Source organism: Phyllobates terribilis, unplaced genomic scaffold (assembly GCF_046119375.1).
Source record: "Phyllobates terribilis strain yellow unplaced genomic scaffold, ASM4611937v1 Scaffold_12__6_contigs__length_324123572, whole genome shotgun sequence".
NCBI classification, from domain to species: Eukaryota; Metazoa; Chordata; class Amphibia; order Anura; family Dendrobatidae; genus Phyllobates; species Phyllobates terribilis.
In genome coordinates, this window is record NW_027362772.1 from 281,867,896 (window position 1) to 282,012,074 (window position 144,179).

Consider the following 144,179-nt stretch of genomic DNA (forward strand, 5'->3'; position numbering starts at 1 on the left):
TTCCATGAGATAAGAGACAACTTCCCGATTGCTGTGGGTCCATCCACTGGGACCCCCAATGATACAGAGAGCTGGGCTCTGCAGAGGATGATTTGAATGGAATGGAAGTGTTAGGGCTCACTTGTTGAGATGGATCATCAGTTCTGAGGAGCAGTGGTCGAACATGGGACTGCTACTCAACACAAAGACGACAAAGATATTGACTACTGCCAGGTACGACCGGGACACAGCTGAGATAGATGGCAACAAACTGGAAGTTGTAAAGGACTTCAACCTACTTGGATTAATGATCACTCAAGATGCAGTGATGACACCGGAAGTCAATAGGAGAATAGCTATGGGCGAATCATCAATAAAGTCACTGGACAAGGTCTTCAAATCGAGGAACATTTCACTGGCAATGAAGACACTTGTCGTACATAGTTTGGTCTGTTCTGTAATAACATACGGATGTGAAACCTGGACGATAAACAAACAAGACAGAAGAAGAATCGACACCTCTGAAATGTGGTGTTGGAGAAGGATGTTATTAATACCACGGATGGTAAGAAGAACAAATAAATCAATTTTGTAACAAATCAAGTCAAACATGTCACTCGAAGCAAGGATCACCGAGCTATGATTTGCCTATTTTGGACACATCATACAAAGTGAGCAATCACTGGAGAAAGACATCATGGTCAAAAAAATAGAAGGAACAAGAGGAAGAACAGCAATCCCATGGCTTGATACTATCAAGATAATGGTGGAAAAGACTCTGATGGAACTACCAAGGCTTGTACAAGACTGATCTTCCTACAGAGCGTTCATCCATCAAGTCGCCATGGCTCGAAATCAATCCGAAGGCCATTTAAAAAATAAAAAAGCTGCTTAAAGCAGATAATAGGTTAATTAGCAGGTCTGAGGAGCAATAAATGCAAGTTGTAGAAACATAGGAGTTTACAGAGTTGATTGCAGCACAATGTTAAAATTCTATAAATAAAGGTTTGTAATGCTTACAGCAAATGATAGGTTAATCAGCAGGTCTGAGGAGCAGTAGATGCAAGTTGAGGAAACCACAGAAATTTGCAGAGTTTATTTTAGCTGAAGGTACTGGATGGTGAAAAAAACACCAAGACAAATGGAAACTGAACACAACAGTGACTAAATATTCAGTTGACTTTACAAGGCCTTGAATAACGATGTCAGTGGAACTTGTGAATCCTAATATAGAGCCCAGCAAAAAGTGGCGGCCATAGGGGAACGGAGGCTGACCCTAGAGTTGAGACAGAAAGTTAAGCATTTAGTGGTCTCTGAGAATGAATGGAGAAGAGGTGCACGTGATCGACCTCTGTTACATTCAGACTGATCCCAGAATTGCGATTGCCGACACCGCTGGAACAGTGCTGGCACGGGAGGTGAGTACAAGGTTTTTTTGTTTCATCGGGGCCAAGCGTGGGGTATGACAAGGAGTTGTCAAAGTAGTGGACAACTTCTTTAAGGAGGAGTACTCTAGGGATGTCTCATCTTCAGCTTCCGCTAAAAAAAAATCAAATACAGAACTGTGCATGTATCTTTCCATTACACCAAGAAAAGCAAGAGATAAGGTGTATATAGGAGCTATAAGGGGAGCATACCATCCACATCTGCAGATAAAACCACAGGAAAATTTTTTCAGATTCAGCGTATTCATTCCAGAGCTTTGAGCAGATGTTAATTCGACCATACTTTCATTGTTTCAGAACTGAATATTGCAAGGACAGAGCAGAGACATCTATATATTTAAAATAAGACCTGTTGGAATTTCACATTTTTCTATGTATTAATTAGCAAAGGGTTCTTGTACTTTTTATAACTTTTATGGAGAAATTTGAGACAAATACTGAATCCTAAAAAAGTATTAAACTGCTCAAGAAAGGTCTGCTCGCTGGACCCAATCCTCAGCAGGTTTAATTATGCGATCCCGGTTGGAAGGCAACACTTGCTGAACGTACAGTTTGGGGTCTTACACTTACTCCACGAGGAATGAGAGATGGAGAACAGGCCCTGGCTGCCATGAATTAGCATCAAACAGAATAAATCAATCTTACATAGCGGGTGAGGATGTTCTATGTTAAGTCGAAGATTCGGTCATCTGAAGGGCAAATGAATCTTATTGTTAAGGATTTTTTCTCGGAGCGGTTACAGCGGTAGAACAATGTGCATTGCTGATGGAGACCATTTCACTTTTCCGATGCTCACATTTCAGGATGAGAGAGCGATCCAGACACGGGCCTTTGTGTGCTGACATTTGCATTCATGATTATTGTCAAGGAAAACAATCATTAACAAGGAGACGAGGCTTCTCGGCTCCGTGCGACAATAGCATAATGTCATCGGCACCTGCACTGCGCTCATAAACGATTCCAGTCAAGTTGACAATAGATGACGCCCCCATTAATGCCGGAGACTTCAGAAGGTAACTGTACTACTGGATACACAGTATGTGCATGTAACATTTCCTCCAGACATGTAATATTACTCATATATGTAGGATACACCCCAGAGACTGATTTCTAATCTTTTCTCTCCAAATAGAAAATTGAATGAGGATTAACTAATTGTCTCTAAGCTATAACATTAATTTTTATCTTAAAGGGAATATGTAAATTAAATTTTCACTTCAGTAATTAAACGTAAGTATGTAGAATCTATATGTTATAAGCTCATCTGGTGAGATGGATTCATTAAGCCGTAGGTCAGGGTGAGTGGCACGGACTGGAGAAGATGATGCAGCGGAGTTAGGTAGGTTGGATGACACATGGGACAGTGAGGATCAGTAGAACTGGATGTGCTGGGCGACACATAGATCAGTAGAAGTGGATGTGCTGGGCGACACATAGATCAGTAGAAGTGGATGTGCTGGGCGACACATAGATCAGTAGAACTGGATGTGCTGGGCGACACATAGATCAGTAGAATTGGATGTGCTGGGCGACACATAGATCAGTAGAACTGGATGTGCTGGGCGACACATAGATCAGTAGAACTGGATGTGCTTGGCGACACATAGATCAGTAGAACTGGATGTGCTGGGCGACACCTAGATCAGTAGAACTGGATGTGCTGGGCGACACATAGATCAGTAGAACTGGATATGCTGGGCGACACCTAGATCAGTAGAACTGGATGTGCTTGGCGACACATAGATCAGTAGAACTGAATGTGCTGGGCGACACCTAGATCAGTAGAACTGGATGTGCTGGGCGACACATAGATCAGTAGAACTGGATGTGCTGGGCGACGCCTAGATCAGTAGAACTGGATGTGCTGGGTGACACATAGATCAGTAGAACTGGATGTGCTTGGCGACACATAGATCAGTAGAACTGGATGTGATGGGCGACACCTAGATCAGTAGAACTGGATGTGCTGGGCGACACATAGATCAGTAGAACTGAATGTGCTGGGCGACACCTAGATCAGTAGAACTGGATGTGCTGGGCGACACATAGATCAGTAGAACTGGATGTGCTGGGCGACACAAAGATCAGTAGAAGTGGATGTGCTGGGCGACACATAGATCAGTAGAACTGGATGTGCTGGGCGACACATAGATCAGTGGAACTGGATGTGCTTGGCGACACATAGGTCAGCAGAACTGGATGTGCTGGGCGACACCTAGATCAGTAGAACTGGATGTGCTGGGCGACACATAGATCAGTAGAACTGGATATGCTGGGCGACACCTAGATCAGTAGAACTGGATGTGCTTGGCGACACATAGATCAGTAGAACTGAATGTGCTGGGCGACACCTAGATCAGTAGAACTGGATGTGCTGGGCGACACAAAGATCAGTAGAAGTGGATGTGCTGGGCGACACATAGATCAGTAGAATTGGATGTGCTGGGCGACAAATAGATCAGTGGAACTGGATGTGCTTGGCGACACATAGATCAGCAGAACTGGATGTGCTGGGCGACACCTAGATCAGTAGAACTGGATGTGCTGGGCGACACATAGATCAGTAGAACTGGATATGCTGGGCGACACCTAGATCAGTAGAACTGGATGTGCTTGGCGACACATAGATCAGTAGAACTGAATGTGCTGGGCGACACCTAGATCAGTAGAACTGGATGTGCTGGGCGACACATAGATCAGTAGAACTGGATGTGCTGGGCGACGCCTAGATCAGTAGAACTGGATGTGCTGGGCGACACATAGATCAGTAGAACTGGATGTGCTGGGCGACACCTAGATCAGTAGAACTGGATGTGCTTGGCGACACATAGATCAGTAGAACTGGATGTGCTGGGCGACACCTAGATCAGTAGAACTGGATGTGCTGGGCGACACATAGATCAGTAGAACTGAATGTGCTGGGCGACACCTAGATCAGTAGAACTGGATGTGCTGGGCGACACATGGATCAGTAGAACTGGATGTGCTGGGCGACGCCTAGATCAGTAGAACTGGATGTGCTGGGCGACACATAGATCAGTAGAACTGGATGTGCTGGGCGACACCTAGATCAGTAGAACTGGATGTGCTGGGCGACACATAGATCAGTAGAACTGGATATGCTGGGAGACACATAGATCAGTAGAACTGGATGTGCTGGGCGACACATAGATCAGTAGAGCTGGATGTGCTGGGCGACACATAGATCAGTAGAACTGGATGTGCTGGGTGACACCTAGATCAGTAGAATTGGATGTGCTGGTAGACACCTAGATCAGTAGAACTGGATGAGCTGAGCGACACATAGATCAGTAGAACTGGATGTGCTGGGTGACACATAGATCAGTAGAACTGGATGTGCTGGGCGACACATAGATCAGTAGAACTGGATGTGCTGGGCGACACCTAGATCAGTAGAACTGGATGTGCTTGGCGACACATAGATCAGTAGAACTGGATGTGCTGGGCGACACCTAGATCAGTAGAACTGGATGTGCTGGGCGACACATAGATCAGTAGAACTGGATATGCTGGGCGACACATAGATCAGTAGAACTGGATGTGCTGGGCGACACATAGATCAGTAGAACTGGATGTGCTGGGCGACACATAGATCAGTAGAACTGGATGTGCTGGGCGACACATAGATCAGTAGAACTGGATGTGCTGGGCGACACATAGATCAGTAGAACTTGATGTGCTGGGCGACACCTAGATCAGTAGAACTGGATGTGCTGAGCGACACATAGATCAGTAGAACTGGATGTGCTGGGCGACACATAGATCAGTAGAACTGGATGTGCTGGGCGACACATAGATCAGTAGAACTGGATGTGCTGGGCGACACATAGATCAGTAGAACTGGATGTGCTGGGTGACACATAGATCAGTAGAACTGGATGTGCTGGGCGACACCTAGATCAGTAGAACTGGATGTGCTGGGCGACACATAGATCAGTAGAACTGGATATGCTGGGAGACACCTAGATCAGTAGAATTGGATGTGCTTGGCGACACATAGATCAGTAGAACTGAATGTGCTGGGCGACACCTAGATCAGTAGAACTGGATGTGCTGGGCGACACATAGATCAGTAGAACTGGATGTGCTGGGCGACGCCTAGATCAGTAGAACTGGATGTGCTGGGTGACACATAGATCAGTAGAACTGGATGTGCTGGGCGATACCTAGATCAGTAGAACTGGATGTGCTTGGCGACACATAGATCAGTAGAAGTGGATGTGCTGGGCGACAACTAGATCAGTAGAACTGGATGTGCTGGGTGACACATAGATCAGTAGAACTGGATATGCTGAGCGACACATAGATCAGTAGAACTGGATGTGCTGGGCGACACATAGATCAGTAGAGCTGGATGTGCTGGGCGACACATAGATCAGTAGAACTGGATGTGCTGGGCGACACCTAGATCAGTAGAATTGGATGTGCTGGTCGACACCTAGATCAGTAGAACTGGATGAGCTGAGCGACACATAGATCAGTAGAACTGGATGTGCTGGGCGACACCTAGATCAGTAGAACTGGATGTGCTTGGCGACACATAGATCAGTAGAACTGGATGTGCTGGGCGACACCTAGATCAGTAGAACTGGATGTGCTGGGCGACACATAGATCAGGAGAACTGGATATGCTGGGCGACACATAGATCAGTAGAACTGGATGTGCTGGGCGACACATAGATCAGTAGAACTGGATGTGCTGGGCGACACATAGATCAGTAGAACTGGATGTGCTGGGCGACACATAGATCAGTAGAACTGGATGTGCTGGGCGACACATAGATCAGTAGAACTTGATGTGCTGGGCGACACCTAGATCAGTAGAACTGGATGTGCTGAGCGACACATAGATCAGTAGAACTGGATGTGCTGGGTGACACATAGATCAGTAGAACTGGATGTGCTGGGCGACACATAGATCAGTAGAACTGGATGTGCTGGGCGACACATAGATCAGTAGAACTGGATGTGCTGGGCGACACATAGATCAGTAGAACTGGATGTGCTGGGCGACACATAGATCAGTAGAACTGGATATGCTGGGAGACACATAGATCAGTAGAACTGGATGTGCTGGGCGACACATAGATCAGTAGAATTGGATGTGCTGGGCGACACATAGATCAGTAGAATTGGATGTGCTGGTAGACACCTAGATCAGTAGAACTGGATGAGCTGAGCGACACATAGATCAGTAGAACTGGATGTGCTGAGCGACACATAGATCAGTAGAACTGGATGTGCTGGGTGACACATAGATCAGTAGAACTGGATGTGCTGGGCGACACATAGATCAGTAGAACTGGATGTGCTGGGCGACACCTAGATCAGTAGAACTGGATGTGCTTGGCGACACATAGATCAGTAGAACTGGATGTGCTGGGCGACACCTAGATCAGTAGAACTGGATGTGCTGGGCGACACATAGATCAGTAGAACTGGATATGCTGGGCGACACATAGATCAGTAGAACTGGATGTGCTGGGCGACACATAGATCAGTAGAACTGGATGTGCTGGGCGACACATAGATCAGTAGAACTGGATGTGCTGGGCGACACATAGATCAGTAGAACTGGATGTGCTGGGCGACACATAGATCAGTAGAACTTGATGTGCTGGGCGACACCTAGATCAGTAGAACTGGATGTGCTGAGCGACACATAGATCAGTAGAACTGGATGTGCTGGGCGACACATAGATCAGTAGAACTGGATGTGCTGGGCGACACATAGATCAGTAGAACTGGATGTGCTGGGCGACACATAGATCAGTAGAACTGGATGTGCTGGGTGACACATAGATCAGTAGAACTGGATGTGCTGGGCGACACCTAGATCAGTAGAACTGGATGTGCTGGGCGACACATAGATCAGTAGAACTGGATATGCTGGGAGACACCTAGATCAGTAGAATTGGATGTGCTTGGCGACACATAGATCAGTAGAACTGAATGTGCTGGGCGACACCTAGATCAGTAGAACTGGATGTGCTGGGCGACACATAGATCAGTAGAACTGGATGTGCTGGGCGACGCCTAGATCAGTAGAACTGGATGTGCTGGGTGACACATAGATCAGTAGAACTGGATGTGCTGGGCGATACCTAGATCAGTAGAACTGGATGTGCTTGGCGACACATAGATCAGTAGAAGTGGATGTGCTGGGCGACACCTAGATCAGTAGAACTGGATGTGCTGGGTGACACATAGATCAGTAGAACTGGATATGCTGAGCGACACACAGATCAGTAGAACTGGATGTGCTGGGCGACACATAGATCAGTAGAGCTGGATGTGCTGGGCGACACATAGATCAGTAGAACTGGATGTGCTGGGCGACACCTAGATCAGTAGAATTGGATGTGCTGGTCGACACCTAGATCAGTAGAACTGGATGAGCTGAGCGACACATAGATCAGTAGAACTGGATGTGCTGGGTGACACATAGATCAGTAGAACTGGATGTGCTGGGCGACACCTAGATCAGTAGAACTGGATGTGCTTGGCGACACATAGATCAGTAGAACTGGATGTGCTGGGCGACACCTAGATCAGTAGAACTGGATGTGCTGGGCGACACATAGATCAGGAGAACTGGATATGCTGGGCGACACATAGATCAGTAGAACTGGATGTGCTGGGCGACACATAGATCAGTAGAACTGGATGTGCTGGGCGACACATAGATCAGTAGAACTGGATGTGCTGGGCGACACATAGATCAGTAGAACTGGATGTGCTGGGCGACACATAGATCAGTAGAACTTGATGTGCTGGGCGACACCTAGATCAGTAGAATTGGATGTGCTGAGCGACATATAGATCAGTAGAACTGGATGTGCTGGGTGACACATAGATCAGTAGAACTGGATGTGCTGGGCGACATATAGATCAGTAGAACTGGATGTGCTGGGCGACACATAGATCAGTAGAACTGGATGTGCTGGGCGACACATAGATCAGTAGAACTGGATGTGCTGGGCGACACCTAGATCAGTAGAACTGGATGTGCTTGGCGACACATAGATCAGTAGAACTGGATGTGCTGGGCGACACCTAGATCAGTAGAACTGGATGTGCTGGGCGACACATAGATCAGTAGAACTGGATATGCTGGGCGACACATAGATCAGTAGAAATGGATGTGCTGGGCGACACCTAGATCAGTAGAACTGGATGTGATGGGCGACACATAGATCAGTAGAACTGGATGTGCTGGGCGACACATAGATCAGTAGAACTGGATGTGCTGGGTGACACATAGATCAGTAGAACTTGATGTGCTGGGCGACACCTAGATCAGTAGAATTGGATGTGCTGGGCGACACCTAGATCAGTAGAACTGCATGTGCTGGGCAACACCTAGATCAGTAGAACTGGATGTGCTGGGCGACACATATATCAGTAGAACTGGATATGCTGGGCGACACATAGATCAGTAGAAATGGATGTGCTGGGCGACACATAGATCAGTAGAACTGGATGTGCTGGGCGACACATAGATCAGTAGAACTGGATGTGCTGGGCGACACATAGATCAGTAGAACTGGATGTGCTGGGTGACACATAGATCAGTAGAACTTGATGTGCTGGGCGACACCTAGATCAGTAGAATTGGATGTTCTGGGCGACACAGATCAGTAGAACTGGATATGCTGGGCGACACATAGATCAGTAGAACTGGATGTGCTGGGCGACACCTAGATCAGTAGAACTGCATGTGCTGGGCGACACCTAGATCAGTAGAACTGGATGTGCTGGGCGACACATAGATCAGTAGAACTGGATATGCTGGGCGACACATAGATCAGTAGAACTGGATGTGCTGGGCGACACATAGATCAGTAGAACTGGATGTGCTGGGCGACACATAGATCAGTAGAACTGGATGTGCTGGGCGACACATAGATCAGTAGAACTGGATGTGCTGGGCGACACATAGATCAGTAGAACTGGATGTGCTGGGCGACACCTAGATCAGTAGAACTGGATGTGCTTGGCGACACATAGATCAGTAGAACTGGATGTGCTGGGCGACACCTAGATCAGTAGAACTGGATGTGCTGGGCGACACATAGATCAGTAGAACTGGATGTGCTGGGCGACACATAGATCAGTAGAACTGGATGTGCTGGGCGACACATAGATCAGTAGAACTCGATGTGCTGGGCGACACCTAGATCAGTGGAACTGGATGTGCTGGGCGACACCTAGATCAGTAGAATTGGATGTGCTGGGCGACACATAGATCAGTAGAACTGGATGTGCTTGGCGACACATAGATCAGTAGAACTGGATGTGCTGGGCGACACCTAGATCAGTAGAACTGGATGTGCTGGGCGACACATAGATCAGTAGAACTGGATATGCTGGGCGACACCTAGATCAGTAGAACTGGATGTGCTTGGCGACACATAGATCAGTAGAACTGAATGTGCTGGGCGACACCTAGATCAGTAGAACTTGATGTGCTGGGCGACACCTAGATCAGTAGAACTGGATGTGCTGAGCGACACATAGATCAGTAGAACTGGATGTGCTGGGCGACACATAGATCAGTAGAACTGGATGTGCTGGGCGACACATAGATCAGTAGAACTGGATGTGCTGGGCGACACATAGATCAGTAGAACTGGATGTGCTGGGCGACACATAGATCAGTAGAACTGGATGTGCTGGGTGACACATACATCAGTAGAACTTGATGTGCTGGGCGACACCTAGATCAGTAGAATTGGATGTGCTTGGCGACACCTAGATCAGTAGAACTGGATGTGCTGGGCGACACAGATCAGTAGAACTGGATATGCTGGGCGACACATAGATCAGTAGAACTGGATGTGCTGGGCGACACCTAGATCAGTAGAACTGCATGTGCTGGGTGACACCTAGATCAGTAGAACTGGATGTGCTGGGCGACACATAGATCAGTAGAACTGGATATGCTGGGCGACACATAGATCAGTAGAACTGGATGTGCTGGGCGACACATAGATCAGTAGAACTGGATGTGCTGGGCGACACATAGATCACTAGAACTGGATGTGCTGGGCGACACCTAGATCAGTAGAACTGGATGTGCTGGGTGACACATAGATCAGTAGAACTGGATGTGCTGGGCGACACCTAGATCAGTAGAACTGGATGTGCTTGGCGACACATAGATCAGTAGAACTGGATGTGCTGGGCGACACCTAGATCAGTAGAACTGGATGTGCTGGGCGACACCTAGATCAGTAGAACTGGATATGCTGGGCGACACATAGATCAGTAGAACTGGATGTGCTGGGCGACACCTAGATCAGTAGAACTGCATGTGCTGGGCGACACATAGGTCAGTAGAACTGGATGTGCTGGGTGACACATAGGTCAGTAGAACTGGATGTGCTGGGCGACACATAGATCAGTAGAACTGGATGTGCTGGGCGACACATAGATCAGTAGAAGTGGATATGCTGGGCGACACATAGATCAGTAGAACGGGATGTGCTGGGCGACACATAGATCAGTAGAACTGGATGTGCTGGGTGACACATAGGTCAGTAGAACTGGATGTGCTGGGTGACACATAGATCAGTAGAACTGGATGTGCTGGGTGACACATAGGTCAGTAGAACTGGATGTGCTGGGCGACACATAGATCAGTAGAAGTGGATATGCTGGGCGACACATAGATCAGTAGAACTGAATGTGCTGGGCGACACCTAGATCAGTAGAACTGGATGTGCTGGGCGACACATAGATCAGTAGAACTGGATGTGCTGGGCGACACATAGATCAGTAGAACTGGATGTGCTGGGCGACACCTAGATCAGGAGAACTGCATGTGCTGGGCGACACCTAGATCAGTAGAACTGGATGTGCTGGGCGACACATAGATCAGTAGAACTGGATATGCTGGGCGACACATAGATCAGTAGAACTGGATGTGCTGTGCGACACATAGATCAGTAGAGCTGGATGTGCTGGGCGACACATAGATCAGTAGAACTGGATGTGCTGAGCGACACCTAGATCAGTAGAATTGGATGTGCTGGTCGACACCTAGATCAGTAGGACTGGATGAGCTGAGCGACACATAGATCAGTAGAACTGGATGTGCTGGGTGACACATAGATCAGTAGAACTGGATGTGCTGGGTGACACATAGATCAGTAGAACTGGATGTGCTGGGCGACACCTAGATCAGTAGAACTGGATGTGCTTGGCGACACATAGATCAGTAGAACTGGATGTGCTGGGCGACACCTAGATCAGTAGAACTGGATGTGCTGGGCGACACACAGATCAGTAGAACTGGATATGCTGGGCGGCACATAGATCAGTAGAACTGGATGTGCTGGGCGACACATAGATCAGTAGAGCTGGATGTGCTGGGCGACACATAGATCAGTAGAATTGGATGTACTGGTCGACACCTAGATCAGTAGAACTGGATGAGCTGAGCGACACATAGATCAGTAGAACTGGATGTGCTGGGTGACACATAGATCAGTAGAACTGGATGTGCTGGGTGACACATAGATCAGTAGAACTGGATGTGCTGGGCGACACCTAGATCAGTAGAACTGGATGTGCTTGGCGACACATAGATCAGTAGAACTGGATGTGCTGGGCGACACCTAGATCAGTAGAACTGGATGTGCTGGGCGACACATAGATCAGTAGAACTGGATATGCTGGGCGACACATAGATCAGTAGAACTGGATGTGCTGGGCGACACATAGATCAGTAGAACTGGATGTGCTGGGCGACACATAGATCAGTAGAACTGGATGTGCTGGGCGACACATAGATCAGTAGAACTGGATGTGCTGGGCGACACATAGATCAGTAGAACTTGATGTGATGGGCGACACCTAGATCAGTAGAACTGGATGTGCTGAGCGACACATAGATCAGTAGAACTGGATGTGCTGGGTGACACATAGATCAGTAGAACTGGATGTGCTGGGCGACACATAGATCAGTAGAACTGTATGTGCTGGGCGACACATAGATCAGTAGAACTGGATGTGCTGGGTGACACATAGATCAGTAGAACTGGATGTGCTGGGCGACACCTAGATCAGTAGAACTGGATGTGCTGGGCGACACATAGATCAGTAGAACTGGATACGCTTGGCGACACCTAGATCAGTAGAACTGTATGTGCTTGGCGACACATAGATCAGTAGAACTGAATGTGCTGGGCGACACCTAGATTAGTAGAACTGGATGTGCTGGGCGACACATAGATCAGTAGAACTGGATGTGCTGGGCGACGCCTAGATCAGTAGAACTGGATGTGCTGGGTGACACATAGATCAGTAGAACTGGATGTGCTGGGCGACACCTAGATCAGTAGAACTGGATGTGCTTGGCGACACATAGATCAGTAGAACTGGATGTGCTGGGCGACACCTAGATCAGTAGAACTGGAAGTGCTGCGCGACACATAGATCAGTAGAACTGGAAATGCTGAGCGACACATAGATCAGTAGAACTGGATGTGCTGGGCGACACATAGATCAGTAGAGCTGGATGTGCTGGGCGACACATAGATCAGTAGAACTGGATGTGCTGGGCGACACCTAGAACAGTATAATTGGATGTGCTGGTCGACACCTAGATCAGTAGAACTGGATGAGCTGAGCGACACATAGATCAGTAGAACTGGATGTGCTGGGTGACACATAGATCAGTAGAACTGGATGTGCTGGGTGACACATAGATCAGTAGAACTGGATGTGCTGGGCGACACCTAGATCAGTAGAACTGGATGTGCTTGGCGACACATAGATCAGTAGAACTGGATGTGCTGGGCGACACCTAGATCAGTAGAACTGGATGTGCTGGGCGACACATAGATCAGTAGAACTGGATATGCTGGGCGACACATAGATCAGTAGAACTGGATGTGCTGGGGGACACATAGATCAGTAGAACTGGATGTGCTGGGCGACACATAGATCAGTAGAACTGGATGTGCTGGGCGACACATAGATCAGTAGAACTGGATGTGCTGGGCGACACATAGATCAGTAGAACTTGATGTGCTGGGCGACACCTAGATCAGTAGAACTGGATGTGCTGAGCGACACATAGATCAGTAGAACTGGATGTGCTGGGTGACACATAGATCAGTAGAACTGGATGTGCTGGGTGACACATAGATCAGTAGAACTGGATGTGCTGGGCGACACATAGATCAGTAGAACTGGATGTGCTGGGTGACACATAGATCAGTAGAACTGGATGTTCTGGGCGACTCCTAGATCAGTAGAACTGGATGTGCTGGGTGACACATAGATCAGTAGAACTGGATGTGCTGGGCGACACATAGATCAGTAGAACTGGATGTGCTGGGCGACACATATATCAGTAGAACTGGATGTGCTGGGCGACACATAGATTAGTAGAACTGGATGTGCTGGGTGACACATAGATCAGTAGAACTTGATGTGCTGGGCGACACCTAGATCAGTAGAACGGGATGTGCTGGGCGACACAGAGATCAGTAGTACTGGATGTGCTGGGCGACACATAGGTCAGTAGAACTGGATGTGCTGGGTGACACATAGATCAGTAGAACTGGATGTGCTGGGTGACACATAGGTCACTAGAATTAGATGTGCTGGGCGACACATAGATCAGTAGAAGTGGATATGCTGGGCAACACATAGATCAGTAGAACTGGATGTGCTGGGCGACACATAGATCAGTAGAACTGGATGTGCTGGGCGACACATAGATCAGTAGAACTGGATGTGCTGGGCGACACCTAGATCAGTAGAACTGCATGTGCTGGGCGACACATAGATCAGTAGAACTGGATATGCTGGGCGACACATAGATCAGTAGAACTGGATGTGCTGGGCGACACATAGATCAGTAGAACTGGATGTGCTGGGCGACACATAGATCAGTAGAACTGGATGTGCTGGGCGACACATAGATCAGTAGAACTGGATGTGCTGGGTGACACATAGATCAGTAGAACTTGATGTGCTGGGTGACACCTAGATCAGTAGAACGGGATGTGCTGGGCGACACCTAGATCAGTAGAACTGGATGTGCTGGGTGACACATAGGTCAGTAGAACTGGATGTGCTGGGTGACACATAGATCAGTAGAACTGGATGTGCTGGGTGACACATAGGTCAGTAGAACTGGATGTGCTGGGCGACACATAGATCAGTAGAAGTGGATATGCTGGGCGACACATAGATCAGTAGAACTGGATGTGCTGGGCGACACATAGATCAGTAGAACTGGATGTGCTGGGTGACACATAGATCAGTAGAACTGGATGTGCTGGGCGACACCTAGATCAGTAGAACTGGATGTGCTTGGCGACACATAGATCAGTAGAACTGGATGTGCTGGGCGACAACTAGATCAGTAGAACTGGATGTGCTGGGCGACACATAGATCAGTAGAACTGGATGTGCTGGGCAACACATAGATCAGTAGAACTGGATGTGCTGGGCGACACATAGATCAGTAGAGCTGGATGTGCTGGGCGACACATAGATCAGTAGAGCTGGATGTGCTGGGCGACACATAGATCAGTAGAATTGGATGTGCTGGTCGACACCTAGATCAGTAGAACTGGATGAGCTGAGCGACACATAGATCAGTAGAACTGGATGTGCTGGGTGACACATAGATCAGTAGAACTGGATGTGCTGGGTGACACATAGATCAGTAGAACTGGATGTGCTGGGCGACACCTAGATCAGTAGAACTGGATGTGCTTGGCGACACATAGATCAGTAGAACTGGATGTGCTGGGCGACACCTAGATCAGTAGAACTGGATGTGCTGGGCGACACATAGATCAGTAGAACTGGATATGCTGGGCGACACATAGATCAGTAGAACTGGATGTGTTGGGCGACACATAGATCAGTAGAACTGGATGTGCTGGGCGACACATAGATCAGTAGAGCTGGATGTGCTGGGCAACACATAGATCAGTAGAACTGGATGTGCTGGGCGACACATAGATCAGTAGAACTTGATGTGCTGGGCGACACCTAGATCAGTAGAACTGGATGTGCTGAGCGACACATAGATCAGTAGAACTGGATGTGCTGGGTGACACATAGATCAGTAGAACTGGATGTGCTGGGTGACACATAGATCAGTAGAACTGGATGTGCTGGGCGACACATAGATCAGTAGAACTGGATGTGCTGGGTGACACATAGATCAGTAGAACTGGATGTGCTGGGCGACACCTAGATCAGTAGAACTGGATGTGCTTGGCGACACATAGATCAGTAGAACTGGATGTGCTGGGCGACACATAGATCAGTAGAACTGGATGTGCTGGGCGACACATAGATCAGTAGAACTGGATGTGCTGGGCGACACATAGATCAGTAGAACTGGATGTGCTGGGTGACACATAGATCAGTAGAACTTGATGTGCTGGGCGACACCTAGATCAGTAGAACGGGATGTGCTGGGCGACACAGAGATCAGTAGTACTGGATGTGCTGGGCGACACATAGGTCAGTAGAACTGGATGTGCTGGGTGACACATAGATCAGTAGAACTGGATGTGCTGGGTGACACATAGGTCACTAGAACTGGATGTGCCTGGCGACACATAGATCAATAGAAGTGGATATGCTGGGCGACACATAGATCAGTAGAACTGGATGTGCTGGGCGACACATAGATCAGTAGAACGGGATGTGCTGGGCGACACATAGATCAGTAGAACTGGATGTGCTGGGCGACACATAGATCAGTAGAACTGGATGTGCTGGGCGACACCTAGATCAGTAGAACTGCATGTGCTGGGCGACACATAGATCAGTAGAACTGGATATGCTGGGCGACACATAGATCAGTAGAACTGGATGTGCTGGGCGACACATAGATCAGTAGAACTGGATGTGCTGGGTGACACATAGATCAGTAGAACTTGATGTGCTGGGCGACACCTAGATCAGTAGAACGGGATGTGCTGGGCGACACAGAGATCAGTAGTACTGGATGTGCTGGGCGACACATAGGTCAGTAGAACTGGATGTGCTGGGTGACACATAGATCAGTAGAACTGGATGTGCTGGGTGACACATAGGTCACTAGAATTAGATGTGCTGGGCGACACATAGATCAGTAGAAGTGGATATGCTGGGCAACACATAGATCAGTAGAACTGGATGTGCTGGGCGACACATAGATCAGTAGAACTGGATGTGCTGGGCGACACATAGATCAGTAGAACTGGATGTGCTGGGCGACACATAGATCAGTAGAACTGGATGTGCTGGGCGACACCTAGATCAGTAGAACTGCATGTGCTGGGCGACACATAGATCAGTAGAACTGGATATGCTGGGCGACACATAGATCAGTAGAACTGGATGTGCTGGGCGACACATAGATCAGTAGAACTGGATGTGCTGGGCGACACATAGATCAGTAGAACTGGATGTGCTGGGCGACACATAGATCAGTAGAACTGGATGTGCTGGGTGACACATAGATCAGTAGAACTTGATGTGCTGGGTGACACCTAGATCAGTAGAACGGGATGTGCTGGGCGACACATAGATCAGTAGAACTGGATGTGCTGGGTGACACATAGGTCAGTAGAACTGGATGTGCTGGGTGACACATAGATCAGTAGAACTGGATGTGCTGGGTGACACATAGGTCAGTAGAACTGGATGTGCTGGGCGACACATAGATCAGTAGAAGTGGATATGCTGGGCGACACATAGATCAGTAGAACTGGATGTGCTGGGCGACACATAGATCAGTAGAACTGGATGTGCTGGGTGACACATAGATCAGTAGAACTGGATGTGCTGGGCGACACCTAGATCAGTAGAACTGGATGTGCTTGGCGACACATAGATCAGTAGAACTGGATGTGCTGGGCGACAACTAGATCAGTAGAACTGGATGTGCTGGGCGACACATAGATCAGTAGAACTGGATGTGCTGGGCGACACATAGATCAGTAGAACTGGATGTGCTGGGCGACACATAGATCAGTAGAGCTGGATGTGCTGGGCGACACATAGATCAGTAGAGCTGGATGTGCTGGGCGACACATAGATCAGTAGAATTGGATGTGCTGGTCGACACCTAGATCAGTAGAACTGGTTGAGCTGAGCGACACATAGATCAGTAGAACTGGATGTGCTGGGTGACACATAGATCAGTAGAACTGGATGTGCTGGGTGACACATAGATCAGTAGAACTGGATGTGCTGGGCGACACCTAGATCAGTAGAACTGGATGTGCTTGGCGACACATAGATCAGTAGAACTGGATGTGCTGGGCGACACCTAGATCAGTAGAACTGGATGTGCTGGGCGACACATAGATCAGTAGAACTGGATATGCTGGGCGACACATAGATCAGTAGAACTGGATGTGCTGGGCGACACATAGATCAGTAGAACTGGATGTGCTGGGCGACACATAGATCAGTAGAGCTGGATGTGCTGGGCAACACATAGATCAGTAGAACTGGATGTGCTGGGCGACACATAGATCAGTAGAACTTGATGTGCTGGGCGACACCTAGATCAGTAGAACTGGATGTGCTGAGCAACACATAGATCAGTAGAACTGGATGTGCTGGGTGACACATAGATCAGTAGAACTGGATGTGCTGGGTGACACATAGATCAGTAGAACTGGATGTGCTGGGCGACACATAGATCAGTAGAACTGGATGTGCTGGGTGACACATAGATCAGTAGAACTGGATGTGCTGGGCGACACCTAGATCAGTAGAACTGGATGTGCTTGGCGACACATAGATCAGTAGAACTGGATGTGCTGGGCGACACATAGATCAGTAGAACTGGATGTGCTGGGCGACACATAGATCAGTAGAACTGGATGTGCTGGGCGACACATAGATCAGTAGAACTGGATGTGCTGGGTGACACATAGATCAGTAGAACTTGATGTGCTGGGCGACACCTAGATCAGTAGAACGGGATGTGCTGGGCGACACAGAGATCAGTAGTACTGGATGTGCTGGGCGACACATAGGTCAGTAGAACTGGATGTGCTGGGTGACACATAGATCAGTAGAACTGGATGTGCTGGGTGACACATAGGTCACTAGAACTGGATGTGCTGGGCGACACATAGATCAATAGAAGTGGATATGCTGGGCGACACATAGATCAGTAGAACTGGATGTGCTGGGCGACACATAGATCAGTAGAACTGGATGTGCTGGGCGACACATAGATCAGTAGAACTGGATGTGCTGGGCGACACATAGATCAGTAGAACTGGATGTGCTGGGCGACACCTAGATCAGTAGAACTGCATGTGCTGGGCGACACATAGATCAGTAGAACTGGATATGCTGGGCGACACATAGATCAGTAGAACTGAATGTGCTGGGCGACACATAGATCAGTAGAACTGGATGTGCTGGGCGACACATAGATCAGTAGAACTGGATGTGCTGGGTGACACATAGATCAGTAGAACTTGATGTGCTGGGCGACACCTAGATCAGTAGAACGGGATGTGCTGGGCGACACATAGATCAGTAGAACTGGATGTGCTGGGTGACACATAGGTCAGTAGAACTGGATGTTCTGGGTGACACATAGATCAGTAGAACTGGATGTGCTGGGTGACACATAGGTCAGTAGAACTGGATGTGCTGGGCGACACATAGATCAGTAGAAGTGGATATGCTGGGCGACACATAGATCAGTAGAACTGGATGTGCTGGGCGACACATAGATCAGTAGAACTGGATGTGCTGGGTGACACATAGATCAGTAGAACTGGATGTGCTGGCGACACCTAGATCAGTAGAACTGGATGTGCTTGGCGACACATAGATCAGTAGAACTGGATGTGCTGGGCGACACCTAGATCAGTAGAACTGGATGTGCTGGGCGACACATAGATCAGTAGAACTGGATGTGCTGGGCGACACATAGATCAGTAGAACTGGATGTGCTGGGCGACACATAGATCAGTAGAACTGGATGTGCTGGGCGACACATAGATCAGTAGAGCTGGATGTGCTGGGCGACACATAGATCAGTAGAACTGGATGTGCTGGGTGACACATAGATCAGTAGAACTGGATGAGCTGAGCGACACATAGATCAGTAGAACTGGATGTGCTGGGTGACACATAGATCAGTAGAACTGGATGTGCTGGGTGACACATAGATCAGTAGAACTGGATGTGCTGGGCGACACCTAGATCAGTAGAACTGGATGTGCTTGGCGACACATAGATCAGTAGAACTGGATGTGCTGGGCGACACCTAGCTCAGTAGAACTGGATGTGCTGGGCGACACATAGATCAGTAGAACTGGATGTGCTGGGCGACACATAGATCAGTAGAACTGGATATGCTGGGTGACACATAGATCAGTAGAACTGGATGTGCTGGGTGACACATAGATCAGTAGAACTGGATGTGCTGGGTGACACATAGGTCACTAGAACTGGATGTGCTGGGCGACACATAGATCAGTAGAAGTGGATATGCTGGGCGACACATAGATCAGTAGAACTGGATGTGCTGGGCGACACCTAGATCAGTAGAACTGGATGTGCTGGGCGACACATAGATCAGTAGAACTGGATGTGCTGGGCGACACATAGATCAGTAGAACTGGATATGCTGGGCGACACATAGATCAGTAGAACTGGATGTGCTGGGCGACACATAGATCAGTAGAACTGGATGTGCTGGGCGACACATAGATCAGTAGAAGTGGATATGCTGGGCGACACATAGATCAGTAGAACTGGATGAGCTGGGCGACACCGAGATCAGTAGAACTGGATGTGCTGGGCGACACATAGATCAGTAGAACTGGATGTGCTGGGCGACACATAGATCAGTAGAACTGGATATGCTGGGCGACACATAGATCAGTAGAACTGGATGTGCTGGGCGACTCATAGATCAGTAGAATTGGATGTGCTGGGCGACACATAGATCAGTAGAACTGGATGTGCTGGGCGACACATAGATCAGTAGAACTGGATGTGCTGGGTGACACCTAGATCAGTAGAACTTGATGTGCTGGGCGACACATAGGTCAGTAGAACTGGATGTACTGGGCGACACATAGGTCAGTAGAACTGGATGTGCTGGGCGACACATAGATCAGTAGAACTGGATGTGCTGGGCGACACATAGATCAGTAGAACTGGATGTACTGGGCGACACATAGGTCAGTAGAACTGGATGTGCTGGGCGACACATAGATCAGTAGAAATGGATGTGCTGGGTGACACATAGGTCAGTAGAACTGGATGTGCTGGGCGACACATAGGTCAGTAGAACTGGATGTGCTGGGTGACACATAGGTCAGTAGAACTGGATGTGCTGGGCGACACATAGATCAGTAGAAGTGGATATGCTGGGCGACACATAGATCAGTAGAACTGGATGTGCTGGACGACACATAGATCAGTAGAACTGGATGTGCTGGGCGACACATAGATCAGTAGAACTGGATGTGCTGGGCGACACATAGATCAGTAGAAGTGGATGTGCTGGGCGACACCTAGATCAGTAGAAGTGGATGTGCTGGGCGACACCTAGATCAGTAGAACTGGATGTGCTGGGCAACACCTAGATCAGTAGAACTGGATGTGCTGGGCAACACATAGATCAGTAGAAGTGGATGTGCTGGGCGACACCTAGATCAGTAGAACTGGATGTACTGGGCGACACATAGATCAGTAGAACTGGATGTGCTGGGTGACACATAGGTTAGTAGAACTGGATGTGCTGGGTGACACATAGATCAGTAGAACTGGATGTGCTGGGCGACACCTAGATCAGTAGAATTGGATGTGCTGGTCGACACCTAGATCAGTAGAACTGGATGAGCTGGGCGACACATAGTTCAGTAGAATTGGATGTGCTGGGCGACACATAGATTAGTAGAACTGGATGTGCTGGGCGACACATAGATCATTAGAACTGGATGTGCTGGGCGACACCTAGATCAGTAGAATTGGATGTGCTGGGCGACACCTAGAACAGTAGAACTGGATGTGCTGGGTGACACATAGATCAGTAGTACTGGATGTGCTGGGCGACACATAGATCAGTAGAACTGGATGTGCTGGGTGACACATAGATCAGTAGAACTGGATGTGCTGGGCGACACATAGATCAGTAGAACTGCATGTACTGGGTGACACATGGATCAGTAGAACTGGATGTGCTGAGCGACACATAGATCAGTAGAACTGGATGTGCTGGGCGACACATAGATCAGTAGAACTGGATGTGCTGGGCGACACATAGATCAGTAGAACTCGATATGCTGGGCGACACATAGATCAGTAGAAGTGGATATTCTGGGCGACACATAGATCCGTAGAAGTGGATATGCTGGGCCACACATAGATCAGTAGAATTGGATATGCTGGGCGACATATAGATCAGTGGAGCTGGATATGCGGACATGCACTTTGGAATAGCAAACCCAAGCATGCCGACAGTACCTTGGAATAGTGGAGCTGAGATGGCAGAAAGTCACCTTATTGTAGCAGAGCTGAGTATGTGGATAGCACACTGGTAGAGCAGAGACAAGTTAGCAGGCAGGTATCTTATTGGAGCAGAGCCGAGTGTGTGGACAACACCTTGAAACTGCAGAGCTGGAACGACAGACAGGCACCTTGTAGTGGCAGAGCAGAGTGTGCGAACAGTACCTTAGTGCAGCAGAGATGAGTTGGCAAGTACCTTGTTGTTACAGAGCTGACACAGCAGATGGCACCTTGGCACAACAGAGCTGAGTTGGCAGACAAGCACTGTGTAGTAACAGGGCTCTTCCCAACTTCCCGCCTCGGTGTCACGGGATGATATTGGTATAGAATCCCCCCTGCCCCTGCCACGCTCGGGTTACTCTAAACCTGGAGTGACATCTGGTGCATGTAATATTCGGAATCACCTATGAACATCTGTGGCCAGGAGTGACTGATCAACCTGCCTTCTGATTAGTCTTTACAACAGGCCAATCAATTTGGCTAGATGGCACACAGCGGCACACACTCCTGGGAGCAGGAACAGGCAAGTGCTTAATATTTACTCAGCCATACGGAGCTTTACTCCCCCTACCCGGGTCCAGCTCCGAGTCTCCACCCCTGCTCCCAGTGTTTGTTATTGTCTGCAGCAATTGTCGACAGCACTGCAGCCAATAACTGATGGCACGAGCTGCCCAAAGCTTCTCCTTCTGCGCTCAGTTATTGGCTGCTGGACACATGACATGACTTCAATGCTGCAGACAACAACAGGTACCAGGAACAACGTCTAAGGCTCAACGTCAGACCTGGGCAGGGGGAATAAAGCACAGTTTGTATTCTTAAAAAAATACTGAATCGGCGGGATGGGTTTTCAGACATTTTAAAATCCCTTTAATTCTGCAGAGATCATATCTGTAGGTCTAGAACTTTGAAATCTAAGGAAAAGAAAAAAATACAAAGCTATCATTGAATTTTTCTTCGAGGCAGTTTCCAGGGCACTATCACCTCCCTGCACGGCTCTAACACTTTCGATCATTAGGTGTGAGCTCGGTAGATAGCGGTACATGCGGCCATGGCATTACATGGTTGTTCACTGATCATCTGTCTTATCCCTTAATTTAGAAATCCACCTGACTCCCCGCTGTCTTTTTTATCTGTTTCATTCTTTCATTATTGGTTTCCACTTTTCATCACATCGATCCACTGATTCCTACACTGGGAAGTCGTTTTCTGTAAACTGGTTTGTTTCCAGTCTTGTTAATGTCTCCGTGATGGCTGGGAAGGCTCCTATTGTAAAGTCCATGTTTTCTCTGCAGCTGTATGTGGTGTAGCTTTCATGACGCCGGCAGTCCTCCCGGTAATGACCTGCGAATGCACAAATTGCCCCGAGTCATAATCGGAAGTGAATATCATTTTGTAACCATGTAAAGCCAATCAATGGGAATGTTAAGTGGAATTTGTACAGGGCTATTAGCAAGTCTCCGGAGCAGAACTCCAGAAGGTGACGGATATTTTTCAACAAAAAATAAAACATTAATGTTGCGTTGATATCAATTAAAGAGTGGGTCAACTAGACCATGTCCGGTTGTGTCTCACCTGAAGAGGGAAAATTGATCTTCCAACTACAAGAGCATCAAGAAAATAAAAAATATGCAAGACAGCCTCAACATTTGAACAGGATCTACGCTAATTTTTTAATTGATTTTTCCAAAAATAATGGCAAAAAAAAAGAACACGGCTAAAATAAGTGGACAATGTTTTGGATTCCGAAATGGGAAAACGTTACAATTTTTAAAGCAAGTGATGGCTAAACTGAGATGTGAAAGGGTAAGGAGACTCTTTGTTCCTTAATTTTTCATCCAAGGAGGTATGGACTTTCTTAGTTGAATTCTAAGACTGTAGTTCCCAAACTTTTTGGCAGTAGGAAAAGCCAAGAAAGAAATGAAGATAGAGGTCATCATTAGGAGAGTGGTCAAGATGCGATAAACTAGAGGATGAGACAAAGATGGAATCGGGGGAAAGTCCAGGGGTCAGTTCTAGGAGATTGCACGACCATTTTATCGGTCCGAATGCAATCTGACAAAACATCGGATCGCACTAGGACCAATGTTATGCTATGGGCCCTTTCACATGTCCGATTCTATTCTTGGACAGAGCCCTATTTCATGCTGCTCTCAAAAAAGTAAAAAAAAACAACCTTCTGACCGATCCCCTTTAAGGGCGTGAGACCCGCAGCAGGGCCAGGAATTTCTACCATAATACAGACAAGAAAATACATCAGCAACATGTTCAAATGATTGTTCTTTAAGGATAAAACACGTTAAGGTGGACCTCAAAGAAACCAAACGTAGGAAATCAAGATATGAGAAAGTAGACAAGTTGTTTCACACCAAACTCCCCCAAACTTGCCTTTATGGGGACCAGAAAAGGGTCTTCTCCAAACTGGGGATGACAAAAATTAACTCAATGATTATGAGTCGAGCCTCAATACTTTTGTCCTTATACTGTATATTCACAAGTGCAAAATGGGAAACTATAAATAAAACATAAAGGTTGGAAATGATTTATAAAAAGCAGCTGCATTCTGCGGGATAGAAAAGACACGTTTCAGCAGATACTATAGATTTCTGTACGTAGCTTGGGATCCATTTCTATTAAGCGCTTTCAGGGAGTACAATCAGCAATACAAGCCGGATGACTTTTTCGGGCTGAAACAGTCAATGATTCCATTAAGAATTTCTTTGCACAATGCTTAATTAATTAGTTGATTTGAATGAAGAATAAAGTTGATGGACACTTTTTTTTTTCTAAGAGGAAAAGCAGCGATGAAATCTAACATCCGGTGAACATTCACCTGAAAATCAGCATAATTGAAATTAAATGGTCGCTGTCGTTTTAGCAAAATTTGCATAAATTATTAGTACGAGCGAATATAACATACTTATGAAACAAATAGACTTCTGTCTCCACTTAAGAGCCACTTCCTCCTTCTGCTAAACGCATTCATTCACAAAAACAACTAAAATCCATAACAAAGGGGACTGTCAGCTCACTGAGAGATCAGATTATAGTCGTCTATTTAAGTTTGCAGAGAGGAGAGGATGAAGGAGGGGGGAGCAGAAATAGAGAGGCATAGACACAGACAGAGCAATGCTGCTGCTTTTTAGTGTTTCTCACCCCAGTGCTGTATTCACATCTACACTGTTCATTGCTGTCATATAATGTCCTCCATTCAGAAAAATAGCTAAAATCCATAACAAAGTGTACTGTCAGCTCACTGAGGGATCAGATTATAGTCGCCTATTTAAGTTTGCAGAGAGGAGAGATTGAAGGAAGGAGGGGGGAGTAGAAATAGAGAGGCACAGAGAGATCAATGCTGCTACTTTTTAATATTTATCTCACCCCAGTGCTGGATTCACATCTAAAATCCTTAACAAAGGGGGACTGTCAGCTTACCAAGTGATCAAATTACAGTTGCCTATTTATTTTTGTTACTCCCTAATTTAACCTCTCCTCTCTACAAATTTAGAGAGGTATGGAAACAGACATATCAATGCAGCTACCTTAGTTTTTATCTCACCCTAGTGCTGGATTCACATCTACACTGCTCATTATTGTCATATAACGTCCTCCATTCAGAGAAACAGCTAAAATCCATAACAAAGGGGGGACTGTCAGCTTACCAAATTATCAAATTACAGTTGCCTATTTATTTCTGCGCTTCTCTAACTTAACTTCTCCCCTCTACAAATTTAGAGAGGCATGGAAACAGACAGATCAATGCTCCTGCTTTTTAGTTTTTATCTCACGTCTGTGGTGGGTTCACATCTACACTGCTCATTACTCTCAAATAATGTCCTTCATTCTGCCGATTCACTCAGAAAAACAAATAAAATCCATAACAAAAGGGGGGACTGTCATCTCACTTAGGGATCAGATTACAATTGTCTATTTAAGTTTGCAGAGAGGAGGGGAGCAGAAATAGAGAGGCACAGACACAAACAGATCAATGCTGCAGTTTTTTTAGTGTTCATCTCACACCAGTGCTGGATTCACACCTACACTGCTCATTACTGTCAAATAATATCTTCCACTCTGCTGTTTCTTAACATTTACTACACAGACGCAGGAGATCAGGAATCCCTCATGTCTGTGTGTGCTGTATATGGGAGACATCATAGCAGCTAGTGTTCACTCACTAGCTCAGAGACAACTGAAAAATAGAGATTGAGCCTGCAGAAGGGAAAAGTGGCAAAAATGCAGGATACGAGTGATATATTAATGCAAGAAATAGTATTATTCCTCATGTGCACACACAATTGCTTATTGTAAAAGTCATCTGAAATGACAGGTACACTATAAAGCAGGATAGTTTATGCAGAACTTAGAAGTGTGATACTCAAAGATCAAGGGTATGTTGCAAAGCTTAACATGTGCAAGCTCTTATTTTTCTCCCTACCAAACAGTTGCCATTTTTTGCCTCCAATACGGAACAGACCAGGACATTTTTAGCGAGCAGTAGCTGGGTGCTTCCAGTTTATATGCATTTTGAACCTGCCCTCTTTCCCCCTGCGCTCACTAGATTAATAGCCTTTGGTTGCTCTTTTCAAACTCAGAAAATGCAATTACGAGCGTTACAATGAATAATTCAAGCTAATGCTCCCCTCTCATTAAAGAGACAGAACTCCTATAAATAAGGCAGATGATAAAAGTAGCACTGAAAGAAGAAATGTGAAGTAGATCAAAAAATGACTCCTCTGATTGCTAGTTGGAAAAAAAAACAATTGACAGAGAAAAATTGAGAAGAGCTAATATAGAAAAAGAACAGTACAAGAAGGCTGAATACATTTTTCTGTAACTTGCCATCCATTCATCATCCTCTTCATCAGCCTTCTGCCAGCACTACATGTTCTGGAAATTCCTTTTGTTCATTTAAAATTGTTCTGGCTATTGTCCGATGGTGCTGTAGCCCTGTAGTAAAAAACCCACCTCTCTGTTACAGTAAAAGAGAGGCCTCTCCACAAGCTAGGTGCTAGCAGCACCGCTACCCGCCATTGCCAGCCAGACACCGGATATATACCGGCTTCCACTTGCTTTTCCAAGACAGCACTATTTGGATTAAGAGTTTGCCTTCAAAGGGGTCTGACCTTCTTGAGCATACAGCCTAAACCCCACACATACATACCATCCAGTAGAAATAGCGACTGAATGGAATAAGGCCGGTTCGGGCCGAAACGTCTCGCTATTTGCTATACTCGCTATATTGTCGCCACCCACCTCTGGTTTGGTTAAAGTATCTTCATTTTTTGCTGTTCAAATAAATTATGCCTTTCATAAATATGAGAGTGCGATGAATTAACTTTATTGTACTAGCTTGGGCTTACAAGCCCATTGCATCTGCACCTCGACTCGTGACAGAGTGCACGCCAACTTAACCCCCCACTCTCTCTGGTAGGTGTGGCGCCAAGCTGCTCTTGGTACCACAGATCCTAGAAGGGTGTATTACTGGAATCCTCTACAAGAGGCCCCCATAAACATTCACACATCTCCACCTTCCACCTCAGACCAGCAGAGGGAGCCCGTTAGGGATATAAATAGGGAAAGTGGAGCTAGGCAGCTCAGTCTAGTTTCAGTTTGGAGTCTAGCCAGAACAGAGTTCCTGCTCACAGCCAGAGAGGGACAGAGTTCTCAGTTCGGTTCCTGCAGAAGTCTGTCTGCAGAGGTAGGCCAAGCTAGACTCAAACAGCTCAAGTAAGTGAGCCCAAGGTGTGCCGACACCTGTAAGAGCGGTGAAGAGCGGCAAGCTGCCGTTAGTGTGAGTAGCCTAGTGAGGGCCCGAGCGTGGCCGAAGGCGAGTGGAAAGTGAGTAGCAGTGGGGGCAGAGGAGCTTACCCAGCTCACCCCGAAACAAATACCGGACACCGGGTCTGAGCTTATCGGGATCTCTACGACCCAGTAAGGCATAACCGGAATCCCTGGAGAACTACAGGTCCCAGGTTCACCAGAGAACTGATACGTAACAGAGCCAGGAGACACATAGGCCCCGTAAGCTGGGAGCGTGCACTCCAAGAGAAGGCCCTACCACAACGTCAGCCGGTGTAGGACAGAGATAAAGTTAGGCCTAGCTTCAGGCAGGTCAGAAACTTACTACGCAGAGGCAAGAAACAGGAGGCCCTACACCCGCTCATTGGGAAGGATCCTGATATGCACCCTTCACCCTACAGTGCTCTGGGATGTGCCTGAACTACCACCAGTAAATGGTACTGAAGTGACTACTGTGTCCGTCCCCGTTCTTGCTCTGACCCGGCTGGGTCTCGCCTGTCCTGCATCCCCCTCTCCGTACACTGCCCTGAGGCCTAGCTCCACCTGTGGGGAGCCATACCATCGAGCTGCCTTATCACCAGCCTCAGTGGACTGCCACAGCGCTGGTGATTCTCACCAGAAACCACAGGTGGCGTCACGAACTTTCATAAAATTACCAAACAATCCCCTTTTAAAAGCTGACCCCAGGGTACGGGCCCGGGAGCCGACCACCGCGACAACCCCAAAGGCCAGGCAAAGGCCCGGGTACCGAGTCGTCCCCATCCCCCTGGGCTAGTCATAGGCATTAGTTGGCGTTCACACAGGCAATGCGGTTTGGTCCAAATATGTGCAGTTTTCTTGCTTTTATAAAACTCCAAGGGATTTAAAACAAAAACAGCCTCTTCTGGGCACGAAGCAAATAAACAGTTCATTTAGCAGGGCACATATGTCAGTGCGGGCTCACCGGAACAGATTACAGTTCTCATACTCCTGGAGCAAACTTTACATAAAGTAGACGTATGGTTCTACCATGTCTCAGTATCACCTTCAGCCTGAGCTCCAGCAGCTTCCAGGGCGAAACAGAAGCTAAGTTCACACTGAACAGGCTGCAGCTTCCACATGGTTCTCTGCAGCTCCAACACACAGACTGCTCAGCTTTCCTAGCTGACCCATGCAGTCTCCAATCAGAGAGAGACCGTGGCACATCTATCGCTCAGCTACAGCTCATATTTTGGCTGGATACTCACCAGCAGCACACTTAACTCTGCTTCATCTAGCAGATTGACACACCTAAAGGTGAACACAAGCCTTGGTTCTTAGTTAAAGCTAGCCAGGTGCATTTAATTAAAGATTTAACCCAATGCCACCAGGCTTTGCTACAAGAGGTTGTTCGATACTTCCTTCCACTGCCACTTTTGGTCCAATCAAGTGACTGGGATTGAGCTGCAATACCAGCCACAGCCTGTGCGCAATAAAGACGCTGTTTTTGCACACAAGTTGCCATGTTTTTCTTATCTGAGACATGACTCCTTCTGCTCTTTAAATCTAGAGTTAATTTAAGCCGCTGTATAACTAATGCGCTCAAAGATTATTTACTGGAAGCGGATGGTACCTGGTCCTTATCATAATGAGGTGCACAATGCTATCAAGAAGAGCTAATGTGTTGTCGGAGAGACTGAAATGTTGTAATTGGCTGATTTATAGCTAAAATAAACCAATGTCTGTTCCTTCGGTTTCCAGCTCCGTGGGTTCCGTCACAGACAGAAGACTAAAGTCGGATATTTATACGAGATCAACCCTGGGTTTCAATTACAATAGGAAGCTTTTCTAATGAAGTGCTCCGACTTTCTTAATGTGAAATTAATACACCTTCCAGGACCATCACTCTTAATAGAATTAAGAATAGATTAATAATCGCCAGATACTTTGCAATTAAGAGGGAAGGGAATTTTCCTATTTCCGACACTAATGGATCTTCGAGGAGAGATATTTTTAATATTCAGTGTTAACTATTTTCTATCTTCAACCTTTAATATTAAAGTTCCACCACTGAAAGTTTTTAGAAGCTTCGGAGATGAATGTGTTAACGCCGCAGCTTCTATTTAGGAGATTAACTGCCCACCTGGGATACATCCCTAATGGAATTATAGATGGGATTTTTAACGCTGTCTTCATAATGTAAAATTATATATGTATTGAAATCAGAGCTTTGATAATTGTCTATTTTTACATGTTTCAAGGCAGAAATGATAGAAATTTCTTTAGCGCACACGCTTTGTTAACCAAAAACTGGAGAGTGCTGAACTATCTCCGACATCACACCAAACTAAAAGGGGCACATTTTTGGGATCAGTGGTGGTCCCATTGGTCAGACCCCCAGCGATCCTCACATTGTTACCTAACCCATAGAGTTGAGCAAAAGGATTTGCAGAACACTGGTCAACGATCCACGTCAGTAGTCTGTGGAAGCCGCACCATGGATGCACGTATTTCACAGGCTGGCACTCAAATGTTGCCATTTTGGGTGCCTCTTTCTTATGATCACTAGGCTTCGAAGATAATGACATTGCGTGAATTCTAGTGACTATTATTCACACAATGTTCAGCTCACACTGAACAGGCTGCAGCTTCCACATGGTTCTCTGCAGCTCCAACACACAGACTGCTCAGCTTTCCTAGCTGACCCCTGCAGTCTCCAATCAGAGAGAGACCCTGGCACGTCCATCTCTCAGCTACAGCTCACATTTTGGCTGGATACATGGCTGGGACCTAGTAATCACAAGAGGTGTCCGACCAACGTGGTCACAGGATCAGGGTCTTATGAATATTTTTGCTCAACCGTCCTATCCTATGGATAAGCGATAACTTGGCACTTGGTGATTTTGCCATGCTTTTGCTAAAAATACTGTTGATTCTGTCTAATAACACTACTGGATCAGCATTTAAATATTCATTGGCCGCCACCATGGGGAAGATGTTTTGAGCTAAGAAAGAGGAAATACTTGGAAATCCAAGAGCTAGTTGTCAATGAACCATTTTGTGTTAGGCTCATCAGGTGAGGTGAATCCACTAAGCCTCGGGTCCAAGTGGGCACACGGATCGCAAGCATTGATGAAGCAAGGAGGAAGGCATGTGGACAGAGAGGACTAGGCACGATCAGGAATCTCAGGAGCAGCAGAACGGAGGAAATGGGACCCAGCAGGCAAGGAAGCAGGTATAAACACAAAAAGCACAGATGATGAAGCACACCAGACATATGACTAAAGTCTCAATCCCTTGAAAAAGGTGTGTGTCAATGGGCCTTTAAGGCGGCTAGGGAGATGATATCATTGATCCACGCTGGGCAACCTGCAAAACCTGACGTGGAGCACAACAGAGGGCAGCGGACCGAGGAGAAGGAAGTGGAGCCCGGGATACTTAGGACAGGTCTATAACATTTTGGCAAAATGCTCTCCTTGTGGGAGAAGTATAGTGTGTATTGTGGTTCAACTTGTCAAAGGGTAGAAAACATTACATTATTGTAAAAGTTTCATATATTATGGCAACCTACCTGGCTGCAACTGATGAGGATTATATGACAAAGTGTGAAGTGACTGTGGGTGGTAGCCATGGCCAAGCTGCTGCTTCATAACGCCCTGGCACTTAACAGAAAAAGGTGGGTCCTGGTGGGGTGTTGGTAATGTGAGGGCCTTGCGCCCTTTCAAGTCACCTTTAGCCAATGGTATTGGCTGGCCAGGACCATGAATTCCACAGATTAATAAAGGAGACTTCCGCTCAAACAGTGAAGCACAGTGTTTCGCCATACTTCACCACAATCCAGCTTCTAGGCCACAGTCCTGATCAGTGAGTTTCTCTCTACTCGCTCAGCGGTTCCGCATCCTCTTACTATGGATGCCCTGGATCTGCCGCTCAGGACTCCCCACTAGTCCTACGCTCTCAGTCCTCTTTAGGTCCATTACCTTCAGCCCTGGCAAGCTCTCTGGATTTCTTGTGGCACGTTGACCTATCTAAGGACCCCTTTAAGGTGGAAGGCTATTCTGTCTCATTAATAATTCTCTTCAGGATCTCACTATCCCTGTCCATATGTCTCTTTATGCTGTGGATCACCCCTTGGCAGCACTGCACACTTATTACTTCACTAAGTCCTCCACCCCATGGGCTAGTCCCAACATTAACTCTCTCTCTTACCCTGCAGTCTGTTGCTGGGCAGATGTACTATTTTACCTACATTCTATGCAAACACTACAACACCATTCTATATCAAGCATTGCATCCCTATTCATTATAATACCTTATATTATCACATCCTACAGTGTACATTACCAGCATTACATATAACACTGCTATACACTATGGATTACATTATACTGTCAATACTTATAACATTTTATATATATATATATATATATATATATATATATATATATATATATATATATATATATACATCACAATATATGTAGAAGATGCATAACACTTCTTCACATAATGCGATTGGTGTCTTCAGGGATAGGAATGAGACGGTCATTGTCCACACCTCTTACAAAAGCATACTAAAAAAATTGTCAAAAATGGCTGCAAAGCCATTTAACCAGTGATTAGCACTCCAAATCTTATAATTGGTAAATGTACTTTATCAAGGATATGCAGGGAACTATTTCACAGGTGCCACCTGGGAGGGGGAGCTACCGTGTAGGTCAACGTCCAACTGTTCTAAGAGCCAGAAATCACCCCAAATATACTGGTATGATAGTGAAAATTCACAAATTATAATGGAAAATGAAACTATCTAGTGTTCGACTACAAAATTATTTGTCAATGGCATTTAAAAAATATATATTTTTTTGTATTATAATCTTGAATTTGGAGACTAGATATAGTATGGTGAGTAGTTAACTGGAAGAAAAAAGCAAAATCATGGGCTAAGACTAAGCCACGTGTATTACAAGTGAAGCTGCTGAAAACCTTGTGAAATTTCAATGGTTTTATTAGTGGGAATTAACTGAGCATAATTTTTATGGTTGGCACGTGAAATATCAGTTCCGCAGTCAAAGAATTATGAACCTTTACTTACTGCAAGGAAATCATCAGGCATATGCAGACAAGGACAGCCGTTAAAATGTTAATGAAAATCAGAGAGAAAGATATTGGAGAATTATCAAGTCTTCGTGCGATGAAGGAGCTAAAAGGTGTAATAAAGGGGTTGCCTGACTAGAGCGCATACAGATGTGCATATCTTCATCATTCGTCTTATTTCGACACATTCCGAAATCAGCAGCGTGAGATAGTTTCATAATCTTCATAGAGGACACAAATCCCTGGAGTGGAACCTATAATCCCAATGTGTTGATCCAGAGGGAGTCAAAAACACCATGAGACAGATGTGAAATGCTCCATATTAGGGGACAAATTCCTTCTAGACGCCGCAAAGAGCAATCAGACTAGTTCCCTGGATCAACACTAATCACAGAATCTAGTACCCATAACCTATAATATATAGTCTCACTGCTCATACAGTAAAGAATCCAAAGTCTCACTGCTCGTATAGCAAAGAATCCATAGTCTCACTGCTCATACAGTAAAGAATCCATATTCTCACTGCTCATACAGTAAAGAATCCATAGTCTCACTGCTCATACAGCAAAGAATCCAGAGTCTCACTGGTCATACAGTAAAGAATCCATAGTCTCACTGCTCATACAGCAAAGAATCCAGAGTCTCACTGCTCGTACAGCAAAGAATCCATAGTCTCACTGCTTGTACAGTAAAGAATCCATAGTCTCACTGCTCGTACAGTAAAGAATCCATAGCCTCACTGCTCATACAGCAAAGAATCCATAGTCTCACTGCTTGTACAGTAAAGAATCCATAGTCTCACTGCTCGTACAGTAAAGAATCCATAGTCTCACTGCTCATACAGCAAAGAATCCAGAGTCTCACTGCTCGTACAGCAAAGAATCCATACTTTCACTGCTCATACAGTAAAGAATCCATATTCTCACTGCTCATACAGTAAATAATCCATAGTCTCACTGCTCATACAGTAAAGAATCCATAGTCTCACTGCTCATACAGTAAAGAATCCATAGTCTCACTGCTCATACAGCAAAGAATCCAGAGTCTCACTGGTCATACAGTAAAGAATCCATAGTCTCACTGCTCATACAGCAAAGAATCCAGAGTCTCACTGCTCGTACAGCAAAGAATCCATAGACTCACTGCTTGTACAGTAAAGAATCCATAGTTTCACCGCTCATACAGTAAAGAATCCATAGTCTCACTGCTCGTACAGCAAAGAATCCATGGTCTCACTGCTCGTATAGCAAAGAATCCATAGTCTCACTGCTCATACAGTAAAGAATCCATAGCCTCACTGCTCATACAGCAAAGAATCCATAGACTCACTGCTCATACAGTAAATAATCCATAGTCTCACTGCTCATACAGTAAAGAATCCATAGTCTCACTGCTCGCACAGCAAAGAATCCATAGTCTCACTGCTCGTACAGCAAAGAATCCATAGTCTCACTGCTCATACAGTAAAGAATCCATAGCCTCACTGCTCATACAGCAAAGAATCCATAGACTCACTGCTTGTACAGTAAAGAATCCATAGTCTCACTGCTCATACAGTAAAGAATCCATAGCCTCACTGCTCATGCAGCAAAGAATCCAGAGTCTCACTGCTCATACAGCAAAGAATCCAGAGTCTCACTGCTCATACAGCAAAGAATCCATAGTCTCACTGCTTGTACAGTAAAGAATCCATAGTCTCACTGCTCATACAGTAAAGACTCCAGAGTCTCACTGCTCATACAGCAAAGAATCCATAGTCTCACTGCTTGTACAGTAAAGAATCCATAGTCTCACTGCTCATACAGTAAAGACTCCAGAGTCTCACTGCTCATACAGCAAAGAATCCATAGTCTCACTGCTCATACAGTAAAGACTCCAGAGTCTCACTGCTCATACAGCAAAGAATCCAGAGTCTCACTGCTCATACAGCAAAGAATCTATAGTCTCACTGCTCGTACAGCAAAGAATCCATACTTTCACTGCTCGTACAGCAAAGAATCCATAGTCTCACTGCTCATACAGTAAAGAATCCATATTCTCACTGCTCATACAGTAAATAATCCATAGTCTCACTGCTCATACAGTAAAGAATCCACAGTCTCACTGCTCATACAGTAAAGAATCCATAGTCTCACTGCTCATACAGTAAAGAATCCATAATCTCACTGCTCATACAGTAAAGAATCCATAGTCTCACTGCTCATACAGTAAAGAATCCATAGTCTCACTGCTCGTACAGTAAAGAATCCATAGCCTCACTGCTCTTACAGTAAAGAGTTCACAGTCTCACTGCTCATACAGCAAAGAATCCATAGTCTCACTGCTCGTACAGCAAAGAATCCATAGTCTCACTGCTCGTACAGCAAAGAATCCATAGTCTCACTGCTTGTACAGTAAAGAATCCATAGTCTCACTGCTCGTACAGCAAAGAATCCATAGTCTCACTGCTCGTACAGTAAAGAATCCATAGCCTCACTGCTCATACAGTAAAGAATCCATATTCTCACTGCTCATACAGTAAATAATCCATAGTCTCACTGCTCATACGGTAAAGAATCCATAGTCTCACTGCTCATACAGTAAAGAATCCATAGTCTCACTGCTCATACAGCAAATAATCCAGAGTCTCACTGGTCATACAGTAAAGAATCCATAGTCTCACTGCTCATACAGCAAAGAATCCAGAGTCTCACTGCTCGTACAGCAAAGAATCCATAGACTCACTGCTTGTACAGTAAAGAATCCATAGTCTCACTGCTCATACAGTAAAGAATCCATAGTCTCACTGCTCGTACAGTAAAGAATCCATAGTCTCACTGCTCATACAGCAAAGAATCCAGAGTCTCACTGCTCGTACAGCAAAGAATCCATACTTTCACTGCTCATACAGTAAAGAATCCATATTCTCACTGCTCATACAGTAAATAATCCATAGTCTCACTGCTCATACAGTAAAGAATCCATAGTCTCACTGCTCATACAGTAAAGAATCCATAGTCTCACTGCTCATACAGCAAAGAATCCAGAGTCTCACTGGTCATACAGTAAAGAATCCATAGTCTCACTGCTCATACAGCAAAGAATCCAGAGTCTCACTGCTCGTACAGCAAAGAATCCATAGACTCACTGCTTGTACAGTAAAGAATCCATAGTTTCACTGCTCATACAGTAAAGAATCCATAGTCTCACTGCTCGTACAGCAAAGAATCCATAGTCTCACTGCTAGTATAGCAAAGAATCCATAGTCTCACTGCTCATACAGTAAAGAATCCATAGCCTCACTGCTCATACAGCAAAGAATCCATAGACTCACTGCTCATACAGTAAATAATCCATAGTCTCACTGCTCATACAGTAAAGAATCCATAGTCTCACTGCTCGTACAGCAAAGAATCCATAGTCTCACTGCTCGTACAGCAAAGAATCCATAGTCTCACTGCTCATACAGTAAAGAATCCATAGTCTCACTGCTCATACAGCAAAGAATCCATAGACTCACTGCTTGTACAGTAAAGAATCCATAGTCTCACTGCTCATACAGTAAAGAATCCATAGCCTCACTGCTCATGCAGCAAAGAATCCAGAGTCTCACTGCTCATACAGCAAAGAATCCAGAGTCTCACTGCTCATACAGCAAAGAATCCATAGTCTCACTGCTTGTACAGTAAAGAATCCATAGTCTCACTGCTCATACAGTAAAGACTCCAGAGTCTCACTGCTCATACAGCAAAGAATCCATAGTCTCACTGCTTGTACAGTAAAGAATCCATAGTCTCACTGCTCATACAGTAAAGACTCCAGAGTCTCACTGCTCATACAGCAAAGAATCCATAGTCTCACTGCTCATACAGTAAAGACTCCAGAGTCTCACTGCTCATACAGCAAAGAATCCAGAGTCTCACTGCTCATACAGCAAAGAATCTATAGTCTCACTGCTCTTACAGCAAAGAATCCATACTTTCACTGCTCGTACAGCAAAGAATCCATAGTCTCACTGCTCATACAGTAAAGAATCCATATTCTCACTGCTCATACAGTAAATAATCCATAGTCTCACTGCTCATACAGTAAAGAATCCACAGTCTCACTGCTCATACAGTAAAGAATCCATAGTCTCACTGCTCATACAGTAAAGAATCCATAATCTCACTGCTCATACAGTAAAGAATCCATAGTCTCACTGCTCATACAGTAAAGAATCCATAGTCTCACTGCTCGTACAGTAAAGAATCCATAGCCTCACTGCTCTTACAGTAAAGAATTCACAGTCTCACTGCTCATACAGCAAAGAATCCATAGTCTCACTGCTCGTACAGCAAAGAATCCATAGTCTCACTGCTCGTACAGCAAAGAATCCATAGTCTCACTGCTTGTACAGTAAAGAATCCATAGTCTCACTGCTCGTACAGCAAAGAATCCATAGTCTCACTGCTCGTACAGTAAAGAATCCATAGCCTCACTGCTCATACAGTAAAGAATCCATATTCTCACTGCTCATACAGTAAATAATCCATAGTCTCACTGCTCATACAGTAAAGAATCCATAGTCTCACTGCTCATACAGTAAAGAATCCATAGTCTCACTGCTCATACAGCAAATAATCCAGAGTCTCACTGGTCATACAGTAAAGAATCCATAGTCTCACTGCTCATACAGCAAAGAATCCAGAGTCTCACTGCTCGTACAGCAAAGAATCCATAGACTCACTGCTTGTACAGTAAAGAATCCATAGTCTCACTGCTCATACAGTAAAGAATCCATAGTCTCACTGCTCGTACAGCAAAGAATCCATAGTGTCACTGCTCGTATAGCAAAGAATCCATAGTCTCACTGCTCATACAGTAAAGAATCCATAGCCTCACTGCTCATACAACAAAGAATCCATAGACTCACTGCTTGTACAGTAAAGAATCCATAGTCTCACTGCTCATACAGTAAAGAATCCATAGCCTCACTGCTCATACAGCAAAGAATCCAGAGTCTCACTGCTCATACAGCAAAGAATCCATAGTCTCACTGCTTGTACACTAAATAATCCATAGTCTCACTGCTCATACAGTAAAGACTCCAGAGTCTCACTGCTCATACAGCAAAGAATCCAGAGTCTCACTGCTCATACAGCAAAGAATCTATAGTCTCACTGCTCGTACAGCAAAGAATCCATACTTTCACTGCTCGTACAGCAAAGAATCCATAGTCTCACTGCTCATACAGTAAAGAATCCATATTCTCACTGCTCATACAGTAAATAATCCATAGTCTCACTGCTCATACAGTAAAGAATCCATAGTCTCACTGCTCATACAGTAAAGAATCCATAGTTTCACTGCTCATACAGTAAAGAATCCATAATCTCACTGCTCATACAGTAAAGAATCCATAGTCTCACTGCTCGTACAGTAAAGAATCCATAGCCTCTCTGCTCTTACAGTAAAGAATCCATAGTCTCACTGCTCATACAGCAAAGAATCCATAGTCTCACTGCTCGTACAGCAAAGAATCCAGAGTCTCACTGCTCGTACAGTAAAGAATCCATAGTCTCACTGCTTGTACAGTAAAGAATCCATAGTCTCACTGCTCTTACAGCAAAGAATCCATAGTCTCACTGCTCGTGCAGTAAAGAATCCATAGCCTCACTGCTCATACAGTAAAGAATCCATAATCTCACTGCTCATACAGTAAAGAATCCATAATCTCACTGCTCATACAGTAAAGAATCCATAGTCTCACTGCTTGTACAGCAAAGAATCCATAGTCTCACTGCTCGTACAGTAAAGAATCCATAGTCTCACTGCTCGTACAAAGAATCCATAGTCTCACTGCTCGTACAGCAAAGGATCCATAGTCTCTCTGCTTGTACAGTAAAGAATCCATAGTCTCACTGCTCTCACAGTAAAGAATCCATAGTCTCACTGCTCATACAGCAAAGAATCCATAGTCTCACTGCTCATACAGTAAAGAATCCATAGTCTCATTGCTTGTACAGTAAAGAATCCATAATCTCACTGCTCTCACACTAAAGAATCCATAGTCTCACTGCTTGTACAGTAAAGAATCCATAGTCTCAGTGCTCTCACAGTAAAGAATCCATAGTCTCACTGCTCTCATAGTAAGGAATCCATAGTCTCACTGCTCATACAGTAAAGAATCCATAGTCTCACTGCTCTCACAGTAAAGAATCCATAGTCTCACTGCTCATACAGTAAAGAATCCATAGTCTCACTGCTCTCACAGTAAAGAATCCAGAGTCTCACTGCTCATACAGTAAAGAATCCATAGTCTTACTGCTCATACAGTAAAGAATCCATAGTCTCACTGCTCATACAGTAAAGAATCCATAGTCTATCTTCTCTCACGGTAAAGAATCCAGAGTCTCACTGCTCATACAGTAAAGAATCCATAGTCTCACTGCTCATACAGTAAAGAATCCATAGCCTCACTGCTCATACAGTAAAGAATCCATAGTCTCACTGCTCTCACAGTAAAGAATCCATAGTCTCACTGCTCATACAGTAAAGAATCCATAGTCTCACTGCTCTAACAGTAAAGAATCCATAGTCTCACTGCTCATACAGTAAAGAATCCATAGTCTCACTGCTCATACAGTAAAGAATCCATAGTCTCACTTCTCTCACGGTAAAGAATCCATAGTCTCACTTCTCTCACGGTAAAGAATCCATAGTCTCCCTGCTCGTACAGTAAAGAATCCATAGTCTCACTTCTCTCGCGGTAAAGAATCCATAGTCTCCCTTCTCATACAGTAAAGAATCCATAGTCTCACTTCTCTCACGGTAAAGAATCCATAGTCTCACTTCTCTCGCGGTAAAGAATCCATAGTCTCACTTCTCTCACAGTAAAGAATCCATAGTCTCACTGCTCTCAGTAAGAAATCCATAGTCTGACTGTGCTCACTGTAAAGAATCGCTGGTCTCCTCATGTGATTATGATTAAATCTTCTTTCTTCTAGACATAAACGATGCCCCTTATTATCTTTGCTGGCCTAAATTAAAAAGATGAATAGGAAGATCTCTACTGTCCCTTCAAATATTTGTACATTACTATAAGATTGGACCTAAGCCTTCAGCTGTCCAAAGTGAATAACCCCAAGTTTGATAACCTGTCTTGGTATTGCCGTTCACCCATTCCCTTTATCACCTTGGTTGCTCTTCTCTGCACCCGCTCTAGTTCAGCTTTATCCCTCTCCTTCTTATACACTGGAGAACAAAAAATGAACATCTCTGCCTCTTTTAATGCATCAATGATATAATTTGCCTTGGTTGCAGCTGCCTGGCACTGGTCACTAAAGTTCAGTTTGTTGTCCTCCCATACACCCAAGTCTTTTTTTCAGTGACAGTCTGTACACAGTGTTTTATTGTTTAGTATATAGTTCTACACTTTATTTTCTCCTCCCAAGTGCATGACCTTACATTTATCTAACTTAGACTTTAATTGCCATTTCTCGACCCAAGGCCCCACTGTAATTTTACATTATCCTAGTTTCTTTTAATTAGCCTTGCAGAACATTGTATCATCTACAAATATTTTAATTCAGTTCATTAAGCCCTCTAAAAGGTCATTAGTTTGCTAAAAATAAGAGGGCCCAATACTGACCCCTGTGATAGCCCACTGTTAACTATGACCCAATAAAAGTGTCCTCCTTTAGTAACCTTGATTTCCTATCACTGAGCCGGTTTTTAACACAATTACATATTTTCCCCTCCTCCTATAGTTCTCATTTCATTTACCAACCTTAAAAAAGCAGATTTTGTGATAGTCCAATACAAAACGTTTATGCTAGATGCGGCTTTTTGAGGCCACTCAGTGGTTGTGATATGCTTTACAGTTCCTCAAGAGTTTTGCTAGCATTTTGTACAGAATCCTAATACCTGCAAACTGTAGTCAGGTTCGATCAGTAGGACTTACCATGCTTCTAGGCTTTCTTTCTGGTACATAGACTATTCTTTCTAGCCATTATTCCTGCAGTGGAATTTTTTTATATTTTCAATATGTACTGAACAAAGAAACAATTTCTATCATTCTTAAGATCCTCCATGCACATTAGATGAAGCCATCCCATCCCGATAGCTATTTTATGCACATGGCCAAGTTTATGTCTACGCAGAATTGAACCTCAGGTTAAACCCTTTGCCTTTACTGTACTTCAGTCCACTGGTACCACCATTTGCTGGTGAAGTTAAGGAACCATCCTCAGGGGCATGACAGATTGTTATCCTTAAATAAGTACTGGACTAACCTCTCTAGAAATGAAATGTAAAGCAAAAAGAAGATGCCCAAAAAGTTCCACCACATATGGTCCTACATCCCCTAGTTTCCCGTAACTCTTTCAGGAGAACGTGGCAATATTTGTTTAAAGATACCTTTGCCAATATAAAAGGTTTTAAGTGAAGGATTATGTAGCATTTACTAATATATTAACTAAAAGATGGAGCTCCATTGTTTTTCACCAAAGCTCTGATGTCCCATTACTAACCCAAAGAAATATAGTGGCCAAGAAAATGGGGTATAAAAAGGTAGGGAAACACCTACAGTCATGGCAGATTCTCACCACCACCCTTAAATTACTAGACTTTCCTTTCCAGTGTGCGGGAGTAGGAAGGTGCCAACAGACCTCCACCACCACCACCAATGGTCCTACACCCCCCAGATTCCTGCAGAACTTTTCAGGCAATAAAAAGGGAGGGTGGCAATTTTTTTTTTAAATGTACCTTTGGCAATATAAAATTGTGGTATGTGTCATTTACTATGGAGAACCATCCTTCTTGACCGCAGAAGAAACATGGTGGCCCAAACATGAGTTCTAAAATAAATACTCATGGGATAATCACGTTATATGTTTTTTTCTTTGTGTTTTTCAGTTATCCACACGTGTAACATTTTGACTAGGTGACTTCACCAACCATTGATCGATCCCATTATGGAGAGGTGGACCAGCACCTGCTCCTCTTTATCTGGAAGACATAGCTTGTGATAGACAATACATATGAACATACACACACATGTAAGATGCAGCATATTCCATTTCTTCCAGAGATTCATCTCTCCGTATTCCCTGTAACACCTTGGTGACTCATACATTAGCTCGTAATTATAACAGCCGCAGCTCACAGTCTAATCGGTGTTTTCTTTATTGCAGCAATGAAATCTTTATGTTCCAGCCTCTTTGTAATTATTCTATAATTATATCACAGCAAAGGGATATTCATAAGGAGCCAGGAAAAAGCTTTGGCTCCTACAGTTTCTTCTGTCTCTGATCCGTTCTGTGCTGTGCTCAATTCAAACTTTTATACGTGACCTAAATAGTGCATTGATCTGCAACCTGATCTCTTTTTAAGAATGACTTCAAAGGCCGTCCGTGCCATTAGGACCGGGGCTACAGAGGCATGTGCTGTCAATCACTGCCTTCAATTGTATCCGTGTCCTCAGGACTGAATACGTAGTTTAGTTTGGATTCTATTGTTTCCACAATTAAAGATTACTTTTCGACTACAGGAAATCTCAGATTTGTGATACCGATGGTGTCTAGATCGATTCCTCCATAAAAATGGAACTTTCTGATTAGCCAAGAGTGCATGTTTTTTTTTCAGAAGGGACAATGTATAAGCAGATTTCCAGCTTTCTCTTTTGTCACCTTTTACTCCTAGGAAAACAAAGGATTCCGGTTTCCCTGTCTCTATGCAGCACATGCTCAGAAGCAGCATGGAGGACATTACGAATCAGGAGCAGTGTAGCTGTTAATCCAGCACTTGAGAGAGAGATGAAACACTGATTATAGAGCAGCAGCAGTATGGAGGACATTGCCCAGCAGTACTGAACAGTGTAGCTGTTAATCTAGCAATGGAGAGAGATGAAACACTGATTAGAGAGCCGCAGCAGGGAGGCAATTGTCCAGCAGTACTGAGCAGTGTAACTGTTAATCTAGCACCAAAGAGAGATGAAACACTGATTATAGAACAGCAGCAGCATGGAGGACATTGTCCAGCAGTACCAAGCAGTGTAGCTGTTAATCTAGCACTAAAGAGAGATGAAATTCTGATTAGAGAGCAGCCACAGCAGCATGGAGGCCATTGCCCAGCAGTACTGAGCAGTGTAGCTGTTAATCTAACACTAAAGAGAGAAGAAACACTGATTATAGAACAGCAGCAGCATGGAGGACATTGTCCAGCAGTATTGAGCAGTGTAGCTGTTAATCTAGCAATGGAGAGAGATTAAATTCTGATTAGAGAGCAGCAGCAGCATGGAGCACATTGTCCAGCAGTACTGAGCAGTGTAGCTGTTAATCTAGCACTAAAGAGAGATGAAATTCTGATTAGAGAGCAGCAGCAGCAGCACAGAGGCCATTGTCCATCAGTACTGAGCAGTGTAGCTGTTAATCTAGCACTAAAGAGAGAAGAAACACTGATTAGAGAGCAGCAGCAGCATGGAGGACATTGTCCAGCAGTACTGAGCAGTGTAGCTGTTAATCTAGCACTAAAGAGAGAAGAAACACTGATTATAGAACAGCAGCAGCATGGAGGACATTGTCCAGCAGTACTGAGCAGTGTAGCTGTTAATCTAGCAATGGAGAGAGATTAAATTCTGATTAGAGAGCAGCAGCAGCATGGAGCACATTGTCCAGCAGTACTGAGCAGTGTAGCTGTTAATCTAGCACTAAAGAGAGATGAAATTCTGATTAGAGAGCAGCAGCAGCAGCACAGGGGCCATTGTCCAGCAGTACTGAGCAGTGTAGCTGTTAATCTAGCACTAAAGAGAGATGAAATTCTGATTAGAGAGCAGCAGCATGGATCTGTTTGCCACACATACCTCACTCAAATTTTTCTTCTAACATTGCCCATCCTTTCTCCTCTCTGTAGATTTCTACAGGCAGCAGTTATCTGATCCCTTAGTGAGATGACAGCATGTCTTGTTTGGACAGGATAGATTTTAGCTCTTTTACTAAGTGAATGAGGAATTCGGGAAGTGGGGACAGAAGTAGAAGTGGCTCATAAGTGGATAAAGAAGCATATTTCTGTGATAATATATTACAAAGTTTCCTATATTTCGTTTTCTGCAAAGTTTGTTGAAATGACAGTGAACACATTCATTAAATCTGGAGTTTTGTACACCAGTCTTTACGGGAGATGTGCAGGAATAAGATGCACCAAAATAATTTGCAGGCATTTTCCATATAATGAATGCAGAGCATGTTTTCAGTGACGTGCACCTCGCTAGAAATATTACTCCAGTCAGGGACCAGAGTAACATTTCCATCGTAATGTTTACCAGCACTTGATTAATTTTTTGGCACACCCTATCCTGACTCCTGGCAAAAAGTGGTGTTAAAGCATTAAAGGTTGTAACTTTTTGGGGCGACTTTGCGTTGGGCAAAAATTTTGCGACTTTTCAAAGTATTTTACACCAGAATTTTGTCATACACACTTTGATGATTCGGAGCCTTAATGTCTCATAAAGGTAAACTACAGTAGATAGCTGGGAGAAGGATAAATTCTGTAAAGACGCATTTAGACAGGCTGACTACTTCCGATAAAGAACCAGTGATCGGCTGCATTCAGGCTAATTGGCAGTTGTTCAAAAGCCTGTTTAGACAGTCCGACCGTACTTTCATGTACATAGAACTATCGTGTTATCGGCAGCACATTCTGTTAACTTAGGACAATGTGAGGATGAGAGTGATAATTTTTAAGCATGCTTAAAAATTATTTCACTTGACAAACAAGAGTTCTGCCCTTTTGTTTGGCAATTGCCGACCTATGCAGATTTGCCGTTAATTGTGAAACAAAGAGTCTCAGGAACACTTCTTGATAAATCGGCTTGACTTAAAGGGAATATGTCTGCAGGTTTTGCTATTTAATCCAAGAGCAGAATGATGTAGGGACAGAGATCCTGATTCCAGTGATATGTCATTTACTGGGCTGTGTGTTGTTTCAAGAAAATCAATGTTTTAATCAGAAGGAAATTATCACTAGCAGAATAGGTGCCTCGTACTTTCTAGTCCTCCTGTTCTGTGTAACCACACCCCCACCACTGATTAGCAGCTTTCTGCCAATCAGTGATGTGGGCGGGGTTATACAGGGCTCAGCATTCTGAGCACTGCAGCAGAGAAAACAGGGATTCTATCAAAAGGACAGCAAGCAGTCCAATAAGCGGCACATCACTTTAATCAGGGTCTCAACCCCTAAATCATGCTGTTCTCAGATTACAAAGCAAAAAAATGGTGATATATTCCCTTTAATGGGCCTTAACTCCAAGACTCAGTCACATGGGAGAAAAAGATATATAAATGAATAAATACCTGTCCTCTGGGGGTAGAATGGAATGTCTGAAGGGGACAGACACACGCATGATGGCTTTCTCTATTCATTTCAATAGGAGCTCAAAAAATTGTTGAGCAAGTCCCCATCCGGATCCTCTCTGCAAAAGCCCTTTAAGAATGTCTAGTTGTATCAGCATTTTGCCTCTCAGATCTGAAACTCTTAGTTCTTTAGTCATCTCATAACGGAGGACTCTATCGGATTTCACGCCCTATTTCATCTGTTCACTGTTTAGCTTATGACCACCATATTTCCTCCCTTTCACAACATCAAAAGAAGTTTTTTTGCCATCCCCAAAAGAGTACATGTAGACTCATTAATCTTTAGTCGTGAATTTGTAGCTGCACGAATAGTGACAATTCCAATCCATATTGTATCCAATAGGTCTTTTCTTTTTATTTAGCCACCAATTAACCTACTTTTGCTCAATTTTTCAATATCTAAATTACCCAGCTGCTAATTAATGGAGCAGTGCCTTAACAGGTCGACTCTTCAAACTATTGGCAGACGTTACCCTAAAGACCCTACGTAAGCTTAATTCTATTTTCTTTTTGCTTTGTTTGCAGGCGTTTGTTGCATTATCTGTACTACTTTTATATAAGTATGGTGCATCTTTGTAAATTATTTCATATAGCATGCAAGCAACACATTAAAGGGGTTGTTCCATCTTGGATATTAATGACATATCATTTGGATATGCCATAAATGCATGATAGATATGGGTTCCATGATGGGGACCTCGTTTTATCTCGAGATCCATTGTGCACCATCAGGAGCAGAGAGATGGCAGCGCACACAGTTCTCTCCATTCACTTATACACATGCTTGCACAGTTTGCTTGCTCGACAAATTTTGGAGCCCATTCAGAAATGAATAGAGAAAGCCTGGCATTTGTGGACACTTTGTTTCTGGAAGCTTTTGATGGTGTCCTGATCTTAGGTAGACGTGGGTCCCTGTGGTCTGATCAGTATCTGTGTCCAGATGGGGCAACCTATTTAAAGTCCCATGTACAGTACAGACCAGAAGTTTGGACACACCTTCTCATTTAAAGATCTTTCTGTATTTTCATGACTATGAAAATTGTACATTCACACTGAAGGCATCAAAACTATGAATTAACACATGTGGAATTATATACTTAACAAAAAAGTGTGAAACAGCTGAAAATATGTCTTATATTCTAGGTTCTTCAAAGTAGCCACCTTTTGCTTTGATGACTGCTTTGCACACTCTTGGCATTCTCTTGATGAGCTTCAAGAGGTAGTCACCGGAAATGGTCTTCCAACAATCTTGAAGGAGTTCCCAGAGATGCTTAGCACTTGTGGCCCTTTTGCCTTCACTCTGTGGTCCAGCTCACCCCAAACCATCTCGATTGGGTTCAGGTCTGGTGACTGTGGAGGCCAAGTCATCTGGCGTAGCACCCCATCACTCTCCTTCTTGGTCAGATAGCCCTTACACAGCCTGGAGGTGTGTTTTGGGTCATGGTCCTGTTGAAAAATAAACGATGGTCCAACTAAACGCAAACCGGATGGAATAGCATGCCGCTGCAAGATGCTGTGGTAGCCATGCTGGTTCAGTATGCCTTCAATTTTGAATAAATCCCCAACAGTGTCACCAGCAAAGCCCCCCCACACCATCACACCTCCTCCTCCATGCTTCACGGTGGGAACCAGGCATGTAGAGTCCATCCATTCACCTTTTCTGCGTCGCACAAAGACACGGTGGTTGGAACCAAAGATCTCAAATTTGGACTCATCAGACCAAAGCACAGATTTCCACTGGTCTAATGTCCATTCCTTGTGTTCTTTAGCCCAAACAAGTCTCTTCTGCTTGTTGCCTGTCCTTAGCAGTGGTTTCCTAGCAGCTATTTTACATGAAGGCCTTCTGCACAAAGTCTCCTCTTAACAGTTGTTGTAGAGATGTGTCTGCTGCTAGAACTCTGTGTGGCATTGACCTGGTCTCTAATCTGAGCTGCTGTTAACCTGCGATTTCTGAGGCTGGTGACTCAGATAAACTTATCCTCAGAAGCAGAGGTGACTCTTGGTCTTCCTTTCCTGGGGCGGTCCTCATGTGAGCCAGTTTCTTTGTAGCGCTTGATGGTTTTTGCAACTGCACTTGGGGACACTTTCAAAGTTTTCCCAATTTTTCGGACTGACTGACCTTCATTTCTTAATGTAATGATGGCCACTCGTTTTTCTTTACTTAGCTACTTTTTTCTTGCCATAATACAAATTCTAACAGTCTATTCAGTAGGACTATCAGCTGTGTATCCACCAGACTTCTGCACAACACAACTGATGGTCCCAACCCCATTTATAAGGCAAGAAATCCCACTTATTAAACCTGACAGGGCACACCTGTGAAGTGAAAACCATTTCCGGTGACTACCACTTGAAGCTCATCAAGAGAATGCCAAGAGTGTGCAAAGCAGTCATCAAAGCAAAAGGTGGCTACTTTGAAGAACCTAGAATATAAGACATATTTTCAGTTGTTTCACCCTTTTTCTGTTAAGTATATAATTCCACATGTGTTAATTCATAGTTTTGATGCCTTCAGTGTGAATGTACAATTTTCATAGTCATGAAAATACAGAAAAATCTTTAAATGAGAAGGTGTGTCCAAACGTTTGGTCTGTACTGTACATAAGTATAATACATCTCTATTGTATAAATCCATAATGTAGTACCCATGAAAATGTGTGTGTCACGCAGTGCCTTTGGACTGTGGATGCTAACCAGATCCCTAGAACTAGGGGCAACATAGTCTATCCCTGTTCCATGGATTACTCCTAAAGGTGGAGACGCCAGGTTCATGTACCTTGCTAATGCTCCTATATCAATCCTTATCTGTCCCCACCCAGGGAGGTGGGAAGCTGAAGTGTATAGAAAGACACTACCCAGATAAACAAGGTAAGACGGACAGGGATAAATACAAATAACAATCATACAAAATACACTCACCAAACAGCAGAATGGAACATAGGGGAGTTAAAGGAAGGAGACACCAAATAGGAGGGAAGGAGGATGTGCGCTCAAACAAAACTCCAAGAAACAATCTACTGAACCAATCTCCAAATGCCAACTCCTAACACAAACTACACCTCCAACTTCAAACCAGACAGTAAGAACTAACACTGGAAATTTCTAAGTGCCAGTGGCGAGTATATATAGCAGAGGGGAGTGGCCAATACTGAACAGCTGAGACAATCCAGGTAGGAAAGCTCCAGGAGCATCAACTGAACAGATTAACCCTTGCACTGCTAACAAAGAAAAAACCTGCACTGTTTAATAAGATGGTGAAGTACTTCTAACCAGTGCAAGAGTTAGTGAAACCAGACGCTGCGATCTTCTGGTCCCTCTCTGACGGGGTATCCCCGTGACAATGTGCAACCACAGTTGAGTGAAAAAAAAAAAATTTCACAGAACCCAGGTTCAGCGGCCATGTTGATAGTTAGTAGCCACCGGAGCAGAGCTCTGTGAACCGCTTTGTACCTGCTGGGATCATTGGTGCCTCTTCTGATTAGTAAGCCCGAGTGCCAAGTCAAAATATCAGGTCAATGCAAACATCTGGTTGCACTGGGCTTAATAATCAGAAAAATTGCCGGAGATGCCACCAAGTATGAGAAGGTTTGCAGGGCTCCGTCTGGCAGCCACAGAATGCTGTACCAGCTCCTGCAAATTGATTTGCTCTTCTCTAGTCAGTGATCATCCAACAAATATTTGTCATCTGGTCTGGCAGTCGTGGACTATCAATGTGACTGCTGGACCAGCGTAGTGCAAATCTTTTTGCTCAGTTCTATGTGCGATCATACAGTACATCTTTGTGCTTCAGATTTTATGGTAAGGCACCTTCTGTCACGGGTGTGTCAGAGGTGACAGACAGTCACCCTGCAGTGGGTTGCAGGAGATCTCCAGGTTTGGCATTGCAGACAGCTGCTTAGATAGGAGGCTGTCTTTAGGACTGAGTGACTACCGCTCTCTGACCTGGGTGTATATATACCTGGTGTGTCTGAGAGGGTTATATTAATTTCTACTTGTGAAGCTTAGCAGGAGCAGTACCTTGTCCTCTCTGGAGCTTGAGGCCATATACACATTTGGAGTTCATCTAAAGTTAAGCCATTTTCCCCTATTTTGTCTACCCTTGTTGTCTTTAGAGTTTTAGTGGAGGTTGACAAGTGCCCATCTCCTTCCATCCCTAGCCGTAGCCATACGCCAGGGAAAGTAGGGCAAGGCACTCGATCGGCGATAGTTGAGGAGGCTATATAGGGAAGTTAGTTGAGACAGGGTGACGCTAGACCAGTCTAGGAGGTCTCCACTTCCCCCTTTCCCTAGTGTCTGGGCTCCCTCTCCCTTTTCCCTCTGTGTTGCACTTACACCTGGCGTGACACCTTCCATTGTATGTCATATAAAGACGAAGCATCACTACCAGAGGAAAGTATATATGGTAGCACTATGTGGCAACACTTGGTGTGCAAATGGTTCTGTATTATGTCGCAAAAGGATCTTTCTGCATGTTAGGGCTCATTCACACATCTGATTTTTTTCCACGTACGAGAAAAGTGGACCGATTATTCTGATGAGAGTTTGGTCCGAATGTCGTCCATTTTTCTCATTCATGGAGAAATTAGAAAAACAAAAATGTTTCTCCACCCTCACCATTCTCACAGTCTGTGAAAATCAGATTGCACTCGGATGTCATCTGAGTGCAATACGATTTTTTTCACGGACTCATTGACTTACATACACTGTTTTGATCCAACTCTCTCATAAAAATCGGACATGTCTGCGGACCTTTCTGTGTGCAAAAAATCACGGACATGAAAATGTCCCCGTAGACTATCACATATACGAGTGCTATCCGTGAAAAAGGCGGATAACACTCGTACATGAAAATTGAACATCTGAATGAGCCCTAACTTTGAACATGAAGCCTGAAGCACATCCAATAACAATATGTAGAAAATACATTTTTAAACACCGAAGAAACAATATTGAAAGCTCTAGAATAATACAGTAACCAATACTGAAATTGAAACACCAAGAAAGACCAACTGGAAGGTTGTGCAAATCGAGGAGGGAGCAGGCGTCCCTAAATTCTGCGAACAATCAAATTTTCCAGCACCTTGCTCCAATCTGTGGCACATGGAAGGGGCATAAAAACCAGATTGAACATTTTTTTTAGCCACGTGAAACCTCAAAAATTCAGATTGTGCGATGCCTCCTATCACTACTTGAATCCTTGAACTTAGGAACCTTGGTTTATCATTTTCGCAGATCACAACATGTCAACACCATTGAGTGTCCCAGGAGTTGGAAAAACAATGGAATGACAACAAGAGGTGCACAAATGGCAAAATGGCAGCACCAAAATTTTGGAAAATCTTCCATGGCTTTATCCAGATATCCAACAACGTACTAGGACGGGAACAAGTAAAACATCTTCTGACGCGTTTCGGTCCTGAATCATAGAACGTTCTACGATTAAGACACCATGCTGGTTGGACTGAAGTGGCCCAAAGAAGATTGATATAAGATATCGTCAGCCATATGTAGAGCCCGTCACCGGTCTATCTGCTGTTATGTACAGACTTTGTGCCAGCGCCGTAGCCACTTACATCCTGCTTATCGCCTGCTGCGATCGACCTGCTAAATTGGTGGCAGTGGAGCAATAACAAATAACAATTTGCAGCATGTGCCCGCTTGATTACCATTGTAATAATCTCAGTTAATAGGAATACGACTGTGTGAGGAGGGGCATCTCATTAACTTTTTGATTAATTACTTTAGCATAATGTCCTCAGGGGACCTTGGCGCTGTGCGTTCCGGATGCTCCTTTTTATTTCTGCGGGTCTCGAGGACCCCGAAGACCTGAAGTTAATAAGTTGCGTGGTGACATTTTAACAATGGGCTTCAATTAATCTGTAGTTTCCAGCTCAGCTCCTCCCTGTACGTCTTTTTTTTCCACATCTCTGTTTACAGCGGAGCACGTACCCCGGCCGGCGTTACGAGGGATCACCGGGGAGTTTTATGGGTGAGCGACTTCTTTATGGGGAATTCTGAAGTGATACGGCGCGGACATGTAACCGCACGGCGCGCTCTAATCTGTGACTCGTTATTAGTGATGCACTTCAGACAGATTATTCTCCTAATAGGTAGCACCTTATTACAATATACCTTGAGCTTATGCTGGATGAATCCATTCATGAACGTCTCCCGGAGCTTCGCTGATCTCTTAGAAATTAGACTTCGTTAAAGATGGGAAATATATAAGATAATAACCAAAATCTGATTTCAAAGTAACGTCTCCAACTAGATGAAGAATTACGCAACTAATGTCATGCTATGCAAAAAAAACACCCCAAAAACTTTGTTCCCTTTAGTGTCCCTATAAAAAGATATGGACATTTTTGGGACGTTTTTTTTTTTTAAATTTAACCAAAAATCAGTTTTGCAATTTTGTTTCATTAACAACTTTGGCTTTTACAGGGTCTTTGATCCACAGCATGTTGATGCTGCAGAACGAGGTAACTGAGAATCGGTGAGAGTATGTACCTCTTATAGGTTTTGTTTCTGAACTTTGATGTGGTCATAGATCAACACAAAAAGGATCAGTTCAACTTTGATGTGGTCTGATGTTACAAATCAGCTGAGAGGAGGCCAGAAAATGACAGCTGTAAGTTGGGTTTTAGGTGGAAAGTGACATTATAGTGTATGGAGACTTATAGGCCATGCAATGTTTCTCCAGTAAATTAAACATGCCTCTTCTTAGAGAAAGAGGACTAAAACTCTAGTGCCACCTACTGGAAGTAGCAATCCTAAAAGTCAATAACGAGCCACATGACTTAGGATAAAAGCCAAAATCACAGTTAGAGGCCTCTCATCTAGTCAAATCAGATCTCTTGTTTTGCACTGAGGAGGGGCAACACCCCGAAACATGTGTCTACAAATAAAGTTTCAGGTTTAGCTTTTATCCTGTAAGTCATCCGTCAAGGCTCGTTAAAGGGTTGATATTGACTTTTAGAATAGCTACATCCGGTAAGTGGCACTAGACTTTTAGTCCATTTTCTCTCTGAAGAGGCAATTAGCATAGCTAAGAGTTTAAAATCCGCTGTCAGAACGAGCTTACTGATGGATTCTCATTTAACTCATTCTACAGCCAACAATAAACAGTGCACCACAGAGACTATAGAAGGCAAGATTTTTAATGACGCCCAGTAGAAAAATGACCTCCTCAATTTGGAACTGTGAGGCACATCACCGCTGCAGCCAATCTCTCAGCTCAGCAACTTGAGCTGTACACTAAGCTCAGTGATTGGCTGCAAAGGTGAAGTGCGCTGTAAAAGTTTGCTTTTTCAGCCTCCTTTCAGTTGTTATCCGAGCGTTTTCTTTTTTTCTGCCGGCATTTTTTGGGGGCTTTTTTTCAGGTTTTTTTTGCAGTATTTTTACTGACCCTTTTCAGGTTTTTGTTTAAATACATTAAACAATAAATATATAGTTTTTTTAAAGCAAAAATGGTGAGAAAACACTCATAATATCACCCAGGTGCCTTCCAGTTTCTTTTAAACACTCTATCTTTGAAAACCTGAAACATTCAAAAGCCTGAACACATGTACAGCAAGTTGTTTTCCCATCCAAATTAATAGAACAATTTTTGGGATCTTTTTGCTTGCGCTTTTTCTAGCATACCCTTAAGCTATGTTCACACGTTGCGTTTTTTTTTCCTACTTTTTTTTTTTATGTAGTTTCATGAATTGGAAAAAACTGACTGTTGCTTTATTTAAATCTGCAGCATATCAAATCTTTCAACAGCAGCAATTTTTCACCCATACACAGCAATGAGAAAGTGCAAAAATGTTGCAAAAAACCCAACCATGCAATTTTTGCATCGCTTTTAGTGAATAAAACTAACGTTATTAAACACGTACAGTAGACAAATGACATATAATTCCAACAAAAAAAAAAAATAGCAAAAAAATGCACCAAAAAAGCATCAATACATACAGAAAACTGCAGCAAAAATTGCAAGCAGCTTACTTCCAAAACAGCGGAAAAAAACCCGCAACGTGTGAACATAGCCTTAAAGTACATGCACAAGGGTGGGGTTCAGGGCCGGCGTCAGCACCCGGGCAAGTGCCGGGGCCCTGAGCAGGCAGGGTGGCCCACTGGCGGTCGCGCACCCTGCCGGGCTATGGGCGGAGGAGAGCGGTGTCAGCGCTCGCCCTTTTCCTCCGCTTGCTCAGGGCCCCGGCAGCCGGATACTTACCTCTCCCCGTGCCTCCGCAGATCCGCTGTCTTCCTGCTCTGCGCTCCCTGTGATGTCTCAGGTCAGAGGGCGCGGTGACGTCTTTCCACCGCGTGCTCCCCTGAGCCGTCACAGGGAGCGCAGAGCGGGACGACGCCGGCAACGCTGGAGTCCGGACCCGAGCAGCGGGCAGCAGGTGAGGAGGAGGGAGGTGAGTATTTGATTTTTTTTTTAATGTATGGAGGCATTGAGCATAATATGGGGGGGGGGTGACATCCTGCATGGGGCATAATATGGGGGGCGTGACATCTTGCATGGGGCATTATAAAGAGGGGGGGGTGACATCCTGCATGGGGCATTATAAAGAGAGGGGGGTGATATCCTGCATGGGGCATTATAAAGAGAGGAAGGGGGGGTGACATCCTGCATGGGGCATTATAAAGAGAGGGGGGGTGACATCCTGCATGGGGCATTATAAAGAGAGGGGGGGTGACATCCTGCATGGGGCATTATAAAGAGAGGGGGGTGACATCCTGCATGGGGCATTATAAAGAGGGGGGGTGACATCCTGCATGGGGCATTATAAAGAGGGGGGGTGACATCCTGCATGGGGCATTATAAAGAGGGGGGGTGACATCCTGCATGGGGCATTATAAAGAGGGGGGGTGACATCCTGCATGGGGCCTTATAAAGAGGGGGGGTACATCCTGCATGGGGCATTATAAAGAGGAGGGGTGACAGCCTGCATGGGGCATTATAAGGTGGAGAACAGCCTGCATGGGGCATTATAAGGGGGGGGGGGCAGCCTGCATAGTGCATTATGTGGGGGGAACAGCCTACATGGAGCATTATAAGGGGGGGACAGCCTGCATGGGGCATTATGTGGGGGGTAACAGCCTGCATGGAGCATTATAAGGGGGGGGGACAGCCTGTATGGGGCATTATGTGGGGGGTAACAGCCCGCATGCAGCATTATATGGGGGCCACTATCCTGTATGGAGCGTTATAAGGGGACCAGTATCCTGTATGGAGCGTTATATGGGGGCCAGTATCCTGTATGGAGCTTTATAAGGGGACCAGTATCCTGTATGGAGCGTTATATGGGGGCCAGTATCCTGTATGGAGCTTTATATGGGGACCAGTATCCTGTATGGAGCGTTATATGGGGGCCAGTATTCCGTATGGGGCCTTATATGGGGGCCAGTATTCCGTATGGGGCCTTATATGGGGGCCAGTATTCCGTATGGGGCCTTATATGGGGGCCAGTATTCCGTATGGGGCCTTATATGGGGGCCAGTATTCCGTATGGGGCCTTATATGGGGGCCAGTATTCCGTATGGAGCCTTATATGGGGGCCAGTATTCCGTATGGGGCCTTATATGGGGGCCAGTATTCCGTATGGAGCCTTATATGGGGGCCAGTATTCCGTATGGAGCCTTATATGGGGGCCAGTATTCCGTATGGAGCCTTATATGGGGGCCAGTATTCCGTATGGGGCCTTATATGGGGGCCAGTATTCCGTATGGGGCCTTATATGGAGGCCAGTATTCCGTATGGAGCCTTATATGGGGGCCAGTATTCCGTATGGGGCCTTATATGGAGGCCAGTATTCCGTATGGAGCCTTATATGGGGGCCAGTATTCCGTATGGAGCCTTATATGGGGGCCAGTATTCCGTATGGGGCCTTATATGGGGGCCAGTATTCCGTATGGGGCCTTATATGGGGGCCAGTATTCCGTATGGGGCCTTATATGGGGGCCAGTCTTCCGTATGGGGCCTTATATGGGGGCCAGTATTCCGTATGGAGCCTTATATGGGGGCCAGTATTCCGTATGGAGCCTTATATGGGGGCCAGTCTTCCGTATGGGGCCTTATATGGGGGCCAGTATTCCGTATGGGGCCTTATATGGGGGCCAGTATTCCGTATGGGGCCTTATATGGGGGCCAGTCTTCCGTATGGGGCCTTATATGGGGGCCTGTATTCCGTATGGGGCCTTATATGGGGGCCAGTATTCTGTGTGGAGCGATTCGCTGGTTTCTGAGATATTGTAGAATTTACAATAGATATCACTCATGTAATGTAAGAAGTGAAATCTTTGCATTGTACGATATATATATATATTTCTCTGCGGTATCTGTGCATCATGAATCGTGGTATGTATTAAAGGGGCCCACTGAGACTCGCCCGGGGCCCAGAAAAACCTGGAGCCGGCCCTGGTGGGGTTTTCTGCAAATATTGGGGATTTGTCTTTGGATTGCACTGTGGAAATGTGGATTTACTGCAGATTTCGCCCTTTGCATTGCAAGGGGTTGCAGATTTTTCTAGATTGAGCGCAGTAATTCAGTCTTCTGGCTAGTGCAGAAGAGACATCCAACTCCAAACCATTAATTAGCTGCTTCTGTGCCCGCCCTGTTAGTAATCTGCCCCACAGCTTCCCCAGAAGGCAGAGCTACAGGTCTAGTCTGCTGTGTTCTTCCAGCCGGAGTGATAAATGACCCTAATACATTGTGTCTAGACGCTGAGCATATATCACAGGCAGATGTATCTGTGACATGTTATTATTTTACCTTATCAGAATATGCACATCCCACCCGGCCATAACTCACACTGAGAAACTCTCCATCTGAATGAGAAATGCTCAGCGCACAGGGGATGTCTCTTACTCTTCTATATATACAACATAGGAGAGAGTTTGGCTTGAGAGATTTACGCCGCTTTAGGCACCGGCTCTATCTGGATATTCACTTTTACAAATGCACAATTTATAATCGGATTTGACAGTGTTTAAAAAGGACAAGAACATAAATAAAAGTTGTCTCGCCCTAGAAGGAAGCGTGGAATTTACTGTATCAAATATTTATGTGTTATATAAATAAATAGAGATCTATAAAAACAGATCTGGAGAAAGTAGCGATCCTTATGATACATTTACCGCCTTCAAAATTGGAAGGCTTTATGCAAATCTGCATTGGATGGCGGATCCCGTTTTGTTTAGGGTATGCATTTCCCGGTCCCAGATCTACAGTAGTAAAAGTCTCATATATGACCTGTTAGTTTGGGTCATGAGGACAGTGCTCAAGCCGGGACCATACTACAGATGAGCAAATTCAGCGGAAAACGGTTCTGTAAATTAGCCCCAAGACGGACGTTTCCAACTCCAGTCTTAACCTTTAGTCGCTTTTAGTGACGAGTGAGCGCGCTCGTTTAACCCTTTCGCCTAGCATGCTCAGGTGCTTTCCGAGTATCTTCGGCGTGCTCGTATATTATGTTCGAGTCCCTGCGTCTCCATGATTTACAGCTGTAAGACAACTTCAACACATGTGAGGATTCCCTAACAAACAAGCAATCCCTGGATGTGTTGAGGCTGTCTTACAGCTGTAAATCATGCAGACGCAGGGACTTGCACATAATATACGAGCACGACGAAGATACTTGGTATCAGAGTAGTATTTCAATATTTGCCAATGACATTAAACTCTGCAGGGTAATCAACACAGAGGAGGACAATTTTATATTACAGGAGGATCTATGTAAACTAGAAGCTTGGGCTGATAAATGGCAAATGAGCTTTAATGGGGATAAATGTAAGGTAATGCACTTGGGCAGAGGAAATAAAATGTATAATTATATGCTTAATTGTAAAGCACTGGGCAAAACTGTGACTGAAAAAGACCTGGGGGTATTGGTGGACGACAAGCTCACGTTTGGTGGCCAGTGTCAGGCAGTTGCTGCAAAGGCAAATAAAATAATGGGATGCATTAAAAGAGGCATAGATGCTCATGAGGAGAACATAATTTTACCTCTATACAAGTCATTAGTGCGACCACACTTAGAATACTGTGTACAGTTTTGGTCTCCGGTGTATAAGAAAGACATAGCTGAACTAGAGCGGGTGTGTAGCATCGGCGTCTCTGCCTCCTTCCCGGCAGAGACGCCATCCTCCTTACCACCGCGGTCCTGCTCCGGTGTCTTCTGGCCTCCCTGCAGCTGCTGCTGATGCACGCAGCTTGCCCGGCTCTGTGCTTAGGGCGTGCGCGCTTCCTCCCTCTTAAAGGGGCCACGCGCGCCGTCCTAAAAAGTCCCCGGCCAATGGCCGGAGGACTTCCCCTATAAAAGGCACCTCCTCCAATATAGAGGTGCCCGTGCAAGGTTGTAGCTTTGTGTGTTAAACTCTGCTTCAGCCCTCAAGTCCCGCTGCTTAGCCTGACTACAAGTCCAGCCCATCTGCTTGTCTACTCTCCAGCCCGATAGTCTGTCTACAGTCCAGTCCACAGTCTGTCTTTGGGCTCTGTCCGCCTGCTTAACTGGAGGCTCCCGCCTGTCACTTGCCGTGACCACCTGACTGCCTACCTAGAGGCTCCTGCTCGTTACTTGCCTTGCCTGCCAGACAGTCTACCTAGAGGCTCCTGCCTGTCACTTGCCGTGACCACCTGACAGCCTACCTAGAGGCTCCTGCCTGTCACTTGCCGTGACCACTTGACTGCCTACCTAGAGGCTCCCGCCTGTCACTTGCCGTGACCACCTGACTGCCTACCTAGAGGCTCCTGCCTGTCACTTGCCATGACCACCTGACAGCCTACCTAGAGGCTCCTGCCTGTCACTTGCCGTGACCACCTGACAGCCTACCTAGAGGCTCCTGCCTGTCACTTGCCATGACCACCTGACAGCCTACCTAGAGGCTCCTGCCTGTCACTTGCCATGACCACCTGACAGCCTACCTAGAGGCTCCTGCCTGTCACTTGCCGTGACCACCTGACAGCCTACCTAGAGGCTCCTGCCTGTCACTTGCCGTGACCACCTGACAGCCTACCTAGAGGCTCCTGCCTGTCACTTGCCGTGACCACCTGACTGCCTACCTAGAGGCTCCTGCTCGTTACTTGCCTTGCCTGCCAGACAGCCTACCTAGAGGCTCCTGCCTGTTACCTGCTGTGCCTACCTGTCAGCCTACCTGGAGGTTCCTGCTTGTTCCAGCCGTGTCTGCCAGTCCGTCTGTCCAGACCACACGTCAGCCTGCTTGCCGTGCTCATCTGCTGAACCGGTCAGTCCTTGCCATCTGACCCGTGGGAGTCACCTGCTCTCTTACAAGGTCGTCCCCAGAGTAGCACCTGGTCCCTCTGCTCGGTCCCTCCCTGGTCACGGAGTCGATTGAGCCGCCGTACGACCCTGGCCGGTCCCAGTTGATACCTAGTTACGCCCCTCTGGGTCCCTCCTTGCACCGCAGCACAGAGGTTCCACCACGAGGATCCATAACAGTAATAAGATCACCCCTAAGCCTTCGTGGAAAAACGAAGGCTTAGGGGTGATCTTATTACTATGTACAAGTATATGAGGGGATAGTACAAAGACCTTTCTACTGATCTTTTTACTCTGAGGCCAGAGACTGGGGCAAGGGGGCATCTTCTACTTCTGGAGGAAAGAAGGTTTAATCATAATCACAGACGCGGATTCTTTACTGTAAGAGCAGTGAGACTATGGAACTCTCTGCCATATGTTGTAATGAGTGAGTCACTACTAAAATTTAAGAAGGGCATTGGTGTCTTTCTTGAAAAGTATAATATTACAGGTTATATATACTAGATTCCTTGATAGGGCGTTGATCCAGGGAACTAGTCTGATTGTCGTATGGAGTTGGGAAGTAATTTTTTTCCCCAATGTGGAGCTTAGTGTTTGCCACATGTTTTTTTTTTGCCATCCTCTGGATCAACATGTTAGGCTATGGGTTGAACTAGATGGACTTAGTCTTCCTTCAACCTTAAAAACTATGTTACTATGCTCGGTGAAAGGGTTAAATGTGCACGCTCGCTGATCACTAGTCACTTGGGATCCATTGGATTCCAAGAAAGTTTGTTTTCATCATATTTCTGCAAGTATGGAAGGTAGGTAACCATCAGTTTTGTTAGCTTGCCATCTTTGGCGCCCCTCCTTCCCAGTGCATCAGACAAGCGGCGTTGACTACACGTGCCACCGAGAGATGAGAACGACTAATAGTGTAAGTATTTTGGCACGACTAGCTAAAGGTTAAAGGGTTAAGACCGCCATACAGAGACTGACTAACCTGCCGATATAAACGGGTCCAGCCAGGATGATGAGCATTTGGTATGTCTGATTTTGGACTACTGATACTTTTGTTCTTTAGATGCTAAATGGCCATCAGAGATGTCTAGTAGCGGCTCTCTCAGAGAGGACACATAAATCGGAGAAGATAGCTGCCGGCTGAATAATCACTGAATCATTGTTTGGAAGAGAACCATGTAGAGTGTATGGGGGTCTTTTTTCCTTTACCAGTCCTCCTCTGCCTCCCAGCTTCTTAATTGATAGGGGTGGTACGCTCCTAAGGTTTGATGGTTCGGACCAGTGACGCGCCCCCTGGGGCCGTGGGGTACTCGGTAGCCGAGCCGGTCGGTTCTATTTGGGGTAGTCACGGTGGCAGTGACCCGGTCCGTGGCCCAGGGCAGTCAATAAATGAAAAGTCAATTGGGGAAATAAAGTGTTTGGGGATAAAGTTTGTGATGGCATCCGTGGTATGCGGCTTTAGGTGGCCGCCGCTGCTGTTCAGATTCACTGGGGCTGATGGTGACGCGGCAAAGATGGTTCAGCCCTCCACGGGCAGAGCTAAGCTCCAGAGCAGTATGTAGGGCTTGATGAGGTAGATGTTGTTGGTGTAGTGCAAGGTGGTGTAGTAATTAAGTCAAGGACACAGTGGCAGTCTTCAAGTATTTACTCACAGTTATCAAGATGCTCCAGGTTACAATTACCGGATTATAACCACCCACGTCGTCCTGTGTCCTCCGGGGAAGTGATCCAGCCAAGTCTCAGATAACTTGGGTGCACTTGAACCGGACCCCTTTCTTATGTACCTTCCCAGGTCGTCTCTCTGCGCTGGCTCTCACTCTCCTGCCCTGCGCCTCACACACAGTGTCCCGAGCCAGTGGCCGCAGGCCTTGCTGGGCGACATCCGGTCTGTCCCCTTTTGTCCTATATGGCCACCTTTTCAGCGAATGTGTGTGGATTTTGGCTACGGCACATGAAGATACCGCAACCTCCGGTTTGCTAGCTGGGCCTTAAAGTGCTCCACTAGTCTGGGGCTGGTCCCCTACTGCGGCCTGATCCCTCCACGATCAGTGTGAACTCGGGCGCACGGGTGGCATCCCGCACTTGCCATGCCCCTGGGATCCCTTCTGTCTCTGGAGCCCTCCTCCCCGCTCCGGTGTTCTCTCCTCCATAGGCGGATTATAATGAGGGCAATCCGGGCTACCGCCCGGGGCCCCGAGCCTGCAGGGGGCCCACGGCTCCGGGCGGGGTGTCTAATGCCGGATTGCCCTCATTATATGTGCGGGCCGCCGCGGCACATACCGGTAGCAGTGGCGGGAGGGGGGGCCCCGGACCGCTCCCCCAGCAGCGGCCGCCGCTACTTCTTCATCGGCCGGGCCAGCACTGCAGCAGTTAACTTCCCTGTGCTGGCCCGGCCGCGTCACTGCTAGGAGACACTGCCCTGTGCGCGGCCGTGTCTCCTAGCTGTGACGTCACGCAGTGCGCGCTTGGCCTGCACTGCTGCAACGGAGAAGAGAGAGCAGGCAGGAAGAATGGAGCTGGGGGATGGTGAGTCTGTGTGTATGTATGTGTGTGTATGTATATGTGTGTGTGTATGTGTGTGTACGTGTGTATGTGTATGTATGTATGTGTGTGTATGTGTATGTATGTATGTATGTATGTGTATGTGTGTGTGTGTGCGTGTGCAGGCAGATATCATTGTGTGATGTCTGTTTATATGTATTTTTGTGTTTCAAATGTGTTTATGCGTGTATGTATATGTCTGTATATGTTTGTGTGTGTGCGTGACTGCATGCGTGACTGCGTGCGGCCTCCTGCTGAGTATAGTTGGCGCCGTGCGACCTCCTGCTGTCTCTGGGGGGGCGCCGTGCGGCCTCCCGCTGTGTATAGATGGCGCCGTGCGGCCTCCTGCTGTGTATAGATGGCGCCGTGCGGCCTCCCGTTGTGTATAAATGGCTACGTGCAGCCTCCCGCTGTATAGATGGCACCGTGCAGCCTCCCGCTGTGTATAGATGGCTACGTGTGCTCAATATTGAGTCATTGAATTAATACAATACAATAAATTGAGTCATACAATTAATGTAAGGCTATGTGCCCACGATACAGAAATGTTCCGGATTTTTTTTGAGCGTTTCTGCATCTCCCTGGCAGAAAAAACGCATGTGGATTTTACATGCGGATTGTACATGCGGATTGTAAATGCGTTTTCCCGCCAGGTAGAAGCGTTCTTCACTTACATTTCCGCATGCGGGTTGACAAGCACTTTCCAAGCGATTTTAGCATCACTTGGAAAGTGCTTGACAACTTGGTTACACTATATAAATCCATGCAACCGGCATGGATTTATATAGTGTGACCGTAAAAGAATGGTAAAAAATAAAAAATATATACTTACCTTCTGATGGCCTGCCGACGTCAGCGGTCGCGTGACCCGTCACATGACTAAATGACATCACGGCAGGTCCTTTTCAGACCATCGCGAGCTGCCGGCAAGCCAGGACGCATCGGATAAAGGCATCGGGGGCCATCAGAAGGTAAGTATAATGTATATTTTTTATTTTATTCTTTTTTTACAGGTACTATGGTACCCGGGTCCGGAGGAGAGTCTCCTCTCCTCTAGACCTGGGTACCATCCGCACATTGAAACGCATGGATTCCGCATGTACAGATGCAGTGATGCGTAATCCATGCGTTCTAATGCAAGTCAATGGCGGCGAAAACGCTGCGCTTCCGCAAAATAATTGGTAATGCTGCGGATTTTTCTGCAGCGGAAATTTCCGCAGCATGTACACAGCACATGCGGATTATCATTGGGGAACATGGCAGACCTTCTACCAAGCGTTTTTTTAGCATTTCTGCAGCGGAATTGCTGCTGCGGAAACGCTTAAAAAACGCATAGTGGGCACACAGCCTAAAAAAAATATTATAATTAATATTGTGCCAAAATAATTTCACGTGAACTATCACATGATCTATCACAGGGGATCATGTGACATGTCACGTGATAAATCAGGTGTGTGTGTGTGTGGGGGGGCCGCGCTTTCTAAACTGCCTGGGGCCCTTGCTACTCTTAATCCACCCCTGCTCTCCTCACTCTCCTCCTGGGCCCCTTTTACTGAGCCCCTTCGCCGTCAGGACCTTACTCCTCACGGTCCTCTGAACAACCAACCCTTCTAGATGTTTCTACCCTTCTTTTATACTGTTCTGTCAGTGCTCCTCTAAACTACTTCCTCAACCCACCTCCTCTACTTAGTTGCAACTTCCTAAAAGGGACAAAGTCTATGCTCTCGCATAGGAGCTATCTGGACCTTCCCTTATGAAGTGGTGTAGTGTTGGATGTGAGTGGTTGGGTCCCGGGTAGTGCTCCCTCCTTTCCTGAGAGTGGGGTACCACACCTCTGGCTGAGACGCAGTACCTCTGTGGCAACTGGACCCGCAGGGGCACCACACCAGCGGCATAGTTAAAGCATTGGTCCAAATTGTATGCTCTACCATGTTACAAACAGAGGCAGAGCATCAGAGGAGCTTAGCCAGCTTCGTGTTACAAGCAGAGGCAGAGCATCTGAGGAGCATAGCCTGCTTCTGAGCAGGGCTTGCAAGTTTTATAGCAATGAGCTTGTAAGTGCTGTGCTCCTTGCCTAAGAAACCGGCGTCCACTGATGGCGATCGGTGACCATCGTATCTGGCAATACACAATAGAATTAGGTGGCGCCTGGCAGTTATTGTGCCTTTTATTGTGAATAATTCGATGCATGATGCCTGACGGGAGGGGACGAGTCCTGGGTAGTGATCGAAAGACACCAGGTCATTGGCGCATGCCGATGCGAGAGTGAAAGGCGCTGGGTGGCCCTTCAGTAGGTCCTACACCTAGAATGGCTATTCTGAATATTTGTTTTGCTTTTCTGTCATTGTAATTCTCCAGATATCATGACTATGACGACGATTATTATTAACGGGTGAGATTGGGCTGCACTGTATGTCTCTTGTCATAAATCTATAGCATGATATGTTTATTGCCGGCGTGTAGGGTTCTATATTGTAAAGAATGATGTGGAGCGCCTCTCTATGACAGGCACCGGATGATTGTCAGGCAGGCATGAAGCCCGTGTCCTTGTCATTCATTAATGAGAATTCTATAAAACAATCCCTTCCATATGACACGTCTCCCTCAATAGCTGTCACATCATAAAGACGACAAAAATGTGCATCTTATATATATATATATATATATATATATATATATATATATATATATATATATATATATATATATATATAGGTACACAGTCGTGGTATAGCCACATACACATGCATTCCTCACTCTACCTTTCATAATTAATAATATTCTCCATGTTTCCTGGAAAAGTAATTCATGATATGATTATGTTTAGCTATAGATATGGTAATAAATGGTGTCAATTCATTATGGATCCAGCTCGGGATTGAAGGCATTCAACAGGGAAAAGCAGCTACAGCTCCCCGTATTGTAATGTATTTTTAGGATCCGGTATTTCTGTGGATGCTTGATAAAAATTAAGGAAAGACAGGGGTTGATGATGCCCATCTACGCAGTGTATTATATGGAAATTACCAGAAAGTATGTGGTCTTCCATTGCAAATCTAAGGAACCACCGAGGTTTGCCGGATGACTGAGGAGGAACGACTACAGTTTGCTTGTCTTTGGCTAAACTGGGCATTGAGTCTTATGATCCTTGGTCTTCACTCTTTACAGGGATGTTGTCTTTGATTCAGGGAATCCGCAATGGAGAGTTTGAAGCCGATTGGCAAATATTGCCGAACCTGGTTATATATGTAAGTCATGCAGAAGGGTATTGTTACAACTCTGTTGTCAGATTACCCAGGACCAGGGGCTCCTTCCCTGTCCCAAATGCTAGGTATGCCCTAGCTATCCCTGCTTCCGAATTACTTCTGATGGTGAAGACGCCAGTGCCACGCACCTTGCGGAACTTCTGAATCAGCCCTATATCTGCCCCTATCCTGGAAAGTGGGGAGGAATAGTGTATTTAAATACACAAACCAGACTAACAAGGAAGGATGTACAGGGATCACTGAAAATACCAAACATACAATTATGCACTCACAGATAACAGAAAGGAACACCAGTGAGAAAAGGAAGGAAAAACAAATAGGAGAGGATGAGGATCTGCACACAGGCAAACACCAAGCAACTGTCACAGATCAACAGTCCAAACTCCTCTACCCACAACAGACTCCTCACCAGGCAGTATAAAACTAACACTGGCAATCCAGATTGCCAGAGGAGAGTATACAGTACAGACCAAAAGTTTGGACACACCTTCTCATTTAAAGATTTTTCTGTATTTTCATGACTATGAAAATTGTACATTCACACTGAAGGCATCAAAACTATGAATTAACACATGTGGAATTATATAGTTAACAAAAAATTGTGAAACAACTGAAAATATGTCTTATATTCTAGGTTCTTCAAAGTAGCCACCTTTTGCTTTGATGACTGCTTTGTACACTCTTGGCATTCTCTTGATGAGCTTCAAGAGGTTACACCAGTGCTACATCATCCTGATTGCAATAAACAGTTCTTCCTGGAGGTTGATGCCTCTTCCTCCGGGGCCGGAGCAGTGCTCACCCAGAAATCCTCGTCCGGGCAAATGGTGACCTGCGGCTTCTTCTCCAAACGCTTTTCTTCGTCCAAGCGCAATTACTCCATAGGAGATCGAGAACTGCTGGCCATCAAATTAGCGCTGGAGGAGTGGCACTACTTGCTTGAGGGGGCTCTGCACTTGGTGGTCATCTACACTGACCATAAAAACCTTGCTTACTTGTAGACCGCCCAAAGACTAAATTCACGCCAGGCCAGATGGTCTTTCTTCTTTGCTCGTTTCAGCTTCTCTCTCCATTACCACCCAGCAGACAAGAATATTAAAGCTGATGCTCTATCCCGCTCTTTTCTGTCTACCGACCAAGAGGAGCCTCTACACATCATTGACCCCTCCAGAATAATGACTGTTGCTTTGTTTGACTTGTCTCATCTACCTCCTGTTAAGACCTTTGTAGCAGCTCAGGATCGGAAGAGGGTGTTACTCTTACTCATTCGCCCAAACTGACAGGTCATGCCGGCCAGAGGAAGACGCTTCTGCTCATTGCCCAACATTATTGGTGGCCCACCCTGCACAAGGATGTTGCGGATTTTGTCGCGGCTTATTCCTCTTGTGCCCGTAACAAGATACCTAGACACCTTCCAGCTGGTCGTCTTCTTCCTCTTCAAGTGCCTTCTGCTCCTTGGCAACACATTGCTATGAACTTCATCACTAATCTTCCTGTATCTTCCGGTTCTACTGTCATTTGGGTGGTTGCTGACCGCTTCTCCAAATGGCTCACTTCATCCCTCTGCCTGGTCTTCCGTCCGCACCTGTGCTGGCTAAGGACTTCATCCATCACATCTTTCGTCTCCACGGCTTACTCCTCCACATTGTCTCGGACCGAGGAGTTCCGTTCACTTCTCGCTTCTGGAGAGCCATGTGCAAGCTCCTGGATGTCTATTTGGACTGTTCTGTTAGAACCCTCCTGTTTGTTTTTTTCCATCTTGTGTTTTGCGGTTGACTCGCCCCCTGGGCCGTGGGGCACTCGGATCCGGGCAATAGGGGAACGATGGGTGTAGTAGTGGCTACCCGGTTCCGTGGCTCAGGGTGGTCAGACCATTGGTAGTCTGCGATACGCTGTTGGTAATGTCCGACTACGCCACCCGTGGATTGCGGTTATTAGGAACCGCCGCTGCAAGGCAGACCGCTGGGGCTGATGATGTATGCAGCTGGGATGGTGTGACTCCCCACGGGAAGAGTGCGGCCCCAGGGCAGTGTAGTGGATGGTGGAAGTGATGATGGTGAGAGTCCCAGTACCAATAGTGCTGGAGGCGCAAAGGAGCACACAGACAACAAGTTACAGTCCAGGGTCTTTACTCACAGTTCGTTTGTTCCGGGTCACTTCTGTACAGGTAGTGACCACCCAAGCCGTGCTGCGTCCACCAGGTGTGGGGCTCGGTCAACTCCCAGGCAGCTCAGAAGCATGGCTCAGGACCTCCTTCAATCCTTCCTCTGGCCTGCCTCACCAGTGACCCACTTTTGTCCAGCTGCCGCGGACTTGTGCGGTTAAACGTGGATCCCGTTCTCCGCTGTCCTTTATGGTGCCTTCCTAGCAGGTTTGATGAGGTGCTGCACCAATAAATGGTCACAGACTCCGGTCTTTGGCTGAGGGTTGTTTCTCCTCCACCAACTTGGGATCCGGTACCCTTAATCTGCCTGACCCTTCACCCTGTATTCTCGTGGGTTCTTAGGGACCCTTCCACCTTCTTGTTCCTGAGCCCTTCTGTTTCTCTCTCTCTCTTCTTCTTTCCTGTTCCTTCTTCTTCTCCTTTCTCGTGGAGCTGGGCTGAGAAGAAACCACAGCTCCCTTTCACCTCCTCTCTCTCTCCACTCCACTCTCTTCCTCGGCCTCTCCCTAGACCCACTCTGGAGTAGAGCTCCTACAGAGCCTCTACTCCCTGTCTTCTCCTCTCTCTGCACAGACTGACTTGTGTCCTAAGATGGTGCCCACCTCTTATACCTCCCTCTAGCCATGAGCCCAGGTGACCAGCAACCAATGGGCTCCTACCTACGCTCAGGAACCGTCCCCTATCTGCTCCTACATCACGGGGTATTCCTCCCCCCTCCCCACTCCAGCCAGGGACATGGTCTGTCGTACCTGCATTTCTGTCTAATGGGAGTACCGTTGAGCTGTCCCTCGGAAATGGGGTGAGTGTGCTGTATGCAGCTAACTGAGCCCTGGTCCATACTCCATCCTTACCCGGGAGTGGAATACCACACCTCTGGCAGAGGTGCAATACCCCTGTAGCGGCCGAACCCTTGGGGCGCTACACGGTCACGTGACCATCTGCCTTTATATTCCAGCTCCGCCCTTTTGGCTGTGCTGGACTTCAGTGTTTGACTGTTTCTCTAGCCAGGTGCTTCAGTACCTTTCTCTGTCAGTTCGCTTGGTACTTCTGGGACCTCTAGTACCTTTTTGTCAGTATGTCTTTTTGTGTTCTGCAACAACTTCTCTGTTTATGAGGTGTCCCATTTTTGTCCCAGTCCTTAGTTCTTTTAGGGACCCCTCCCCTTATGCTATAGGTCTTCATTCAGACTAGCCAAGGACTAAGGCGGGTCTGTTCGCTAGGAACAGGCAGCCCACTACATCGTAGGGATTCAGCTTAGTCTTACTGTAGGTACAGCTTTCCCCTATCTTTCCTTAGTACTTGTTGCAGATCATAACATTTTCTTTGGCCTATCTTCCTTAGTCCAATGGTCAAGTGGAACGTTTTAATCAGATCCTTACCAGTTTTCTTCGGCACTTTGTCAACGCTCACCATAGCGATTGGGTAGAACTTCTGCCTTGGGCCGAGTTTTCTTATAACAACCATGTGAGTGAGTCCTCTGCTAAGTCTCCGTTTTTTGTGGTTTACGGTCGACACCCCCGAAATTCCGTTTCCCGTCTCTTCAGTGGACAATCCTGCCGCGGAGTCTCTCGTCAGTGAATTTTCAGTGATTTGGAAAGACACTAGATCTGCGCTTCTTCAGTCCTCCGAGTGGATGAAGAAGCATGCTGATAAGAGACGTCTGGATCCGCCTCTATTTCATCTCAAGATACCATCATACAAGTTGGGCCCGCTGTTCATCTGTCCTTTCGAGATTCTGAACCAAATAAATCTAGTGGCATACAAGCTGAAACTCCATGCCTCCTTACGGATTCCCAATTCCTTTCATGTGTCTCTCCTCAAGCCTGTTGTCCTTAATCCTTTCTCAAACGATCCAGGTACCACTCCAGCTCCAGTCTCCGCTGAGGACGTCTTTGAGGTAGAGAACATTTTGGCCATCAAGAGGATAAGAGGAGAGACCTTCTTTCTTGTGGATTGGAAGGGGTTTGGTCCTGAGGAGAGGTCTTGGGAGCCCAGGGAGAACATTCATGCTCCCCGTCTTCAAGAAAAATTTCTTATCGGCCTAAAGAAGAGGGGGCATAAAGGGGGGGAGGGTACTGTAGCATCGGCGTCTCTACCTGCTGACTGGCAGAGACGCCGATCCCCTCACCGCCGCGGTCCCGGTCCGGCATCCTCCAGCTCCCCTGCTGCATCTGTCCGGGGTGCGTGCACCACGCGCAGTTCCCCGGGCACTGTACTTAGGGTGCGCGCTCCCTCCCTCTTAAAGGGGCCATGCACGCTGTCCTAAAGAGTCCCCGGCCAATGGCCAGAGGACTGCTCCTATATAAAGCACCTCCTCCAAAATGGAGGTGCCTGTGCAAGGTTGTTGTTTGTGTGCTAACACTCTCCTCAGCCCTCAGGTTCCAGTGCCCGCCAGCCTGTCTATCAGCCGAGCCCGCCTGCCTGTCTATCGGCCGTGCCCACCAGCCTATCTATCTGCCGCGCCTGTCAGTCTGTCTATCACCCATGCCTGCTTGCCTGTCTACCTGCTGTGCCAGTGTAAAGGGGAAGACCGGGGTGTAAGTACTTTCAGAGCAAGGGATCCGGAACTGCCGGGGCCGTGCCTCTGGTTGCAGGGGGAAGACAGACTGCAAGCACAGGAGTCAGGTGACTGAGAAGCTGGGGCCGTGTCCAGAGTGAGAGCTGGGAGGTCAGGTGACCGAGAGACTGGTGACGTGGGAAGAGAGAGGAAGAGACAAGGACATTTGCGCAGGAAAGCGGAGCTGGGTCCTGCTCAGCAGAGCAGTGTGAGAGGGTCCAGGCTCCTGGCACCAGGATTGGAAGCAAGAGCCGAGTGCAGTGGACCGGAGGAGTCAAGCCGACTAGAGAAGAGACGCAGGGTCGGTGGAGCCTGGAACGTGAGGTGCTGTGTTATGGACTAGGGGCTCAGCGGGTAAAACCTGAGACCGCCCACTGCCGCCAGAAGACGGAGCATTGTTTGGGTGGGGAAGCCTGAAGAAATCAACACCGGCCCCAGCTGGCAACTGCCTTGTGGAGGAAAAGAGTCAGCTAAGTGTACAAACTGTCGTTTACAACCGGTTCAACTCTGCTATATCTAGTTGAACTGTCAGTTAAAGACTTTTACCTGCTACTTTCCTTGTTTTCCCCCATATTTTCCCCTGATACTCCCAGCGTGGAGATTTACCCTGTTATTCTAAACTTTCCCTGTTTATTAACCCTGTATTGGCTGCTCTGTGTTTCTGTGTCGCTGCATCTAAAGTACCCGTGTTACATTTGGCGTAGTTGGCAGGATGCAGTCATTAGACACAGACACAGCAGAGCAGTCCATCCTGGGAGCCCCTAAATCTAGCTTGCCGCTGGGGGCCATGCTCAGCAATCTCCCAAAGTTCACCGGGGACAATATGATGCTGTGGGACTGGATTGAGAGAGTTAGGAGTATATTACCTATGCATCCGATGACCCCAGCTATGCAAGCCGAAATAGCCTTACTGGCCCTGGACGGCGAGGCCCGACAATCCGTGATGTACCGCCCTCCCCATGACAGGGATACTGTAGAAAAAGTGGTGCGGATACTGGAGGAGATGCATGGGGATCCCACCAATGTAGAAGAGCTGAGGATACGGCTGTTTCACCAAGTGCAGCAGGAGGGGGAGACTGTGACGCAGTATGTTAATGCCTTATATCACTAGAAAAGACAACATGGGGAATTTGGGAATGGGCCCCCCTGACGTGATCTTAAGGGACCAGTTTGTGGCAGGCCTCAGGGATGTGCAGCTGAAGCAGGCCTTGCAGGAGCGCTTGCGCGCCAACCCACGTATGACTTTTCTAGAAGTGGAGGCGGAGGCACGTGTGAGAGAGCAGGAGATGGGGGTGACTGTTAGAACTCTCCTGTTGTTTTTTTTCTTGTTTGCTGGTCACATGACCTTTTTTGCCTATTTAATCCGGCTCCGCCCTCCTGGCCTTGCTGGACTTCATTGTAATTACTACTCTTGAGCTAGCTTGGTGCTCTGTTACCTTTCTCTGTTAGTTTTGCTAGGTCTTCTGACCTCTATGTTCTATGTTGTGTGTTTGTCTTTTACTGCTACAATTTCTGCTAGGAGGTGTCCAACTTTATCCCAGTCCCTAGTTCTTGTAGGGATCCCTCCCTTGCATCTATAGGTCTTCGTACAGACTAGCTGAGGACTTTAGCGGGTCTGATCGCAGGATCAGGTTCCCCGTTACATCGTAGGGATCCAGTTTAATTCTATTGTAGGGACAGATCTCCTGTCTTTCCTTAGTGCTTGTAGCAGATCATAACAGTGACGGCCCTGGCAGGGATGGTCCAGAGTAACAAGGTACCCAGCCCGCCTGCAGCTGAACCAGAATGGGCTCGAAAGATGCGAAAGGAGATACAGGAGATGCGGGATGCATGGTCCAGTCTCAAGAAGACCCCTGCCCTGACACCAGAGATACACAGATCGATTGCTCCAGTTATGGAAAGAATTGAATTCAGGACCCCCCCTGCAGGAGAGTTCCGTAGGGGAGTGAGGCAGCCCTACACAGACAGAGACACAACCTGCTGGAAGTGTGGAGGCGCAGGACATTATGCCAGGGGCTGTGCTAGCCGAGGGCGGCCCCTGTCGCGGCAGCCGTTAGACTAGCGGGCTCCGTGTTTGGGGGACACAGCCCGGAGCCTGAGGAAGGGGAAAGAAAAAGAGGAAGTCCCAAGGACCTGGTTTCCACCAGCCCGACTGTCTGGGCCGAAATAAGCGGTCAGGCTGTTCACTGCCTGATTGACATGGGATCCCAGGTGACTACGATGACAGAAGCCTACTTCCAACAGCGATTTCCAGAGATAACGTGGCCTGAATGGGGACCAGTAATTAGCCTCACGGCAGCTAATCAATTACCCATCCTGGTCGCAGGGGTGGTGTGGATGAAGATCCGAGTGTGTAGAAAAGATGTGGGAAAAAAAAGGAGTTGTCCTGGTCGCAGGGGGAACCGGAAGTGGACCCCCGGTGACCCTCGGAATGAATGTGCTGTAAGAGATCGGGCAAATCCTCATTAGGGAGCCGAAGGAGATTCCTCTAGACCAGAGGGACCCGTGAACCCCCCAAAAGAGGGTCTTTCAACAACTAATCCGAGCTGCCCAGGCTCAGGAGACGTCAAGTGAAGGGAAGATCCTGGGGAAAATAATAGTGCCAGCAGCTACGGTGATCACCTTACCACCCGGACAAACTGTACTCACGTTATCCGCACGGGCCTGCACACCTCTTGAGGGGGTCAAAGTTCAGATAGAACCAACATCGATGGACAAAGTACCCCCCGGACTCTTGGTGGTTCGGACTCTGGCCACCGTTCGGAGTGGCAATGTTATAGTGTGGTGTGTTAATCTGGGCGAAGATTATCTCACACTCCCTCCCAGGGCGGAAATAGCCCAGATTCTGGGAATGCCAGAGAAGTTGATGCGACCTGATGTGGTACAGCTGTCCGCTGTACGAGGAGACCCCTGGACTCTGGCGGTTACCGTGCCGCCGGAATCCCACCGGGCTAGTGCGAAGGTGGGACGAAGAATCCTAGAACGAATGGGGGCTGAATTGATGGGACTTACACCTCGACAGGTGCAGCAGGTTGAAGAGGTGCTGGAGCGGTACCAGGAAGTCTTTGCTCACCATGAGGATGATTTTGGTTGCACCGAAGCCATTACCCACGAGATTCCCATGGGGAGCGCTGCCCCAGTGCGGGAGAGATACCGGCAGATACCTCCCCAGATGTATAAAGAGGTTACATGCGAGCCCATATGTTACAGAATGGTGTGATACGGGAGAGTCAGAGTCCGTGGGCAGCCCCGATTATCCTGATCCGGAATAAAGATGGGACCCTGCGGTTCTGTGTGGACTATAGACGACTGAATGCCTGTACAGAACGGGACTCTTACCCACTACCCCGAATCGAAGAGTCCCTGTAGGCCTTAGGGAAGGCAAGATACTTCTTCTCCTTGGATCTGGCCAGTGGGTACTGGCAGGAGCCCGTGGCCGAACATGACCGTGCGAAGACGGCATTCATATTACCCATGGGACTGTTCGAGTTCAACCGGATGCCCTTCGGCCTGACTAACTCCCCTGAGATGTTCCAGAGTCTGATGGAGAGGTGCCTGGGGGATTTAAACTTCGAGGAGACACTGATTTACCTTGACGACATAATTGTCTATGCCGCCACCTTCGAGGAGCACCTCCAGCGACTGGAGCAAGTACTGAGTCACCTGCAGCATCATGGCCTAAAGGTGAAGCCCCAGAAGTGCCACCTGTTTCGCAAACAGATCGAATATCTCAGTAATACTGTGTCCGGTGAAGGAGTCAGGCCCACCCAGGAAAAGGTGGCCGCCGTACAGGAGTGGCCTACCCCGAAGACAGTGAAGGACATTCGGTCCTTCCTGGGACTTGCCGGGTACTACCGAAGATTCGTGAAGAATTTCACCCGCATAGCCAACCCATTGCTGGAGCTACTTAAGGGAGTGCCGGCGGGCTCCAAGAATCAGGCGATTCGGTGGGGAAGCAGCCAGGAAGAGGCCTTCCGTGCCCTAAAAATGGCCCTGACCGAGGCCCCAATACTTGCCTATGTGGATTTCTCCCAACCCTTCATACTCCACACTGATGGGAGCCTACATGGTCTGGGAGCCGTGTTATCCCAAGTACAGGAGGGGAAAGAGCGCGTGATTGAGTACGTCAGTCGCTCCCTTCACGACTCCGAGAGGAACCCGGATAATTATAGCTCTTTCAAATTAGAGTTGCTGGCTCTGGTTTGGGCAGTAACCGAGAAGTTTGCAGAGTATTTGTCTGGGTCTGAAGTACTGGTGAGAACAGATAACAACCCGCTGGCCCACCTGGAGAATGCAAAATTGGGGGCCCTGGAGCAGCGGTGGGTGGCCCGCATGGCCAGGTACCAGCATAAGATCGCCTACTGGCCTAAGGCAGAGAATACTCACGCCGACGCCCTCTCCAGCGTGACATATGAACGGCCTGATCATGACCACGATGAAGATTTGGAGACAGATGAGACCCCTAGCTTCTGAAGTTTTGCGGGACCGCTGGACGCGGCGCGGGGACAGATCGGAGAGACGTCGGAAGAACAAGTGCTAGGGCGGCCAAGAGATGACTGGATCCGACTTCAACAGACTAACAGAGAAGTTGCTCAATTAAGTCAATGGGAGGCTTTGCGGCAAGTCCCCAGTCGAGAAGAGAGGAGTACCCTGTCCCCGGGAGCACTGAAGATGCTGGGACAATGGGAGAGACTGTGTTTGCGAGACGGGCTGCTGTACCGACGGGTGCAGCTACTGCGAGAGTTTGGGACCACCTGGCAAGTGGTGATCCCAGACAACTTGGTCGGAGTAGTGGCTAAGGAGGCTCATGAACGAGGGGCTCACTTCAGACCAGAGAAGACGTTTCAGTTGCAGAGGCAGGTGTATCATCCTCGACTGCGAGCAACAATAGAAGACACTTGTTGAAGATGTCGGAGCTGTGAGCTGGTTAAGCCCCCGGAGCAGCGGGTCCCCATACAAACTATTGTGACTTCTGCCCCCTTGGAGGTGCTGATGATCGACTATTTGACTGTTGGACCGGCGCATCTCGGGTATGAACATCGTCTGGTAATGACAGACCACTTCACAAAGTTTGCGGTAGTGACCCCGACCAGAGACCAGACCACCGAGTCCGCTGCCCAGGCCATCTGCCGAGACTTCATTTGGGTGTACGGCTGCCCAAAGAGGATTGTAACATACCTGGCGGCGTCCTTGCATAGTGGTCCATCTCCCACTGTGCAAGAGCGCGCACTTGATTTCCAGTCCAGACTGCCACTCTGGCTTCTTTCCATACTGTCTGCTTTGCTCTGCTCTGGCTGCTTAGGGCGACGCCCGCTGAACTTCCTGTTTATTGTAGCTGCTGCAGACACACCCCTAATGCGTCCTCAGCCTATTGCTGTCTGTCACCTGGTATTTAAACCAGCTCCTCCTTGGAATCCATGCCTGAGCATCTTGTTCTGTCAGTTGGCTTCTAGTCACTGATATGCCAGGTCCTGTCTATGTTTCCTGCCTTGCGGTATCAGTTCACGTGTCTGAACTATGTCCTGTCTGTGCACTCTAGCCAGCAGTCTTTCTGCCTTTCCTGGAGGCTGTAATTCCAGGCCCGTGTGAACACGCTCTTAACCTGTTCCTTCTGCCCTCTAGGGGCCGCATACCTAGATATGTTGTCTGTGTCTTTTCCCAGGGTCTGTTCCTGCCCTAACTATCTTCCAGCCTGTTTCCCGTTTCTGTCTACGCAGATATCTTCCCTTTTTCTGCAGAGTCTGTACTCGTACCTAACTCTTGCTCGTTGTCACTGTACTTCCATTTGTGAGTTTGTGGTCCACTCGCTACTTCACTGCAAGTACCCTGTGGGTATCTGGTTCTGCCTTTCCCTTCCAGTCTGTTCCGTGTGAACAGAGCCCTGTCCCCTCTGCTCTGCCTTGCTCGCCGCTCCGACGGTTTCTGCCCGCTCTGCCTTGTTCGCCGCTCCAGCGGTTTTTGCTTGTTCGCCGCTCCGGCGATTCTTGCCTGCTTTGCCTTGCTCACCGCTCCGGCGGTTCTTGCCTGCTCTGCCTTGCTCTCCGCTCCGGCGGTTCTTGCCTGCTCTGCCTTTGCTCACCGCTCCGGCGGTTCTTGCCTGCTCTGCCTTTGCTCACCGCTCCGGCGGTTCTTGCCTGCTCTGCCTTGCTCACCGCTCCGGCGGTCTCGCTGTGCTCTGACCCTTTGCTCACTGCTCCGGCAGTCTCGCTGTGCTCTGACCCTTTGCTCACTGCTCCGGCAGTCTCGCTCTGCTCTGACCCTTTGCTCACTGCTCCGGCAGTCTCGCTCTGCTCTGACCATTTGCTCACTGCTCTGGCAGTCTCGCTCTGCTCTGACCCTTTTCTCACTGCTCCGGCAGTCTCGCTCTGCTCTGACCCTTTGCTCACTGCTCCGGCAGTCTCGCTCTGCTCTGACCCTTTGCTCACTGCTCCGGCAGTCTCGCTCTGCTCTGACCCTTTGCTCACTGCTCCGGCAGTCTCGCTCTGCTCTGACCCTTTGCTCACTGCTCCGGCAGTCTCGCTCTGCTCTGACCCTTTGTTCACTGCTCCGGCAGTCTCGCTCTGCTCTGACCCTTTGCTCACTGCTCCGGCAGTCTCACTCTGCTCTGACCCTTTACTCACTGCTCCGGCAGTCTCACTCTGCTCTGACCCTTTGTTCACTGCTCCGGCAGTCTCGCTCTGCTCTGATCCTTTGCTCACTGCCCCGGCAGTCTCGCTCTGCTCTGACCCTTTGCTCACTGCTCCGGCAGTCTCGCTCTGCTCTGACCCTTTGCCCACTGCTCTGGCAGTCTAGTCTTGCTCCACTCTTGCTCACCGCTCCAGGCGGCCTCGTCCTGCTCTACTCTACTCTCGCTCACCGCTCCAGGCGGCCCCGTCTTGCTCTGCTCATGCTCGCAGCTCCAGGCGGCCTCACTCTGCTGTGTTTGTCCACCGCATCTGTGGTTCTGTTCCTGAGTCCCAGTCTGTACTGGGTCCTATCCACTCTGTGCTCCAACCTGTTGCACCTGCCAGTACCTCCCTGCCTGCATACCAGTCGTGCCTACCAGCATCCACCTGCCTGCATACCGGCCGTACCTGCCAGTACCTCCCTGTTTGCATACCAGTCGTGCTTGCCGGCATCCACCCGTCTGCATACCAGCCGTGTCTGCCTATACCCACCAGACGGTTTACCAGCCTAACCAGCCTGTTCCTGTATTCCCCGGTGTGGTCAACAGCCGTGTCCGGGGTCGGACCTGGAGTAGCACCTGGTCCCTCTGCTCGGTTCCTCCTTGGTGCATTGGCGTCGTATGCCGTCGTGCGACCTTGGTCGGATCGGGTGGATACTTAGTTACGCCCCCCCAGGCATTCACTCTCCGGTACAGTCCAGTGGAATCACTACATATACACGCACATTCATTCTGATCAAGGCGCCTGCTTCCAAGGCCGGGTGATGGAAGAGCTGCACCGGTTGTACAAGATTGAGAAGTCACGGACTACTCCTTACCACCCTCAAGGAAATGGGGCCTGTGAACGCTTTAATCGGACACTGATCCAAATGCTCCGCACGTTGGAGGAAGATCGGAAGGTACGGTGGCCTGAGTTTGTGGCCGAGCTGGTGTGGGTCTACAACAAACGAGTGAATAGTATGACGGGGTTCACTCCTTATACCTTGCTGTTCAGGCGAAAGGGGCGAGAGATCACAGAGTTAGAGCTGAACCCCGAGGAAGACTACCCACGGATGATGGTGTCTTCCTGGGTCCGGGAACATCGGCATCGACTGAAGACCCTCTGACGGTTGGTACAACAAAAGTTTCAGGAGCTCAAACATCATGAGACATTGCCTCTTCGAGGGACAGCTCTGAGGCCCGGGGAGGGGTGTTGGTTCGGGACAGGCGGCCCCGGGGCAAATTAAGTAGGCGGTGGGAATGGACCCCGCACCGAGTGAAGCGCAGGATTGGCGCTGAAGGATCTGTGTATGAAGTTCAACCTGAGGGGGCTGAAGGAGCCCCTACCAGAGTGGTTCATCGTAGTATGCTGTGAGCCTGTCTGTCTAAAGATGACGTGGATGGAGAAGAATCACCGGCTTCTAGAGAGGGTCCTGTCACAGTTGCCCCAAGCCACGATGTGGACAAAGAAGAGTTGTTGATTCTACCTCCGAGCCCCAGCACTCGATTACCTGCAGTCCCCAGTGCAGGCAGCGAGGGAACAACATCGGTTGAAGCCACCGGGCAGGCGGAGATTGGAAATCTGAGTGACCCTGCACCCCCCATCGGTCAGACTGAGTTACGCCGATCAGAACGGACAACAGTAAGAGTGCCTCCTCCCCGTTACGAACAAGATCAATTCATATGGTACCATATCGTCCAGGAAGTACAAGAATGTAAACGTTTGATGAAGGAACTCTCGCCCGTGGAATGGCGAGTTAAAGGAGAGCGGGAGTGTAAGGGGGAAGACCGGGGTGTAAGTACTTTCAGAGCAAGGGATCCGGAACTGCCAGGGCCGTGCCTCTGGTTGCAGGGGGAAGACAGACTGCGAGCACAGGAGTCAGGTGACTGGGAAGCTGGGGGCGTGTCCAGAGTGAGAGCTGGGAGGTCAGGTGACCAAGAGACTGGTGACGTGGGTAGAGAGAGGAAGAGACGAGGACATTTACGCGGGAAAGCGGAGCTGGGTCCTGCTCAGCAGAGCAGTGTGAGAGGGTCCAGGCTCCTGGCTCCAGGACTGGGAGCAAGAGCCGAGTGCAGTGGACCGGAGGAGTCAAGCCGACTAGAGAAGAGACGCAGGGTCGGTGGAGCCGGGCACGTGTGGTGCCGTGTTATGGACTAGGGGCTCAGCGGGTAAAACCGGAGACCGCCCGCTGCCGCCAGAAGACGGAGCATTGTTTGGGTGGGGAAGCCTGAAGAAATCAACACCGGCCCCAGCTGGCAACTGCCTTGTGGAGGAAAAGAGTCAGCTAAGTGTAAAAACTGTCGTTTAAAACTGGTTCGACTCTGCTATATCTAGTTAAACTGTGAACTGTCAGTTAAAGACTTTTACCTGCTACTTTCCTTGTTTTCCCCCATATTTTCCCCTGATACTCCCTGTGTGGAGATTTACCCTGTTATTATAAACGTCCCCTGTTTATTAACCCTGTATTGGCTGCTCTGTTTTTCTGTGTCGCTGCATCTAAATTACCCGTGTTACACCCGCCTGCTTGCCTACCAGCATCACCTGCCTGTCTACCATCCGTGCTCATCTGCTGTGCATGTCCGCTTCAGCCCTCAGTCCCATGGGAGTCGCCTGCTCTCACACAAGGTCCGTCCCAAAGTGGCACCTGATTCACTTTCCCGGTCCCTCGTTGGTTCACAGAGTCGACTAAGCCGCCGTGTGGCCAGGATCAGTCCGGGTAGACACTTAGTTACGCCCCTCTGGTCCCTCCTAGAACCAGAACTCTTCAGTAGGAATGTAGGATGAGGTCCTAGGGAGATGTGGTCCCAACAGAGTTTTCACTCTTTGTTAGTTCAGTGAAATAACGGAGTTTGGCCAATAAATCCAAGTATATCAATGTAGTGATGGAATTATCACTAACGTGCATTAAGTGGCCAATCTGTGGGAAAAGTGAAATGTTAAGGTGTTGGCCTTAAATTCATGTATTTGAAGCTAAAAATTATTTTTGCGTTTGGTTTTCATTTATTTTTTTTACATAGATTGGCTTTTACAGGCTGTTTGTTTTCCTGCACATTCATTTCTTTCAGTTTTCCCGTGAGGAGGAAGTGTCACGATGTGGTTGGCCCTCTAAATGACCGCATGAGGCCAACCGCAGGCTTAGATTGACCACATTGTATGAGGCTCACCTTGTGAAGCGGAGCCACCAAGCTGAAGGTCAGGGTGGGTACAGAGACCTCGGGCATAGTTGGCAGGAAGGCACGTGGGAAGCGAGGATGTGGCACGCTCAGGAATCTTGGGAGCAGGACGGATGAAATGGAAGTCTGCAGGGACAGAAGCAAGTTAAAGCACGGTTGTGCACAGAAAATGGAGCACACCAAATGAAAGTCTTAAATCTCAATCCTAAGACAAAGATGTGTGTCCTAATTTGCCTTAAATAGGATCATGGAGAGGACATCACTGAGCAAACATCGGGCAACCTGCAAAACCAGATGTGGAGCACAACAGAGGGCAGCGGACTGAGGTGAAGGAGGGGAAGCCCGAGATACCCGGCACAGGTGTGTGACACATTGTTGGAATGGAAATTTGTGTGTGATGGAAGAACAGAAGGCCCAGGATCTGAAGAGGCAGAAGAGACAGTAAGAACAGGTCAGGAAAAATGAGTATAAAGTTAATTTTTTTTCTTAACCCGTTTCCTTACCCTCAGGGAAATCATTTCGATTTTTACCAAATCTGCCCAAATCATATTTCAGAAGATTTTCATATCTCTAGATAAATACATACCTTTTTGAGGGGGCTTTCTGCTCCAAAAAAAACCCTCCACCACGATAATTTTTAGAAAATTTTGCCAGGCTTTCTTTTGCCCAAGGGCTCAGTTTGCTGTCTTACCACTGCATCTAAATTGGCTTGTTGATGCCTCTCGGGGCACTTAGCACTTGGAGCGCATGCCTCAGTAGCGCCCCCGTATCTACACCCCTGATTCATAGTTGCTTATTATTTGACAGTCAAGCTTATGGCAGACAGTTTAGTACATATCAAGCATTAATATAATGATACTTTTACTATTCATCTAAACTGCTAATTATATTAATTTACCCATAAGTGTAATTTATATTCATTCCTTTTATGACTATCCATGTCAGGCATTGTCTCGGAGCCATCACTTAGTGACCCGGGGCCCATTAACAGCTACTTAAAATGAATGGAGTATTATTCCCATTACGTAAAATACATGTTCAATATGACATTAAAACACGTATTGATGGCCCGGAGATCTGTCAGGGGGAGATAAGTACTTATTTCTGATATTTATATCTGCACAGTGCAACCTCTATATTTTACAGTGTAAGTTCAGTGCGGCCTTTAATGACTGTGCTTGGTATAAAGAGCGATTTATCATAAAGAAATGACGTCCCCCGATCATGGGTCTACAGCGTGATGGATCTGGTAGGACACGGAGGGTCTAGATAACGTGGTAATCCGTGAGTAAAAATAGAAAATATCACTTATGTCAAAAGCTAAGTCTATCTGTCTGTGTGAGCTATCAAAATTATTCAGATCATGTTCATTGTTTAATAGCAAAGTTAACAAATTTTTTGCTGTTGGTAAAAAAAAAAGGAAAATGTAAATATCTCGTCACAACTAATATAACAAGTGATTTCACTAAATTCAGCACAATTGATTACTGCAGTTTCAGGATTATTCACCTCTGTAGGACCAGTGTCTTTAGTACTTAGTAGAACCCCTCTGGCTGTTATGACCGGCTGCCCCTCTGGCTGTTATGACCTGCTGCCCCTCTGGCTATTATGACCTGCTGAAAATGTGATGCATAGCCAGACACTGGCTTCTGGCAGCACTTCGGAGGAATCTTAGCCCATTCCTCAAGGGCAGTGGCCTCCAGGTCACTAATACTGTTGAGATGTCAACAGAGATGTCCAAAAAGATAAGAGAAGATATCATTGCCTTGCATAAAAACTAGGAAAATGACATCAAAAGATACAAAGACATTGAATGTTCCTAGAGACAGAGCTGGAAGCAAATATCACAAGTTCAAAGTTCTAGAACACCAGCTACACAACCAAGACGTGGCAAAAAGAAGATTCAGTCACCGGCAGTCACCAGATTCTTGAGGTGGTCAACAACCCTCAAGTGTCTGCAGAAGACCTGCAGCAAGATCTGGTGGCAGCAAGCGCCGAGGTTTCAGTAAGGAACATACCAAATGCTGAAGGTCTCCATGTTCTATCTTCAAGACGTCACCTCTACTGACCCAAAGAGAAGTCGGCTCCAATGTGCTCAAAAACATAAATAAACCACAAAAGTCTGAAAGTCCAATTCTGTTGGGCGATGAAACAAAACTGGAACTTTTTGAGCCTATGCATCAGTAATTTTTTGAAAACAGCAGAAAGTTTGTAAATGTTTCTTTAGAAACAAACAAACACTTAGTCCTCAATTATTCAAAACCGGCATTGTTCCCACTGGTCTTGGTGAGGGACACGTGTTGGGGTCAGATGCTCCTTAGTCATTAAGAGACGTAACCTCTTCATCAATCAGAGGTGTTGGACAAGTGGGGTGCAAGTAAATGTCACAAATCCTAATTCAGTCCCTGATGGAGTAAGATTGATGGTGTAGCGAGCGACGCCGCTCGTCATGAATTTAATGAGCAGATGTCGCCATGTCCCTGTTCTGCCCACTTTGTCAGAGCTGGGTCGAAAATGGTATGAGAATGCCAAGAGTCGCAAAATTTTGGCCCAGCCTGGAGTTGCACCAAAATTTTGCGACTTTTCAAAGCTTTTTTCTACAGAATAGTGGCTCAAAAGCTTGAATAAATCAGGCCCTAAATGTGCAATGGATGTGGTTGGAGAGGTTCAATCATTTTTCTGCAACTGTATCTTCTATGTGATACCCATCTATCTATCTAGATAAGAAAAATTAAGCAGCTCAAGACTTCACAGCTTTATGTGCGAGTCCTAGAAGACCTTTACCTGGACTATTCCAGTAGAGCCAAAAAAAAAGGAAGCCAACTCTTCGAAAGTGATGGTGCAAATCGACTGGCCAACAGAGGTATGGTTGCTGTGCATGGTCATTTTTGGAGTACTGACGTTCTTTTTTGGGTTCCATCTAGAGAACGGGAAGGGAACTGGAGCAGTACTGAGCAAGTGCGACCACTGTACCGTTGACTCTGTATACGAGGAGTGGTCGCATATACTACGACTTGACTTTGGGTCAGCCGTTTTCAAGATTAATGGTGGTCTTAGCCTCCCGACCTCTACTGATCACACATAATATATATTTGTTGCTTATGGGATAAACCCTATCAATATTGTTAAATAGATTTCCTGTAGCCTTGTATGAGTTGTGGGGGTGGCCACTTCCTAGATTTTTGTAGCCACCATATTCTTGCATTTGCGTTACAAATGGTAATAACTGATCACAATCATCCCTGGGATTCCAGTTCTAAATCCTGATGTTCTCCGTGTGCCCCATAACTAAAAATTAACGATATCCAACCCTTTTATTAACAAAGTGATGCATAGACAGAATAATCAGTAACCACCTGAATTCCAAAATTTGCAGAAAAACAAACAAACAAAAAAAACACCTCCCATGGCCACTAGGTGTCATGCTAGACCACACTCATAGGTTTTTCTCAAAAAAAAAAAAAATATATATTTTTTTTTTGCAAAAGGAGTCAAATCTACAGGTTTCATAAAGCAAATAATGTTTGGGAGGATTTTAAGAAACAATAGAAATACGGCATCATATGACAGGATCTATGAAGCATTATAGGGCACAATAGGGAACCATTATATTAAGCCATAAATTTAGAATAAAGGCGACGACTATACAATAAAACGTAATGAGAACCCAAAGTGTATGTAAGTAGCATCAACGTGAGATAATAGAGCTGTCAGTCGAAGCCGTTTAGCCTGTTGTATGATATTTGAGGTTTTTATTTTTTATGGGATTTTTACTATTTGCAAAGAATAAAAAAATTACAGATTTCTCCCTACGGGAAGTAAAAAAAAAGCTTCAGGCGTATCCCTTTAACATGCAATAATCTGCGTCTGTCCTGCAGGCTCAGGTCTGACCTTGGTCTCTATTTTGGATAAATCAGAGCAGATTGATCCCTCCAGGTGACACAGAGATGCCACATGTCACCGCGTCATCCAGTCTGCGAGCCCCATGATGTTGAAATGGTTATTAACTGTAATAACGCGACTTGTTAGTGCACCGGTGACAGGTGACAACTATGTCCCGCACCGGCACAGGCAGACGTGGAAAGGTAGGGGGGTAGATGAAAGTGGGAGGACATATAACAACGAAATGACTCAAGGAGAGAAAAGTTACAAAAGAGTGCAACATACCTATGTGGTTACTGCAAAGTTTACTGTCATTACGACCTTTACCATAAAGGAGAAATGAAAAACGTTCCTGCCGGACGGTAATTTATCATATAAATAATAATCTGCTTCATAGAGATGAACAAATCGATCCGCAAAAAACTGAAATTCAAAATAAATTTGCCCAAAATTTGGGCAAAATTTTTGGAATTCAATTTCCTCTAATCTAGCAACATGTGTCACGCAAGGTGAGAGAAAGACTAAGTGCAACACGAAGGAAAGAGGGGGAGGAAACCCAAACACTTGGGAAAGGGGGAGTGGAGACCCCTAGGCAGATCTAATATCACCCTGCCTTCCCTATCGTCCCTATATAGGTTCTGCACCTATCGCCGAGCAGGAACCTAATTCCTGAATGTCCCTAGAGCTAGGCCCTGGGTAAGGGGGTATGGAGGGGACGGGGTGAGCACTAGTCAAGCTCCACTACAACCTAAAGACAACAAGGTAGACAAACAAAGGGGATACGCTTAGCTTGATCAGACACCAGAGAGATCACGCCAACTATCCTCCAAGGGAAGTCCAAGAAGAAACTAGCCAACTGCTAGTGCTCCAAGCCAACACAGAGGTATATAGAACTATCAACGGCGCCTCTCTGGAGAAACTGAGACTATTTAACTACCCAGCAAAGGCGTGTCAATCAGCAGCAGAAGGTGAAGGTCGCTGCGGGGTCCTAAAGGAAGAAGAATATAACTACTACAGAGATGAAGAAATCAAGAAGGCGTCTGCAATGCCAAGCACAGTGACCTTCTACAGCCGGATCCAGAGCGACTGTCTGTCACACCTGACACACCCGTGACAACATGGTGGTCAATCGACAGTAATTTTGCTGTATTGTTTTGAGTGCCAAAAAGGAGATAAAATAATAAAATACATTGTATTCACCTGTCCTAAGCCCTCATCTTTTTTACGCTCCTCAATTTTTTTTTTGGGGGGCTCCCTTTTAGCGTGATTATTCTTTTGCGGTTGATAAAGGCGTCGCAGAAAGCAAAAGTGCTGGAAGAACCGAAGAGGAACTACAGCAGCAGTGGCAATCAGAAGAGATATGGTCCCAGGACAGGCGAGTATAATGTATTTTATTATTACAATCCTTTCACTCCCTTACGTTTTGTTTTTATGCTTTGGGGTCTTTTCATTTTTCGATTGGAACCGAAATCGAATCTACTGGCCGAATAGAGAAAATCTGCCTGAATTAAAAATTCCAGGAGATTTCTTCATCTCTACTATTTCACCTACAGTGAAGCAGATAGGAGGTTTAGCCATCGTTTATGGCACATTTGTGCGCCGAATCTACCGATGTGAAATATGGTAATTTTTTTTAAAGACCTAATAAATTTGTCATGTTTTCCTGAATTGGCTCCAGAAAAGCAAATCTACGCTGGCTATAAGCAGGTTCTGGCGTAAATTACTATGATTGTGTGGATCCACCTTGCAACCAAGCACCACTCTCTTAATAAAAAGTAGCACATTTTTGTGCAAAACAGGCACCAAAAATATATTTTTTTCTGCCATGGTTTTGGCACACATCTCTTAATAAATCTCCCCCATAGTGATGTCATAAAACATCCCATATTGCATTTTTAATATTAATTCAATTTCCCACTTTAGATATATTTAGGTGCATGAGTAGAAATTTCTGGGCCCCATGGCAAACACTGGAATGTCCCCCAAGGATCTAATAGACAGTTATAATGTGTTGTAATATAAGAAAAAAATATATATTAGAAAGGTTTTTTTTATGTTTCTGTGCTTTCACATTGCATTCTGTGTCTCAAAATGGGGTCCAGACATATGCTGTGACAGGGGCCATAGACCGCAATGGTGCACTTTTTTCAGGAGTGTACGCCCACAGGAGGCGGACACTCAGACGCAGCAGCCTACGTCCGAACGTGCGCTTTGCCGTCATCATTGCGGTCTATGGCCCCTGTCACAACATACGTCCGGACCCCGTTTTGAAGGGTATTTTAGGCCGTGTGCCCCGACGGGGACACAGAACGCAATGTGAAAGCACCCTTAGCTATAAATCATTTTTGTAATTGGGTTTCATTATCAATTTTGCATCATTTGCCTTCCATAATCTTTGTGCTGCATTTTACATTGCTGGCTGCAGATTGAGTTAACAGAGAATCGATCAGTGAGCTTATTCTGATGGTCCAATGCAGGGGTTTCTACTTCTTTTCTCTCTCTATTGTTTAGGCTTTTTCAGCTGATTTATGACCACAGACCACATCAAAGTTGATTGTGCCGAAAAATTAAGAGCCTGCAAAAGCTAGTTGATGCTTGAGTTAACCAAGAATCCATCATTAAGCTTATTCTGATGGTCCAACGAAGAGTTTCTAACTCTTTTCTCTATCTATTTTGGGCTCCTCTCAGCTGGATTATGACCACAGACCACATCAAAGTTGAATGTTCAGGGAAATTGTCACGGGTGTGTCAGAGGTGACAGACAGTCGCCCTGCAGTAGGTTGCAGGAGATCTCTACGTTTGGCATTACTGACATCATCTTAGAGGCTGGCTGTCTCTAGGACCCAGCGGCTACCTCCCTCTGGCTAATTAGCTCCCTGGTCTGAGTGTATTAATACCTGGAGTATCTGAGAGGGAGGTGTCGGCGATATTCATTACTACTTGTGAGGCTTTAGCAAGAGAAGTACTTTGTCCTCTCTGGAGCTTGAGGCCGTGTGCGCATTTGTTTGGAGTCGTCTAAAGCTAAGCATTTCTCCCCTGTTTGTCTACCCTTGTTGTCTCTAGAGTTTAGTGGAGATCGACCAGTGATCATCTCCTCCCATCCCTAGCCGTAGCCATACACAAGGGAAAGTCAGGGCAAGGCACGCGTGTGGCGATTGGTGAAGAGCCAATATAGGGACGGCAGTTGAGACAGGGTGACACTAGATCAGACTAGGAGGTCTCCACTTCTCCCTTTCCCTAGTGTCTGGGCTCCCTTTCCCTCTTCCCTCTGTGTTGCACTAAGTCTTTCCCACACCTTGCGTGACAGAAATAAAGAGTCTATAAAAGCCAAACGGTGCAAGCTTTTTAACGAAGCTGAATTGCAAAAATTATTTTTAGCTCAAAATACTTGTATATTAAATAAAAAAAATAATAAAAAAAATGTTGCCAGCACTATTTCATACCCCCAAAAATTGTACTTATTTTTTTCACATTTTTATCCCCCTATATGTAATCACTTTTATAATACTCTTCCACACCATCGTACATACTATTGATTAGAAAAAGGTTTACTTATTGCTTTTATCGTGTTTGTAGCCACTGAAGTTCTAGCCCCTTTTATGCATAAAAAGTGTTTAAGCTGCAGATGAATGATCGGGAGTTAAAAAAAAAAAAAACATCTGTCGTAGAGAAAAATTAAAATTCATAAAGACATCCCCAGAGAAAGGACATATCGCCCTCACATTGAACATATGGGATTAATTATAACTGGTGAAGTGAGAGAGAGCTGAAACTTCAACTTTCATTGAAGTAGGGACCTACTGCAGTGACCATGTTATTACAGCAGAGATCTGCTCTGGGAACCGGCCACTAAGACTGGGATTAGTTTACTCAGAGGTAGAAAAGTACACTTCTGAGGCAAAAAAATTCTCTGTTCAAAGGGCTTGTCTGAGACACTTTGGAGCTAGTGATCAGTGATGAATATTGGTGTTTGCATCAATCCTATATTTAAGGGAGATATATTTTCGGCATTATAGTGAAGGGACAAACATAACGCATTCACTCACATCACCATAAGGCCATTTTAACACATCCAACCTAATATTGCTCAGATGGATGATGCTATCCATGCCATGTTTCATCTCTAAAGAAAGGTAAAATTGCAATAGGAAACATGACGAATTGACTAGAGTTAAAGGAACCTGAAGTGTAAAGTGCTGAACTTCGAACACGGATCTTTACCTTTATGCACACTGGACATTTATTCTCTTGATCTTTCAATAATGAACGAATGAATCATAGAATCATAGAATCATAGAATGGTAGAGTTGGAAGGGACCTCCTGGGTCATCTGGTCCAACCCCCTGCTCAAAGCAGGATTCACTAGATCATCTCAGACAGATGTCTGTCCAGCCTCTGTTTGAAGACGTCCATTGAAGGGGAACTCACCACCTCTCGTGGCAGCCTGTTCCACTCATTAATCACCCTAACTGTCAAAAAGTTTTTTCTAATATCTAATCTGTGTCTCCTCCCATTTAGTTTCATCCCATTGCTTCTAGTCTTTCCTTGTGCAAATGAGAATAAAGATGATCCTTCTACAATGTGACAGCCCTTGACATATTTGTAGACAGCTATTAAGTCTCCTCTCAGTCTTCTTTTTTGCAAGCTAAACATTCCCAAATCCTGCAACCGTTCCTCATAGGACATGGTTTGCAGACCAGTCACCATTCTGGTCGCTCTTCTCTGAACTTGCTCCAGTTTGTCTATGTCTTTTTTAAAATGTGGTGCCCAAAACTGTACACAGTATTCCAGATGAGGTCTGACCAAAGAGGAGTAAAGACCGATAATGACTTCACGTGATCTAGACTGTATGCTTCTGTTAATACATCCCAGAATTGTATTTGCCTTTTTTGCTGCTGCATCACACTGTTGACTCATGTTCAGTCTATGATCTATTAGTATACCTAAGTCTTTTTCACATGTACTGTTGCTTAGCTCTATTCCTCCCATTCTGTATATGCTTTTTTCATTTTTATTGCCCAGATGTAGTACTTTGCATTTTTCCCTGTTAAAAACCATTCTGTTGGTTGCTGCCCACTGCTCCAGTTTATTTAGGTCTTTTTGAATCCTCTCTCTCTCTTCTCTAGTATTAGCTATCCCTCCTAGCTTTGTGTCATCAGCAAATTTAATCAGTTTACCCTCAATTCCTTCATCTAAATCATTGATAAAGATGTTGAACAATACAGGTCCCAGGACGGAGCCCTGTGGTACCCCACTTGAGACATTCATCCAGCTGGATGTGAAGCCATTTACAACCACCCTTTGAGTCCGATCACTAAGCCAGTTATGAATCCACCTAACAGTTGCCTGGTCCATTGCATACTTGGTCATTTTTTCAATAAGGATGATGTGAGATACTTTGTCAAATGCTTTGCTGAAGTCAAGATATACTATATCTACAGCATTTCCCTGATCCACCCAGTCAGTGATTCTGTCATAGAAGGAAATTAAGTTAGTCTGACATGACTTGTTAGTTACAAACCCATGCTGACTCTGGTTAATCACTTCATTCTTATCCATGTACTTACATACATGTTGTTTAATAATTTGTTCAAAGATCTTTCCTGGTATAGAAGTCAGACTCACCGGCCTATAGTTCCCTGGGTCCACCTTCTTCCCCTTTTTGAAGATAGGAACAACATTTGCTCTTCTCCAGTCTTCTGGGACTTCTCCTGTTCTCCAAGAATTTTCAAAGATTATGGAGAGTGGTTCTAAAATTCTTCTACAATCTCCTTCAGTACTCTGTGGTGTAATTCATCTGGACCTGGAGACTTGAACTCATTTATGTTAGCTAAATATTCCCTCACAATCTTTCTGTTTACTGATAACTTGGATTCCTCTATTCCTTTAAAAGGACAGTGAAGATCAGTTGATGTTACATTTTCTTTCTGAGAGAAAACAGATGCAAAATAGGAATTAAAAAGTTCGGCCTTCTCAACATCCTCTCTTACCATTTCTCCATTTTCATCCTGTAAAAATCCTATAGCATCTTTGACTTTTCTTTTACTTTTGACATACCCCCAAAATCCTTTTTTATTGCTTTTGACATCTCTTGCAAGCCTTAATTCATTGTCAGCTTTAGCTAACCTGATACGTGCCCTGCAGGATCTGCAGACTGCATTATAATCTTCTTTAGATATGCCTCCCTCTTTCCATTTAATAAACATTTCTTTCTTTCTTTTTAGCATGTGTTTAAGTTCTGTGTTCATCCATCCTGGTTTCCTTAAATGCTTCCCATTCTTCCTACTTTTCGGGATTGTTAACGATTGTGCTTTGAGAATCTCATTTTTAAAAATTTCCCATCCTTCCTGGACATTTTTGTCCTTAAGGACATCCAGCCATTGGATCCCTCCTATTCTCTTTCTGAGTCTCTTAAAATCTGCCTTTCTAAAATCTAACCTTGAAGTTTGAGTCTTCACATGTCTTCCTCCTCTAGTTATCCAAAATTCTATAATAGCATGATCGCTGCCTCCTAGGGTCCCAGCCACCTTTACCTCCTCAACCATTTCCTCCCTGTTTATAAGAATTAGATCCAAAGTAGCAGATCCCCTTGTTTTCTCCCCTACCTTTTGGAAGATAAAGTTGTCAGCAAGAGAGGATAAGAATTTGCTTGACCTGTTAGTTTTACTTGAGAGAGATTCCCAACAAATGTCTGGATAGTTGAAATCTCCCATGACCACTACGTCATATTTTTTGGAGAACTTGGTCATTTGATACATAAAGAGTTCATCCATATCTTCAGCTTGCCCAGGTGGCCTGTAGTAAATGCCTACAATGGTGTCCTTTCCGTTGTTCTCTCCTTGTATTCTTACCCAAACAGTTTCCACAGAACTCCCAGTCTCTGAAGCTTCAATCTCTGTGCAGATATACGCTTTTCTAACATACAATGCAACACCTCCTCCTCGTTTATCAAGTCTGTTTCTTGCAAATAAGTTGTATCCTTTTAGCCTTTTATTCCAATCATGTGTATCGTCCCACCAAGTTTCAGTGATTCCAATGACATCATATTTCTTTTCCTGCGTTAGTACTTCCAATTCTCCTTGTTTGTTGCCCATGCTTTGTGCATTTGTATAAAAACATTTTAGTTTGTGATTGGTTTCTCTTCCTCCCATATTTTTATTATTTAGATTTTTTTGTCTTTGTTCTTCCTTTCCACTTCCAGTAGCAGAGATCTCAATAGTATTTGTCAGCTGTATGGCTTTTTCTGGCCTTTTGCTTCCCTTCCCACATTGTTCTAGTTTAAAGCTCTCCTGATGAGTGTAGCAAGGCGACTTCCAAATACATGTTTTCCAGTCTTCGTAAGGTGCACCCCATCTCTAGCAAGTAGTCCATCGTATAGGTAATTCATTCCGTGATCCAGAAATCCAAATCCTTGTTGACGGCACCATCGACGTAGCCAGTTGTTCACCTGTAGAATCTTATTCCACCTCATTGTTCCATGGCCATCCACTGGGAGGATGGATGAGAAGACCACCTGCGCTCCCAATTCTTTCACTTTCTTGCCTAAGTCTTCAAAGTCACTGCAGATGGTTTCCAGGTCCTTTCTTGCGGTGTCATTTGTCCCCACATGTATTAGCAGGAATGGGTAGTGATCTGTAGGTCTGAAGAGTCTTGATATCCTGTCAGACACATCTTTAATTTTTGCTCCTGGAAGACAGCACATTTCTCTTGAGGTTATGTCTGGTCTGCAGATAGCGGCCTCTGTTCCTCTTAACAGGGAATCCCCCATGACCACCACTCTCCGTTTTTTCTTCACAACATTCTTCTTTCTCCATCCAGGAGGATTCTGAGGGCTTACAAGGTTATTCATTGCTGGCAAAGTCTTATCTTGCTGTATTTCTTCATGGTTCTCCTGCGTGAGAGCCTGGTACTGGTTCCTGAGCAGTATGGGTGCTGACTGCCTCTCGATCCTCCTGCTTCTGTGGGTCACATGCTTCCATTCCTCTGTTTCGTCAGGTGCAGAGAGAATTTCTTCTCTTTCTGAATCATGAAGAGATAATTCTGCTCTGTCTAAGAACTCTTCACCTTCCTTAATGATTTTCAAGGTAGTTAACCTCTCTTCTAGATTTCGCAACTTTTCCTCCAACAGGGACACAAGCTTGCATTTCTGGCATGTGAAGTCTGGCTTTTCCACTGGCAAGTCTGTGAACATGTAGCAGGATATGCAGCTCACCAAATGGCTCCTGGACTCTTCCATGTTCTTACTGTTAATGTTCTGAAAACAGTGAAAAAAGCTTAAAAAAAAGCTTCAAAATGCGCGCGCCGGCAGGCGCGCGGTTTACCGATGTCCTCTTTTCAGCTCCAACAGCCAAAATCCAGTGTTCTTTGAGCTCGCGGAGACTCTTCACTTACCCCAAAATGCAGTGGGAATATGCAAATTATCTCCTCAGGACTCCTCCCCTGGTCCATGAATGGTTCATGTTCATTTTAAGGCTTTGAAATGAAGAAAAGAAGAAAAATAAGAAAAGATGAGATGAAAAGTAAAGAAAGAGAATAGAAGGACGGGGTAGTTATATGAATATTATGGCGCAAAGTTGGACCTTTTGGACAACTTGATACGTTTTATCCTCAAAATTCTATACAATTAGTAGATCATCACTGTTCATTGTTAAAGATTGTACAAATCCTTCTTTATTTACATTTATAAAAGAGTGGAAAATATTTGTGACCCGAGTCATTTCGGTATTTTTGCATTTTTCATTCAAGTAGGGTGAGGACCAATCTGCTACCGCAAAGAACCAGAACTAGAGTTTTTCCCCTGTTGTACGTATCCATTGCAATAAGAGAATTAAGACTTTCATGGTTAAATGTTGTGGCAACAATGTACATTTTTTTGTTTTTTGTTTCTATAGATTTGAAAAATTTTATGGAGCCTTTCCCCAAAAAAAAGGGTAAAAAAATGATCAAAAAAGAGCAAATGCTTGAAAATAAGAAAAGAAACATGCAATAAATATTATTCATCTAATAGATCCCCCACGATGGGGAGAATTTACTACCTAGCTATTCATGATTTCTTGGTTTTGGAAATGTTTCCATGCAATTATTCCATGATGTTGCCATTCTGTAATTCCAAATTCCGAAAAAAAAAATACACAATCCCCAATTTTCTGATGGATTTCCCATGTAGATCAATAATGGATTATAATCAGACAAATTGTGGAATCCTATGCTCTAAAAGCCATGCTAAAGACATCTGAGGATGAAATTGGAGATCAAGACGTGTGTCTGTGTAAAAGTGCATTAGCGCAGCAACCTGATGAATAGTAATCGCTATGCCTAATGGCGTGGTAAAAAGGAAGGATTTCTTTTTCTTGCTTCATTTTTTTTTCTCTGATGATCACTAGAAGACCTTATGGAGGAAGGCTACATACAAAGCTAAGTTACTCCATCTACAACTATATTATATAGATCATCTCCCATAAATGTGTCCTTCCTTACCTTTCCACCTGGTCCCCGATAGGCAGAGATTAATGGCACAATATGGTCAGCACTGGAAAAAAAAAAGGAAAAAGTTGTTAGGCGTTGTTTATGCTATATGTGCCTACGTAACAATGTATCAGTCTTTTTCCAAGTTAGAAGTTAGTTTTTCCAGTCACTTCCTCTATCGGTGATGTCACAAATACGGATACCTGCCAGGAGACATGAGCGATTGGCCAATATTATGCACTTGTCCCATTCAGTAGGATAGGACAGGTGCAAAATACCTGCTGATTGCGTATGCATCAAAGCATGCATATGTAGATGTGACGTCACTGGACCCATTAACCTACTGATACGGTAGTCAGCTTAGCCGGTATAACCCTTTAAAGGTTTCAAAAAATGATGTTAATTAGTGCATAACCTCCCCTAAATCTTTCTCCCTTAGTTAGTATACAGACTACGCCGAACATAAACTTTCTTTCTTCATTTCTATCTGCCCTTTGGGCACCCAACTACACATAGCTGAATGGAGGGACCTAAAACTAAGTTTCCCAGAAACACTTGCTTCTCAGTGCCCCCTCTCCTGTTTGATTCTGACTGGTACCACCTCTGTGAGATATCATCAAGCTAATCTAAGTGTAGAATTCACCTTATGCTTCTGTGAACGCTCTGCTTCTGTGCAATACCCTGCCTGACCAAGTCTATCTTCTGCCATCTGCATCGGTATTGGATCCAGTTAGATAAACACGTAGGTGGGCTGCGCTGCTGAAGTGAATCAATTCTTCAGAGATGATGAGGATGAAGTAAAAAAACCAACCAAACATTTGGTTTACTTGAAAAAGACACCGGTACGGCCAGGGGCGGAACTACCGCCCGTGCAGCCGGTTCATTGAACGGGGGCCCCGAGGGAGAGGGGGCCCCTCCAGCCTCCAGCAGGGCCGCCATCAGGGCATGACTGCCCTGACTCCAGTATGGGGCCCGGCCGGTAGGGGCCCCCTCGGGGGCCCCCCTCTTGTGCGTCTCTCTCCTCCTGGGGCCCCCGGCCCCATGCTATGCGCCGGGTCCGGGACATTTCAGCGCTGCGCTGCTGCGGCAGCACCTTCATGATTCCCCTGACTTCCGGTCATGTGACGGTGCCGTCACATGGCCGGAAGTCAGGAGAACCTGCTGTCAGCGATTTGGACGAGCGCCAGGATTCTGCAGGGATCGCATGGGGGTAAGTATAACAAGTTTTATTTTTTTTAAAATACAATTAACTAGGAGTGGAGAGATGGGAGATGAACATGTGTGTGTGTGTGTGTGTGTGTGTGTATGTGTGTGTGTGGGGGGGGAGATGGGAGATGCACATGTGTGTGGGGGGGGGAGATGGGAGATGCACATGTGTGTGGGGGGGAGATGGGAGATGCACATGTGTGTGTGGGAGGAGATGGGAGATGCACATGTGTGTGTGGGGGAGATGGGAGATGCACATGTGTGTGTGGGGGGAGATGGGAGATGCACATGTGTGGGGGGGGAGATGGGAGATGCACATGTGTGGGGGGGGATGGGAGATGCACATGTGTGGGGGGGGAGATGGGAGATGCACATGTGTGGGGGGGAGATGGGAGATGCACATGTGTGGTGGGGGGAGATGGGAGATGCACATGTGTGTGGGGGGGGTGGGAGATGCACATGTGGTGGGGGGGAGATGGGAGATGCACATGTGTGGGGGGGGAGATGGGAGATGCACATGTGGGGGGGGTGAGAGAGGTGCACATGTGGTGGAGGGGGATGAGAGAGGTGCACATGTGGTGGAGGGGGATGAGAGAGGGGCACATGTGGGGGAGGGGGATGAGAGAGGGGCACATGTGGGGGAGGGGGACGAGAGGGGCACATGTGGGGGAGGGGGATGAGAGAGGGGCACATGTGGGGGAGGGGATGAGAGAGGGGCACATGTGGGGGAGGGGGTGAGAGATGTGCACATGGGGGGGATGAGAGCTGCACATGGGGGGGTTTGAGAGCTGCACATGGGGGAATTGGGAGTAGGGGGATAATGAGCTGCACATAACGAATGTGGGGTGGGGGAGAGTAAATGATAAATGATGATGGGGTGGGGAGAGCACGGACATGATATAATGAATTGGGGCAGGGGGTGCATGTAAATATTGAATGCGGGGAGCAGGAAGTATAGAGTAGGGGGCGTTGCGGATGCAGGAGTGTGACTGGTAACAAATTGGCGGAAAGAGTAGAGGTTCTAATTAAATTATATATTAAGTGCCTATTTACAGTTAATGGGGGCACAGTGGTGGATTACAATTTATATTTGGAATGGTAGGTTGCATAATAACTAACCATATATTGATGGTGGATGCACGTCTGTATTCAGCTGCGTAATGTAGAAGTTGGGGAATGTGCTCTAGATAACTGTGTTATTTTATGCAGAGACGAGTCCTGGCTGGAAGACGTGATGGCGGTCTGTGCTGGATGAAGGAGAAAAGCGAAGATGAAGGACTTCACCTAGAGACGTCACCGGTGAGTCAGTCTATTACATATACACTGTGTATAATGTCACTGGTGATCACTGTATTACCTGTACACTGACACTATATACAGAGCTCCTGTGTATAATTTCACTGGTGATCACTGTATTACCTGTACACTGACACTATATACAGAGCTCCTGTGTATAATGTCACTGGTGATCCCTGTATTACCTGTACACTATATACAGAGCTCCTGTGTATAATGTCACTGGTGATCACTGTATTACCTGTACACTGACACTATATACAGAGCTCCTGTGTATAATTTCACTGGTGATCACTAGATTACCTGGACACTTACGTTATACATACCATGTATAGAGCTCCCGTGTATAATGACACTTATGGTAATATTAGTAATGTGGTGGTAATATTAGTAATGTAGTGGTAATATGTGGTCTGGCCATGGTGTGGCAGTTTTTCTCCCTTCTGTGTGGTATTATTCGGTCACTATGTTGTGGTAATATGTGGTCTGGTCATGGTGTGGCGGTATTCCCTGTATGTGGTATTATTGGTCATTTAAAAAAAAATGTATATGACACATTCCCTTAAAGAAAACTAAATAAAAATATATCTAAAAAGAGTATTGGATATTTTAAGAAAATTTTAATAGGTTAGAGTAGGGCCCGCCCAGAAGAGTCTACCTTATCGTGGTGGCGGCTTTAAAAATCTTTTGGCCAAAACAAAAGCTGATGGCTATGTATGTGGCGCCGTCACATGACCGAACGTCAGGAGAACCTGGTGGCAGCGATGTGGACGAGCGCCAGGATTCTGCAGGGATTGCATGGGGGTAAGTATAACAAGTTTTATTTTTTTTAAATACAATTAATTAACTAGGAGTGGGGGGAATCAGAGATGCACATGGTGGGGGTGAGAGATGCACATGGGGGGGTGAGAGATGCACATGGGGGGGATGAGAGATGCACATGGGGGGGATGAGAGATGCACATGGGGGGGATGAGAGATGCACATGGGGGGGATGAGAGATGCACATGGGGGGGATGAGAGATGCACATGGGGGGGATGAGAGATGCACATGGGGGAGATGAGAGATGCACATGGGGGGGATGGGAGATGCACATGGGGGGGATGGGAGATGCACATGGGGGGGATGAGAGATGCACATGGGTGGGATGAGAGCTGCACATGGGTGGGATGAGAGCTGCACATGGGGGGGTGAGAGATGCACATGGGGGGTTATGTTTACATAACTTTGTTGCCTTATGAAGGGCAGGGGGGCCCCCCCAAAATTTCTTGCACAGGGGCCCACTACAGTCTGTGTCCGCCCCTGGGTACGGCGTTGAAACGCGTTGTTAATAAAAAGCCTTTTTCATCATCATCATCTCTGAAGAATTGATTCACTTCAGCAGCGCAGCCCACCTACGTGTTTATCCAACTGGATCCAATATCTCCTGGAGGATTCATCTTCCAGCCACGGGGCAGCAGCAGCTGGTTTTCTTCATGCCTTCATAAGAGTTGTGCCTGTCACAACTCCATCAGGTGAGTGTAACCAGCACTCTCCTACTCTCCCCCCATAGGGTATCACCCTATTGTGTGCTCTGTTTCCCGCATTTAGATCTACATATATCTGCATCAGTATAGCAGCCTATGTGATTTTATATCAATAGCTGGTTGTAGCAGAGCTCAACTCTCCTGCACTCCTCAACAACAGCAGTGCAGAGTTATGTTTGTTTACTGCTGCTGACAAATCATTAATGTTAAACTATAAATATCGCTGTATTGATGCATGTGGCAAAAGGTAATCCTCTATCATATGCATTAATAGAGCGGCATTTTGAATTTCACATCTCAGCTGCAGGCTACAAACTCAGCTCAACTGATCTCATGCCCTGTATATAGAGCCATCCTGTAGACTATCCTCTCAGTCCCTCTATAAAGTCCATCCTGCAGTATATCTTTCCTCTGAGCCCTCTGTATATAGCCCATCCCACAGGAGATCTCTCCTTCCTCTCACCTCTATATAAAGTCAATCCGGAAATAGTTCTCTCCTTTTTCTGCCCTGTATATACAACCCCATCCTGCAGTATATTGCTGATCTTTCCTTTCTGTTTTTTTGTGTGTGTGTATATATATATATATATATATATATATATATATAAATAAAAACATATTTATATATAATGTTTTTTTGTATATATATATATATATATATATATATATATATATATACAGTACAGACGAAAAGTTTGGACACACCTTCTCATTTAAAGATTTTTCTGTATTTTCATGACTATGAAAATTGTACATTCACACTGAAGGCATCAAAACTATGAATTAACACATGTGGAATTATATACTTAACAAAAAAGTGTGAAACAACTGAAAATATGTCTTATATTCTAGGTTCTTCAAAGTAGCCACCTTTTGCTTTGATGACTGCTTTGCACACTCTTGGCATTTTCTTGATGAGCTTCAAGAGGTAGTCACCAGAAATGGTCTTCACTTCATAGGTGTGCCCTGTCAGGTTTAATAAGTGGGATTTAATTTAGGAGTCCAATGGGCTGTGCTAATCAGAGATCAACATCTCACCCTGTATAACTGTGTATATAGACATAGGAGTCTGGTGGGTGGACCTACTTGGTTATTGATAGTTTTCTTTAATTTAATTACAACTTTCTCAATTCCTGAACTGGATTCTTAAGTTCAGAGTGAGGAAAGGTTTAATTAAATAAAACCCTATCAATAACTGCATAGAACCGCCTACTGGACCCCTTAACCCAAAATGAACAAAGTTTTAAATTGATAAAGTACCAGTCATCGGCGACTCTGATGGGCGGTGTAGTTACAGATGTCACCGTTGTTCAGAGGCGGTGGGTCTCGCGGGAGCCGGCGGCTCTGATTCAGTACTGCAATCTTGGGTCACTCCCATTCATGTCTCACGAGCGGTGACGTTACTGACGTCATCGCTCGTGAGACATGACCGGGAGTGACCTATGAAGTGTTTATCTCAACACGACTCTCCATAGGTTGCAGTGCTGAATCGCTGGACATCGTGGGAACCCTATGGATTACATTGGAGCTCCGGGGATTTTTCTTAAATAATAAATTGGTGAATGAGGGACTGTTTCTTGTTTTTATTTATTTACCTCTCTCTTTTTAGGTCTTTCAGGTTCCCATTTTTGGACTACTTTGAATTCATGGTGTACTACGTTGGATCTTCATGTTTTTTTTTTTATAATAAATTGGTGAACGAGGTATAGTGGAGTGTTTTTTAAAATAAACTATTTTTTCTGTGTGTGTTTTTATTTTTGATTACTGGGTTAGTAATGGGGGTGTCTGATAGGCTCCTCTCCATTACTAACCCCTGGGCGTGATGCTAGCTGACATCAACACCATAAACCATTAACCCGACTGTCACTGAACCAGGGCAATTGGGAAGAATCAGGCAAATTGCCATCTAATGGATGTGCCAATTCTGGGGTGGCTGCGAGCTGGTATTTTTAGGCTGGGAAAGGCCAGATAACCATGGACATTCCCAGCCTATTAATATCAGCTCACAGCTTCCAGCTTTGCTGGTTTATCAAAAATGAGGGGGACTCCACATCATTTTTTTTAGGGTCCCCCCATTTTTTTTTTTTACAACCAGCAAACGCAAAGCAGACAGCTGTGAGCTGATAATAGGCTGGAAAGGTCCATGGTTATCTTACCCTTCCCAGCCTGATAATATAAGCCAGCAGTTGTCTACTTTCCCTTTCCCTGGTTATTAAAAATAGGGGGGACCCCATGTCATTTTTTAAAATTATTTATTTAATATGTTTTATAAGGCTAAACACCTTTTAGTCCCACATAAAAAGCACTAAAGGGTGCTAGTTTACTATATGTAGGAGGCTTGTGATATTAAATTTCTAGATGACATCTAATCTATTCTATCTATTCTATTCTGATGGTTCTGGTTGTGATTTTTTACTGCACTTGGTTGATAAAATGTAGGGTTTCCTTTGAGATGTGTGGACAAAAATCGGACAGTACACGCATAGTCCGTGTGCCATCCAATTTTTTTCTCGCACCCACTGGCAAGTGTGATCTGATTCTCACATCCACTCACAGTATGCTGCGATTTTTTTTCCTCAGTCCGATTAGAGCTGAGGAAAAACGCGCAGATGAGCACTAACTCATTTACTAACATTGGTCAGAATGCAATGTGATGTTTTCTCGCTTTGCACTCATCCGAGTTATATGCTCGTGTGAGTGAGCCCTAAAAGTCAATATCGACTCTTTAATGAGCCTTGCCATATGACTTAGGATAAAAGTCAAACCAGAATCTCAATTTGCAGACGTGTGTTTCAGGGTGTTGCCCCTCATCAGTGCAAAGCAGGAGATCTGATTTGACTAGGTGAGAGGCTCTGGACTAGGGTCTAAGTGGTAACGTTTCTCCTTGTGGAAAGTGACATGCTAGTGAAGGATGCTTATAAGATCTCATGTTTTGCCCTGAGGAGGGGCAACACCTCGAAACACGTGTCTGCAAATTGAGATTCTGGTTTGGCTTTTATCATATGGCAAGTCTCATTAAAGAATCAATATTGGACTTTTACGGTTGCCACTTCCAATAGGTGGCACTAGAGTTCTAGTCCTCTTCCTCTCTGAAGAGGCAATTTACATATTTAATTTCCCAAAGGAACATTGCATGACTTATAAAAGCCTCCATACACTGGTATGTCACTCTCCACAAGGACAAACATTACCCCTTAGACTGCAAGAATTTATAAGCGGTGTTAGAAAACAAAGCAAACGATTAGACAGATTGGAAAAAGAGAGAAAGTGGATCTGATTACAAAATTTCCAGCACAGGCTGGACTGTTTGGAGAGTCATGGGAGCAAGTCGTAGAAGCCTAAAAATTTTGATGGGAGTGCTTCTTTAACTTGTCATAGCTGGCAGGTCAAAGTTTTGAAAATTTAAAGTGTTTTTCCTTTCCCCAAAAAAAGAAGTTATACCCTAATTATAGGGGACAACTTTCTGATTGCTGGGGTCTGAACTCTGAGAACCCCATCAATCTTGAAATTGGGGATTTGGAACCATGAGAACACTGAAAGGGATGGAATGCCCGGGCTCAGCTCCGTGCTTTGTCTCGGGGACTGCTGGAAAAACAGTACAGTTCTTGGCATTCCCATAGACAATGTACGGAGTAGAAGTCAAGCATGTGCAACTCCATTCCTTTCAGGATGGGGCTGCTGAGCAGTTTTTGATATTTCAGAACCCCATTCCCTGGATCTCCAAAGGTCCCAGCAGTCAGACTCTCATCAATTAGCAAAATATTCCCTATCCAATAGATAGGGGATAACAATTTTTTGAGGGAAAAACCCTTTATAGAAATTTTAATAATTTATCCCTAAATTTGAAGCATTATTTTTAATCTGATATTCCCTTTTTTTCTGTCGGTCTCCTCTGTCTCTAAAACTGCGGCTAGTATTGAAAATGCATAATTTGTAACATGGCACGTACCTAATATATTTGTGATACCAAGGCAGCCTTGATGAAAAATAGAAGCCTGTGCAGAACCAATGGCCACAGAAAAAGACAAAAACTATCAGACAACAGGATACTTTTTTGTCAAAATTGTATCTCACCCTAAGGTGTGAAATGATTCGTTTTCTTAACAGTTGTCAAATTTCTATCTAGGATGTCATTCATCAGCATTGTCTATACCAGATAAGCTGATTAATATTTCTAGAGATTAGAGATGAGCAAAATCGATTCAACAAGAGTCGAATTCATGACAAATTTTTAGAAATTTGCCTTACTTGACCAATTTGAACAATATGAAATTTGCTTCTCATAAATGAAATGCCAACCTCCATTTTTTCACAATGCCGAAGATTGCACCAGCTAGTGAAGGATACCATAAAATCAAGCAACAGTGGAGGGTTTATCCATAATGCCTTGCAGTTATCACATCACATGATATTGCACAGCCAATCCGGAGAGACTATCATAGCCTGTATAAAAGCAGAGGCAGGGAATGCAGCATCCATTTTGGGATGAATCTGGATAGCAAAAGAAAGTCACTGCTCACCACTCACTCATAAACAGGGAGAGAAAGCCATAAAACATGGACTTGTGGCGCCCCTGCGGGTTCAGTCGCAGCAGAGGTACTGCATCTCACCCAGAGGTGTGGTATCCCACTCTCAGGTAAGGATGGAGTACTGCCCGGGACCCAAACACCTGAATCCAACACTACACCACTCCAGACCAGCAGGAGGGGCAAGTTGCACTGCTCGGCTGCTGAGCCCTGTCCCTGGCTGGAATGGGGGAAACCAAGAGAGGGGGAACCATGTAGTGGGTGTGGGTGGAGGAAGCAGATCAGGGGAGCACTAGAGAAGAAGGATATAAAAAGGGGAAGCCATCTTGGGAGTGGAGTGCAGTTCTGTCAGAGGAGGACAGTGAAAGGAGCAGGAGCTCTGCAGGAGCTCTGCTCAGGAGGAGCGGGCCTGAGTGAGAGAGGCCCAGGAGGTGAGACTGACTGAAGGAAAGAGTGGTTCCTAGGGGTACGGGAAGTGCTGGAGGCCACCCGTATGCCCAAATCTACCAGGAATGGAAGGATCAGGCCGCGAAGGGGACCGGCCCCTAACTAGTGAGAATTATAACATTCATCTAGAAACCGGAGGCTTCTACATTTCCAGGGTGCAGTTGCCACAGCCCCAATTAATCACCAAAAAGGTAGCCACACAGGATCCAGGGAACTGCAGGTTGCCCGCCAAGATCTGAGGTTACCGGCTTGGGACACTGTTTGCGAGGAACAGGGCAGGAGGGTGAGAGCCAGCGCAGGAAGACGACTGAGAAAGGCACACAGAAAGGGGTCCCATTAAGTGCTCTTGAATTACCTGAGGGATTGCTGAACCCCTCCCGTGGTGAACGCAGGACGACGTGGGTGGTTATGAACTGCAGTTGTAACCAGGAGCAACGTGATAATCGTGAGTAAACCCTGAAGACTGCACCCCACCGTCTCTGTGAATTATTGCTGCGCCATCATCCCCTGCACCACACTGCACCACCACAGTTACTTCATCATTCACCATCACAGCAATGCCTTGGAGCTTTGCTCTACCTGTGGAGAGCTGAACCAACTCTGCTGCGTCACCATCAGCTCCAGAGGATCTGCACCGCAGCGGCGGCTCCATATAGCCGCATACCACAGGTGGCGTCACGAACATTAAACATAAAAACTATAATCCTTTTCTTTAAAACCCCTTTAATTGACCGCCGTGGGCCACGGACCGGGTCACCGCCACTGTGACATCTCCCCAAGCAACGACCGGCCCGGCTACCGAGTACCCCATGGCCCAGGGGGCGCGTCAGACTACACATTGCATATAGTGTGTGACAGCTAATCAGTGAAAAAGATCGATATGTGAGTAAAAGAATAATACAGATTTAATTGATAAGGATGAGAGATATAAGAGTCAGAGTGCCATATACATCTTTTTAAGGAAATTGAAGGTTTTCGATTAGTGCCAAATAGCTTATCCAGAACTATATTTTTTTACTATGAGCCAAAAACTAACAGGCAGGTCATTGCTAACCACCTGCCTGTTCTATCTGGACCGGCTCAGAGAGGTCAACAAAGCTGCTCCTTTTCCGGGCTGCTCTGTTGATGGGGTGTGACTGATGACATCATGCCGATTGACAGCTGGATTCCCGCAGTTAGGCAGTGGGGAGCCGGCTGTCAATCAGGATGGCATAGTCAGTTCCATTCCGTCAACAGAGCAGAGAGGAGGATAAACCACTCCTCTGTCGATAGACGTCAGCGGAAGCTATGCCGGTAGGAGTGGTCTGCAATCGCTCTGTGCTGGAGAGATGGCGGCAAGCCGAACAGGCAGGTTGTTAGCAACGACCTGCCTACCTGCCTGTTCGTGAAAAAAACTATATAGTCCTGGATAACCCCTTTAAGTCCAATCTGTTAAAATTATTTACTCCTTATACTAGTGGTACGGCTGCGTACATCTTAGTACAACAATAAAATGGATACTGGTCTTGAAACCCGATGTCCAAGTGCTGAGAAATCAAGCTTTGAAACCAGATGCAAATTACAGTGAAAGTGCATTGAGGAAGTGACAATACACTGAGTCCATGGACACGCCCCAATGCACTTCCAGGTTATTTTGCATGTAGCTTTAAAGCTCAATTTCTAAGCGCTGGCACATCGGATTACTACAACGCAGGTAGCATTTTTATTTTTGTTCTCTGACCTATACAGTCATACTTACAGATTCAGTAGTAATATCATCCTGACAGGTACCCTTTAAGAGAATTGTGCCTCGTCTTCCACCCACTCACTTGCACCACAGCTGCCCCTTAGGCTATTCCTTTCCTTTCTGAGTTTATAAATTCGAAGACCGATGCCTGGCGCCTTAATTGCTTTCATAGATTCAATGTCAGAGCGTTACAATAGCTTATTTTTGAGAAAAAGGAAGAAGGCGGCACAAATTACAAAATTTCCACCCTTTGTATATTATCCTCTCGCTATTGGCTCTGGCCCCCCGCAGATCGCAGTCCAAGTAAAGTGTTAATTGCGTGGATCAGTGAGAGTGGATGTGACAGGTTGGATCGGTCTCTCATGAGAGGGAGAGATTGTGTTTACTACAAAACCTGCTTCTATTTAGTGTCGGTGAGAATGATTAATCTTCCTGAGCGGAGCCTCACCCATCTGCTCTCACCTCTCTAATGAACTGCCTCATGCCACAGTCTATAACAGTCACAGACTGGCTGGGATCGGAGGGAGAGCAGAAGATAGGGAGACAGAAATAGAAAAGCAAAAACGTAAAAACAGAGTAAGGAGGGTAGACGTAGTGAGGTGCCCAAAACACATCGGCTTTGCCTGCTTATTCTCATATTTGCACATAGACATCCGAGAGCACCTGCAAATGTATTAAAAGCCCAAAAAATGCCCATGTGCCCAATGCGACAACTCTATGACCCATCCATGCTTCCAATCTCATCAACATTCCATATGAGTCCATTAAAAAAAATTAATGGCATACTGTTTAGGTAAAGCTTTTAGTTGAGAATATGGTGCCATGTGGTTACACCATGGGGAGCACATGATGTGCTCATTTATTGAAGATCATAGGAGTTGTCCCAACTCAGCAGGTTACCACCTATCCATAGGATAGTTGATAACCGGGGATCGTTGGGACTGTAGAAGATAGTCAAGCATTGTACTGCCTCCAGCGGACTCAAATAATTAATAGGTGTCGTACTTTCTCAACTACCAGTCAATTATGATGATTAGTGTTGATCGAGCAGTGAAATGCTCGAGTGCTTGGTACTCGAATTGATCATGTTGAATGCGCTCAACTCGAGTAGCGAGCATAATGGAAGCAAATGGTAAACCTGGGAAAAATATTCTCTCTCGGCTCAGATAATTCACTTTCGGGGATCCGAGCACTCGACTGTCACGCGATACTCGGTACTGCTCGCTATTCGATCGAGCACACCGATGCTTCATAGAGTATCTAGCACTGCCAAGCACGCTCATCTATCTCTAATGATGATGTATTTCAGAGCCCTCTTCTTGGCATCAATGGGGGTCACAACTAACAAAACCCACAGATCCAAAACCTTCTGAACTGGTGCACTGTCCTGAACAAGGAACTACTTTGATCCTAAAATGTGTAGCCAAGTCACTAAAATATACTTTGGAAAAATCCAAACCATAATGGTGTCAGCATAAGAGAACAGCACAAATCAAAGAGCCTGATTTTCATTAATATCGCTGCTCTGAGCGAGCTGCATCCGGATTCTCGGGAATGCTCGTTACTCGATCGAGTATCGCGGGTACTCGAGCGCCATGCTCGAGTCCCCGCCACACATATTTTGCGGCTGTTAGCCAATAAACATGCGGGGATTGTCTGTTATACACAGTAATTCCATAGCCAGGTTGGCTACTGGCATTACTGTGATTGGCCGGCTGCATTGGGTCTTATTGAAGATCTGGTGACGCGATGCTCGGCACACTCTGCTTTGGAAGCAGTTCAGGGAGAGTTGATGTAGGAGGGAGAGCTTAGATTAGAGCAGGCATATAGGCAGTGTTTAATTGCTATTGCAAAACCTGTATACCGCTGCTGCACCATTAAATCAAAATTCCTTTTCAGGGCTACATACTGTCCTTTCTCTAGTAAAACCACTGTTACCTGCATTCCATGTAGGGATAGCTGGTGGAGGAGGGATGGTTTTGATTAGAGGCATATACGCAGGGTTTATTGCCTGACAGTCCTTCTATAGGTATACTGCTGCTGCAACCTAAAAACGAAAGTCCTTTTCAGGGCTACATATTTATTTATCCCTATTAATACCGGAAAGTTTTCAGGCATATATTATACACCTAATTTAAAATGCGCAAGGCGTGTGATAAGGGACGGGAAAGTGGACGTGCTGCTGACACGCAAAGACTGAGGCCGTGGGTGAAGGGAAACTGTGCTTGCTGCAGGAGCACAACAAACACGCTCATCCATGAGACCTAGCTTTCTTTCCCACTTTGCAGGGGGGCGCAGGACACCAACCGTGAAGCCAGAACAGTGCGAACAGCTGGTCTGTTAGATGGCAGATAATGCTTTCAGTTTTCCAGCACCACCCTGTCTTCCACAAGGCCCAGTTTGACTAGCCAAGAGTCTGGACCACATAATCCTATGCACTTCTTCCCACTCAACAAAAGTTCATGGTTTCTTCTACTTCCTGTCCTCCTCCTCCACCATATCAGTGCATGTGGGCCACATGTTCTATTATACCCCTGTAGGGTGTAGACTCCTTCCAGGAGCTCACGGGGGTGTCGGCCATATAACAGCTCAAAAGGGGAGAATCCAGTAGAGGCCTGAGGGACTTCTCTGATGGAGAACAGAAGGTATGGCAGTAGACAGTCCCAGTCTCGGCCGTCCTTCTATAGGACCTTCTTCATCATGGCCTTGAAGGTTTTATTAAACCTCTCCACCAAGCTGTCTGTCTGTGGGTGGTAGACGGAGGTCCTGAGTTGTGTGATTTGCAGGGTTTTGCACAACTCTCTTATCACCCTTGACATAAATGTAGTCCCTTGGTTCATTAGGATCTCCTTAGGCAACCCTGTCCTGGAAAAGATATGGACCAACTCCCGGGCTATACACTTGAAGGAGGAATTTCGTAGTGGTAGGGCCTCCGTAGCATAGTCCAGTACCACCAGGATATACTTATGTCCTTTGGCGGACTTGACCAGGGGTCCTACTAGATCTATGTTGATGTGATCGAATGGGACCTCAATGATTGATAGGCAGTGGCACTAAGGTGCTACGGAAGTGAGCCACAGGGGAGGTCAGCTGGCAAGTAGGACAGGACCTACAATAATTCACGATCTCTCGGTGAAAACCGAGCCTGTAGAACCTCTGGAGGATCCTTTCCTGGGTTTTTTCTACCCCCAGATGACCATCTAACACATGTGCATGGGCCATATCTAACACCCTGCATCTGTACAGCCCTGGCACTAGTAACTGCTCGATTACCTTCCCTCTGAGCTAGGTGACCCGATACAGTAATACCCATTTACGGCTATTGGGTGTGAGCCCCGGGCTCTTGAGCAACGCCATTAAGAACAGTCACATTATCAAACGCCCCTTTTAGAGTTAAGTCACTGAGTTGGGCGGTTCCAAAGTTTTCCCCCGGACACCTCCAGCTCAGGGATGTTGGCCTCCGGGGATGCTGCCTCATCCTCATCGCCAACAAGCACACAAAAGGGAAACTCGTCAGCTGCGGCCTGCGACAAGGTTTCTTTAGGAGCGACCTGGCTGTTGTCCAGACAACTTGGCGCTCTCCCTTTCCCCCACAAGTCCCACACCAAGGCAAAGTCCCACACTATTATAACAGGGTGCAATAGGTCCTTGACTACGCCCACCTCGTGGGACTCGGCACCACAGGGTAGTCCTTAGGGTCCCCATGTATACAGCGGACGCCCACTATTTTCCCCGGAATCAGCCGATAAGGAATTGTGGCCCTCACTAGGGTTACCAAACTCCCTGAGTCCAACAGACCAGTCATTTATAAGCCATTCACTGACATGGGGCATGCCTGTGGTCTCTCACCTGGTTGAGGGACAGCACTGCAGGCAGGATATGCAAAATACGAGCAGCAATGTCCTATGCTGCAGTCCATTGGCTTGTTGGTCATGGGACAACGGGCAGCTATGTGACCCGGGGTATGACCTCTCCAACAAATTACGCTATTGGATGGGGCCTTTGCAGCAACTCAGACCCCTCTTGGTCTTTTAGACACCCCCCAGATGGGGCTCTTGTTCCCCTCTTTTGGGTGTCCACCCCCCTTTGGGAACCCCAGTATGGAGATGCTAAGACCCCTTACTTCCCCAAAGAACTCTCGACTGCCTGGTACCTTTCCACCAGCCCCACCTGGTCATCGGCATTATGGGAATCTCTCTGGGCAACCCAGGATTGCACCAGCCTCGGAAGGGCGTGTATGAACCTGTCCATGATGACCCTCTCCACCATCTGTGCTGGGGAGGAAGATTCAGGCTGTAACCACTTTAGGATCAGGTGTTGGACATTTAAAATTTGGGACCGGGGAGGTTTGTCACTGCAATAGGCCCAATGGAGTACCCGTTGTGCCCTGACAGTCAGAGTCACTCCTAAGTGCTCTAAGATCTCAGTCTTAAATTTGGCGTTCTCTTTTGCGTCCTGCAAGGCCAGGTCATATAATAAGCCTTCTGCAGTTCCCCCGTTAGATATGGCGACAGAACCTCTGCCCACTGCCTTGGCTAGGTGTTCCATCTGCCGCATGTGTTGCTGCCACTGTTGATGCTGCTGCTGCCATATCAGTTGCTTTTTCAGCTCCTCCATGGCTTTCACTCCTGCAGTTGCTTTCACCCAGCGCATGTGGTATCTCTGCATCAGTCACACTGCCCCTTAGGATTCGTGCCCGTGCTTCTAGCACCAATGGAATGGTTTGTACTCACTCGACTGTGGTTGAGGTAGGCACAGGAAGCAATTTCATTGGAATATCCAGGTTGGTTTATTAAGACCGCTTAAACCGTTCAGGAAGCAAACAAAAAAAAATAGCCTTTTCCGGCACAAAGTGGAAACACAAAGTAAAAAGTACATACAATATCGCAGGTCTGCCAGCTCGGGTTAGTGTCCAGTTCTTAAGTCCTTAGCAGACGCCAACACACTGGAGATGTACACATCTCCAGACACATCCCCTGAATGAGACACTTGGTCTCCATTTTATCTCCCAAACCACTTCCCCGGGGTGGGGATATGTGAGCACCCACTCCCTCCCATCTCTATGACTGCTCGTAAAATTGACCCTGATACGCCCTATTAACTCTCTCAGCACTATACATGCTGAAGCATGCTTTACTGGGCTTACATCACCGAAGCTACCAACCTCGATGATACATATCTTCCCTCAAGGACCTGTCCGGCGGCCATCTTACAATATATTCATCTATATTATATACACACACATATACATATATGACGCGCCCCCTGGGCCATATTCTTTAGGGGAATACCCGGAGCCGGATCAGATGGGGGTTGTAGTCTCCGAGTGGCTGTGACCCGGTCCGTGCCCAGGGTGTCAAGCTCAGAGTATGTGGCAGTCCTACAGATGTTACAAAGTTCGTTATGTCGACTACGCCACCCGTTGGATTGCGGTCACTACGGCCGCCGCTGCAGCAGGGTCCGCTGAGGCTGATGGTGTTGGTGCAGCTTTAGATAGTATAACCCCCAACGGGAGGGGTATGGCCTCAGGGGGTCAGGTGCAGAGGATGGGGGTTGTGGTGGTGCAGCATAGATGATAAGTAAAGACAGAGTCGGGTTGTGCAGTTCAGGGTGTTTACTTACTGCAGATATTCCGGTCACTCCGGCCTTGAGTGAACACCCGAGCCGTGCTGCGTCCACCAGGTCCTGGATTCAGCCAACCCCCAAGCAAGTCCGGAGCGTGTCCCTGAGCCCTCCTTCTTGTCCTTTCTTCTGGCCGTCCCCACCAGGGATCCACCTAGGTCCAGCTCCCTCGGGCCTTCTGTTGGGAAACCCTTGGCCTTGGGTTCCCTGACCCTACACGTGGTTTGCCTTCAGGGTGGATGTGGTGGGTGGCCGTGGCAGATCCTGCCCACGGCCTCCGGTCTCTGGCTGAGGTGTGCTTAAGCCCCCACCAGTTTGGGATCCGGTACCCTATTGCCAACTCTTCACCCTAGGTTTGTATGTGGGTTCTCAGAGTTCCTTCTTGTTTCCCCCTCTGGGTCTTTCTTGCTCCACTCTCACTCTCTCTGGGGCTTCTCTGCTCCTCTGCTTTCTTCAGGTTACACTCTGACAGACTGACCCTGATCTAAGATGGTGCCCACCTTATATACTCCCTCTATGTGTGAGCTCAGGTGACCAGCACCCAATGAGCTCCTATCTTTACCCAGGCTGCTCCCCCTATCTGCCCCTACACTACTGGGATGTACCACCCCCCTCCCACTCCAACCAGGAACAGACTCGGTTGTACCTGCACATTTCTAAGTGGGAGTACCGTTGGTCTGTTCCTCGGAAATGGGATGTGTGTAGTGCATGCAGCTTTCTGAGCTCAGTTCCACACTCCATCCTTACCCGGGAGTGGAATATCACACCTCTGGTTGAGGTGCAATACCCCTGTAGCAGCCGAATCCTCAGGGTGCTACATTCCCCCCTGGTAAATCACAGCACGTCCTCGGGCTGTAAGATATAAAACATCCACAACATACAATTTTTTTCATAAACAACATAATAAAAACATATAAAACATATATTAGCAGCATCATAAAACTTTTCATATTAACATTCTTGTTTCTGGTTCCTCCTCCGGACACTGTGCAACGTGTGCCCGGGAAAAGTGCAACAGTTTCTCTAGAAAACCGGTAGGGGGCGCTTTAGGAAGCGCAACTATATACAAGGGATATGGCCGCCCTCAGTCCTCGGCCAGGTAATGGGAATAGGGATGACCGCTCTCAGTCCTCGGTCAGTGGGAATTAAGGGAAATACGGGTAACAGTTCAATTCGCTAGTCCCAACGGGGACTATATTAGCAACAGTTCACTGTGCCCCGACGGGCAACTATATACAGCTTGTACTCTGCTGTACTTAACGACGGCGTCCTCCTGCTCTTTCTTTGTGGTTACCTTTAGCTTCAGACCCGTCCGGGTCCTCTTGCTCTTCCTCACACCGCAGCTCCTCCTCCGTCAGGCGATGCACATGGAGGGCGTAGGGTCCTTTGGCACACTTGTGCCGGGTGAAGGTGACCTCGTCCCCTATATACAGGTCACGTCCTCTGTGTCCCTCCGGTAGGTGGGACTCAACGTCTCTTCTTGTCACGAAGACGTCGCCTGGGGTGCGGTGATCTCGGATGAAGCCCCACCCGTGCTGCATATTGAACTTGATCACAGTCCCGGTGGAAGGGGGACCATGAGCTGCACGGGGACTCCTCCTGGCCCGGCTCTTCTGCTCCGCGCTCTTTATTTGGGCTTGTTGTTCCCGGACCCGCCTCTCTCTCCGTTCCCTCTCAAAGACCTCGAGCTGCTGGCGGCAGCACTCTGCACGCTCCGCTGCGGCTGCCCGAGTCTCCTGAGTGAACCCCATGAGGTCTTCTCCGGTGGGGTCCCACTCAAACTGTGCCTCTTCTAGCGGGGGCGAGGTCCTTTTTACGGGCTTTGGAACCGGAATCAGGGGCTCGTCTAGGGGTCTCTCTTTCCGGAGTCGGGGATGGTGAAACTCCGGTGGCCATATAAAGGGCTGCCCATCCGGGCACGTATGTTGGGCGAACAGATCTTCTCCCAGATGCGGCACTCTTGGTTTTATGGGCGCGGTGGTGGTGGCGCCCGGGTTGCCCAGGCCTTGCGGCCAGGCCTGGGGCACCTGGAAAGTGAAGGGCACCGTAAGGACGGCGGCGCCCTGGGCTACTTGGCCCTGCGACCAGGCCGGTGGCTCCGCGGAGGTAGGGGGCGCTGTTGGTATTGCGGCGCCCGGGGGTACTAGGCCTTGCGACCAGGCTGGTGGTACTTCCTGCTTGGTCACGCTCGGGGTCGAGGCGTGTGACGTCACAGGGGTCGCGGCTGCGGCTTCCGGTTGAGGCCTAGTCTGTGGCGGTGACGTTGCGGTTACGGGCACGGCAGGGGGTACTTCGGGCTCTGCAACGGGGAGCTGGGGCAGGTGCGCGGTTTCCCGGTTTGGGGTAGAGACGTCCCCTTTACCTGCCTCCATTCGTTCGGCTCCCTTCTCGGCGCCGTCTCCGGCCTTCAATCCTCCTGCGCCATCCTCAGAGGCGGTCTGTCTCCTCGTCTCGGGTGGTGTGCTCCGCTGACGGGCTCTTGTCTGCTGGGCCATCTCTCGGCTCCACTCCGCTAACGTCTCTCGCTGCACCCGGGCCATCCTCCGTGCGAGGCCCTCCAGCGCAGTCTGTGCACACTCCCGATCTCGGGGGAGCTGTGCCAAGACCTCCACTAAGCCTAGTGGGGTCGTTGCTTCTAGCAGGCTCCTGACCAACGGGTCGGTGCTGCTCTGCTCTCCTTCCGTTGTCTCCAGCAGGCTCCTGGCCAGCGGGCTGGTGCTGCTCTGCTCTTCTTCCATCTCCGGGTAAGCTTCTTCTGGACTCAGCTCTAGGCTTCTTGTCTCCGGGTGCGCTCTCTCCAGACTGCTCCAGGCGACACCCATCTTTGCTCTCTCCTTCTCAGTCCTCCCACTTCGAGGGCGGTCCCGGGGCCACTTGGTGATTGTCAGCTCCAGGGGCAGTTCTTTCACGCTGACAGACACCTCTAGCATCACAGTCTCTGTTGGTGGGGGCGGTTTCCACTTTTGGCGCCATTTTCTGTCCCGGCCCACGATGGGAGGTGGCCTCCTGCCCTCCTTTGGCACGCCCATAATGGCGTCCGCTGCTCTTCCAAGGCGGGAAATCTTTGGAAATGGCGGGAATCGTCTCCCAGTGGCGGGAAACTCTGCAGATGGCGGGAAAAAGCTGTTAATGGCGGACAACCGGCGGGAATCGATCTGTGATGGAGTCCGATGGCGGGGACCCTCCGGAACCGGCAGGAGACTTCTTTTTGAGGTAAACTCGTTCTTTTCTTCAGGCACGCAGTACCCGGGTGTTGCGGGCACGTAATCCTGCCGACTACGCCAAAGTTGACGCGCCCCCTGGGCCATATTCTTTAGGGGAATACCCGGAGCCGGATCAGATGGGGGTTGTAGTCTCCGAGTGGCTGTGACCCGGTCCGTGCCCAGGGTGTCAAGCTCAGAGTATGTGGCAGTCCTACAGATGTTACAAAGTTCGTTATGTCGACTACGCCACCCGTTGGATTGCGGTCACTACGGCCGCCGCTGCAGCAGGGTCCGCTGAGGCTGATGGTGTTGGTGCAGCTTTAGATAGTATAACCCCCAATGGGAGGGGTATGGCCTCAGGGGGTCAGGTGCAGAGGATGGGGGTTGTGGTGGTGCAGCGTAGATGATAAGTAAAGACAGAGTCGGGTTGTGCAGTTCAGGGTGTTTACTTACTGCAGATATTCCGGTCACTCCGGCCTTGAGTGACCACCCGAGCCATGCTGCGTCCACCAGGTCCTGGATTCAGCCAACCCCCAAGCAAGTCCGGAGCGTGTCCCTGAGCCCTCCTTCTTGTCCTTTCTTCTGGCCGTCCCCACCAGGGATCCACCTAGGTCCAGCTCCCTCGGGCCTTCTGTTGGGAGACCCTTGGCCTTGGGTTCCCTGACCCTACACGTGGTTTGCCTTCAGGGTGGATGTGGTGGGTGGCCGTGGCAGATCCTGCCCACGGCCTCCGGTCTCTGGCTGAGGTGTGCTTAAGCCCCCACCAGTTTGGGATCCGGTACCCTATTGCCAACTCTTCACCCTAGGTTTGTATGTGGGTTCTCAGAGTTCCTTCTTGTTTCCCCCTCTGGGTCTTTCTTGCTCCACTCTCACTCTCTCTGGGGCTTCTCTGCTCCTCTGCTTTCTTCAGGTTACACTCTGACAGACTGACCCTGATCTAAGATGGTGCCCACCTTATATACTCCCTCTATGTGTGAGCTCAGGTGACCAGCACCCAATGAGCTCCTATCTTTACCCAGGCTGCTCCCCCTATCTGCCCCTACACTACTGGGATGTACCACCCCCCTCCCACTCCAGCCAGGAACAGACTCGGTTGTACCTGCACATTTCTAAGTGGGAGTACCGTTGGTCTGTTCCTCGGAAATGGGATGTGTGTAGTGCATGCAGCTTTCTGAGCTCAGTTCCACACTCCATCCTTACCCGGGAGTGGAATATCACACCTCTGGTTGAGGTGCAATACCCCTGTAGCAGCCGAATCCTCAGGGTGCTACATATACACACACACCCCAGGGGTAAATGTTTTTCAACCCTTGCACTTAGTGCATAGGCTTTACCAGTCCAGGAGTCCAACTCCTTAAAAATGAGAAAAAATGTTTTCTAGGGCTCTCCTCTATGAGTCTTCCAGGGTGTATTGCAGTCCTTCCTTATAGTTTTTGGCAGCCCTTGCACTTAGTGCATAGGCTTTATGAGTCTAGGAATCCCACTACCTAACAATTTAACAGAATGTGTAAGCGACCCTCCTTTATCTCTAATACTCGGTGTATCAGAGTCCCTCTTCCTTCTAATTGTTTGTAGTTCTTGCATTGTCCACATAGGCTTTGTGAGTTTCAGAGTCCCTCCTTCATACATTAAACAGAATGTGTCTGACCATGTCTCACACACCACATAGCCAGATAAGGTAGTAAAATGTTACAATTACTGGTGAATACTGGTGGGTGTAGTTTTATTACCCCCTCTACTATGTCATCTCCTGTAGTCATAGGTGATGGGGAAATACGGTGATAGAGGCGGCATGAGGATGCATTTTTTTTTCTCTTTTTAATTTTGCCTTATATATAAGTCATTATACAGGAAAGAATGATTGCTAACATTTTTTCCTGTAAAATCCATTTATCTTTGGTTTTGCATGTTTTATTGTCAGTCCGTAAAAATGGTGGAAAACTCTGACAACAATGTTCCCAACAGCAACCTGGGAGTCAGATGAGTGCAGGCATCTTTCCCATGCTGTTCCTATTGTATTTGAGTGCTATTTCCATCCATTTCAGCGATTTTCCTGCCCCCCCCCCCAACCCTCCTATTAGGGTCTTCCGGAAAAATGCTTGAGTTTCCCACTGACTTCATTATACTTGTTACTCGAGTCGAGCCCGTCTGAGAGTCCGACCTGCTCGATTCGAGACTCGAGCAGTTTAGTGCTTGATCATCACGTCTCAGCTCCTCTTTCCCTCAGTGCTGTATAGGGGAGTTGTATAGCGAGGTTCTTACATTGTGCTTTCAACCAATGTATTTAGAAGGAAGCAATCATCAAAAAATTACCTAAGTTTTTGCTTTAAATATATTTTTTTAAACATTTTTTGGCATTTTTTTTTACTTATCAAATTTTGTATTACAAATAAAAAAATAGAACTGTATTCACACTGGCCACTGGGACTTTTTTAAACTCTAACATCCTGGCGTTTCAATAGACAACACATGTATATTAGCCACAATGGTTTGGCCCAGACCCTATCTATTGTATAAAAACCATCACATGAGCGGGTACAAAGGTTATTGTGAAGGGAAGAGGAGGAGGTGAGCTGTGACATCACCGACTGTGAATGGTGAGTCCTGTGTTATCTACTGTATATAGAGGTGTTATCAGTTATTGTACAGGAGGAGGAGGTGAGCTGTGATATCACCTTTTGTGAATGGTGGATCCTGTGTTATCTACTGTATATAGAGGTGTTATCAGTCATTGTACAGGAGGAGGTGAGCTGTGACATCACCTATTGTGAATGGTGGATCCTGTGTTATCAGCTGTATATACAGGAGTTATCAGTCATTGTACAGGAGGAGGAGGAGGAGGTGAGCTGTGATATCACCTATTGTGATTGGTGGATCCTGTGTTATGTGACATATAAAAGGGGTCATCTGTCATTATAATCTTGCCTCTGCTGATAAGGAGATTGCTGAAAACTCTTCCTGAAAGGACCGGAAATAGTCTATAAAAGCTCCAGTAGTCAGTGTGAAAATTGCAAGATTATTATTTTTTTTACAAAAATCTTGAAATGAAAAAAATAAGTAAAAATAAAAAAAACTACTAAAAACCTGATTTAAAACAAGTGGTCATTTTTTTTTAGCTTCCGTTTAATTCTTATTTTAGTTGTCTGATTAAGAAACCAAGGGATATGAAGGTAAAGTGGAAACTATATATTTTGTGACCAATAGATAGTGTTGTAGCTGGTGGGTGGGCAAATGGGGCATGTACCAAAAACCACTTCACTTTGACCAGAGTAAAGGGCTAGGGTGCTGATCTAAACCAGTTCCCTGTAGAGAGATCGATGCATGACACTGGAAGTCTCTTCTTTGCTTGACTTGTATCATAAAATCAACCATTTCAGCCTCTTAAACTCCTCACTAAGCTGAAAAAATAAGCACTTCCTGGTTTTGTGTAGTCACATGATCCGTCACATGATCCTCTGAGCCAATCAGCAGCTCTGAGAAGGATCATGTGATGCAAAATGTGCTGCCGAATTCTAAAGTAGTAATGGCGTCTACAGGACAACCTGGAATGTGTTTTTTGACACTTTTGGGGGCAGTTTAATGGGCGCAGTTAACCTTACTTCTATTACTGTATTTGAATATCACAATGGTGATATAATTTATTGTAATCTGTCATAAGAATTTATCCACTTTAAATGCCAGACCTAAGATGTGTTTTTCTTAATTTCCTCTGGCAGCGACTCCTATAATTAATGTACATCCTGCTCCGTATATCTCCCCTGTAGAATGATTTTTATTGTTCTTTCTATCTGATGACTATAATTCATATTGACTCCAAAACTCATCTCTATACATCACTGACCGTAAAAGAAAAAAAAAAAAGAGGAGAAAACCTAGATTCCAATTAACCTTTCCAGGATAATATTAACTATTATTTTTTTTTTCTTCTAGACTCTGAGAGTTTTGAGAAATTTCCAAAATGTATTCTTAGCCTGATCCGATATTTCTTGTAAATGCATTTTTGTAAACAGTGAAGTGGCGGAGGGCGGAATTATTCTCTGAACACACAGGAATCGTTCCAAGACAAGAATTCCATTAAGATAAGACTTATTTATCCGTGCAGGAGAACTCCCCTTTAACCTCTACCGCGCTGACAGGATTAATAACGCCAGCCTGAAATGATATCAGCCCCAATAATTGAATAAAGTCAGATTTAGTTGCGGGTTTTAGTTTTCTCGCAGGTTATTTATTCCTGGGCTCTCCCCGCCTGCCTCCTGACAGCTACTGAGAAGATGGATTAGCTCCGAGCAAACAGCGCCATGAATAAAATAAAAAATACATACATCTAGTGGTTTGGGCGACAGGCTGCCCTCTTTCCTATTTGGAGCTCTAAAAACATCTGTCCTATGAGCTGAATTCTGATCGCCGAGACACATACCGATCTCCCATAGTCATCTCCCTATATATGTGGATATTAAACTCATTTTTTATTAATGCAGATTTTTTTTTTTAAATAAACATGCTTGGCAAATCATTACATTGGCCATGTCTATTTCCACCAGTAGAAAATCATTTACCCACCTCTTATAAATAAAGTAAGAAGCAATTTGTAACCTGTTACTAAAGCCCGTCTATAGAACAAGTGCTTAATTTCCACATAGCAGAGATTTAAGTGCTCACTTTGAAGGTATTGTTGTCTCGCTCTCCCTATAACTCCTGGAGGCTAAGAGAACAAATTGCGTAATAAATTGAGCCATGCCAATGTTTCTCTTCTCATATACAAAGAATTCTCAGTTTCAGACCTCCTTTACACAGTCTTACTGTATGGGATTGAAAATGCATGGAAAAAAACGCAAGCTTTTTTTTTTGTATATACTTTTTTTTTTTTTTTCAAGCTTTGTAACACATCCTATAAGAAAACATAAAAAAAATTATGTCATAACCAGAGCACGCTGCCTAAAAAAGTTACAAAAACGGCACAACCCAACTCTGCTTTGCACGCCGGTGCACGGCTCTGTTTTGCACGCAAGTCTTGATGTATTGAGGCCAAAGCTTTTGTGGAAAAAAAATGTGTTTTTCATTATTTTGCAGCACTATATATATATATATATATATATATATATATATATATAGTAAGGCGGCGGTGTTCACACCGTGCAGTAACTGAGGCAGTGACCCAAGCAAGTCCAACATAAACAGTTTTTATTTCAGCAACTCACGGGTTAACAGAAAGTCCTCCGGTTCACAGCCGGGTTAACAGAAGTCCATACACAATGGTTGCCGTGGGCAACGGCCGCCTGACGGGTGCAGAGCCTTCCCAGTCGTGGGTTCAGCTATACACAGTCCTGCCGAGTTTTCCTGCTATCCTCCTAGTGTAAGGGGGAAGACAGGGGTGTAAGTACTTTCAGAGCAAGGGATCTGGAACTGCCGGGGCCGTGCCTCTGGTTGCAGGGGGAAGACAGACTGCGAGCACAGGATTCAGGTGACTGGGATGCTGGGGGCGCGTCCAGAGTGAGAGCTGGGAGGTCCGGTGACGTGGAAACTTGTGGCATGGGTAGAGAGAGGAAGAGACGAGGACGTTTTGTGCGGGAAAGTGGAGCTGGGTCCTGCTCAGCAGAGCAGTGTGAGAGGGTCCAGGCTCCTGGCTCCAGTACTGGGAGCAAGAGCCGAGTGCAGTGGATCGGAGGAGTCAAGCCGACTAGAGAAGAGACGCAGGGTCTGTGGAGCCAAGCACGTGAGGTGCCGTGTTATGGACTAGGGGCTCAGCGGGTAAAACCGGAGACCGCCCGCTGCCGCCAAAAGACGGAGCATTGTTTGGGCAGGGAAGCCTGAAGAAATCAACTCCGGCCTCAGCTGGCAACTGCCTTGTGGAGGAAAAGAGTCAGCTAAATGTAAAAACTGTCGTTTACAACTGGTTCGACTCTGCTACATCTAGTTAAACTGTGAACTGTCAGTTAAAGACTTTTACCTGCTACATCCCTTGTTTTCCCCCATATTTTCCCCTGTTACTCCCTACGTGGAGATTGACCCTGTTATTATAAACTTCCCCCCTGTTTATTAACCCTGTATTGGCTGCTCCGTGTTTCTGTGTCGCTGCATCAAAAGTACCCGTGTTACATTTGGCATAGTCGGCAGGATGCAGTCGTTAGACACAGACACTGCAAAGCAGTCCATCCTGGGAGCCCCTAAATCTAGCTTGCCGCTGGGGGCCATGCTCAGCAATCTCCCAAAGTTCACCGGGGACAATATGTTGCTGTGGGACTGGATTGAGAGAGTTAGGAGTATGTTACGTATGCACCCGATGACCCCAGCTATGCAAGCCGAAATAGCCTTACTGGCCCTGGACGGCGAGGCCCGACAATCCGTGATGTACTGCCCTCCCCATGACCGGGATACTGTAGAAAAAGTGGTGCGGATACTGGAAGAGATGCATGGGGATCCCACCAATGTAAGAGAGCTGAGGATACGGGTATTTCACCAAGTGCAGCAGGAGGGGGAGACTGTGACGCAGTATGTTAATGCCTTACAGATGGTGCATGTGACGCACCCCTGGGCCTGTGTCGCGCAGCGTTGCGCACGCGGGAGCTTACCCGGAGCCGGATCTGTTGAGGGTTGTAGTCTCGTGGCGGTGACCCGGTCCGTGCCCAGGGAGTCAGACTAAGTGGCGTTGTATTAGCGGTAGATGTTGTACGACTACGCCACCCGTTGAATGCAGCGAAGGAGCTGCCGCTGCAGGGCAGACCGCTGAGGCCGGTGGTAGGATTGTGCAGCGTGATAGTATCACCCCCAACGGGAGGGGTATGGCCTCAGGGCAGCCGATGTGGATGATGGGGGTAGCAGGAACCACTCGGAGACGGTACGGTGTAGTTCAGGGTCTTTACTGGTGACAAAGATAGACCCTCCCGGAGTACTGGCTAGCGATTGGGGCCTGGTCAGTCCTTGAGCAGATGGGATCTCCCCTGGCCAGGCGGAGTTGTAGGCCTCCCAAACTAACTGTACTCTTCTGGCTACCTTGCTAGAGGCGGGTATAAGTAGCCCACGTCCCTGAGTGTACCGTGTGGTGCTCACCCGTATGGCCGGTGACTCGGGGCCTTCTAGTAGCTTCCGCTCCGCGACGGCGGTGCTGGTCCCACGCGTGTGACCGTGCCTTCGGGTTTCTTGGCCAGAGGACCTGAAATCCCCTGCCGGTCGGTTTCTGCTGCTGGATAGGAGTTAGTCCCCACAGCCTCGGACTCCGGGTCCGGTGATAGCTTCTCAGTCAGGGCGAGCTCTGCAGCTGCCAGCCCCTGACTCCTTGTAGTACTGCTCCCACAGAGCTCCTGTTGTTTCTTCCTATGCTGCTTCTCTTCTCTGTCTCTACTTTTTCTCTACTCACTAACCCTGCCTCAGCCCTAGGTTTATATAGGGGAAGTTCTTCCCCTCCCAGGACTGGGCAGGAGGTGTGGCATGCACAGGATCCCTGACCAAGAGACCTCCCACCTGCTCTCAGACATAACATTGCCGTTACTGTGGAAACCAGACCCCTGGGGTGCCACATTCCCCCCTAGTGAAATTTAGTACTCCGGGACTAAACATATTTTTAGAAAAACATAACAAGGTATAAACAATAATAATACAATAAGAAAAACACATAAAGATGGTTACGGCGTGTCCGCAACCGGGTGCAGTCTTTGAAGAAAAGCAAGGTGTCCATTTCACCAAAACAGGGAGACGTAACCAGGTAGGGGTCTGTCCTGCCCCGAGTCCTTAACAGTCTTTAGTCCATTCCTAGGTTACGCTCCAACCATGTACAAGGATTCCCGGTAAATCCACCAAGGACTCCTATAAATAACTAGAAACACATAATTATACACAAGCAACAAGAAAAACAGGTAACCACAAATAAAACAATTTATACACTTCAAATCCTCCAACGTGTGGGTAACTGGCCTCTAGTGGCCCTAGTGGACCTACGGAGCTGACTGTCTAGCCCTGAACTACAGGGTGTAGGAGCTGTCAAGGGTAAACTGGGCAGCTGTCTACCGGCTCTTTGGCTCACTAGGGGTACGGCAGGCTCACTATAAGCAGAGGGTTGATCCTCCTGTTCTGCTTGTGTGGAGTCTTCTGCCTCCTGGACCGGCTGCTCTTCCAGCTCTACCTGTTGCTCCGTAGGCACTTGGGATGCTGGTTGGAGGAACGTGAGGACGGGTACCACAACTGCACCACTGACTTGAGTCCAGGACCGAGGGAAGTCTCCGAGCACAGTACTAACCATATCTTCCCTTTCCTCTACGGGTCGATGGTCTTCTTGTTCCTCTTCAGGGTTCCGTAGCTGTTCAGGACACTTCTTCAGGTGATCCCGGGATACAATGGCTATGGTCTCCCCTCCGTCTTTACTGATGGTACAGACTTTCGGGTTCTCGTGGCTTGAGGGCAGTACGGTGTACGGGTCCTTCTCCCACTGGTCGTCCAACTTGTGGAGCCGTCTTTTCCTCTTCAAGACCTGCTCTCCGGGTACCAGGGGAACAGCGGGAGCATACTGGTTGTAAGTTTTCTCTTGTCTTTCCCTAGCCTGACAGAGACTTCGCTCTACGCTCTCCTGTACTTTCCGGTACTGCTGCTGCCTCTCTGTGTCCCAGTCTGCTTCTGGTGAAGTGTCCTCGGGTGTCAGGACTCCCATTTCCAGGTCAACAGGTAACTTACCAGGTCTCGCCCTCATTAGGTAAGCCGGGGTACAGTTGGTGGAACCTACCGGGATGTGGTTGTATAGGTCCACCAGATCGGGCAGCTTCTCAGGCCACAGACTGCGTTCTTCCAGGGGCAACGTTTTCAGGAGATCCATTACCACCTGGTTCATTTTCTCACAAAGTCCATTAGTTTGCGGATGATAGGGTGTCGTCCTTATCTTCCGGCAGCCATACAGATTGCAGAATTCCTGGAAGACCTCCGCTTCAAAGGCAGGTCCCTGGTCCGTCAGCACTTGGTCCGGGTACCCTTGTGGACGGCAGAAGTGCTGCTGGAAGGCTCTAGCTGCTGTTTGAGCTGTTAAGTCCTTAACGGGGACGACAACCAAGAACCGGGAGTAATGATCCATAATGGTTAACGCGTAGACGTAGCCACTTCTGCTTGGGGTCAGTTTTACATGATCCAAGGCTACCAGTTCCAACGGCAGCCGGGTGACGATGGACTGCAGGGGAGTCTTCTGGCTGGCACGGTCCTTCCTTCTTAGGTTGCACGGGCCACAGTCTCTGCACCACCTCTCGATGGTTCCCCTCATGCCTACCCAGTGGAACCGCCCACGCAGCAGGAACTCCAGCTTCTTCCATCCGAAGTGTCCAGCCCCGTCGTGGTATGCCTCCATCACCATGGCTGCGTCTCTCCGTGGCACCACTACTTGCCAGATTAGTTCATGCGTCCGGGAGTTAACCATTCTGCGGCACAACTTCCCCTTGTAAAGGAACAGTCGACTCTTCTCAGCCCACAGTTGCTTGGCTTCCTCCGGAGCGTCTGGATCAAGGCGAGCCTCTGGCCGAGTCAGCATCTCCTTTACCAGCCGGACGGCAGGGTCACTGTCTTGCGTTTCTTCCCAGATGTAGTGAGGCAAGGGGTTAAACGTAGCGGCTTGCTTACTCCTTACCCGATGGGAATACTGGATAGTCCCATGACGGTGGAACGCGGGGAGTTCGACTTCTTCCAGTCCCTCTGGATCTTCTCCTACGTCCGGTAGGTTTGGCATCCTGGACAGGGCGTCCGCGTTGGTATTGGAGCGTCCTGCCCGGTATTTGATTGTGAACTCGTAGTTGGACAGACGGGCCATCCATCTCTGCTCTAGGGCACCGAGTCTTGCCGTGTCCAGGTGTGTCAACGGGTTGTTATCCGTGTACACGGTGAACCGGGAAGAAGCGAGGTAGTGCTTAAAGCGTTCGGTGACTGCCCACACCACTGCCAGGAACTCTAGCTTAAATGAGCTGTAATTCTCAGGGTTTCTTTCGGTGGGTCGCAGTTTTCGGCTAGCGTAAGCGATTACTCGTTCTTTCCCCTGCTGGACCTGGGACAGTACGGCTCCTAGCCCGATGTTACTTGCGTCGGTGTAGAGGATAAAGGGCTGGCTGTAATTAGGGTACGCCAGGATTTCATCCCCCGTGAGGGCCATCTTCAGCTGGCGGAAGGACTCTTCTTCTAACTTCTCCCATTTGAAGGGCGGCTTCTGGTTCTTGGCCTTCCGGGACTGGCCTATCAGGAGGTCCTGCATAGGAGCTGCCTTTTTGGTGAAACCGGGGATGAATCTGCGGTAATAGCCTACCAACCCGAGGAACTGCCGCACTTCCTTTACACTGGAGGGACTTGGCCATTCCTTAATTGCAGTGATCTTATCAGGGTCGGGAGCCACTCCGTCAGCGCTCACCACGTGTCCCAGGTACTGCACCTTTGGTTTCAAGAGGTGACACTTGGAGGGTTTTACCTTTAAGCCGTAGCTTGCCAGAGCTTCGAACACTTCCGCCAGGTGTTTCAGGTGGTCCTCATAAGTCTTGGAATATACGATGACATCGTCCAGGTACAACAGGACCGTCTCGAAGTTTCTATGGCCCAGACAGCACTCCATTAATCGTTGGAAGGTTCCAGTGCGTTGCAGAGTCCGAACGGCATACAGGTAAACTCGCTAAGTCCCATCGGGGTGGTGAATGCGGTCTTCTCCCGGTCCGCCTCTGCTACAGGAACCTGCCAGTACCCGCTAGTGAGATCCAAGGTAGAGAAGAAGTTAGCAGATCTTAAAGCAGCCAAAGACTCCTCTATCCTTGGTAAGGGGTACGCATCCTTGTGTGTGATACGGTTAATTTTCCGGTAATCTACACACATCCTCATGGTGTTGTCTTTCTTTTTGACTAAGACTAGTGGAGCTGCCCAGGGGCTACAGCTATCCCTGATCATCCCAGCCTCCTTCATGTCCCTAAGCATCCCCTTGGCGTGTTGGTAGTGTGCAGGGGGTACGGGTCGATACCTCTCTTTTATAGGAAGATGGTCTCCCGTGGGGATGTGGTGTTCTACCCCCTTGACTCGCCCGAAGTCTAACGGGTGTTTACTAAACACTCTCCCGTACTCTTGAACCACCCGATAGACTCCCTGTTTCTGGTGTGAGGGAGTGGAGTCAGTACCCAAATGTAGTTGCTGACACCAGTCCTCCATTGTTTCCTTAGAGCCGTTACCTTCCTCCGGGGAAGATGGAGGCAAGGGTTCTACGGACTGTATGGAATTTTGATTGATGGTATACAATTTGGCTAGCGTGGCATACCGGGGCAGGTACACTTCCCTCTTCCCGATATTTATTATGCGAACGGGCACCCTCCCATGGCGTACATTGACCACTCCCCGTGCTGTCAAAATGGTGGGCCTACTGTCTGAGTAAACTGGTTCTACCATTGCCTGGTAATCTCTACCTCTCAGACCAATAGCTGCCCGGCACCAAATCATCATTTCACTTTTTGGGGGCATGGCAATAGGGAAAGGGTCACACATTCTTACGCTACCAATCTCACCACCGGAGAGTTCTATCTGTTGCCGTCGCATCAGTGCCCGGATCTCTTTCTGGAGCACTCGCTGCTGGCCGGAGCTGGCGTTCTTGGCAACCTGTTGTAAAAGGAAAATCACCTCTGCAAGACAATTTTCAATTACATTAGTTCCTAGAGTTATCTTTGGGTGACTCTCGTGTTTGTCAATGTCTACAATGATCAGTCCCTGTGCTGCCAGTTCGACTCTACCGATTTTAATGGTCACCTCTTTAAATCCAATCTGTGACACGGGCTGACCATTGCTGGCGATGATACTCAAGTTGTCGTCAGGGTAGCGGGTGATATCCGAGTCATTCCAGTACTGCTTGAAGAGCACGTACGGGATAGTGGTAACCTGTGACCCGGTGTCCAGTAGGGCACTCATGGGGATGCCATCCAGTACCACGGGCAAGACTGGACGTCCTCCCACATATTTGTCGCGCCAGTTCGATGGGCCTGATGATCTTTTTCCTGGGGTTTGGCCCTCTACCCCAGGTTGTGCCAGTTTAAAGGACAGTACCTTGCCATATGTCCGGGTTGATTGCAGCGGCGGCAGATGGGTCGTCCGTCCTCGTTGTATCGGTCGCTGGGTCTTCCTCTGGCCGGTGGGGTCCTCCTTGGTCGACGCCACGGGATGTCCTCCGGTCCGGATGCCAGCTGGATGTTCCCTGGAGTGGAAACCTGTAAAGACTGCACAGTTCGGGTTAGCGCAGCAACGCTTTTAGCTAGCTCTTGGACCTGATGGTGCAGGTCTGGAGCCGGGTCATTGTTCAAAGCCTGCGCATCAGCTCCCACAGGCCCTGCCGACAAGGGCGCCGCCTCCTGGTGGTAAGTGGTAGTGGGGCGTCTGTGGGTCACAACGCCACCTGGTGCTGGTTCTCGGAGCACCCGGATGGCTCTGTCCTTGAACTGTGCAAATCCCAGATGAGGGTCCTGTAAGGCCATTGCCCGCAACTGGGTTCGGTGGGCATTGCAATATAAACCCTCTATAATTTGTTCAGTCAACAGCCTGTCCTCGTCTCCCACGCCGTCAGGGTCGGTCTGCTTAATGGCTCTCAGGGCCTCTTGTAGGTTCAGGGCATAGTCCCTTATACTCTCATGTGCCCGCTGTTTGCACCCGTAGAATCTAAGCTTGATCTCGGCTGAGGTGCGGGTATCAAAGGTGTCCCTCAACCGGGTTAGTATCTCTGCGACAGTCCTCCTCCCAGGTGGCCAGGACTTTACCTCCCTTTGGGCTGCCCCGGTTAATTGGGCCACCAGGATGCTCACTTTTTGCTCCTCTGTGAGGGGATACACCTGGAAGAGGCTATCCAACTTTTCTCTAAAGTCATGCAGGGTATGTGACTCCCCTGAGTACTGGGGTAGCCAGGCTGCCCCCGGGATATAGGGCATGGTGAAAGGCATGACCGCAACGGCGGTGGCGCTGGCGGGGGTTGAAGCGGTGAAGCTCTCCTCCGTATCAGACATCCTTCTCCCCCCTAGTGGACCGTGGCCTACCTTGCGATGATCCTCTTCCGTAGGCCGCGGCTCCGCAGTGGATCGTCAGGGTTGAGGACCTTCCGTCGCGCTCCTGTGACGTCAGCGTCTGCTGGGCTCCTTCCAGGACCTTACGCGACGTCTGGACGTGAGGCGAGGCTTCAGTTCTCGCGCGCTTTTGGAGTCCACGCCCCTCTTCTTCCCGCGCGGCGTCTTCAAGATGGCGTCCAACGGCGGGAAAACTCCACGGAAGGCGGGAAGAAGGCTGAAAATGGCGCCGGATGGCGGGAATCTTCACCGATGGCGGGAAGAAGGCTGAAGATGGCGCCGGATGGCGGGAATCTTCACCACTGGTAAGTTTGAACAGTCTTTTTCAGGCACGCAGTACCCGGTGGTTGCGGGCACGAAATCCTGCCGACTACGCCAAAAGTTGACGCACCCCTGGGCCTGTGTCGCGCAGCGTTGCGCACGCGGGAGCTTACCCGGAGCCGGATCTGTTGAGGGTTGTAGTTTCGTGGCGGTGACCCGGTCCGTGCCCAGGGAGTCAGACTAAGTGGCGCTGTATTAGCGGTAGATGTTGTACGACTACGCCACCCGTTGAATGCAGCGAAGGAGCTGCCGCTGCAGGGCAGACCGCTGAGGCCGGTGGTAGGATTGTGCAGCGTGATAGTATCACCCCCAACGGGAGGGGTATGGCCTCAGGGCAGCCGACGTGGATGATGGGGGTAGCAGGAACCACTCGGAGACGGTACGGTGTAGTTCAGGGTCTTTACTGGTGACAAAGATAGACCCTCCCGGAGTACTGGCTAGCGATTGGGGCCTGGTCAGTCCTTGAGCAGATGGGATCTCCCCTGGCCAGGCGGAGTTGTAGGCCTCCCAAACTAACTGTACTCTTCTGGCTACCTTGCTAGAGGCGGGTATAAGTAGCCCACGTCCCTGAGTGTACCGTGTGGTGCTCACCCGTATGGCCGGTGACTCGGGGCCTTCTAGTAGCTTCCGCTCCATGACGGCGGTGCTGGTCCCACGCGTGTGACCGTGCCTTCGGGTTTCTTGGCCAGAGGACCTGAAATCCCCTGCCGGTCGGTTTCTGCTGCTGGATAGGAGTTAGTCCCCACAGCCTCGGACTCCGGGTCCGGTGATAGCTTCTCAGTCAGGGCGAGCTCTGCAGCTGCCAGCCCCTGACTCCTTGTAGTACTGCTCCCACAGAGCTCCTGTTGTTTCTTCCTATGCTGCTTCTCTTCTCTGTCTCTACTTCTTCTCTACTCACTAACCCTGCCTCAGCCCTAGGTTTATATAGGGGAAGTTCTTCCCCTCCCAGGACTGGGCAGGAGGTGTGGCATGCACAGGATCCCTGACCAAGAGACCTCCCACCTGCTCTCAGACATAACATTGCCGTTACTGTGGAAAGCAGACTCCTGGGGTGCCACACATGCCTATATCACTAGAAAAGACAACATGGTGAATTTGGGAATGGGCCCCCCTGACGTGATCTTAAGGGACCAGGTTGTGGCAGGCCTCAGGGATGTGCAGCTGAAGCAGGCCTTGCGGGAGCGCTTGCGCGCCAACCCACGCATGACTTTTCTAGAATTGGGGGCAGAGGCACGTGTGAGAGAGCAGAAGATGGGGGTGATGGCCATGGCAGGGATGGTCCGGAGTAATGAGGTACCCACCCCGCCTGCAGCTGAACTGGAATGGGCTCGAGAGATGCAAAAGGAGATACAGGAGATGCGAGATGAATGGTCCAGTCTCAAGAAGACCCCTGCCCTGACACCAGAGATACCCAGATCGATTGCCCCAGTTATGGAAAGAATTGAGTTCAGGACCCCCCCTGCAGGAGAGTTCCATAGGGAAGTGAGGCAGCCCTACACAGACAGAGACAAGACCTGCTGGAAGTGTGGAGGCGCAGGACATTACGCCAGGGACTGTGCTAGCCGAGGGCGGCCCCTGTCGCCGCAGCCGTTAAACTAGCGGGCTCCGTGTTTGGGGGACACAGCCCAGCGCCTGAGGAAGGGGAAAGAAAAAGAGGAAGTCCCAAGGACCTGGTTTCCACCAGCCCGACTGTCTGGGCCGAAATAAGCGGTCGGACTGTTCACTGCCTGATTGACACGGGATCCCAGGTGACTACGATGACAGAAGCCTACTTCCAACAGCGATTTCCAGAGATAGCGCGGCCTGAATGGGGACCAGTAATTAGACTCACGGCAGCTAATCAATTACCCATCCCAGTCGCAGGGGTGGTGTGGATGAAGATCCAAGTGTGTGGAAAAGATGTGGGAAAAAAAGGAGTTGTCCTGGTCGCAGGGGGAACCGGAAGTGGACCCCCGGTGACCCTCGGAATGAATGTGCTGAAAGAGATCGGGCAAATCCTGATTAGTGAGCCGAAGGAGATTCCTCTAGACCAGTGGGACCTGCGAACTCCCCAAAGGAGGGTCTTTCAACAACTAATCCGAGCTGCCCAGGCTCAGGAGACGTCGAGTGAAGGGAAGATCCTGGGGAAAATAATAGTGCCAGCAGCTACGGCCCTCACCTTAACGCCCCGACAAACTGTACTCATGTTATCCGCACAGGCCTGCACACCTCTTGAGGGGGTCGAAGTTCAGATAGAACCAACATCGATGGACAAAGTACCCCCCGGACTCTTGGTGGCTCAGACGCTGGCCACCGTCCAGGGTGGCAATGTTATAGTGCGGTGTGTTAATCTGGGCGAAGATTATCTCACACTCCCTCCCAGGGCGGAAATAGCCCAGATTCTGGGAATGCCAGAGAAGTTGGTGCGACCTGATGTGGTACAGCTGTCCGCTGTACGAGGAGACCCCTGGACTCTGTCGGGTCACCGTGCCGCCGGAATCCCACCGGGCTAGTACGAAGGGGGACGAAGAATCCTAGAACGAATGCGGGCTGAATTGAATGGACTTACACCTCGACAGGTGCAGCAGGTTGAGGAGGTGCTGGAGCGGTACCAGGAAGTCTTTGCTCGCCATGAGGATGATTTTGGTTGCACCGAAGCCATTAACCACGAGATTCCCACGGGGAGCACTGCCCCAGTGCGGGAGTGATACTGGCAGATACCTGCCCAGATGTATAAAGAGGTTATGGAGATGCTAGCCCATATGTTACAGAATGGTGTGATACGGGAGAGTCAGAGTCCGTGGGCAGCCCCGATTGTCCTGGTCCGGAAGAAAGATTTGACCCTGCGGTTCTGTGTGGACTATAGACAACTGAATGCCTGTACAATACGGGATTCTTACCCACTACCCCGAATCGAAGATTCCCTGTCGGCCTTAGGGAAGGCAAGATACTTCTCCTCCTTGGATCTGGCCAGTTGGTACTGGCAGGTGCCCGTGGCCGAACATGATCGTGCGAAGACGGTGTTACATAGTTGCATAGTTTATAAGGCCGAAAAAAGACAAGCGTCCATCCAGTTCAGCCTATTTCTTGTGCACTGCAGCTATTCCGCAGCGTTGATCCAGGGGAAGGCAAAAAAAACAAAAAACATGCGGTATAGGCCAATTTACATCATTGAGGAAAAATGCACTTCCCGACACCAATCTGTCAGTCAGATTAAATCCCTGGATTAATTAACTAAGCATAATATGTAATTTTATTGTTCTCAAGAAAGGCGTCCAGGCGTCTCTTGAACTCATTAAGTGAGTTGGTCCATCACCACTTCCTCTCCCAGAGAGTTCCAGAGTCTCACGGCTCTGACCGTAAAGAATCCCCTTCTATGCTGGTGCAGGAACCTCCTTTCCTCCAGACGCATAGTGTGCCCCCTCGTCTTTGTCACCATCCTTGGTATAAACAGGTCATGGGAGTTATAAACAGGTCATGGGAGTTCATATTACCCATGGGACTGCTTGAGTTCAATCGGATGCCCTTCGGCCTGACTAACGCCCCCGGGACGTTCCAGCGTCTGATGGAGAGGTGCCTGGGCGATTTAAACTTCGAGGCGACACTGATTTACCTTGACGACATAATTGTCTATGCCGCCAACTTCGAGGAGCATCTCCAGCGGCTGGAGCAAGTACTGAGTCGACTACAGAGTCATGGCCTAAAGGTGAAGCCGCAGAAGTGCCACCTGTTCCACAAACAGGTCGAATATCTCGGTCATACTGTGTCCGGTGAAGGAGTCAGGCCCACCCAGGAAAAGGTGTCTGCCGTACAGGAGTGGCCTACCCCGAAGACAGTGAAGGACATTCGGGCCTTCCTGGGACTTGCCGGGTACTACCGAAGATTCGTGAAGAATTTCACCCGCATAGCCAACCCATTGCTGGAGCTACTTAAGGGAGTGCCGGCGGGCTCCAAGAATCAGGCAATTCGGTGGGGAAGCAGCCAGGAAGAAGCCTTCCGTGCCCTAAAAATGGCCCTGACCGAGGCCCCAATACTTGCCTATGTGGATTTCTCCCAACCCATCATACTCCACACTGATGGGAGCCTACATGGTCTGGGAGCCGTGTTATCCCAAGTGCAGGAGGGGAAAGAGCGCGTGATTGCGTACGCCAGCCGCTCCCTTCACGACTTCGAGAGGAACCCGGATAATTATAGCTCTTTCAAATTAGAGTTGCTGGCTCTGGTTTGGGCAATGACCGAGAAGTTTGCAGAGTATTTGTCTGGGTCCGAAGAACTGGTGAGAACAGATAACAACCTGCTGGCCCACCTGGAGAATGCAAAATTGGGGGCCCTGGAGCAGCGGTGGGTGGCCCGCATGGCCAGGTACTGGTATAAGATCGCCTACCGGCCTAAGGCAGAGAATACTCACGCCGACGCCCTCTCCAGAGTGACATATGAACGGCCTGATCATGACCGCGATGAAGATTTGGAGGCGGATGAGACCTCTAGCTTCCGAAGTTTCGTGGGACCGCTGGCCGCGGCGCAGGGACAGATCGGAGAGACGTCGGAAGAACAAGTGCTAGGGCGGCCAAGAGATGACTGGATCCGACTTCAACAGACTGACAGAGAAGTTGCTCAATTACGTCATTGGGTGGCTTTGTGGCAAGTCCCCAGTCGAGAAGAGAGGAGTACCCTGTCCCCGGGAGCACTGAAGATGCTGGGACAATGGGAGAAACTGTGTTTGTGAGATGGGCTGCTGTACCGACGGGTGCAGCTACTGCGAGAGTTCGGGACCACCTGGCAAGTGGTGATCCCAGAGAAGTTGGTCGGAGTAGTGGCTAAGGAGGCTCATGAACGAGGGGCTCACTTCGGACCAGAGAAGACGTTTCAGTGGTTGCAGAGGCTGGTGTATCAACCCTCGTCTGCGAGCAACAATAGAAGACACTTGTCGAAGATGTCGGAGCTGTGAGCTGGTTAAGCCCCCAGAGCAGCGGGTCCCCATACAAACTATTGTGACTTCTGCCCCCTTGGAGGTGCTGATGATCGACTATTTGACTATTGGACTGGCACATCTCGGGTATGAACATTGCCTGGTAATGACAGACCACTTCACAAAGTTTGCGGTAGTGACCCCGACCAGAGACCAGACTGCTGAGTCAACTGCGCAGGCCATCTGCCGAGACTTTATTCGGGTGTACGGCTGCCCAAAGAGGATTCATTCCGATCAAGGCGCCTGCTTCCAAGGCCGGGTGATGGAAGAGCTGCACCGGTTGTACAAGATTGAGAAGTCACGGACTACTCCTTACCACCCTCAAGGAAATGGGGCCTGTGAACGCTTTAATTGGACACTGATCCAAATGCTCCGCACGTTGGAGGAAGATCGGAAGGTACGGTGGCCTGAGTTTGTGGCCGAGCTGGTGTGGGTCTACAACAAACGAGTGAATAGTATGACGAGGTTCACTCCTTATACCTTGCTGTTCGGGCGAAAGGGGCGAGAGATTACCGAGTTAGAGCTGGACCCCGAGGAGGACTACCCACGGACGGGGGTGTCTTCCTGGATCCGGGAACATCAGCATTGACTGCAGACCCTCCGACGGTTGGTACAACAAAAGTTTCAGGAGCTCAAGCATCATGAGACATTGCCTCTTTGAGGGACAGCTCTGAGGCCCGGGGAGAGGGTGTTGGTTTGGGACAGGCGGCCCCGGGGCAAATTGAGTAGGCGGTGGGAACGGACCTCGCACCAAGTGAAGCGTAGGATTGGCGCTGAAGGACCTGTGTATGAAGTTCAACCCGAGGGGGCTGAAGGAGCCCCTACCAGAGTTGTTCATCGTAGTATGCTGCGACCCTGTCTGTCTAAAGATGACAAGGATGGAGAAGAATCACCTGCTTCTAGAGAGGGTCCTGTCACAGTTGCTCCAAGCCACAATGTGGACAAAGAAGAGTTGTTGATTTTACCTCCGAGCCCCAGCACTCGATTACCTGCAGTCCCCAGTGCAGGCGGCGAGGGAACAACATCGGTTGAAGCCACCGGGCAGGCGGAGATTGGAAATCCGAGTGACCCTGCACCCCCCATCGGTCAAACTGAGTTACGCCGGTCAGATTGGACAACAGCAGGAGTGCCTCCTCACCGTTACGAACAAGATCAATTCATGTGGTACCGTATCGTCCAGGAAGTCCAAGAATGTGAACGTTTGATGAAGGAACTCTCGCCCGTGGAATGACGAGTTAAAGGAGAGCGGGAGTGTAAGGGGGAAGACCGGGGTGTAAGTACTTTCAGAGCAAGGGATCCGGAACTGCCGGGGCCGTGCCTCTGGTTGCAGGGGGAAGACAGACTGCGAGCACAGGAGTCAGGTGACTGGGAAGCTGGGGGCGTGTCCAGAGTGAGAGCTGGGAGGTCAGGTGACCGGGAAACTGGTGGCATGGGTAGAGAGAGGAAGAGACGAGGACATTTTGCACGGGAAAGCGGAGCTGGGTCCTGCTCAGCAGAGCAGTGTGAGAGGGTCCAGGCTCCTGGCTCCAGGACTTGGAGCAAGAGCCGAGTGCAGTGGATCGGAGGAGTCAAGCCGACTAGAGAAGAGATGCAGGGTCTGTGGAGCAGAGCACGTGAGGTGCCGTGTTATGGACTAGGGGCTCAGAGGGTAAAACCGGAGACCGCCCGCTGCCGCCAGAAGATGGAGCATTGTTTGGGCAGGGAAGCCTGAAGAAATCAACACTGGCCTCAGCTGGCAACTGCCTTGTGGAGGAAAAGAGTCAGCTAAGTGTAAAAACCGTCATTTACAAAAGGTTCCACTCTGCTATATCTAGTTAAACTGTGAACTGTCAGTTAAAGACTTACCTGCTACATCCCTTGTTTTCCCCCATATTTTCCCCTGTTTCTCCCTGCGTGGAGATTGAACCTGTTATTATAAACTTCCCCTGTTCATTAACCCTGTATTGGCTGCTCTGTGTTTCTGTGTCGCGGCATCTAAAGTACCCGTGTTACATTAGCAGGTCCCAACACTGAACAACAATAATCCTTACTGCAGGGTTTTTAAAGGACCTGTGGTAAGAGCCACAGGAAAACCAAGTTTGGAGGGAGGAGGCCACCCCACGGCCTTCCTCTAACCTCCTCCAAGAAATGAAGGCCCTGCCGGGTTTTACTAATCTGCCTTAGCCAGATAGCCTGACCAGGTCAATGCTCACCTTCATTCCTGCATTGCAGCCGCAGGTGAGTTTGTGACTGCAATGCACTCCAATGGATTTAATAGGACTCTGTACACATTCTGGGGGATATATAACGTCCCTCGTATACGATCCCGGTCACTGCTTCACAAAATATCTATCTATCTATCTATCTATCTATCTATCTATCTATCTATCTATCTATCTATCTATCTACACACATATATATATATATATATATATATCAAAAGAATGCAGCAGCACTCCGTATGGCCAAGATACGTCTTAACAATGAAAATATTAGATCTAAACTGTTTTGATCAGCAACAAGTACCGTATTTTTCGGACTATAAGACGCACTTTTTTCCTCCAAAATTTTGGAGGAAAATGGGGGGGTGCGTCTTATAGTCCGAAAGTTGGGGGGGGGGTGTATATTTATGTGTGGTGTGGGGGGAGCGGTATCGGTGGAGGAGCGGGGCACAGGAGGCAGCAGCCGCCCGCTGCAGCCTATACTGTCCCCGCTGCTAAAGAAAATGAATATTCACTGCTCCCCACGCATCAAGAGAATGCCAAGAGTGTGCAAAGCAGTCATCAAAGCAAAAGGTGGCTACTTTGAAGAACCTAGAATATAAGACATATTTTCAGTTGTTTCACACTTTTTTGTTAAGTATATAATTCCACATGTGTTAATTCATAGTTTTGATGCCTTCAGTGTGAATGTACAATTTTCATAGTCATGAAAATACAGACATATCTTTAAATGAGAAGGTGTGTCCAAACTTTTGGTCTGTACTGTATACACACACACATACATATATACACTAGCACACACTACACAGCTTCGACAAGCGTCCAGGGTTGCGGAGCGGCGTTGGAAGAAAACACATTCTCAAGATGACTTCACTGCATTCAAACAAGCAACACTCGCATTCAAATCAGCCCTCACCTCTGCTAAACAGGCCTACTTCGCAACCCTCAAATCTTCCTTATCCTACAACCCCAAACAGCTATTTAACTCTTTTAAATCTCTTCTTCGCCCTCCACTGCCCCCTCCGACCTCCATCATCTCTGTTGAGGAGTTTGCCACACACTTCAAAAACAAGATTGACCAAACAAGGCAAGTCTTTACTGTCCAACCACCAAAAGCCCTTTGTTTTCTAGACCATTGCCCTTCCCCCATAACCTCTCTTCCCAACATCATGGAAGGAGACCTTACTCGTCTACTCTTCAAATCACACCTCACCACTTGTGCACTTCGACCCCTTCCCATCACATCTCCTCCCCAACCTCACCCCCATCATCATCCCATCCCTAACCCATCTCTTCAACCTATCACTAACTTCTGGTACCTTCCCCGCTGCCTTCAAACATGCCACAATCACGCCCATCCTCAAAAAGACATCCCTCGACCCAACCGCCTTGTCCAGCTCCCGTCCCGTATCGCTGCTCCCATTTTCCTCCAAACTCCTTAAGCAACACATTCAAGCTGAACTTTCCTCTCACTTCTTATCTAATTCTCTCTTTGAGATCCAACAATCCGGCTTCCGCCCCCACCATTCCACTGAAACTGCCTTTACCAAAATTACCAATGACTTACTTACAGCCAAAGCTAACAGACAATTCTCTGTACTCCTTCTTCTTGACCTGTCTTCTGCTTTTGACACAGTTGACTACTGCCTCCTACTACAGATCCTCTCTTCCTTTGGCGTCAAAGACCTTGCCCTATCTTGGATCTCCTCATACCTTTCTAACCACACATGTAGCGTCTCCCACTCCCACACTACCTCCTCCCCCCCTCCCCCTCTCTGTTGGAGTCCCTCAAGGTTCTGTCCTAGGACCCCTACTCTTCTCAATCTATACCATTGGCCTGGGACAGCTCATAAAATCCCATGGCTTCCAGTACCATCTGTACGCTGATGACACCCAGATCTACCTCTTTGGCCCAGATGTCACCTCTCTGCTGTCCAGATTCCCAGCATGTCTAGCAGCCATATCCTCCTTCTTCTACTCCTGTTTCTTCAAGCTCAATGTGGACAAAACTGAACTCATCATCTTTCCCCCATCTCGCATATCTTCCCCACCCGACTAGTGTTGAGCGAGCATGCTCGACACTGCTCCGCACTCGCCCGAGCATCTCGCTACTCGGGATGTTCGGCGAGCACCGAGCATTTCCGGGTTACTCGGGCGGGAGCTCGGGTTTCCGCCCTGCACGTTTGGCGTTCTTTACAGAGCCAATGAACATGCAGGGATTGCCAGCCAGTCACTGTAATGCCGCAGCCATGTTGTTTGTGGGCATTACAGTGATTGGCTGGCCGCACAGCGTCACCTCGAGTATTTAAAACCGGGCGCTGCCATCTTGGACACAGTCGCCCGGGATCAGACAGTGTAGGGAGAGTGCTGCTGAGTTAGGGAGAGATATATAGTGCGAAATAGTTAGTGTAGGGTCTCTAAAGGCTGCCAAATCAAACTAACAGTCCTTCTCAGGACGAATATCCATCCCAGATAAAAGGCAGGCAGGCTGTATAGGAGACGCAGTGGTTATACCAACAAACAGTGCATTACAGTCCTGTGTGCTCCTGCTGCTCAAATTGCTAGACTAATCCCCCGGTCTCAGGGGCCAGGAAAAATCCTTTTTTTTTTCATCTAAAAACTGTATTTTTTTTTTCCTCAGTCAGACTGTACAAATACGCGTCTTATTAACCTTTTGGTATTCCCCCCCCCCCCCCCAAAAAAAAAAAAAAATTGAGTGTGTCTGCAGCATTTCCGCAAAATAATTGGTAGTGCTGCATTTTTTTCCGCAATGATAATCCGCAGCGGAAATTTCCGCAGCATGTGCACAGCACATGCGGATTATCATTGGGGAACATTGCTGCCCTTCTACCATGCGTTTTTAATGCATTTCTGCAGCGTTTCCGCAGCTGCAAAAATGCTGCAGAAACGCATTAAAAACGCATCGTGGGCACACAGCCTATATCTGTTTAAAATATTCTGGTGTAGGCCAGATAACTAGAACAATGTTTTTGCAGTTCCACGGTTCAAATCTCTGTATTATCCAGCTTTTGGCCTTTTTTACATAAAAAAAAACAATAATAGTGTCTCCCTGACTTGTTCAGACACAAATATATCTGTTTAAAATATTCTGGTGTAGGCCAGATAACTAGAAGTTTGGTTTTGCAGTTCCACGGTTCAAATCTCAGTATTATCCAGCTTTTGGCTTTTTTTCCATAAAAAAAAAACAGTAATAGTGTCTCCCTGACTGTTCAGACACAAATATATCTGTTTAAAAGAGTCTGGTATACACCAGTAAATTATAACTGTGGTTTTGCCGTTCCACGGTAAAAAATTTCTATTATCCAGCTTTTGGTATTTTTTCCATAAAGAAAAACAGTAATAGTTTCTCCCTGATTGTTCAGATTGTTTAAAAGAGTCGGGTGTAGGCCAGAGAAATAGAACTGTGGTTTTCCTTTTCCACGGTTCTAATCTCCTTTTTATTACCCTTTTTCCATTGATAGTGCGAGTGTAAGCTATTTTACTACATTTACAATGGGCAAGGCGCGTGGCAAGGGACGTGGAACTGGACGTTCTGGTGATGGTGCGTGCAGAGGACGGGGCCGTGGCCAAGGTGAAAATGTGCCACAACCAACCGCCACATCTTCTCGCTCCCACTTCTTGACCGAATTACTAGGGAAGCACACTACAACATCAGTATTGCGAACTGATCAATGTGAACAGGTTATTAATTGGATAGCAGATAATACTTCCAGTTACCTGGGCACCACCACCTCCGGTCTGTCTTCCACATGGTCAAGTTTTAGTAGCCGTGAGTCTCGACCGCATACTCCTCCTCACCCTGATGCTCCTTCCTCCCACCATGCCGAGTGTCGTCAGACAGCAACTGATCCCACACTTGGACACTCTGAAGAGCTGTTCACTGGTCCATTTCCATATTTGTGCCCTTCGCCTGCTCCGCTTGAAGTGGTGGAAGAGGAGATCCCATGTAGCGATGCCCAAATATTTGAACAGCCATGGCCAGAGGAAGTCGATGCTGCCAATTTGTCACAAGAGGTGGACGATGTCGAGACACAATTGCCACGAAGTGAGGAGGAGGATCGTGGTGCGCAAGTGGAAGAGGAGAAGGTGGTGGATGATCTAGTAACTGACCCAACGTGGCAGGAGAACACGCAGAGCGAGGCCAGCAGCACACAGGGGGAGGGAGGCAGAGTACCCCAACAGGCAGGAAGAAGCAGTATGGTGGCCGCACACAGAAGGCGGGCAACAGTTCCCGGTAACACCAACACGAGGGACGTTGCCAGTACAACCGGTAGGTCTTCCAGAGTCTGGAATTTTTTTAAAGACTCTGCTGATAACCCCAAAAAGGCTATTTGTACCACCTGCCATGCCAGCATCAGCAGGGGTGACAAAACTACCAGCCTGACCACCACCAGCATGATCAGGCACATGTCAGCAAAGCAGCCGACTTTGTGGGGCGAACCCCAGGGTCCACGACCAGTGTCAGCGGGTGTCACCACTGCTTCTTCCGCTGTTGTGCGTGTAAGAGAACCCCCTGTTGTGCGTGCAAGGCAATCCCCTGTCCATACTGCATGCAAAGATGCCCCCTCCTCTCAGTCTTCACTTGTTATGGCAGTTTCTCAAGAAACAGCATCAACGTCCACGTCCACATCCCACCACAGCATTCAATTGTCCATATCCCAGACCTTTGAACGAAAGCGCAAATTGGCAGCCAACGACCCACAGGCCACAGTCCTAAATTCACACATTTCACGACTGCTTGCGTTGGAAATGCTGCCTTTTAGGCTGGTGGAGACGGAATCCTTCCGCAACCTTATGGCGGTGGCCGTCCCTCGGTACTCGGTCTCCAGCCGACACTATTTTGCCCGGTGTGCCATCTCCGCACTACACAAGCACGTGTCCCAAAACATCTGCCGTGCCCTCAACAATGCAGTTACTGGGAGAGTCCACCTGACAACGGACACGTGGACAAGTGCTTGTGGCCAGGGACGGTACATCTCTCTGACGGCACACTGGGTTAACATAGTGGAAGCCGGGAACCAGTCGGACCTTGGGACGGAACACATCCTCCCCACACCGAGGATTGCGGGCCCTATGTCAGTCAGAGTTGCCCCCACAGTGTACTGCTCCTGTGCATCATCCTCCTCCTCCTCCTCATGTTCAGCCTCCATCTCAGATATCACCACATCAGTTACAAGCTGGAAGCACTGCAGTACTGCCCCAGCCAAGCAGCAACAGGCTGTGCTGAAACTCATAAGCTTAGGTGATAAACTTCACACTGCTTGTGAGTTGTGGACAGCTGTGAAAGAGCAGGCAGATCTGTGGCTGAGACCGCTGAACCTACATCCAGGCATGGTCGTGTGTGACAATGGCCGTAACCTGGTGGCGGCTCTGAGGCGAGGCGAGATCACACACGTACCATGCCTGGCTCATGCGCTTAACCTCTTGGTTCAGCGGTTTCTTAAATTGTACCCCGAGTTGCCAGATCTGCTCTTTAAAGTACACCGCCTGTCAGCTCATTTTCGGAAGTCGGCTACAGCTTCCGCCGCCCTTGCTGTGTTGCAGCAGCGTTTGCAGCTTCCGGCACACCGACTGGTGTGTGATGTCCCCACACGTTGTAACTCTACCCTCCACATGTTGCAAAGGATTTGTGAGCAGAAGAGAGCAGTTGCAGAGTACCAGCTGCAACAAGGCTGTCGATATTCAGGTCAGACTCCACACATAAGACCTCAGGAGTGGACCTGGATGTCTGACATATGTACCATCCTGACAAACTTTGAGGAGTCCACCAAGATGGTGAGTGGCAATGACGCCATCATTAGCGTCATCATCCCACTTGTCTGTCTTTTGCAACGCTCTCTGCAGTGAATTAATGAGGAGGCATTGCAGCCAGAGTATGATGAGATGGATCAAGAAGCTGTAACGGGCGATTACACACAGCCCAGCCTCATCTCATCCCAACGTGCATTGGGGGACAATGAGGGAGAGGAGGAGGAAGAGGTTGAGGAAGAACAGGAGCTGGTATCATGCGTTGTAGACGGTAGTACCTGTGCAACTGTCATACCGTCGGTTCAGTGTGGGTGGCCTGAGGACAGGGAGGAGGAGGAGAGCATGGTCAGTCGTTATCTTGGTGAGGACACGGAAATCTTGCCCGTTACCAGTCTGGCATGCATGGCTGACTTTATGTTACGCTGCCTTAACTGTGACCCTCGCGTTGTCAAAATGTTGCGTGACAGTCATTACTGGTTGGTGACACTTTTAGACCCCTGCTACAAGGAGAACTTTCACTCTCTTATTCCTGAGGTGGAGAGGTCTACAAAAATGGGGCAGTACCAGAAGGGCCTTTCTTCAGAACTGTTAAAAAAATTCCCATCTGAACACTCTAGCGGCAGAGGTCACAGTTCGTTGCCCAACCGAGGCGTACAGGCAAGAGAGACGCAACTCCAATCCAGCAGAGGCAGGGGAACACTGTCAACCTTCTGGGACAGTTTTCTGAGACCCGCCCAGCTTTCAGGCCCTGAGGCACGGGGTACTCTCACAAGGAGTGGAAAGTTTCAAAAGATGGTGAGGAAGTACCTTGCCGACCGTACCAGCGTCCTCCGTGATTCCTCTGTGTCTTTTAATTATTGGGTATCCAAGCTGGACACTTGGAATGAACTAGCTCTGTACGCCTTGGAGGTCCTGGCCTGCCCTGCCGCTAGTGTGTTATCGGATCGTGTTTTTAGTGCCGCTGGGGGAATTATAACTGATAAGCGCACTCGCCTGTCAACTGACAATGCTGACAAGCTGACCCTTATCAAAATGAACAAGGGCTGGATTGGGCCAGACTTCTCATCACCACCAAATGACAGCAGAGTAACATAAAGTCAAATCCATTGTGTTATTTCGGGAGGTGTATTCCCATGCACCGCTTCACACCCACATATGGGTATATACGCTTCCTCATTTCGGCTGTATTTTGCTCTTCTCCTTATCCTCAGCCTCCACCACCACTATACCACCAGGGTGACCGTGGTCCGTGTTGCCAGCATTGCAAGTTCCTCCGTCCTAATTTTTGGCAGCTTTTGCTTGGAAGGCATAGGCAAAGACTATGGGAGACCCACTCCCCAATAATGGGAATAATGTTTTGAATATGCTGCACTGCATGGCTCTTGTAACGGGCATGAAAACCGTCTTGTTAAGCTACTCTGAACTCCACGTCTCTTCCAAGGGGCATTAAAACCGTCTTGTTAAACCACTCTAACCTCCACGTTTCTTCCAAGGGTCATTAAAACCGTCTTGTTAAGCTACTGTGACCTCCACGTCTCTTCCGGGGGGCATTGATATTGTCTTTTTTATTCCACTGCGACCTCCACCACTCTTCCAAGGGGCATTATAACCGTCTTGTTAAGCTACTGCGACCTCCACCACTCTTCCAAGGGGCATTGATATTGTTTTTTATTCCACTGCAACCTCCACCACTCTTCCAAGGGGCATTAAAACCGTCTTGTTAAGCTACTGTGACCTCCACCACTCTTCCAAGGGGCATTGATATTGTCTTTTTATTCCACTGTGACCTCCACGTCTCTTCTAAGGGGCATTTAAACCATCTTGTTAAGCTACTGTGACCTCCACGTCTCTTCCAAGGGGCATTAAAACTGTCTTGTTAAGCTACTGCGACCTCCACCACTCTTCCAAGGGGCAATGATATTGTCTTTTTATTCCACTGAGACCTCCACGTCTCTTCCAAGGGGCATTAAGACTGTCTTGTTAAGCAACTGCGACCTCCACCACTCTTCCAAGGGGCATTGATATTGTCTTTTTATTCCACTGTGACCTCCACGTCTCTTCCAAGGGGCATTAAAACCGTTTTGTTAAGCTACTGCGACCTCCACCACTCTTCCAAGGGGCATTAAAACCGTCTTGTTAAACTACTGCGACCTCCACCACTCTTCCAAGGGGCATTGATATTGTCTTTTTATTCCACTGCGACCTCCACCACTCTTCCAAGGGGCATTAAAACCATCGTGTTAAGCTACTGTGACCTCAACGTCTCTTCCAAGGGGCATTAAAACCGTCTTGTTAAGCTACTGCGACCTCCACCACTCTACCAAGGGGCATTAAAACCGTCTTGTTAAGCTACTGCGACCTCCACTACTCTTCCAAGGGGCATTGATATTGTCTTTTTATTCCACTGTGACCCCCACGTCTCTTCCAAGGGGCATTAAAACCGTCTTGTTAAGCTACTGCGACCTCCACCACTCTTCCAAGGGGCATTGATATTGTCTTTTTATTCCACTGTGACCTCCACGTCTCTTCCAAGGGGCATTAAAACCGTCTTGTTAAGCTACTGCGACCTCCACCACTCTTCTAAGGGGCATTGATATTGTCTTTTTATTCCACTGAGACTTCCACGTCTCTTCCAAGGGGCACTTACACCATCTTGTTAAGCTACTGTGACCTCCACGTCTCTACCAAGGGGCATTAAAACCGTCTTGTTAAGCTACTGCGACCTTCACCACTCTTCCAAGGGGCATTAAAACTGTCTTGTTAAGCTACTGCGACCTCCACCACTCTTCCAAGGGGCATTAAAACCGTCTTGTTAAGCTACTGAGACCTCCACCACTCTTCCAAGGGACATTGATATTGTCTTTTTATTCCACTGTGGCCTCCAAGGGGCATTAAAACCATCTTGTTAAACCACTCTGAACTCCACAGCTCTTCCAACGGGCATTAAAATGTTGTTTTTAATTAACTCTAACCTCCACGACTCTTCCAACGGGCATTGCATTTCCTCCTAATTTTAGTCAGCTTTTGCTTTTCAATCCATAGGCGAACACTAAGGGAGACCCACTCTTCAATAATGGGTAGAAGGTTTTTAGTACGCTGTAATCCACGTCTGTTTCAAGGGGCATTGCAGTTCCTCATAATTTTTGGAAAGCCTTCCATTCACTGCTTAGGCCAACAGTGTACAGGAGACCCAGTTGCTATAAATGGAAAAAACGGTTTAGTTAAGGCCCTCTGACCTCCATGTCACTTCCAAGGGGCATTGGAGTGCCTCAAAATTTTTGGTAGGCATTGCACCCACTGTATGCCCTATAACTGTGTAGCCGAACTGCTCCTTTTGGTACAGAAAAATATCCTACAAGACATGTGTGGTTGACTGGCCTGATATTGATGTGAATGGTCCCTGTTCCTCCTGCTCTTTCTCCTTTGCCACCACCTCATCCATCATTCATCACCTGAAGCTTTGTTTTAACGGGAGTCATAGAACTGGGATAGTAGCAGGAAAACATCCAGCTATCCTCGGAGGAGGTAGGATATGCGCCAAAACGCTGACCACCTCAGGCCTAGCCGCTACTACATACATGCGCTTGCATTCCAAGGAACAGAAAGCTAAGGAGATGGATGGCCTCATGATCACGAATAATTTACTCGTTGTGTAGGAGGTCGACCACTGCTGCTGTCTACCTTCTGAACTTTGTGTTGAAGCCTGATAGACCCAGGACCCGCAATCCTCTATGTCTGGAGGACGTGTTGCATCCCAGTGTCCAACTGTCTTCCGGCTTCCACAATATTAACCCAGTGTGAAGGCGTCAGTGAGATGGACCATCCCTGGCCACATTCACTTGTACATGTGTTTGTGGTTAGGCTGTCCTTCCCACTAAATGCACTGGGGAGGGCACAGGTAATGTTTTGGTATGCCCGCTTGTGTATAAGGTGCACCGGGACAAATAGGGGCGGCTGGGGACCGATTATGGACTCCAGGCCGCCCCCAGGCGGCTGGGGACCATGTGTGGGCATCCGGCCGCCCCCTGGTGGCTTGGGACCAAGCGTGGACACCCGGCGGCCGGGCGGCTGGGGACTGAGTATGGATACCAGGCCACTGACGCAGCCATGACATGGTGGCCAGATTCCGCCTCAACATGCCTAAAAGGCCCAATTTCAAGTGCAAGCAAGCTAGCAGTATGGTATTGCAGCCTGGGGGTGGGTGGGTGGCAGGCTGCACACTTCCACTTGCATTCCAAGAAAACAAAGCAGATGCTAACTTCTATCATCATCATCATGCTCCTCACCTTGGCACTCTCAACTCCTCTGATGGAGAAGCCAGGGCCCACTGGAGGAGTCTGGTTGTCTGGTGGGCTTGGCCAATGCTGCCCTAAAGCAGGCCAGGCTAAGAAAAGTGTGGGGAAGGTTACCGGGACAAATAGGGGCGGCTGGGGACCGAGTATGGACACCCGGCCGCCCCCTGGCGGCTGGGGACCGAGTGTGGACACTCGGCTGCCCCATGGCGGCTGGAGACCAAGCGTGGACACCCGGCCGCCGAGCGGCTGGGGACTGAGTATGGATACCAGGCCACCGACGCAGCCATGACATGGTGGCCGGCGTCTTTCTCCACAAGCCTAAAAGGCCTCATTTCAAGTGCAAGCAAGCTAGCAGTATGGGATTGCAGCCTGGGGGTGGGTGGCAGGCTGCATACTTGCGCTTGCATTGCAAGGAATGGTGGAGGTACAATTGAACACTGCCCTGGGACAAGGACTTGCATGGGGATAGTTGCAAGTCTGTATCTTCTGATGCGGCAAGGATCAATTCTGATGGGCACACTTTTAGGCAGTGACCTGGGTGTCAGAGATGCTTCTAGGGGTCTTCCCCATGCTGTTCCCATGTCTTTTCAGCACTGTATGCATGTGTCACACAGCACATGGCCAAATAAGGTTGTAAAATGTTAAAATGACATTTCCCGGTGAATGCATTTGTCACGGTTGAAAGCAATACAAAAGTGCAAAAACGCATAAAAAATGTTACTTGTGAACAAAGCCCAAGGTGTGGAGGAGTATTTTTTTGGGGGGGGGTATTTATTTTACCTTATACACAAGCCTTTACCCTGGAAAGGAAGTTCCTTAACATATTTCACAGGAAAACTGTTTCAGTTTCGTTTTTGAACGTTTTATTGTGAGCCCGTAAAAGTGGCTTAATACCTCTGACCACGTTGTTGACAGCAGTGACCTGGGGGTCAGAAATGCTTCCTGGGGCGATGCCCATGCTGTCCCCATGTCATTTGAGCACTGTCACTATTGTTTTGGGCACTTTTTAGGCTTTCTACAGACTGCCGGGGGTGCCGCCGCAAAAATGCTCGGGTCTCCCATAGACTAACATTGGGCTCGTTGCTCGGGTCGAGCACCCGAGTATCACGGTGAGCTCGGCCCGAGCTTCAAGCACCCGAGCATTTTAGTGTTGCTCAACACTACACCTGACCTTTCTATCACAATAAATTACATCACACTTTCCCCTGTACCTACTATCCGCTGCCTCGGAGTAACCCTTGACTCTGCCCTGTTCTTCAAACCTCACATCCAAGCTCTCGCCTCCTCAATCTCAAAAATATTTCCAGAATCCGTGCTTTCCTCAACCTTCAATCTACTAAACTGCTTGTGCATGCCCTCATCATCTCCCTCCTCGACTTCTTCAACATCCTCCTCTGTGGTCTACCTGCTAACACTCTCGCACCCCTCCAGTCCATCCTTAACTCTGCTGCGTGACTGGTTCATCTCTTGCCTCACTACTCCTCTGCTACCCCCCTTTGCAAATCCCTTCACTGGCTCGCAATTGCCCAGTGTATCCAATTCAAACTACTAACACTGACCAACAAAGCCATCCATAACCTCTCTCCTCCGTACATCTCTGAACTAATCTCCCGATACATTCCCTCACGTAATCTCCGGTCCTCCCACAACCTCCTTCTCTCCTCCACACTTATTCGTTCCTCGCCCAATCGCCTCCAAGATTTCTCCCGAATATCCCCCGTCCTCTGGAATTCTGAGCCTCAACGCGTCCAATTATCCGCCACACTTGGATCCTGCAGACGGAACCTGAATACCCATCTCTTCAAACAAGCTTACAGCCTGCCATGACCTTGCCTGCTGCCACCTCATCAACACCGGAGCTACCGCAACTCCCCAACCTACTGTCTCCTTCCCCATTCCTGTAGAAGAA

General features: G+C 47.4%; 1 long non-coding RNA gene across 1 annotated transcript; it reads right to left on the minus strand.

Moving 5' to 3' along the window:
• Positions 1–23,024: 23,024 nt before the first annotated feature.
• LOC141171614 (uncharacterized) lies at positions 23,025–103,214 on the minus strand. Its single transcript, XR_012252360.1, has 3 exons — positions 102,896–103,214; positions 92,169–92,220; positions 23,025–23,309 (listed from the first exon to the last, which is right to left on the minus strand). It is a non-coding gene; the product is annotated as an uncharacterized lncRNA (long non-coding RNA).
• Positions 103,215–144,179: the final 40,965 nt, after the last annotated feature.